This window comes from Macaca mulatta, chromosome 7 (assembly GCF_049350105.2).
Source record: "Macaca mulatta isolate MMU2019108-1 chromosome 7, T2T-MMU8v2.0, whole genome shotgun sequence".
Classification (NCBI taxonomy): Eukaryota; Metazoa; Chordata; class Mammalia; order Primates; family Cercopithecidae; genus Macaca; species Macaca mulatta.
This window is the reverse complement of record NC_133412.1, coordinates 15,311,247-15,455,425: the sequence shown is the minus strand read 5'-3', so window position 1 is coordinate 15,455,425 and position 144,179 is coordinate 15,311,247. Positions and strand designations below refer to the sequence as shown.

Below are 144,179 nucleotides of genomic sequence, written 5' to 3'. Positions count from 1 at the left end.
TTGATTTAATTTTAAGTTCTAGGATACATGTGCAGGATGTGCATGTTTGTTTCATAGGCAAACATCTGCCATGGTGATTTGCTGCACCCACCTATCAAGACATCACCTAGGTTTTAAGCCCCACATGCATTAGCTATTTATCCTCTCCTTCCCCTCACTCCCCTACCCCCACAGGCCCCAGTGTGTGTGTTCCCCTCCCTGTGTCCATGTGTTCTCATTCCAAGCTCTTTCCATATGATGATAATGCCACAGCTTCCAAAGTTGCTGTGGTGAGAGAATGGAGAGATGGATGGTCCATACTGGCTACTCTCAGGAGTGACACATGATTTGTGTTCACATTTCCTTGGCCAGAACTCAGGCACATGTCTCCAATTCAACATCAAAGATTCTAGGGGTCATAGTTTTCCTGTGAAACATTGAGGCAAAAAATTGGGAAGATGGTCAGGTCACTGTTATGTACCATCTTTCTAATTTTTGCCATATTCAGTTACTCTTTGAATTTGCTTAATGTTTTACTTTAAATCAATTCACTTAAAAATATCAATACGAATTTTAAGCTGGTTTGATGTAACAATATTTTAAAATATGCATTAAAATAAATGCATTGAATACAATTACTAAGTGTATGTTATGGACAATCTAAAATCACCTGCCATATCACTAATAGTAAGTAGATACACATTAAAAACCTAATCTAACTCTCTAATTTTAAGATGAGAAAATCGAGGTCCAGAAGAATGACATGAATCCCCCAAAGTCATACAAGAAGCTGTATGGCAAAGCCAGGACTAGAATGTAGGTTTTCTTTCCACTATTCCATGTTTTCAGTTCTCCAAGTTTGTGGGGAAAGGATGTGGGCACTAGAAAAACAAACTGAATCACTGCAATTAGGGGAATTAAAAAGAACACAGGCACAATGTACAAATATCTTAGAGGAAAAATAAACCGGTAAGAAGAGTTGTGAAGGCTGCAAGGCAGATGGGGTCTCTTGGGAAACATGACTCCCCCACACATCAGCAGATTTGGGTGCATGGTTGTCTAAATGCTGATTTTCTGAATTAGGCTCACTGGTGAATAATTCTAGAGCCCCCAAGAACCACCATGAGAATGCAGAGGAGCAAATGTGTCTGGAGGAGCCTCTGGGACAGCAGCCGGGCTCTCTGCACGCACAGGCACCGGAAGTACTGTCTGTCCCACGGCTCCCTGCCCTTCTGTGCACGGGCGACCAACCCTCAGGAGCACACTTCTGATCAGTACAGGGAAGAGCACCACTTCGCTTTGGAGCAGAACAAAATACCAAAAGGATTTGGGTAGGAAACTCCTGGAGGATTTCTGAGAGTGCTTTAACATTCTAAAACCCAGGTTTCCAAACAAACGCTTACTCCCGAAGAATCACAATAGATGCCGCAGATTTAATTTTACTAATTAGGATAATAGAATTTGGCACCTTAAATTTTAGAGGTCATCCACTCCAGCAGTTGTCAATCTTCCTTTGAAACCCATGAAAACCATGTTTTCGAAATAAATCTTCTGAACAAAATTACTACGTAGAACTGATAGAAAGCAGAACCACACTGGTTGGTGGGGAGAGAGAAGGGGTTCTGTAGCTTTGCCAGCTTGGTTCCTCTTACCACCCTTCTTCTCTCCCTCTGAGCACAGCATAATTTGATGCCTCTTCATCCAGACCAATGCTTCTATGTTAGGAATGCAGAAACTAGGCCTGGAGGGATGTGAAAATTTCTGAGGCTACTCATTAGATAACGGCAGAGTTAGAACTAGAATCATAGTCTTTTGACTCATATTAATTCTTCCTGTGGGATTATTATGGCAAGAAACCATGATATTGTGATTCACATACTCTGTAATGTAGAAAAGTTCTTAGTAATAATATCTAGACATCATATACTACTTGAAATACATCATAAAGTTGTTTTCTTCTCCTGTCCTAGACATGGAAAACACACAACGCAGATTGAGTTCTTTTTTAGAAAAATAGACATATTGATGTATAACCAACATAAAATAAACTGCAATAAAATAAAACTGACATAAAACATTAAAATTCATATATGACAGATTTTGAAATAAACACACACCTGTGAAACTATTCTCAAGGTAATGAACATATTTATTATACCCCAAAGTTTTCTTGTGCCCTTTGTAATCTCTCAAACTTCCGTGTATCCTCCCCATTCCGAGGCAACAACTGTTCTGATTTCCATCACTATAAATTAGGTTGCATATTATAAAATTTTATGTAAATGGAATAACATAGAATGTGATGTTTTTATTCTCTGGCTGATTTCTTTTAGCATAATACTTTTGAGATTCATTTGTGTTGTGGTACATGTGAAGAGTTGGATTTCATTGCTGAATGCTATCTTATTACATGGCTATAATACACTTTGTTTATCCTTTCATCCGTTGGTGGATATTTGAGTTACTTTCACTTTTTGGATATTACAAATACAGCAATTCTGAATATTTCTGGACAAGTTTCTGTATGGAAATTTCTCTTAGGTGCATAACTAGAGGTGAAATGATTTGGTCATATGGTAAGTGTATGATTGACTGTTTAAGAAACTGCCAAATTGTTTTCCAACATTGTGGTTCCACTTATATTACTGTTTGTGATGCTTGAGAGTTCCAGTTGCCCTACATCCTTCCTAACATTTTGTAGGTTTTTTTTTTTTTTTAATTTTAGCTATTCTAATAGGTATGTAGGGGTATCTCATTGTGGTTTTGTTATTTCAATTTAATTTCATTTCCTAATGACTGATGATGTTGAGTACTGATCTTTTCAGGTGCCAGGTGCTTATTTGCCATCTTTATATCTTTATTATGAAGTGTCTGTTCAAATCTTTTGCGAAATATTTAAATTGGGATGTTTGTTGTCATACTGAGTTTTGCAACCTAATTTATAGTGATGGAAATCAGAACAGTTGTTGCCTTGGAATGGGGAGAATACAGGGGAGGTTGAGAGGAGATTGCAAAAGGCACAAGACAACTTTGAGGTGTAACAAATATGTTCATTATCTTGAAAATAGTTTCACAGGTGTGTGTTTATTTTATATCTTTATGTATTCTGAATATAAGACCTTTATCAGAAATGTGATTTGCAAATGTTTTATTCTGGTCTGTGACTCTTCTTTACATCTTCTTAACAGTGTGACCCAAAGAGCAGACACTGTTAATTTTGATCAAGTTCAAGATATCAATTTTTTTCTTTTGTGGACTATGCTTCTGTGGTAGTAACTAATAAATCTTTACCCAATCTAATTTCACAAAGATTTTATTTTACTTTTTTAAAGAAAAGTTTTAGAGTTTTAGGTTTTACATTGAGTTCTCTGATCCACTTTCAGTTAATATTTGTATATAGTAGGAGGTATGGATTGTAGTTATTTTTGTATATGAATATCTATTTGTTGAAGACATTCTTTTCTCTCCAGTAAGTTACCTTTATACTTTTGTCAAAAATCAGTTGTTCATGCATGTATTGGTCTATTTTGTATTTTCTGTTCTCTAATCTGTTCCATTTGATTTCATTTGGTGTATTGTTTATTTCCATACCAACATCACACAATCTGTATTACTGTTGCTTTAGGAATAATCTTGAGAGATAATATTAAGTCCTTGAATTTGCTCCACTTTTTAAAAGTTATTTTGGCCCTTTAGGTCCATTTCATTTCCAAACAAATTTTAGCCTCCCCTTTTTGATTCCTCCAAAAATTCCTGCTGAGATTTTGATTGAGATTGCATGGAAATGATAGATCGATTTGGAGAGAGTTGACATCTTAACAAAAATGAATCTTCTGGTCCAAGGACATGCTATTGCTCTTCATTTATTTGTATGTCTTCTTTAATTTCTTTCAGAAATATTTTGTAATTTTTAGTGTACTGGTCATATACATCTTTTTTCACATTCTTAAGTATTTTTGATGCTGTTGTAAATTATATTTTTATTTCAATTATCCATTACTATCACATACAAATATAATACACTTCTATAGAAATTTATCAGATTTACCTTTATCAGACATGTGATTTACAAATATTTTATTCCAGTCTGTGACTCTTCTTTATATCTTAACAATGTGTTCCAAGGAGCAGACATTGTAAATTTTGATCTTGTATGCTGCAATTTTTCTAAACTTACCTGTTAGTGTTAGTAGTATTTCTGTAGATTTTGTAGGATTTTCTTTATAGGTAATCATGTTGCCCATTAATGAAAACAGTGTTTTTTCTTTCCTTCCAGTCTGGATGTCTGTTTTCCCCTTGCTTTATTGTGCTGATTAGAAACTCTAGTATAATGTTGAATAGCAATGATAAGAATGGACATTTTTGCTTTGTTCCTTATCTTAGGGGAAAAGCATTCAATCTCATACTATTAAGCATGTTAGCTGTATACTTTTCATAGCTACCCTTTCAGGTTGAGAAAATTTCCTCTATTCCTAGTGATATGTTTTGGATCTGTATCTCCACCCAAATCTCATGTTGAATTGTAATCCTTAATGTTGGAGGTGGGGCCTGGTGGGAGGTAATTGGATCATGGGGTTGGTCCTTCGCGAATGACTTACTACCATCCCCTTGGTGCTATTCTCATGATAGTGAGTGAATTATTGTGAGATCTGGTTGTTTAAAAGTGTGCAGCACCTTCTCACTTTCTCTCTCTTGTTCCTGCTCTGGTCATATAAGATGTGCCTACTTTTCCTTGACCTTCTGCCATGATTGAAAGTTTCCTGAGGACTCCCCAGAAGCTGAGCAAATGCCAGCATCATGCTTCCTGTACAGCCTGTGGAATCGTGAGCCAATTAAACCTCTTTTCTTTATAAATTACCTAGTCTCAGGTATTTCTGTATAAAAATGCAAGAACAAACTAATACACCTAGTTTTCTGAAAGTTTTAATTAAGTATGTATATTGGAGTTTATAGATGCATTGGAGCAGTCTTTTAAAAAATTCTGTTTATAGGGTTAATCACATTGATTGTTTTTCAAACATTAAAACAACCTTGCATTCCTGGGATGTATTATTAGAAATATATTGCTGGACTTGATTTTATACAATCTTCTTAAGAATTTTATGCCAATGAGAAGTATTGGGAGTCATTTTCTTTATGCTTTTACCTCATTTTGGTATCAGGGCAATGCTGGTTTTATAGAATAAATTGGGAAGTATTTCATCTTCAATTTTCTGGAAGATTTTGTATAGAATTAATATTTTTTTAATTAAGTATTTGGTAGAATTCCCCAGTGATCTTGGCTTAGCATTTTCTTTATGGAAAGGCTTTTAACTACAAATTTGAGTGCTTTAATAAATATAGAACTATTCAGCTTATCTGTTTCTCTTGAGCGAGCTTTAGTATATATATTTCAAAGAACATATCTAGTTCATTTAAGTAGTCAAAGTTTTTGGCTTAAAATTATTCTAATATTTCCTAATTTCCCTTTTAATATCTGTAGAGTCTGTAGCGATATACCCTCTTTCAATCCTACTATCAGTAATTTTTGTCTTCTGTCTTTTTATCCTCAATTTGGCTAGAGGTTCATCAATTTTTATTGACCTTCTCACAGATAATTATGATACTCAAATACCCTCTTGATTTCCCCATTTCTTACTGTAACTCTAGTTCCCACATCTGGAGTCTCCATATAACAAAAAAGGATGGTCTTTCTTCAAGTATAAAATTCAAACTCAGAGTCACATGTAAGACTTTCCCTAATATCTGCAACTGCTTATGTGCCAGTTGTAACAAAATTCTTGTAGTTTTCTTGGTACACCAAAAATGTAATGTCTTTCTGTTTTTGAATATGTTGTTTCCATTAAGGAAAATACCCTCCCCACTTTCCCTCTTTCCCTAGCTCTTGATCATTCTTTAATATTCAATTTAAGGATTACTTTTGTGTAGTATGACTTCTTTGGCTACCTCCTACCTTGCCACTCAGTGTTTTCATAGCACTCTTGCATACGGCTCCATAGAACTTATATTTGTATTATTGATATTCTGTTTACTCATATGTGTCAATCTAAAATAACAACAGAGAGAATGGCTATCCATAGAAATGAATTTAATCATTTAATCAGGAATAAACAGGGGTTAAAACACATGCTATGACAAATCATAGGCATGTCTGGAGAGACTGGGGTAAGGAAAAACTCTTAAAGGCAAAAAGAAGAAGTACACATAAGCTGCTTTGAGACAAACCTCATTGGCCACAGGGACCTGTTGCAGGAGCTGATGTTAACTCATCAGTGAAGACAGCCATTGCTAGGCAACTGTTCTTGGGAGGGTGGCTGATCTGAAAAGTTGTAGTCTTGAGGAACTTTTTGCAGTGAGCCAGATGAGCAGGGTGTGTAGGAACTTCTTGGGCAGAAACAACTGCTTCACTCATCTTTTTTTTTTTTTTTTTTTTTGAGACTGGGTCTTGCTCTGTTGCCCAGGCTGGAGTGCAGTGGTGCAATTATAACTCTTGGGCTCAAGCGATCCTCCTGCCTCAGCTTCCCAGCTAGCATGAACTACAGACATGCATCACCACACCAAGCTAATTTTTACATTTTTTTGTAGAAATGGACTCTCCTTATGTTGCCCAGTCTGGTGCCTCACTTATCTTCGTATCCTCGCTGCTCAGGTCTATGTCATACAACTAGAGGTCAATAATGAGCCAGTATTAGGCAGTATTGTTTAGTCTGTTGATTCTTAAAGTGTGATCCCTGGATCAGCAGCATCAGCATCACCTGGCTGAGCTTGTTAAGAGTTATAAATTATGTCCCATCCAGCTTGACTGAATCAGAAACTCTGGAGGGGAGACATAGCAATCTGTAGTTTAAAAAGCTCTCCAGGAGACTCTGTTGCCTGATAGAGTTTGAGAGTAATTGGTTGACTAGCGAGAAAATGACTGTGGAATCAGTGAGACCTGGCTTAAATACTGTCGCTGTCGCCTTTAAACTCTTTGACCTGAAATAACTTACTTAACATTTTTTAAAGCCTCAGGTTTTTATATATAAAAAGGGGATAGTAGGTGTTTTATGATTAAGGTTTAAATTAAATAATTCAGCTAAAGCTTTTAGTGTAATAATTGTCCCATGATATGTGTACTCAATAAATGATAACCATAAACAATAGTAAATAATAATAATGATACCCATATATAATGATTTCTACTTGATGGAAGTGGAAGACTGCTTTTGGCAGTCTCTCTGGAGATTGTTTTGAATATACATAGAATTAAAAAGTCACAGGGAGGTATAAAAAATCATCCTTAGAATCAAAATATTCTAAGCAACAGCAAACAGAATCAACAAGGAAAAGGAAAGAAAGAAGAAAAAACATCAAGAGAGATCAATTTATTATGAGAGGATAAAATTCCAATGAGATTATTTGAAAATGTGGTACCTATATTTTGCCACAAAATTCACAAGTTTTTTGCTTGGTTGAAAATAGAGACTTGGTCATATTCAAAGTTTGAGTGGTATTTAATTTGCAAATTATTATCTTGTTTTAGTTATGAGATTATTGTCGAGCACCAACCACAGAGCAGGCTTGGTGGTAGATACAGAAATACAGAGATAAAGGACAGAGTATTCCCCACCTAAGCTAAGCTAAGCTCAGAGTCTAGTGGGACTTACCAGACACTACCAGAGTGATACCTAAAACAGGTTAGGTGATCTTTTTTTTTTTTCTTTCTTTCTTTCTTTTGAGACAGAGTTCAAGCGATTCTCCTGCCTCAGCCTCCCAAATAGTTGGGACTACAGGCATGCGCCACCACGCCCAGCTAATTTTTTTGTGTTTTTAGTAGAGACGGGATTTCACCGTGCTAGCTAGGATGGTCTCGATCTCCTGACCTCGTGATAAGTGATCATTTCTTTAGGATTTTAAATAATTTGTAATGGGAGGGATACAAAGAGGGAAAGCTAGATGAGCAGCTAAGATGGTCCTCAGTGTTTAGTGTGTCTGTGAACAAAGAGAAAGAGATTGTCTTCAGCATCAACATTCCTTAAGTGGGCATTTCTCCTGGAATTTGTGGCCCTGATTTTGTAGAAGTTTTCACCAAGCCAGATCCATTGAAAAACTGTATTTATTATTTTGGTTTGTCAGGGGACAATTTCAAATTTGGTTCGATGCTCCAAATGTGTTGGTTATCTATACATTCAAGGCAGTGTGCTAGGTGCTGGGGGTACCAAAGATGAACAAAATGTAATCTTTGTCCTGAAAGAGTTCAGTGTCTACTGAGATAGATCCATATACTCTTAACAGTGGTATATTTTATAGCTCTTTATGGTCAAAAAACACTTTCACATAAATGATCTTAATTGGTCTTCACAATAGCCTAATGAAGTAAGTAGAGTCAGTATTATTAGCCCATTCTACAGATAGACAATTAGAGTAAAAACAATGCCTAATATTTGTCTGGAGATTTACACTATGTTAACTCCATCCTCTATGTTACTGCCCTTAGGCAATCAATCAACAAGGTTTGTTGATTCTATCACCTACATGTCTCTGTAATTCCTCTCACTATTTCCACCACCACTGCCTTAGTTGAAACAAGTTCGTCCTTCCTTGCCCAGGCTATTTCAATAAGCTCCTAATTGGTCTCCCTGCCTACAATTTCTGCCCACTCCAATCTGCCACAGAATTATCTTTCAAAAACAGCAATGATCATACCACTCAGCTGAAAAACTCTTGCTGGCTCCTCTCTCCACCAACATATGCATGGCATAAAGGCACTTCACAAGGCTACCCCGGTCAAAACTTCAAACCTTACCTCTTGATGTTGATCAACCCTGCCCCCTTGCTAAGTACACACAGACTAGATGCTCCAGCTACACTCAACTTACAATATTCTTTCAACCCTCTGTATACCTCTGTCTGATAAAGTTCATACCCCTTCCTTCCTTCCTTCCTTCCTTCCTTCCTTCCTTCCTTCCTTCCTTCCTTCCTTCTCTCTCTCTCTCTCTCTTTCTTTCTTTCTTCTTTTTTTTTTTTTTTGAGACAGATTCTCACTCTGACACCCAGGCTGGAGTACAATGGCGAGAGCTCAGCTCACTGCAACCTCCACCTTTCAGATTTAAGGGCTTCTCCTGCCTCAGCCTCCCGAGCAGCTGGGACTACAGGCATGTGCCACCACGCCTGGCTAATTTTTGTATTTTTAGTAGAGATGGGATTTCACCATGTTGGCCAGGCTGTTCTCGAACACCTGACCTCAGGTGATCCGCCTACCTCGGCCTCCCAAAGTGCTGGGATTACAGGTGTGAGGCACCGTGCCTGGCAGTACTCTTTCTTTTAAAATTTGATCTTCAGCAAGTTATTGACTTATTTATTCATATAAGTTTTATTCCATTTGCAATTGAAACCTTTATGACCGGGGTGGTCTTGTTTGTTTGTTCCATGCTTTGTGATCCCAGGTGTTTTTGCGTCTTCTGTTACACTATTTAATGCAAGGTAGGAGGACTGTTGTGTGCCAGACTGCTTTCTCCTCAGGGGCGGTGCTGAAAACCTTCTGGAGAGAAGGGGCTGCATTTGTATTATCTTTACCTTGGAGACCCTAGTGCTAATGGGAATGACCCTTAACAAGGGTTGCCAGATTGGACGACAGGATTACCTGTTAAACTGGAATTTCAGATAAACAATGAATGATTGTTGAGTATAAGTATGGACCAAACATTGCATAAGACTTGCTTACATTAACATTTTTAAAACCCAAAATTCAAATTTAACTGGCCATCCTGCTTTTTGCGTCATTAAATCTAAGAACTCTACTTCCTACGGACCTAAAATCCAGCTCTTATACCCCCTGGCCATGAAGTATTACCACATTTGCAGTATCTAGTGACAACCAAGGCTGAAATTCCCACCCTGCCTTCATGAAACTTCCAGATGAGCATAGAAGGTACAAAAACTACATCTAGAATTGATATTTACCCCTCGAAGGCTACATGTTTTTGATAAACATTGACATGGTAAACTACAGGCCTAAGGACATACCGTGGACTCATCATATAGGAGAAAATAAATCCAAAACGTTTTTTCAGTTGCCTAATGGTAAGAATATATTGAAGGGAGTCTGAAAAGCTTAGTTGAAAGTGTCTTGGTTGCACTTTTACTCAAACTACTACAATATTGAGATCAGCGCAACCTTGGTCAAATTGCTTAACTTTTCTGTACTTCCTTTTAAAGTGTGCACGGGGGAGGGAATGGGGCGAGAGTAGGAGGGTAACCAAACTCTCTTGCCTAATGAAATGACTGTCAAGCTAAACGTGTAACTTCATAATATTAATATGTATCCAGATGAGGGCAGAGGCAAAAGTCAGGCCAGGAGCATTAATTAACAAGTTTTCCGTTCTTGTTGCAGAATGCACAAACCTGGAATTGGAGCCAGGAGATTGCAAAAATGATTCCAGATCTGCATGGTAACAATTTAAACTGACTTCCACTCCTGCCTGAAATTTAGCAGCAGAGGAAGTTCTTTCCTTGGCCGTCTGCCTTCGCCCGCCTCCTCCATCCCCTAGTACCTCAGGCCGCTCACTCCCCACATCTGTTTCCAAGCCAGAGAGCTTAGGGTCACAGCATGGCGCAATAAGCAGCATTAGCAGGCAGCATGAATCAGTGGTAAACCTTTGATTTTAATTCCTTGCCTCTCCTAGAGAGGAAGTGTGGTCTGGTGGTTAACCCACTGAAAAAAGCAGCTAGAAGGCAAAATTCCTGGTCCTCTCCATGCCCCTGTTCTATTCTTATTGGGACACCCTCCCCATCAAACATACTTTTTTTTTTTTTTTCAACGTCACTATACTACATTATTCCCTTAACTGGCTTTTTCATAAAACACACGTAGGAAACTGGTTAAACAATTCCTTAGCCTTATTCCAGAATCTCACAGGGAAAGGCCTGGGAATCTCCATTTTAAACAGTTACTACAGATAAGTCTTTATAATCAGCCTCAGCTCAACGCTCAACTGTATGCCCGTTACACATCACACCAAGCAAAGGAGAAGCAAGCTTTAAAGGAAACCTAGCCAGTATCTACAGGATTTGCTTTTACAAGCCCATGTGAGAAAGACGAAAGGGTAGGACAAGGAGATCCGGACTCTAGTTCTGGCTCTGTATTTCCAGAGCTGTGCGAGCATGGACAGGTCAGTGAAACTCCCCTGGTGGCATTTTCATCATCTTAAAAATAAAAGTGATTAGATCATCTCTTTCAGTTCTGTGATTCAATGAATTATTTCTGTGATTACACAGAAATGCCAAGATGGGCTCAGAAAATCTATTTTCCTGAAAATGACAGCGGGTGCAGTCACGGAGGTGTGGGTTGACTTGTTTGGGGTTGTGGGAAGACAATGGAGACAAGTGGCAGCCGGGAGGTTTGGGGCCACGGCCGCAAGGAGATTTCTCCCCTCCCTTCTCTCTTGAGGCTCTGCAGCTGGCCTACTTATGCAAAGGCTTTGGTTCCTCTTTCCTTTTTAAAAGCTTTTCTGACTTGTACATTCCCCTGAGGAGCAGAGATTCATCATTTTGCGGAGAACTTGCACACGCTTTCCTGAAAGGAAGAAAGGAGGGAGGGATGGGAGGGGTTGGGTGGATTAGTGAGTAGGCTAGGGTTAGTTGCCAAAGAAATGAGTCTCTGCGTGTGTGATCAACATATAACCATCACATTGTTGGCTCTGAATATGCCCAGCGAAACCCTTTGTCCCACTTCCACAATGCCTAGAAGTGTGTTCTCGTTAGTGGACTGGACATCCGCCTACGCATCTGTCTCTGGAGCATTTGGACATTCTTCCACCCCAGAACAAGTGGGGGTGAGTGAGGAGAAGGAGGAGTGAGTCATGATTGTAGGAAAAGGATGTCTTACGAAGCCAACGCAGAACTAGCTTCCTAGAAACATCATGACAGGTCCCATAAAGCCCACGTTTGGTTCTAATTATAACATGCCCACATTTGAGCATTTTTACAGTCTTCCCATGGTAACAGCAGGGTTTCTGAGGAAGAGGACTTTGACTCAAATGTGCTCTATATGTCTAATAGTGTGAGCTGGTTGGGCTGAAAAAAAAAAAAAGCAGTTATTTTTGCTATTTTACAAAGGAGATACTACTGGCTTGTCTATGCCTATTAACACAGCTATAAATGGGCGAAGGGTGTAAGCACATGATATAAAGAAGTCAAAATGAGCCATATAAAATTTAAAAGATATTTTTTAAAGGCCAGGATGAGCAATGTAAACAAAATCAGAAAAAAAATAAAAATCTTAAATAAGTGGAATTTGTTTTCCCCCTCAACTTGAGACAAATGGCAAGCTAAAAATAAACAAATAAGCAAGGCTTTATTTAAAAAGCAACGTTGGAAGGATGCTTTGAACCATTTAATTCTAGCTCCATAGGCTACACGTTCTGATCCTATTAAACCAGGACTGCTGTTTCTGGAGACGATCATAAAGCATAGCACACATCTTTGAAAAATCAAGTTAGGTTCAAGCATGATTTTAGTACCATGCATTATTTTATTTTATTTACAAAATCTTTGAAAATGGCTAATTCTGAGAAAGTTATTCACAATCATTTGAAATTATATCTTAGTCCTTTGCTATTTTAGATAAATGAAAATTTTATTTTTCTGATTAATTCTTTCCTATTTTTTATTACTTAGATACCAGAGATACTAGCCAGAACCTAGGAGGCTGGAGAGGAAACCCTTTCGTCCTTTAGTATGAAGGATTCCAGGCTGGAATAACTAGATCTAGGAGACATCATGAGGCAAGAGGGATTTCCCAGGCTACCCTGGAGACAGAGCTGAGGAATAGTGTGTACTCCTGCGTGAAGCCGGCTTGGAGCTGGTTGGATTTTTTTTTTTTTTAACTCTCTGCAAAGCTGGCATATGTGGCATTTAGAAAAGGAAGAGAAATTCTGCCTATCCATTTTGCAAGATTATCAAATGAGCCTTTACTCTGTAAATCTCAGCAGTTATGAAAGTTGGCATGGTTTTTAAACCCCACCACAGGAAGTGGGGATGATCAGAAAACATGTTGGCCATGTTTTGAAATTTTCCAGAAGTATAAGAGATTCTCTTTCTATATAAATAGTAATGACCTCAGGTTTAGTAACTTCTTAGGACATGATTAAGGCAAAAGATACATACTTTCCTCAATTTTAGTTTCTTCAGATAAATCCTTGGAATTTTGTATGATAAATTCAGGAAGTTTATTATGGTTTATTTTCATGACAAATGAAGAAATATTAACCTGTACTTGTTTTTCCCTATTTTAAGCATATTTACTTGTTTTTACAACAAAATGTCCTCTTACCAAAATTTGGGCTAGAGCAGTAATGTTTTGAGGTGGGACCCCAATATATTGTGGTTATTAAAATTATTGATTAAAGTAATCAGTTGGCATCTGGCAAAGCAAAATATAATAGCTAATTTTTATATTACATATATAGCTTACTATGTGCCAGGCACTGTTTCCAGTACTTACAAAAATTGCCAGTATTGTAGATAATCCTGAAAACCACCTTGGTTCTCATTTACAGATGGAAAAACAGAGGCACAGATAGGTTATGTAACTTGCCCTGGGTCACCAGATGATAAGAGAAGGAGCTCGGTTGCAACTCTGGTAATGTGTTTCATCAGTCCAACCTCTTAATCACCATGTGAAATTACCTCTTTGAAAAACGACCAAGAGCCCATTATAGAAAACAGAGCTGAGAGGAATGCATTTGAAAGACCAAAATTCTTGAAACTTAGTCTCAAACACAGACAAGCACTTTTGGAGAAACAGTAAGAGGAATATGCTTCTAGTGTCAAGAAGGAAGAGTTCTTTGGCATGACTGTAGACACCTAAGTTCTTAGATATTGCTTGAATGAGTCATAAGAGGACAAAGGCCATTACTTCATCTTCTTTATCAACTGAAATATCATCTTTATGAAGTATCATAAAAGTGCACTTCCTGTCTATAAGGAACTCGTGGTTTGATAAGATAAAGGTAATTGTTGACATTTGATAAGCCCTTATTGCAAAACTGCTGTAGATAAGGCATGTAAAGGTGAATAAGCCATCATGCTTGTTTTCAAGGTGACTGCAACCTGGATGGGAGATGGACAGTCACCACTGGGTGTGGTAGATGTCATGGCAGGTGGAAGAGAAGGAGTCTGTGAGAGCAGGAGGAGGGGCTCCAGCCCAGGCAAGGGATTCCGGGATGTCTTCCCCAAGGACATAGGGCCTGACTGAAATCCTTCAGAATGGTTTCCTCCCATTTCCACATCACGCTCCCCTTCTCATCCATATCTGAATTTATAAGTAGTAGCTTTAAAGACATGATTTGTTCTTATTTCCCACTCATATGTCTTCCTTCCCACTTACCTCCCAGGTTAGCTGCTGGGATCAAGCTCAGCAGAAAAGAGCTAAGAAGCGTTGGAGTAGGACAGTTGAAGGCCTGGGAATAGATATTTTTTGCATCTGATGCACCCCATCTGTTTCGAGACCGCACTATCGTAGCATTCTATGCAGATGGATCTCCTGGTTACTGACCACTTACCTGAGCTTCTTTTTCTTCTTTCTTTTTTATATTGCACTTTGTAACTGTACATATTTGTGTGGTATATACAATTTAATGTGTGTATATGTATATGTTGTATAATGATCAAATCAGATATTTAGCTTATCCATCACTCGTACATTTATCATTTCTTTTCCGTGAGAATATTCAAAAGTCTCTCTTCTAAGCTATTTTGTAATATACAGTGCCTTACTGTTAACCATCGTCACCCACCTCTGCAATGAAACACCAGTACTTATTCCTCCTATCTTATTCTAACTTTGTACCCCTGAGCTTTCTTTTAGTGTTGAGCTTTCCTCTAATTTTGCCTTTGTTTGCTTCTCGTTTCCCCATATATTTACATGATCTGATTTCTGCTTCCTTGCTTAGTTCCTGTCTCTCTGCTAACTCTAACCTTTGATTTATGTTTTCTTTTGGAGGGCCTTAAATTATATTTCTGCCCTTTGATTTACACACTACCTCCATGCTTCCTGACATGTGCACTCATATATTCCATTATGTCAATTAGGAATTCGAATCTCAGGAGCAGGTAGAACTTAGTGCTAGATGCCCAAGAATAGAACCCAAAGTAAAATAGAAATCTTACTGCTCTCCCTTAACTAGAGAAAACTTCTGGGAGAAAAGAAATCTTGAAAATCTTTGACTGTTAACGGCTGTTATATATTGGAACATAGCCTTTTGATGAAAAAGGAATGCTTTAGACTTAGGTGGGCAATTTTAGTTGACAGTTATGTGTATTCCCTTATTTTTTATTTTATTTAATTTATTTTTTATTTCTTTTTTATTATTATACTTTAATTTCTGGGATACATGTGCACAACGTGCAAGTTTCTTACATAGGTATACACGTGCCACGTTAGTTTGCTGCACCCATCAACCCATCATCTACATTAGGTATTTCTCCTAATGCTATCCCTTCCCTAGCCCCCCACACACTGACAGGCCCCAGTGTTGGACATTCCCCTCCCTGGGTCCATGTGTTCTCATTGCTTACCTCCCACTTATGAGGGAGAACCTGCGGTGTTTGGTTTTCTGTTCCTGTGTTAGTTTGCTGAGGATGATGGTTTCCAGCTTCATCCATGTCCCTGCAAAGAAAATGAACTCATCAATTTTTATGGCTGCATAGTATTCCATGGTATATATGTGCTACATTTTCTTTTATTTTCTTTTTTTTTCCAAGACAGAGTCTCTCTCTCTTGCCCAGGCTCGAGTGCAGTGGCACAATCACGGCTCACTGCAACCTCTGCCTCCCAGGTTCAAGCGATTCTCCTGCCTCAGCCTCCCAAGTAGCTGGGACTACAGGCACATGCCACCATGCCAGCTAATTTTTGTATTTTCAGTAGAGACGGGGTTTCACCGTGTTAGCCAGGATGGCCTCAATCTCCTGACCTCGTGGTCCACCTGCCTCAGGCTCCCAAAGTGCTGGGATTACAGGCGTGAGCCACCGTGCACGGCCCACATTTTCTTTATCCAGTCAGTCATTGATAGGCATTTGTGTTGGTTCCAGGTCTTTGCTATTGTGAACAGTGCTGCAATAAACATACACGTGCATGTGTCTTTATAATAGAATGATTTATAATCCTTTGGGTATATACCCAGTAATGGGATTGCTGGGTCAAATGGTATTTCTGGTTCTAGATCCTTGAGAAATTGCCACACTGTCTTCCACAATGGTTGAACTAAATTAACACTCCCACCCACAGAGTAGAAGTGTGCCTGTTTCTCTACAGCCTTGCCAGCATCTGTTGTTTCCTGACATTTTAGTGATCGCCATTCTAATTGGTGTGAGATGGTATCTCACTGGGTTTTGATTTGTATTTATCTAATGATCAGTGATGATGAGTTTCTTTTCATATGTTTGTTTGCCACATAAATGCCTTCTGTTGAGAAGTGTCTGTTTATATCCTTTGCCCACTTTTTGATGGGGTTGTTTTTTCCTTGTAACTTTGTTTAAGTTCCTTGTAGATTCTGGATGTTAGCTCTTTGTCAGATGGATACATTGCAAAAATTTTCTCCCATTCTGTAGGTTGCCTGTTCACTCTGATGATAGTTTCTTTTGTTGTGCAAAAGCTCTTTAGTTTAATTGGATCCCATTTGTCAATTTTGGCTTTTGTTGCCATTGCTTTTTGTGTTTTCGTCATGAAGTTTTGTCCATGCGTATGTCCTGACTGGTATTGTCTAGGTTTTCTTCTAGGGTTTTTATGGTTTTAGGTCTTAGGCTTAAGTCTTTAATCCATCTTGAGTTAATTTTTGTATAAGCTGTAAGGAAGGGTCCACTTTCAGTTTTCTGCATATAGCTAGCCAGTTTTTCCAACACCATTTATTAAACAGGGAATCCTTTCCTCATTGCTTGTTTTTGTTAGGTTTGTGAAAGATCAAATGGTTGCAGATGTGTGGCTTTATTTCTGAGGCCTCTGTTCTGTTCTATACATCTGTTTTGGTACCAGTACCATGCTGTTTTGGCTGGTGTAGCCTTGTAGTATAATTTGAAGTCAGGTAGTGTGATTCCTCCAGCTTTGTTCTTTTTGCCTGGGATTGTCTTGGCTATAAGGGCTCTTTCTTGGTTCCATATGAAATTTAAAGTAGTTTTTTTTTTTTTTTTTTTTTTCCAGTTCTGTGAAAGGTATCTTGATGAGAATAGCATGGAATCTATAAATTACTTTGGGCAGTATGACCATTTTCAAGATATTGATTCTTCTTATTCATGAGGATGGAATGTTTTTTCATTTGTTTGCATCCTCTCTTATGTCCTTGAGTAGTGTTTTATAGTTCTCCTTTAAGAGGTCCTTCACATCCCTTTTAAGTTGTATTTGTAGGTATTTTATTCTCTTTGTAGCAATTGTGAATAAGAGTTCACCCATGATTTGGCTCTCTGTTTGTCTATTATTGGCATGCAGGAATGCTTGTGATATTTGCACATTGATTTTGTATCCTGAGACTTTGTTGAAGTTGCTTATCAGCTTAAGGAGTTTTCGGGCTGAGATGATGGGGTTTCCTAAATATACAATCATGTCATCTGCAAACAGAGCAATTCGACTTCCCTTCTTCCTGTTTGAATACTTTATTTCTTTCTCTTGCCTGATTGCCCTGGCCAAAGCTTCCAACACTATGTTGAATAGGAGTGGTGAGAGAGGGCATCCTTCTTCTGTGCCAGTTTTCAAAGGGAATGCTTCCAGCTTTTGCCCATTTAGTATGATATTGGCTGTGGGTTTGTCATAAATAGCTCTTATTATTTTGAGATACGTTCCATGCATACCTAGTTTATTGAGAATTTTTAGCGTGAAGGGGTGTTGAATTTTATCAATGGCCTTTTCTGCATCTATTGAGATAATCATGTGGTTTTTGTCCTTGGTTCTGTTTATGTGATGGATTACGTTTATTGTTTTGCGTATGTTGAACCAGCTTTGCACCTAGAGATGAAGCTGATTTCATTGTGGTGGATAAACTTTTTGATGTGCTGTTGGGTTTAGTTTGCCAGTATTTTATTGAGGATTTTCAAATCGATGTTCATCAAGATATTGGCCTAAAATTTTCTCTTTTTGTGTGTGACTCTGCCTGTTTTTTGTATCAGGATGATGCTGGCCTCATAAAATGAGTTAGGAAGGAGTCCCTCTTTTTCTTTTTTTTTTTTTTTTTGAGACGGAGTCTCGCTCTGTCGCCCAGGCTGGAGTGCAGTGGCCGGATCTCAGCTCACTGCAAGCTCCGCCTCCCGGGTTCACGCCATTCTCCTGCCTCAGCCTCCCGAGTAGCTGGGACTACAGGCGCCTGCCACCTCGCCCGGCTAGTTTTTTGTATTTTTTTAGTAGAGACGGGGTTTCACCTTGTTAGCCAGGATGGTCTCGATCTCCCGACCTCGTGATCCGCCCGTCTCGGCCTCCCAAAGTGCTGGGATTACAGGCTTGAGCCACCACGCCCGGCCGAGTCCCTCTTTTTCTATTGTTTGGAATAATTTCAGAAGGAATGGTACCAGCTCCTCTTTGTACCTCTGGTAGAATTCGGCTGTGAATCTGTCTGGTCCTGGGCTTTTTCTGCTTGGTAGGCTATTAATTACTTCCCCAATTTCAGAAATTGTTATTGTCTATTCAGGGATTTGTCTTCTTCCTGGTTTAGTCTGGGGTGGGTGTATGTGTCCAGGAATTGATCCATTTCTTCTAGATTTTCTAGTTCATTTTCTAGTTTCTAGTATTCTCTGATGGTAGTTTGTATTTCTGTGGGCTCAGTTGTGATCTCCCCTTGATCATTTTTTATTGTGTCTATTTGATTCTTCTCTCTTTTCTTCTTTATTAGTCTGGTTAGTGGTCTATCTATTTTCTTAATCTTTTCAAAAAAGCAGCTCCTGGATTCATTGACTTTTTGAAGGGTTTTTGTATCCCTATCTCCTTCAGTTCTGCTCTGATCTTAGTTATTTCTTGTCTTCCGCTAGCTTTTGAATTTGTTTGCTCTTGCTTCTCTAGTTCTTTTAATTGTGATGCTAGGGTGTCGATTTTAGATCTTTACCGCTTTCTCCTGTGGGCATTTAGTGATATAAATTTCCCTCTAAACACTGCTTTAGCTGTGTCCCAGATATTCTGGTACATTGTGTCGTCGTTCTCATTGGTTTCAAAGAACTTATTTATGTCTGCCTTAATTTTGTTATTTACCCAGAAGTTATTCAGAAGCAGGTTGTTCAGTTTCCATGTAGTTGTGCAGTTTTGAACGAGTTTCTTAATCCTGAGTTCTAATTTGATTGCACTGTGGTCTGAGAGACTGTTATGATTTCAGTTCTTTTGCATTTGCTGAGGAGTGTTTTACTTCCAAGTATGTGGTCAATTTTAGAATAAGAGTGATGTGGTGCTGAGAAGAATGTATATTCTGTTGATTTATGGTGGAAAGTTCTGTAGATGTCTATTAGGTTTGCTTGGTCCAGAGCTGAGTTCAAGTCCTGAACATTCTTGTTAATTTTCTGTCTTGTTGATCTGTCTAATATTTACAGTGGGGTGGTAAAGTCTCTCACTATTATTGTGTGGGAGTCTAAGTCTCTTTGTAGGTCTCTAAGAACTTGCTTTATGAACCTGAGTGCAGCTGTATTGGGTGCTTATATATTTAGGATAATTAGCTCTTCTTGTTGCACAGATCCCTTTACCATTATGTAATGCCTTTCTGTGTCTTTTTTGATCTTTGTTGGTTTAAAGTCTGTTTTATCAGAGTCTAGGATTGCAACCCCTGCTTTTTTTTTTTTTTTTTCTTTCCATTTGCTTGGTAAATAGTCCTCTATCCCTTTATTTTGAGCCTATGTGTGTCTTTGCATGTGAGATGGGACTCCTGAATACGGCACACTGATGGGTCAACTCTTCATCAAATTTGCCAGTCTGTGCCTTTTAGTTGGGACCTTTAGCCTGTTTACATTTAAAGTTAATATTGTTATGTGTGAATTTGATCCTGTCATTATGATGCTAGCTGGTTATTTTGCCCATTAGTTGAGGCAGTTTCTTCATTGTGTCGATCATCTTTACAATTTGGTATGTTTTTGCAGGGGCTGGTACTAGTTTTTCCTTTGCTTCCTTCAGGAGCTCTTGTAAGGCAGGCCTGGTGGTGGCAAAATCTCTCAGCATTTGCTAGTCTGTAAAGGATTTTATTTCTTCTTTGCTTATGAAGCTTAGTTTGGCTGGATATGAATGTTCAAAATTCTTTTCTTTAAGAATGTTGAATATTGGCCACCACCCTCTTCTGGCTTGTAGCATTTCTGCAGAGAGATCCGCTGTTAGTCTGATGGGCTTCCCTTTGTGAGTGACCCGACCTTTCTCTCTGGCCACCCTTAACATTTTTTTCTTCATTTCAACCTTGGTGAATGTGACGATTATGTGTCTTGGGGTTACTATTCTCGAGGAGTATCTTTGTGGCATTCTCTGTACTTCCTGAATTTGAATGTTGGCCTGTCTTGCTAGGTTAGAGAAATTCTCCTGGATAATATCCTGAAGAGTGTTTTCCAACTTGGTTCCATTCTCCCCATTACTTTCAGGTACACCAATCAAATATAGGTTCGGTCTTTTCACATAGTCCCATATTTCTTGGAGGCTTTGTTCGTTCCTTTTCATTCTTTTTTCTCTAATCTTGTCTTCATGCTTTATTTCATTAAGTTGATCTTCAAGCTCTGATATCCTTTCTTCTGCGTGATTGACTGGGCTATTGATACTTGTGTATGCTTCACAAAGTTCTCATGCTGTGTTTTTCAGCTCCATCAGGTCATTTATGTTCTTCTCTAAAGTGGCTATTCTAGTTAGCAATTCTTCTAACCTTTTTTCAAGGTTCTTAGCTTTCTTGCATTGGGTTAGAACATGCTCCTTTAGCTTGGAGGAGTTTGCTATTACCCACCTTCTGAAGCCTACTTCTGTCAATTTGTCAGACTCATTCTCCATCCAGTTTTTTTCCCTTGCTGGTGAGGAGTTGTCATCCTTTGGAGGAGAAGAGGTGTTCTGGTTTTCGAAATTTTCAGTCTCTTTGCGCTGTTTTTTCCTCATCTTCATGGATATATCGACATTTGGTCTTTGATACTGGTGACCTTTGAATGGGGTTTTTGTGTGGACCTCTTTTTTGCTGATGTTGATGCTATTTCTTTCTGTTTGTTAGTTTTTCTTCTAACAGTCAGGTCCCTCTGCTGCAGGTCTGCTGGAGTTTGCTGGAGGTCCACTCCAGACCCTGTTTGCCTGCGTATCACCAGCAGAGGCTGCAGAACAGCAAAGATTCCTGCCTGTTTTTTTCTCTGGAAGCTTTGTCCCAGAGGGGCGCCTTCCAGATGCCAGCCAGAGTTCTCCTGTATGAGGTGTCTGTCGACCCCTGTTGGGAGTTGTCTCCCAATCAGGAGACATGGGGGTCAGGGACCCACTTGAGGAGGCAGTGTGTCCTTTAGCAGAGTTTGAGTGCTGTGCTGGGAGATCCACTGCTGTCTTCAGAGCTGGCAGTCAGGAACATTTAAGTCTGCTGAAGCTGTGCCCACAGCTGCCCCTTCCCCCAGGTGCTCTGTCCCAGGGAGATGGGAGTTTTATCTATAAGCCTGTGACTGGGGCTGCTGCCTTTCTTTCAGAGATGCCCTGCCCAGAGAGGAGGAATCTCAAGAGGCAGTCCGGCTACAGCAGCTTTGCTGAACTGTGGTGGGCTCCGCCCAGTTTGAACTTCCTGGTGGCTTTGTTTACACTGTGAGGGGAAAACCACCTACTCAAGCCTCAGTAATGGCGGACACCTCTTCCCGCACCAAGCTGGAGAGTCCCAGGTCGACTTCAGACTGTTGTGCTTGCAGTGAGAATTTCAAGCCAGTGGATCTTAGCTTGCTGGGCTCTGTGAGGGTTGGATCTGCTGAACTAGACCACTTGGCTCCCTGGCTTCAGCACCCTCTTTCCAGGGGAGCGAACGGTTCTGTCTTGCTGGCATTCCAGGTGCCAGTGGGGTATGAAAAAAAACTCCTGCAACTAGCTCAGTGTCTGCCCAAATGGCTGCCCAGTTTCGTGCTTAAAACCCAGGGCCATGGTAGCGTAGGCACCTGAGGGAGTCTCCTGGTCTGCAGGTTGTGAAGACTGTGGGAAAAGCATAGTGTCTGGGTCAGAATGCACCATTCCTCATGGCACAGTCCCTCACGGTTTCCCTTGGCTAGGGGAGGGAGTTCCCAAACCCCTTGCACTTCCTGGGTGAGGGGATGCCCCACCCTGATTTGGCTCACCCTCTGTTGAGCTGCTCCCACTGTCTAATCAGTTCCAGTGAGATGAGCCAGGTACGTCAGTTGGAAATGCAGAAATCACCCGTCTTCTGCATTAATCTCACTGGGAGCTGCAGACCAGAGCTGTTCCCGTTTGGCCATCTTACAAGCCACCCATGTTTCCGTATTTTTAAACAAGCTTTATCTCTCTAGAGTCTTTTCTACTGCCACCGTCTTCTCATCAAGTAGATTTTACACTGTGTGTGGAGATATTTTACACCATAGGTGGAGAATCAATAAAAATTGGCAACAGAAGAGCATACTAAGAGAGATGCAATAACAAAAACTTGAAGTTTATGTCCCCACCAACTTTATTTTTTCATGGAATACATAAACATTCAAGAAGGACATTTTTGAAATGGCACCTGAGGCAATCTGTAAACCAAAGCTAGTACAGCAGTATTTCTCAGACTCTTCTAATGAATCTCCCGCATCAACACGGGACAAGTGTGCTTGCTTAAGATTCAAATTTCTGGGCTCTACCTCAGACTTACCTAATCAGAGTCAAACCAAGGGAATCTGAACTTTTTTTTTTTTTTTGACAGGGTTTCACTCTGTTGCCCAGTGTGGAGTGCAGTGATGTGATCACAGCTCACTGCAACCTCTGCCTCCTGGGCTCAAGCCATCCTCCCACCTCAGCCTCCTGAGTAGCTGGGACCATAGGCATGCACCACCATGCCGGGCTGATTTTTGTATTTTTTGTAGAGAAAGAGTTTCACCATGTTGCTGAGGCTGCTCTCGAATTCCTGAGCTCAAGTGATCCACCCGCATTGGTCTCCCAAAGTGCTGGGATTACAGGCGTGAGCCACCATGCCTGACTGGGAAATCTGCATTTTTAACATGCTTTCTACATGTAGTGTGGATCATTTGGGAGCCATTGCTCTAGGACTGTGCTTAAAATACGTGAGAATCATGGAATTTTAGTCAAATGAAATCACATCTGCCTCCAAGTCAATCAGTTGAAACTCTTGTGACTACTGGATGCATTATAAGAAGAAGGGTGTGATGTGATGCTTAATAAGAATCAAATGGAAAAGGATCTCTTTGTGATAGGGAGCAAGCCTTTTATGGTTTCAGTGGCATCATAGCACCAGGTAGATTGTCCTTCCACTTCTGCCTATGGAAAAAGAGAGCAAAAGCCATGGAAAATAGTCCACCTTTGTTATTACCCAGCAAAGCATCCTCTTCTAAAAGATAAGCAAACCGCACCTCAATCCACAGCATTTTGTGCTTAGCCAAAAAGGAATTCAGTGTATACTGATGGCAGTTATCGTTTAGTTAAGTATAGAAAATGAGAGTTGATGAAATGGTAGTTCTTAACCATTTTCTGTCCTTTGTATGTATTTGAACACTAAGATTTTGGGCAGCCTGCTTGAAGGGAATAAAAATCTTGGAAGGACCAAAGCCATGTTTCGGTGTTCTAAAATGACCCCACAGCTACCACTGTCTTCTTACCAGACTGACTTCAGTACTCCGCTACTCTATGAGGAGGTCTCATGGCTTGATGCCTTTTCTGAGCTCTTTTATATACTCCCTACACAAACTACATACACACAATGCTTCTTTGGAAAGAGTTTGACATCATGCCATGCCTCTTACTGACTGCTACACCTTGCTGTGTACTGTGTCACAGGACCTGTTCAGCACAATGGCATCTGACAGACATCACCATAATGCTTAGTAATAGCCAAAATAAAATCTCATTTAAAGTTCCAAAAGGCCAGCCACTAAGAATGAAGTACTGATGGACTCTACAATGTGGATGAACCTTGAAAACATTATGCTGAGTAAAATAAGGCAGGCACAAAAGCCACATAGTATATGATTCCATTTAAATGAAATGTCCAGAATAGACAAATCAATAGAAAGAGAAAGATCAGTGGTTGCTAGGGGTTAGAGGAGGAGGGAGCGACTGCTAATGGATATGAGATTTCCTTTTGGAGTGATGAAAATGTTCTAAAATTGGACAGACTTGATGGCTCACAACCTTTGTGGGTATACTGTAAAACATCAAATTATACATTTAAAAATGGTATATTTTATTGTATATAAATTAAATCTCAATAAAAGTGTTCTTAATCATAAAAAATTTTTGAGACACTCCTATGAAAATTTTGGTACATAAGTATTAACTGAGATAGTTAAAATTGGGTTAAGCATTCATTGATCAAGTGATGAAGTTAATGAAGTGCTGAAGTTCTATTTAAATCGAATGCTTTTTTTTCTTTTCTTTTCTTTTTTTTTTTTTTTTTTGAGACTGTCTGGCTCTGTCGCCCAGGCTAGAGTGCAGTGGTGCGAACTCAGCTCACTGCCAGCTCCACCTCCCGGGTTCACGCCATTCTCCTGCCTCAGCCTCCTGAGTAGCCGGAACTACAGGCACCCACCCCTACACCCTGCTAATTTTTGTTTTTTGTTTTTTTTTTTGTAGCGATGGAGTTTCACCGTGTTAGCCAGGATAGTCTCGATCTCCTGACCTCGTGATCTGCCCGTCCCAGCCTCCCAAAGTGCTGGGATTATAGGCATGAGCCACCACGCCTGGCCTAAATCTAATGCTTTTAAAAAATCTTGTCATATACTGGGTCTCCTTGATTATATCTAACATGTATAATGGGTAATTAACACTTCTAAAAAAACTTTTCACATATAACACAAGATTTGAGAGTGCTTTGATCCTAAGCAAGATTAGGCATTGTACGAGACAGATTACAATCCATAGAGATGATTAAGGTTGAATTAGAATTACTGAGAAGGATACTAAATTATCACCAACATTCATTTCTTAAAAAGTTGTTTCACAAGATATGGCTTATTCTGATTAATGGTTAATTGAGTCACATAATTAAAAAGAGATTTTTTTAAAAAAAAGATTAACTGTGAGAAGGAAATATGCTTATCAATATCTCATACACAGTTACGGTTTAAAGTAGATTAACTATAACATATAATCGTTAACTTATGGCAGAGTTAGGGTTTTGGAAGAGGGCACCGAATTTATGTCAAAGATTGACTTGGTAACATCAAGTCTTGAGGTTATAATATCTTAATGTACAGTGCTTATGGTCTAGACTAATGCTTATGGTCATTAACAGTTTTTGTTAGGTACAATATGACATATGACAGTATGAAAGAAGCTATGGGCCCTCCCTCTAAAATGCACATGTGCAGATCCCTACATTGCTTTTCCACAACATTTTTAGGAGGTTGACTCTAAAGTTCATCCATGGACTCTTCACCCAGTGCTGAGAACTCCATACCAACCTGGAGAATAGGTGAGTCCATACTAATGCTTGTTTTGGTCAAATCCAAGCTATTGTCAGTAATCCTATATTTGCTGAGATGATAAACTTTTTTTTTTTTAATGCACTCCCACAGTGTCTTGGGCAATTGACACTCTGTAGCACCAACTGTGTCAGTTCCAAGATTGAACTTTAATTATCACATCTTTTTGGGATATGACAATTACTTAGAGGAAGTGGGATTGTGTGGGATTATAAGGTGTTCAATCACCACTTCCTGATGAAACAGGAAGCCTCCCTTAATTGGTGGCCTCTGATGTTCTTTCTACTCATGCTTTAATGATCAGCTCTACAAATAAACATTCAAGTAGAAGCTGAGAAATTTTCTAAATGTGAGTGTTCTAACTCTTCAGAGCACACCTGGACCCAACTTACTGCATGAATCCAGGGAATTTGGTCAAACACTAAGCTTTGGTTTGAATGCTCCACAAAGAAGCCTCAATGTTTCCTCTTTGTTGACCATAAGTGATATATTTAGTTATCCAGAAGGGTAGTCAATCTGTCAGGGAAAATATCCTTAAGAAAATGAAGCGGGAAATTATGTTGGGCAGACCTAGGGGTTAGTGTGGATAGGCCCTTTTTCAAAACAGATTCCTAACTCAGTCAGAAAGTCTCACGTCCATGTGTTTTTCTGGGGAGAAACTTCCAAGGCAGCAATGTGAAAACCAACAGACTGGATGAAGGGGTGTGTAGCCATCTGGTTTGCTCACAAGCAGAATTGCTCTTTTTATCAGAATTATTTTCAGATTTCTGTCTAGAGGAGTTGGCCATTTTCAATACCAAGTCAATATTAACCCTCTTCTTAAACAATTCTGTTCAAAATTCTCCTAATAAAGACACTGGGAGGTCTTTCTCTTTTTTTGCCTCAAGAGAGGAAACAGAGACCTGGTGAAATTGAGTGACTAATGTCCAGGATGTGGAAGGGGACATTCATCATTGGGATTTCCCGGCGACTCCAAAGGGTTAGGAACTATGCATTCCAATGATTGGCTGCCTGAGGATGCTCTCACCTCAGACTGAGCTTTCCATTCAGGTGGAAACAAAAGTTGAGCTCTAAAAAGGTGACTCTCAGTGTCTTTAGAACTGACTTATTTCGTTGTTGTGGCCAAAGCCTCTTTGTTCTTCCCATCCCCCAGCTGAAGTAGGTGAAGGAGGCTTTTGGACAACGGGTCATACAAATAACTTTGCCTGTCATAGAGTCAAAGAGAACACAACAGCTTTGCTCCACTTTTTTGCTCTAATCACTCATAACACTTCCCTCCCAGAATTTTGAATATTTCACATCTACAGAGAACAGATTGCCTGTAGGTTTCTGTTGGGGACAAAAAACAGTGGTGGTGTTGGTGGTAGGAAGCTGAGTTTATTTTTCTTGCCTTTTTTTTTTTTTTTCCTGGGACTCTTCTATATATACTCGTTCTTACTTTGAGCCAAATGGTAGGACAGGTTTCTTTTCATTTCCTGCCTAATTGGAATAAGTTTCCAGAGTTGAGTCCTGGTAAGAATGCCCTAGTACTTGGGAAGGGTCACTAGAAAGTGGAAACACTTTCTCATGACCAGGAGAGGAAATTAAAGGCAGTAACTATCAGCAACTATTATGGGCACCAACATTTTTTTTTTCCTTCCATGTAAAGGGCAAAATTCAGAGGAAGAAGACAGGGCTCAGATTGTTGTTGTAAAGTTGAATTCTGAGGGAAAACTGTAAGCAAAGAGTAGTGAGTGAAATTTTCACTTTTTTTTCTACCATCTTTGCCAGTGTTGGGCTGTGCCTGATAAACCAGTGGGGTGGTTCCTTTTAAAAGAGCTTGCTTTTAGTTTTCTTGCAGTGTACAGTGAGGCTTGTTGTTTGAGCAGATATATCAAATTCTGATGCTTCCTTTTAAATGGAGAATAATAATAATATAATTTTAAAAGAAACCTTCTACTTAGAATGATGTGACCTTGGGTTTCAAGGAAAAATGGAGAAAAAGCATATGCTACTTTTACATTTCTGAAATTAATTTGTATTCATGGCCTATGTATACCCATTTTTCCAAATATAAGGTGAATTTTTTTGTCTCTAAAATTACTTCCCAGAAAAAAAGGAAGTCACCTTTTGTAACACATCCTTATTTATTCATCTTTTGGTGCTCTCTTGATACCAAACTTGGAATAAAAAACTACTGTTACTGGAAGATGAATTGGGGGTGAAATGATCTAAGTTAATGTCTGTTGTGGATGCTTATGAAGATCATCTATTAGAACTAGTTGAAAAAAGAAGAAAAGAAATTTATCACTGATTTAGTAGTTATTCTTGAAGTTTTTAGCCCTGAAATGCAAGTGTTAGATATTTTTTAAAATAGTCCTTTTAGAGATCAAGTAAAACTGCAATTCAGTAAGTGATACAATATGGGGATTACAAATACAGTCGTACAGGAAATGAAAAAATGACTGCATGTGATGCAAATGGGTGTTGGTGACTTGGGATAACATTTCTAGTGACAGCATTGTGCATGGACTCAGTGTTAAATCTCAAATAACTTGGAAGTGACGATGATGTGCCGGGAAAACTGTTGGATTAGTCACAAAATGACAGTGGTGAGGAATAACATTGTTTTACAAAATGAAAACAGAAAAATACGGTATTTAAAAAATCAACAGATTATTTTTAAATATGATTTTAAATATGTATGCATAACTAGTTAACTAAACATTTTGAGTAGATACAATGTATGTGCCCATATCCCTACATGTGTATATTTTTGTGGCCAAATGGGAGACTTCCTAGGGTTGTCATGTATTTAGTCATATGAAGCGGGTAGATCAATCATAGAACTACAGATTCTTAGGAGATCATGTATTCAAGAGGCATCATGTGGCCAAAACGATACTTTCCCATTTTACAGATGAAGAACTAAATTATTAACTTAAGTTCACAAGGTTACTTGCCGTTTCCCCTATGCTCCCCCTCTCAGTGGAGTCTTTCTTTCAAGAAATGATCAAACCCTGGCAAACAGAGAAGAAAAATGAAGAAAAATGGTCTTAAGGTCCTAGTTTGTGGTAGAAGCTTTTACCTGTGAGAAGCTGCTGTAGTTCTCTACACACACACACACACACACACACTCTCTCTCTCTCTCACACACACTCACACTCACACACACACTCTCTCACACACACACATACATATGAGTGAATCCCTTCATTCAAGCCAGGTGCTACCAATTACTGACCTCCCTCTGCGAGACTCAATTTCACAAACTGGAATTGGCTCTAACACAACAGGAAATTTATAAAAGCTCCATGCCCGAGGCAGCTGCCTGCTCCAGTGGAATGTAGGGGTTATTCCCTTAAGAATTGCAGGTATTATGAAATGCATTCGCCCTCCCCGACTCCGCAGGCCGAAGACTCGTGTTTCCTAAAATCGCTCGTGGGACAGTTCTACAATGAATAAAGGATAGTCTCAAAACCATGGCATTGGCCCTTGGGTTATAAAGTCTCTACAAGATTTAACTCACAAAACAGGCGGGTGCTAAAAAGCAATGGGGGAGCCCAAATGAATATGAGAAAGAATCATCCCAAAAGGAAATGAGCCATTCCCTGGAGCTTTGGGTATGGTTGGATACTAATCAGTTGAATAATTGATATGGAAGTTCCAGAGTCCCACTCACACAGAGTGCTCCTAGTTTAGAGTGACTACAAAGGTCAAAGGATTGCTTACTGAAAGTTTTTCTCCTGCCAATAACATCCTGTTGCTACGAATCAAGGAGGTGAGAGTGGGAAATGGTTCAGGGATTCAAGGTAAGGACCTCGTGCTGGATGAATGGGAACAGGTCTGATAAGCTGGCGAGAAAACACACACGCACACACAGATGAACAGGCACAAGCTAGGTCATTGAGGGGGCCCAAATGCTGAAAGAAGGTGGGAGATGTAAGTGGCGATGGTTATTGTTGACTTCAGACAGAAGAAAGGGCTTCACAGTCAGCCAGGGTTTCAAAAAGCAGGGGGTGGTCAAATGGAGATTGTATTTAGCCAAAAATGCTTTTTCTGCAATTAGCTGGACTCTAAAGGCAATTTTACCTCTCCAGTACTTTTTTGGCATGTTCCTGTTACGTAGCCCACTTTTATGTGTCAGGAAAAATTTCTCTCTCTTCTCAAATAAATTACACATCTCATCGTGCCAGTTTCTGTAACAATTCTCTTTCCTCAATGTTGGTTACTTCAATGTACTACCTCTCATGATTGATAACCATTGTTGAAGTAAGCATTTCTAAAACCTGTGTGTATCTGATAATTTGATACTTTTATCAACCAAAAGAGGCATTTTGAGGCAATATAAATTTGGAATGGAGTATCTGGAGAAAGCTACCCCAGTCAGTATTTCCCTCTTCCCTTTTCCATTTTGTCTTCTGTGACTCTTGACATTGACAAAAGCAAATCTCATTCAACCAACCAACTAGATTAAAAAGAAATCTTACCCCTCCCCTCGGGGGGAAAAACACTCACAAAAAAGTTAAGTTTAAGCGAAAACTATGTAAGTATTCATTGTGGCTGAATATATTTCTAGTGTTTCTTATTCTGGGTTTGTTTCATGTGAAAAGCACTATTTGCCTACGTAGATAGAGTGTACCTTCTGGGAATTCCAGACACCTGCATTCTTACTCTGTTCTTGATTTACCGAATTTCTAGGTAAATCGCCAAACTTCTTATTCTCCACTTTTTTGTACAAAAAAGAACCTGGGAAATTGTTATTCTCTTCTATCACTGGGTGAGAAATATGGGTGATTATAAAATGCTTCTCCAGTAGTTTCTTTGGGGAAGGAAAAATGCAATGATAACCAGTGGAAAGTCTTACTAGCATTGCTAAGAGCATTGAATTTGCAGAGGTACTGGCATTAGCATTCCTGGTAAAGCTTGTTTGCACTCATAAGTATGGAAATCAGGTGATTTCTGTTCTGTTCATTTACTTTCTTTTCATCTGCTGGCTAATGTGAAAGTAAACTGCTGTGGTCTCTGGTTATCTTTGGACTTTTTATCTGTATAGGATTGCCAAAAAGTTCAAAGCAGGTGTTATGGAGCATGGCCAGGGACTAGATGGGGAAATAGGCTGAGGGACCCATGCATGGCCCTTGATTTTCAGGGGTCAGAACTCATATATGAGGGATGACTGAATAACAGGTGAGATGTTGACCTGATGTATCCCGGAGTTAATTGTTCCTTATATGCTTCCTGTGCTGGCCTTGAAACTAGCACCAGATGTTCCTCAAAAAGAACTTGTACACACATGTTCATAGCAACTTTATTCATAATAGCTCCAAACTGGAAACAACCCAAATGCTCCTCAACAGCTGACTGGGTAAATACATGGTGGTACATTTATGCAATAGAATACTACAGCAACAATACAAAGGAATGAACAACTTTTCTTAAAGCAAATCAGAGACCTTTGAAAATAGGACTCTGTGTTAGTTTTCTACCGTTGTATAACAAAATACCACAAATAGCAGCTTAAAACAACACTCATATATAACTCATGGTTCTGTAGGTCAAAAGCCCAAACATGGAATGGCTGTGTTCTTCACTCAGGCTTTTAGAAGGCTGAAATAAAGGTGTTGGGCTTTCCGAAGGACACAGAGAAGAATGTGCCTTCAGGCTTATACAGGTTGTAGGCAAATTCAGTTCCTGGCAATTATAGGTCCAAGGTACCTGTTTATTTGCTGTCAGCTGGAGGCCTATTCTCAGCTTCTAGAGCTGCCCACATCCACGGCCATGTGTCCCCCTCTATCTTCCAAGCCAGCAATGGAGCATCTCTCTTTCATCAAATCTGTCTCATGCTTCAAGTCTCTTTCTTCAGAATAGCCCTGTCTTTTTTTTTTTTTTTTTGAGATGGAGTTTCACCCTTGTCACCCAGGCTGTAGTACAGTGGTTCGATCTCCACTCACTGCAACATCCGCCTTCCTGGTTCAAGTGATTCTCCTGGCTCAGCCTCCCGAGTAGCTGAGATTACAGGCACCTGCCATCACGCCTGGCTAATTTTTGTATTTTTCAGTAGAAACGGGGTTTCATCATGTTGGCCAGGCTGCTCTCAAACCCCTGGCCTAAGATGATCTGCCCACCTCAGCCTCCTAAAGTGCTGGGACTACAAGTGTGAGCCACCACGCCCGGCCAGCCCTGTCTTTTTTAATGGGTTCATTTGGTCAGGCCAGGCCTATTGAGGAAAATCTCCTTATCTTAAAGTCAACCGATTTGAGCCCTTAATTATATCTGCAAAATTCTTTTACAGGAGCACCTGGATTTGCGTTTGATTGAATACCTGGGAGATGTGCGTACATCAGGGGCTGGGTATCCTGAGAACCATCTTAGAATTCTGCCTACCACACTCTTAACTTCACTACTTTCTCTGCTCTGTTAAAACATAGACCATACAAAAAAAAAAAAACTACTATCAAGGAATAGATCTCACCCACTGGGTCTAGTACCATCACTTTAATTATGGAACCAGAAGATGGCATAGAGGTGGATACAATTGTCAATATAATCTCATCTTTGGTGAAGGGGAGAAAATTTTATAAGGAACAATATATACATAAGTTGACTAGGGGAAAAAAAGGAATCATAATACTTAAAAATATTAATGTTGTTTAAAAAATATTTTCCAAATATTCTCCAATAAGCATGAGCTACTCTGGCAATCAGATACCAAATGTTATTTTTAAAGTACTCTTATAACTCTATATCACAATTTTCATAGCTACCTATCATGGAATTATTAAGCTTGATTGTATCTAAACCATTGGTAAAATTACCCTTGAGTCTATCTAAGACATTGGTCTAAGAACCTTTTTTCCATAAAGGTGATTCAGAAAATAATGTTTATAAGCTGCATTTTAAAAACTTAACATAATATATTTTTATTACATGAAATGTATAACTGTATTGCCTTATACCTATAATTACCTTTTTTATTGACTACAAAAATATCAATGAGAAAATTTTGTACTTCCTTTTAGACGGAGTCTCGCTCTGTCACCTAGGCTGGAGTGCAGTGGGGCAATTCTCCTGCCTCAGCCGCCAGAAATAGAAATACAGAGCTAAGTTTCTTGTCATTCAACCTTCATTTGTAGAGCACTTTAAAGTTTCTATAATTCATGTCTATGTAACAATTCAACTTTACCTTTGAGGCTTGGTGTTGTGTTACCTGGCCAAAGACACAAAGTGACTTAGAGGCAGAAATGAGGTTAGAAACAATTCTGGTGCTGTGACATGATCCTCCCTCCCTACCTATTTTTAGGGTAGAGGACAAGTATAGTAGAGGCGGAGTATATCTCTCTTGAATTGGGAAACCCAGGCAAGAACTTTAGGTCCTACCCATTCTTACTGTGGAAACCAAGCCTTGATAGAGCTATATACGAGATAAGTCAAAAACTTTCCTCTTTTTCTTATTTGATCTCGTATTGGAGACCCTCTATCAAAAAGGTGCTAGAATACACTGGAGTATATTTGACACTGAGTCTCACTCTGTCACCCAGGCTGGAGTGCAGCGGCATGATCTCAGCTCACTGCAAACTCTGCCTCCCAGGTTCAAGTGATTCTCCAGACTCAGCCTCCCAAGTAGCTGGGATTACAGGCGTCCGCCACCACGTCTGCCTAATTTTTGTATTTTTAGTAGAGACGGGGTTTCACCATGTTGGCCAGGCTGGTCTCAAACTCCTGACCTCAAATGATCTGCTCACCTCGGCCTCCCGAAGTGCTGGCATTACAGGCATGAGGCACCACACCTGGGCTTTTTTTTTTTCCCCCCAAAAAAGGAGGCGCTGAAAAAGAAGCTATTTCATGAGTGTTCAATGAATATGTTTGTTTTCACATACATACAAGGCAATACTGGTGAAGAATCACAAATCCCACTCTCTCGTCTTCAGGTGCACCTCATTCTTTGATTCTGGGTGCAGGGGTTAATGTATGCTGCTGCCATTTTAATCCAATAATCCATGGTCAACCAAGCTAACCACATCTGCTTTGTCTATTTTGGCCATGATGTCAAGACCCTTGAAATTGCATGTCTTGATTTGGGACTGTGCCTGGTGGTGAAATCCTATACAGCTTTATTTCTTTTGTTTGCAGTTTATGATCTTTTCTAGGAGAGGCACTGGAACTGAGTGGGGGGAAGTTACATCAGATCCATGGTTTTCTTGATTAGATTATAGGTTCCAAAATAAACTGCCCCTTATGAAATATAGCTAAATACTGGCAGATAGTAGGTAGTCTTTCTTCTCCAATCTCTTGAAAAAGAAGAACTGAAATCTTTAGCAACCTTTATTTCCAGAGAGCACACATGGTACAAATTAAATTAAGCCATCCTTTAATTTATGTGAATAATCAAGAAATGGCAACTGACAGTGTTCATAGATCAATTTAAATCTGTTAACATATGTAAACTTTGGGCAACAAAAGTACATCTGCTTCATGAACATACTGTCATCCTCTTTCTGATTTCAAACCCTTCCAGGATTTTGCTCCCTATGTTGTAGTCAAACACGATCAAAAGTACATGGCCTGGAAGGCTTAGGATAATGGGGCAGGTAATGAAGTTTTCCTGAAAATACTCCATTCAACACAGTTAAGTTCAAGGAGGTGGAAATTACTTTAACTTGTAATAGCTCATTAAATTAACTCTCCAATTATAGCGGCCTCTGCAATGTGATTCTTAATTAAAGCTAGTGATTAATTCATGGTACTGATAGCAGAATGATGGCCCTTGTTTTCCTTTTCAATGAAGTAACAGATATATGTAATGGTACTTGTTTATAACCATCTTGGGGAGGATTTCTGGGCAAGGTGGTCACTATATTTGGCAACAAATGAAGTGACTTCGGATCTTGATACTCTGTAAAATCTCAAAGTAACTTTCCTTTTAGAAGTCTAGTAGTATAACACTGATGGAAAATCAAAAGCAGCCATTCTTATATCCTGTGGGAAAAAAATATATCTGCAGTAAGTCCCTCCTGAAAATAAAGATAACAATGATATTTACATCATAGAATTTGTGTGAAGATTAAGTGAGATAATTTTAAATGAGTTTAAATGATGAATTGAGATAAATGAGTTCCTATAAAGCAAGTTCTCCATTCATATTAGCTAATAAAAACAATCATAATAATAATATAAATATTTATTAGCTAATGATTAATTATTCTTCTGAAGGAAGCTTAATCCAGAAGAGGAACTTAAATTCGGTCTTCAAGACTGGGTAGCTGAAAAGTATGTTAGCAAGCTCAGATGGTTCAAGTTCCAGATGTTCCTCTTATAAACTGTGTGTCCTTGATCAAGATGCTCAAACTTTCAGAGGCTCAGTTGTTTAAACTCAAACTAACCTCTTTCTGACTTCAAAGCTGGAATGTTTTCACTTGCTATATTAATAATATTTTAACCTTTTTTCAAGTTTAAGCTTTTTAGATAAAATCTTTTATTAAGAATAGATTTGTGGCCGGGCGAGGTGACTCACACCTGTAATTCCAGCACTTTGGGAGGCCAAGGCAGGCAGATCACGAAGTCAGGAGACAGAGACCATCCTTGCTAATACCGTGAAACCCCGTCTCTAGTAAAAATACAAAAAAAAAAAAAAAAATTATTCGGGCGTGGTGGCGGGCCTGTGGTCCCAGCTACTCGGGAGGCTAAGGCAGGAGAACGGCGTGAACCCGGGAGGCGGAGCTTGCAGTGAGCCGAGATCGCACCACCGCACTCCAGCCTGGGCGACAGAGCGAGACGCTGTCTCAGAAAAAAAAAAAAAAAGAATAGATTTGTTTCTTGAGTGATTAGCTCTGTCAGTTTCTAGCAGAAAACAGATGGCAGACGCAAAGTAAGATTCCAGGAGAGTTTGTTTACAAAAAGACTGTAAAGGTGTGTGTGCGGTGGGGGATACAGCATAATGGAATCACAAGATACCACGCAGCCACCTGAGGCTACGGGCTGTGGATGAAGTGTCCCTACACCTAGATCTGTAAGGATCAGAAGAGGGAGCAGTTCCTGGGCCTGAACAAAAAATTGTGTGGAGAAGGTCACCGGGAGAGGCACGTTGACCCTAGATGAAAGGATCTGTCCAACCCAGGGCCACCTCACAGGGAGGAGGCCAGAAGAGTGCACACCTTATCTCTCTCTCGTCCCACCCTCTGATCTCCCGCCAAGGCTCTCACTGGCTAAAACCCAGTGGGCGGCCAGAGGGCGGGGTAGTCTTGTTTGTGTGGTCCTCCTAGGTCAGCCCAGCAAGGCACAGAGAACCATGGAGACTGGATCTGGAAGGCCAAGTAGAAGGCATCCAGCACAACACACATGAAAAATGCACTGACGGTAATTACAGACAGTCGGCTTTTTCTGCAAATAGAGATGTAATTTAGGAACACAGTTTCTCTTCAGATATGAAGAAAGTGACTTCAAATTTGGCTTTCTTGGACCTCTCTGTGACCACTGTGTGGCATTGAGCCTGCCTTTGGCAACTGCATCTGTTGCTGCTAGTGGAAGAGCTGTGCTCCTGCAGCAAGTCTTAGCAGGGATCCGGCAGTCGGTCGCCTCTTAGAAGCAAGGTCCTTCTTACACCCTGATGAAAAAGGCAGCTTCCTTGCAAGGTCACTGGGGAAACACTTACCTATTCTCAGCTTTTCCAGGGAAAAGGCAGGTATCCATACCTTTGGAGAGGTGCCATGGGAGTTTGCTATAAAGAATTTCTTGGTATCTTTCAAAACAAAATAAACAAGAAAACTAAAAGAAAGTGAAAGGAGGAATATCAACCTGTGAATATTGAAGGGTCCTGGAAGGGTCTGGGGTAGGAGAAAGAGGAAGAAAGAAAAGAAAAGGAAAGGAACAAAACTCAAAACTTGCTAGTGTTCAGATTGATTATCCAGATTTTAGTACATTTTGGAAGATATTGGCATGCCATATACAGTATTTATAATTTCATATATTTACAAATATTTTTCTCCCACTAAATAGCTATAAACCATTCCTGATAATAAATCAATTATATTTTAGTTTCTTATAAATGTACAGTGTTCCAGATTGAATTGTTTCTTCCTGTCTCTTTTTCTTCTTTTGATAGTATGCATTAATACTGTGTTAAGTTATATTCTGAACTCTTCTTTATTGATACATGATAATTGTACAAATTTCTGGGGTTATATGTGATACTTTGATACATGCATACAATGTGCAACAATCAAATCAAGGTAATTGAGATATCTATTACCTCGAACATTTATTATTTATTTGCATTGGGAGCTTTCCAAATCCTAGCTATTTTGAAATACACAATAAATTATTGTTGACTATAGACATCTTTCTGTGCTGTCAAACACTAGAACTTATTTCTTCTAACTGTATTTTTGAAATCTATTAACCAACTTCTTTTCATTCCACTACGCCCCCAACCATTTCCACACCATTTTACCCTCCCCCTCCATGAGATCAACATTTTTTTCAGTCCCACAATGAATGAGAGCATGTGATATTTATCTCTCTATGCCTGGCTTATTTCACTTAACATAATGTCCTCCAGTTCCATCGACGTTGCTGCAAATGACAGGATTTCATTATTTTATATGGATGAATAATATTTCATTGTGTATATATATTTTTTTTCTTTCTATGTTTTCTTTATCCATTCATGTGTTGATAGATACTTAAGTTGATTCCATATCCTGGCTATTGTGAATAGTGCTGCAATAGACATAGGAGTGCAAATACTCTACTCTGAACTCTTACGTAGGTACAAACTTCAGCATATTTGCTGTCCCAGAGAATCTTTGATACTGCGTTCACTTTCTCTCTTTCTAAAAGTTCATTATCATGGTCTTTGTAGTTATAGTCCACCTACCTGCTTTTAGTTTCAGTTGTTTTTTTTTTTTAATTTTTAGTCAGGTTGATACACAAATCTTCTGTATACAGTATTCAGAAACCAGGTATTGTAGAATCTGCTAATTCCTTGAGCTGAGGCTAATTGTTGTGCCTGGGAGTTCCACTATAAAGAAGAAAGGGCAGTCCTGTTATATTGAATTCACAAACTATGGGTAGGAACTTGAATGTGAGGCAGTATAAGTGACTCATCCTAATTATAGATCAAGTTCAAGGTCCAGCGAGGACCACAACCTGGAGTCTCAGCACAATGCTTTTTAAAAATTATTCTTTATATTTTTCTTAGCATATTTTTCACCTAAGTGGTGAAATTGATGATAACCAAGTTATAGTTTCCTTGCATGAGTCTTCTGTTCTTGCCAAATTCATTTCTCATTCCCCATGCCTTCTCTATGTTTTCTATATTCTCACCTGGAATTCCCTTCTCTCAAAAGTTTTGCAAATTCTGTGAAATTTAAGTCCTACGTGTTTAGTGAAACCTGCCTTCACTTTCTTGGTGAAGGAGATTTTTCTCAATTTTGAATACTTGCAGTGGTTAGCTATATATCACTTCCTTTCACTTAATCATATATAGTACCAAATTAGGACTTCATGATATTTTTAAAATTTGTACTAAGTTGTTTAAGGATTTTCTAATGCACATGTATAGGGGAACTATATATATTATGCCTTCTTGCATTTCTTATTATCCCCTGGCATATACTCATACTGAGGGAATATTGGTCAAGTACATTAACAAAGCATGGCGGAAAGAGGACTAAGGGATCTGCAGTCAACATGGTGGATGAAACACATGAGTCATCTCACGCAAGTCAACTAAATTGACAGTAAAGAAGTGACAAAGATTTAAACTCATTCAACGACAAACAAGATTTGAAGTGTAAAAGAGAGATTTCATCGAAATTTAAAAGACATTATGACTTAGTAAAGGAGGGAAGGCCAAAAATGAAAGTGCACCTGTAGGACGTGGGATGAAAGGAAACAAGTGGATTCTTGCTGATGTACTTAAGAAAAACTCAGGAATTGGAGGCAAGATACTCCGGAAGTGGGTATGAGTGGAGCTGAAAATTGGGTTCTATAAAGGAAGAATTAGATCTCCTGATTCCTCCTCAAATCAGTTCAGCTGTGACTCCTCCATCTCCTCTGGCAGAAGGTTGAAATAAAGCATATCTTTTAAAGAGGTTTAACCAGCAGGGTTTTGGATTAAAGAACACAAGAAGCATATGAGAATATGTGTGAGAAACAGTATTGAAAATTGAGGGATTAGGCCGGGCATGGTGGCTCATGCCTGTAATCCTAGCACTTTGGGAGGCAGAGGTGGGCGGATCACGAGGTCAGGAGATCAAGACCATCCTGGCTAACACGTGAAACCCCGTCTCTACTAAAAATACAAAAATATTTAGCTGGTTGTGGTAGTGGGCACCTGTGGTCCCAGCAACTCGGGAGGCTGAGGCAGGAGAATGGCGTGAACCCGGGAGGCGGAGCTTGCAGTGAGCTGCGATCGCACCACTGCACTCCAGCCTGGGTTACAGAGTCAGACTCTGTCTCAAAAAAAAAAAAAAAATAGAGGTATTAATGACAATCTGCTGCCTGAGGAATGTGAACCTCGGCTTCCTTTCCTTACATGGCATATAGAACACTTGCAGCCAGGCAGGCGATAGAGGGATTTATCTGGAAAATCTGACTGGCTTAGGAAAAAAAAAAACCTACAGTCACTAACAGTTGGTATACCCAGTAAATATTCCTGGTCATACTACAGTAAGGCCAACCAGTTATCAAACTCTAACCAAACATATGAATTACCCCAAATGCTTTTTATCAGCTCTTGGGTGCTTTGTTTAAATACAAACAGACAATAAAGGCTTACCAGATTCTTCTAATATAAAAAAGAGACTAAATCGAACAAATATTTTTTAAAAAGATAATTTAGCAAGTAGAAAATTTCAGGAAAAAAATATCGTCAGAAAAATAAAGAAGAAATTGCATTATGAGACCTGTAAGGCACAAGGAAACTTGTTTGTAAGTTAAAATATTAGAGCAGAAGTAAAAGCATTCAGCATAAGGATTGGAAGATACCTAAAGGTGAAGAAACCTAAAAGAAGTGAAGAAAAATGAGAAGGAAAAGAGAAAATGATTAGAGTATTCATCCACAAGATCTAGCCTCAACCAAAATAAATGTCACAAGAAGAGAACAGAAAATGAAGAAGGGATTATCAAAGAAATAATAAGAGAACTTTCCAAAACTGAAAGATACAAATCTCTAGTTTGAAAGGGTCTAACAAGTTCCCAGAACAGTAAATTTTTTCCAACGTTTTTATTTTTAAAATTTATTATTTTTATTATTTTATTTTACTTTAAGTTCTGGGATACAAGTGCAGAATATGTAGGTTTGTTACATAGATATATGTGTGCCATGGTGGTTTGCTGCACCTATCAACCAGTCATCTAGGTTTTAAGCCCCGTATGCATTAGGTATTTGTCGTAATGCTCTTCCTCCCCTCGCCCCTGACCCACCGACTGGCCCTGGTGTGTGATCTGCCCCGTGTTCACGTGTTCCCATTGTTCAGTTCCCACTTATGAGTGAGAACACGTGGTGTTTGGTTTTCTGTTCCTGTGTTAGTTTGCTGAGGATGATGGCTTCCAGCTTCATCCATGTCCCTGCAAAGGAAATGATCTCATTCCTTTTTATGGCTGCATAGTATTCCATGGGGTATATGTACTACATTTTCTTAATCCAGTCTGTCATTGATGGGCATTTGGGTTGGTTCCATGTCTTTGCTATTGTAAATAGTGCTGCAATAAACATGCATGTGCATGTGTCTTTATAGTAGAATGATTTATATTCCTTTGGGTACATAACTAGTAAGGAGTTTGTTGCATCAAATGGTATTTCTGGTTCTAGATCCTTGAGGAATTGCTGCACTGTCTTCCACAGTGGTTGAACTAATTTACATCCCCACCAACCATGTAAAAGCGTTCCTGTTTCTCCACAGCCTTGCCAGTATCTATTGTTTTCTGCCTTTTTAATAATTGTCACTCTGACTGGGGTGAGATGGTATCTCATTGTGGTTTTGATTCGCATTTCTCTAATGATCAGTGGTGGTGAGCTTTTTTTCTTGTTTGTTGGCCTAATAAATGTCTTAGTTTTAGAACTGTCCATATCCTTTGCCCACTTTTTGATGGTGCTTTTTTTCTTGTAAATTTATTTAAGTTCCTTGTAAATTCCGGATATTAGACCTTTGTCAGATGTGTAAATTGCAAAAAATTTTCTCCCATTCTGTAGGTTGCCTGTTCACTCTGATGATAGTTTCTTTTGTTGTGCAAAAGCTCTTCAGTTTAATTAGGTCCCATTTGTCAATTTGACTTTTGTTGCAATTGCTTTTGACATTTTCATCATGAAGTCTTTGTCCATGCCTATGTCCTGCACGGTATTGCCTAGGTTTTCTTCTAGAGTTTTTATGGTTTAAAGTCTTATGTTTAAGTCTTTAATCCATGTTGAGTTAATTTTTGTATGTGATGTAAGGAAGGGGTCCAGTTTCAGTTTTCTGCATATAGCTAGCCAGTTTTCCCAGCACCGTTTATTAATAGGGAATCCTTTCCCCATTGCTTGTTTTTGTCCAGCTTGTCAAAGATCACATTATTGTAGATGTGTGGTATTAGTTCTGAGGTCTTTGTTCTGTGCCATTGGTCTCTATGTCTGTTTTGATACCAGTACTATGCTGTTTTGGTTACTCTGGCCTTGTAGTATACTTTGAAGTCAGGTAGCATGACGCCTCCAGCTTTGTTCTTTTTGCTTAGGATTGTCTTGGCTGTAGGGGCTCTTTTTTGGTTCCCTGTGAAATTTAAAGTAGGTTTTTCTAATTCTGTGAATAATATCTTGATGAGAATAGCATTGAATCTATAAATTACTTTGGGCAGTATGGCCATTTTCAAGATATTGATTCTTCTTATTCATGAGGATGGAATGTTTAACATTTGTTTGTGTTTTCTTTCATTTCCTTGAGCAGTGGTTTGTAGTTCTCCTTGAAGAGGTCCTTAACATCCCTTGTTAGCTGTATTCCTAGGTGTTTTATTCTCTTTGTAGCAACTGTGAATGAGAGTTCATTCATGATTTGACTCTCTGTTTGTCTACTACTGGTGTAGGGAAATACTTGTGATTTTTGCACATTGATTTTGTATATTGAGACTTTGTTGAAGTTGTTTATCAGCTTAAGGAGTTCTGGGGCTGAGATGATGGGGTTTTCTAAGTATACAATCATGTCGTCTGCAATCAGAGACAATTTGGCTTGCTCTCTTCCTATTTGAATACGCTTTATTTCCTTCTCTTGCCTGATTGCCCTGGCCAGAACTTCCAGTACTATGTTGAATAGGAGTGGTGAGAGAGAGCATCCTTGTCTTGCACCAGTTTTCAAAGGGAATGCTTCCAGTTTTTCCCCATTTAGTATGCTATTGGCTGTGGGTGTGTCATAAATAGCTCTTATTATTTTGAGATATGTTCCATGAGTACCTACTTTATTGAGAATTTTTAACATAAAGGGATGTTGATTTATCAGAGGCCTTTTCTACATCTATTGAGATGATCATGTGGTTTTTGTCATTGGTTCTGTTATGTGATGGATTACATTTATTGATTTGTATATGTTGAACCAGCCTTGCATCCCAGGGGTGATGCTGACTTAATCATGGTGGATAAGCTTTTTGATGTGTTACTGAATTTGGTTTGCCAGTATTTTATTGAGGATGTTTGCATAGATGTTCATCAGGGATATTGGCCTGAAGTTTTCTTTTTTTGTGTGTCTCTGCCAGGTTTTGGTGTCAGGATGATGCTGGTCTCATAAAATGAGTTAGGAAGGAGTCCCTCCTTTTCAATTGTTTGGAATAATTTCACAAGGAATGGTACCAGCGACTCTTTGTATCTTTGGTAGAATTCAGCAGTGAATCTGTTTGGTCCTGGGCTCTTTTTGTTGGTAGACTATTACTGCCTCAATTTCAGAACTTGTTATTGGTCTATTCAGGGATTCAACTTCTTCCTGGTTCAGTCTTGGGAGGGTGTATGTGTCCAGAAATTTATGCATTTCTTCTAGGTTTTCTAGTTTATTTGTGTAGAGGTGTTTATGGTATTCTCTGATGGTAGTTGGTATTTCTGTGGGGTCAGTAGTGACCCCTTTATTATTTTTTACTGTGTCTATTTGATTCTTCTCTCTTTTCTTCTTTATTAATCTAACTAGCACAGTCTATCTATTTTGTTAACCTTTTCAAAAAACCAGCTCCTGGATTCATTGATTTTTTGTTTGTTTGTTTTTTAGATGGAGTCTCACTCTGTCACCAGGCTGGAGTGCAGTGGCACGATCTCAGCTTACTGCAACCTCCAACTCCCTGGTTTAAGCAATTCTCCTGTTTCAATCTCCCAAGTAGCTGGGATTACAGGCATGCACCACCACGCCCAGCTAATTTTTGTATTTTTAGTAGAGATGGGGTTTTACCATGTTGGCCAGGATTGTCTCGATCTCCTGACCTCATGATCTGCCTGCTTCTGCCTCCCAAAGTGCTGGGATTACAGGTGTGAGCCACAGCACCCGGCCCCAAACTCTTCTTACACATCAGAATCAGGCCAGATTCATTGATTTCTTGCATGCTTTTTCATGTCTCTATCTCCTTCAGTTATGCTCTGATATTAGTTATTTCTTGTCTTCTCCTAGCTTTTGGATTTGTTTGCACTTTCTTCTCTAGGTCTTTTAATTGTGATGTTAGGGTGTCAGTTTGAAATCTTTCTAGCTTTATTTAGTGCTATAAATTTCCCTCTGAACACTGCTGTAGCTGTGTCCTGGAGATTCTGGTACATTGCCTCTCTGTTCTCACTGGTTTCAAAAAACTTCTTGATTTCTGCCTTAATTTCATTATTTACCCAGAAGTCATTGCAGGTTGTTCAATTTCCATGTAGTTGTGTGGTTTTGAGTGAGTTTCTTAATCCTGAGTTCTAATTTGATTGCACTGTTGTCTGAGAGACTGTTTGTTATGATTTCTGTTCTTTTGCATTGGCTGAGGAGTGTTTTTCTTTCAATTATGTGGTCAATTTTAGAATAAGTGCCATGTAGCTACTGAGAAGAATGTATATTCTGTTGAAGGTATATTCTATTGTGGAGAGTTCTATAGATGTCTGTTAGATCCACTTGATCCAGAGGTGAGTTTAAGTCCTAAATATCCTTGTTAATTTTCTGTCTCGTTGATCTGTCTAATATTGACAGTGGGGTGGTAAAGTCTCCCACTATTATTGTGTGGGATTCTAAACCTTTTTGTAGGTCTGTAAGAACTTGTTTTATGAGTCTTGGTGCTCCTGTATTGAGTGCATATATATTTAGGATAGTTAACTCTTCTTGTTTAATTGATCCCTTTACCATTATGTAATGCCCTTCTTTGTCTTTTTTTTTTTTTTTTTTTTTTTTTATCTTTTTTGGTTTAAAGTCTCTTTTTTCAGATACTAGGATTGCAACCACTGCTTTTTTTTTCTTTTTGCTTTCCATTTACTTGGTAAGTTTTTTTTTTTTTTTCCATCCCTTTATTTTGAGTTTTGAGTTTAAATTTTTTTTAGTTTAAATACAGCACACTGATGGGTCTTGATTCTTTATCCAGTTTGCCAGTCTGTGTCTTTTAATTGGGGCATTTAGCCCAATTTAAGGTTAATATTGTTATGTGTGAATTTGATCTTGTCATCATGATGCTATCTGGTTATTTTGCACACTAGTTGATGCAGTTTCTTCGTGGTGTCATTGGTCTTTATATTTTGGTGTGTTTTTGCAGTGGCTGGTACCAGTTTTTCTTTCCATATTTAGTGCTTCTTTCACGGGCTCTTGCAAGGCAGGTTTGGTGGTGACAAAATCCCTCTGCATTTGCTTGTCTGGAAAGGATTTTATTTCTCCTTCACTTATGAAGCTTAGTTTGGCTGGATATAAAATTCTGGGTTGAAAATTCTTTTCTTTAAGAATGTTGAATATTAGCCTCCACTGTCTTCTGGCTTGTAAGGTTTCTGCTTAGAGGTCCACTGTTAGTCTGATGGGCTTCCCTTGGTAGGTGATCTGGCCCTTCTCTGTGGCTGCCCTTACCATTTTTCCCTTCCTTTCAACTTTGGAGAATCTGACAATTATGTGTCTTAGAGTTGATCTTCTCATGGAGTACCTTAGTGGTGTTCTCTGTGTTTCCTGAATTTGAATGTTGGCCTATCTTGCTAGGTTGGAGATGTTCTGCTGGATAATATCCTGAAGTGTGTTTTCCAACTTGGTTCCATTCTCCCTATCTCTTTCAGGTACTCCATTCAATCATAGGTTTGATCTTTTTACATAGTCCCATATTTCTCGAAGGTTTTAGAACTGTAAAATTTTTTTAAAACCCGTATCATTGTGACATTTCTGAACTTTAGTGTCAAAGAGGAAATCTAGACTTTCCAGTGAAAAGGGAACAAAAGTTACAGAAAGGATTGAAAGTTAGATTATTTTAAGACTTCTCAATAACAACATTGTAAACAGAAATCAATGGTGCAATCCTTTCAAATGTCTGCATAAAAACCTTTTCCAGATTAGATGTCTATACCCAGCCAAACTATCAATCAAGTATGTAGATAGAGAAAAACATTTTAGAACCTGCATGTGTCATTTACCTCCCATGCAACCTCTCTGAGAAATGGGAGAAAGGCTCCATTAAAAATAGGTAATACAACTAAGAAAAAGAACACACGGGATTCTGGAAAAAACATTGGGATTCAACACAGAAGAAAAGTAAAGTGTATTTTCAGAATGATGGTGATGGAAAGTCTCAGGATGGCAGTTTTGCAGCAGGCCTCGAGAGAAAATGGTTCAGATTGGAGCTAGAGGGAAGAGGGCTTCATAAAGGGTTGATTCAAGGGGGAAGGAGGAAGGAATTTATGGACTGTGTGATGGTTAATACTGAGTGTCAACTTGATTGGATTGAAAGATGCAAACCATTGATCCTGGATGTGTCTGTGAGGTTGTCGCCAAAGGAAATTAATATTTGAGTCAGTGGGCTGGGGAAGGCAGACCCAACCTTAATCTGGTGGGCACAATCTAATTAGCTGCCAGCAAATATAAACAGCAGAAAAACATAAAAAGGCAAGATGGGCCTAGCCTCCCAGCCTACATCTTTCACCCGTGCTGGATGCTTCCTGCCTTCCTGAGACTTGGACTGGCTCTCCTTGCTCCTTAAGCTTGTAGACAGCCTATTGTGGGACCTTGTGATCATGTAAATTAATACTCAATATAAAATATATATATGTGTGTGTATGTGTGTGTGTGTGTATAAATATATATAAATTCTGTCCCTCTAGGGAACCCTATTTAATACAGACTACATGGTGTATTTGATTAATTGAAAAAGTTTCGTAACTGGTAGAAAGTTGGGCATGGATTAGTGTGATAGGTACACAGAAAATCAAAGTAATGACAATCATTAGCTCAAGAAAAAACACAAGTTTTATATGAAAGAAAATGCAATCAAAGTACATTATGTGTCTTATCTATGAATCATATTCATATAGTTAGAATAACATAAATACTGACAAGTGATTTAATAAAAAGCTCAATATTGGGAAAATGGGAAATATGTGTATGTACTTGGTGAGGAGTTTATGTAAGAGAATTAAATTCTATGTTGTCCCATAGGAAGGCAGTAGATCAAGTACAAAGGAGAAAAACTAAACTAAGAAATAACAGTATAAGAGGGCTGGGCATGGTGGCTCAAATGCTTGTAATCCCAGCAATTTGGGAGGCCAAAGTGGATGGATCACTTGAGGTCACGAGTTTGAAACCAGCCTGACCAACCTAGTGAAACCCTGTCTCTACTAAAAATACAAAAACTAGCTGGGTGTGGTGGCACATGCCTATAATCCCAGGGAGGCTGAGGCAGGAGAATCACTTGAACCCGGAGATGGAGTTTGCAGTGAGCCAAGATAGTGCCACTGCACTCCATCCTGGGTGACGGAGCAAGACTCCATCTCAAAAGAAAGAAAGAAAGAAAGAAAAATAACAGTATAAGAGAATTATCTAGAAATATGAGGTAAGAAACAGAAGAAATAGTTAAAAGGATAGAAAGTGGTTATCTCTGGACAGAAATGAGACAAGAGACTGCTGTCCTTAATTATAAGACTTTTGGTGCCACTTTATCTTTTATATGACCTCATACATGCACACATATTTTTTAGAAAATGGAATTTGAATTTTTAATCAAAGTTTTAAAAAGAAAAATATGAAGAAGGGTGGCAGTACAGGCACACACACACACACACACACACACGCGCACACACACACACACACACAGTCTGTAAGGAGTGGGAAAGAAACCAGAGGGCAGTTTTAGTGGATGACTGAAGGCAAAGTATGAATCTCCTCTCCTTCCAGTGCATTGTCACAAGTTCAAGTTCATTGGTGTGTACCAGTTCATCAGAGTTTAAGAATACTGGATCCCTCTCTGACGTAAACTGCAGCATAAGGAAAGTGAGCATAGGGAAGTCTGAATGGAAAAGGGGAGGTTCTTACTGAAAGGCTTATTCATTTTCATACTCAGGCTTTGGCACTAGGTAGGGTTGCGGTTAAATGGCATCTCCCGGGAACATGATAACAATGCTGGTTGCTGCTATGAATCAGATTTCATGTGATGGGTGTGTGGCAAAAATGTAAAAGATAATAATGATAATAGTCTAACTGCTATAAACTACAGAGTAAAAATCACCCTCCTGCTCATTTTTCCAGACTTGCTGAGTCTCCAAATGACCCCTGAATGCAATTAGAAGCTATAACAGTTTTTCATCTTCTAGATATTGCTTTACTGCTTCTGAAGCTATTAAAATTCTATATTATTTCTGCTCAAGCTGAAAAACTCCATCAGAGTTTGTCATGAGGGGCCTAGTCCTGAGATGGGATTGCAATATGAATGGCACACCTTTGATAGAATCTTACTCATTTTTTATATTTAAACTTACCACATTTTTCAGAATTGGAATTCTTCTGTTAAGTAATTTTGGGATATGATTCGCTAGTATGTATGTGTATGTATGTATACGTATTTATGTTTACATACACAGAGAGAGAGAAAGAGGGAGAGAGAAAATCTGATTGGCTATTAATTTTTCTTTCTTTTATATGACATTGGTAATTTACCATTTAAAGAATATAAACGGCTGGGCACGGTGGCTCACGACTGTAATCCCAGAACTTTGGGAGGCTGAGGTGGGCGGATCATGAGGCCAGGAGATCGAGACCATCCTGGCTAACACAGTGAAACCCCGTCTCTACTAAAAATGCAAAAAAAATTGGCCGAGTGTGGTGGAGGGCGCCTATAGTCCCAGCTACTCGGGAGCCTGAGGCAGGAGAATCGCTTGAACCGGCGAGGCAGAGGTTGCGGTGAGCCGAGATCGCACCACTGCACTCCTGCCTGGGCAACAGAGCCAGACTCCGTCTCAAAAAAAAAAAGAAAGAATATAAACAAGTCCTCTAAGGAAAACCACACAACATGCTACACAGGCTTATTGGTATAGGATTTTTTTTTTTCTTTCTTTTTGAGATGGAGTCTTGCTCTGTCCCCCAGGCTGGATTACAATGGTGCGATCTTGGCTCACTGCAAGCTCCGCCTCCCGCGTTCAAGCGATTCTCCTGCCTCAGCCTCCCAAGTAGCTGGGACTACAGGCGCCCCCCCACCACACCCAGCTAATTTTTGTATTTTTAGTAGAGACGGGGTTTCACCGTGTTAGCGAGGATGGTCTCGATCTCCTGACCTCGTGATCCACCCACCTTGGCCTCCCAAAGTACTGGGATTACAGGCGTGAGCCACCGCGCCCGGCCCTGGTATAGGATTCTTAATGAGGGATTATCACTTGGGCAATAAACCAGTGCTAGAGATTCTGGGTTCTAGTCCTACTATTGAGAAAATTTGAGATGGAGTCTTGCTTTGTCACCCAGACTGGAGTGCAGTGGCATGATCTCAGCTCACTGCAACCTCTGCCTTCCTGCCATAGCAGGTTTCAAATGATTCTCCTGCCTCACTCTCTCGAGTGGTTGGGATTACATGTGTGCACCACCATGCCTGGCTAATTTTTGTTATTTTAGTAGAGACGGGGTTTCATCATGTTGGCCAGGCTATTCTTGGACTCCTGACCTCAAGCCTCAAGTGATCCGCCTGCCTTGGCCTCCCAGAGTGCTGGTATTACAGGCATGAGCCACTGTGCCTGGCCCTCTTGTCCTTTCAATGGTTAAATTACTTTTTATTAAAGATAAAGTTTATAATTATTTAGTTCTGTTTATGTCACATAGTGATTGTAAAGGATCAATGATAAATGTGAAAAATACTTTGAGATCATGAGGAAAATTTATAATTAAATTGAATAAAAAGTAAGTTTAATGAACAAATGTTTAAAATTTTTCAGGCATCTGTCTTTCTCTTTCTCTCTCTTCTTTTTCCTTTTTTTGAGACGGAGTCATGCACTGTTGCCCAGGCTGGAGTGCAGTGGTGCGATCTTGGTTCACTGCAAGCTCCGCCTCCTGGGTTCACACCATTCTCCTGTCTCAGCCTCCCGAGTAGCTGGGACTACAGGCATGAGCCACCACGCCTGGCTAATTTTTTGTACTTTTAGTAGAGACGGGGTTTCACCGTGTTAGCCAGGATGGTCTCGATCTCCTGACCTTGTGATCCACCCGCCTCGGCCTCCCAAAGTGTTGGGATTTCAGGTGTGAGCCACCACGCCCGGCCTTTTTTGCACATTTCATTCAACTGAGGAAAAGAAGGAAAAACATACATTCATTGGTCGCTTATTATGTGCCAGGCATGTGTGCTCAATATGTTGTATACATTACAATGGAACATATAACCAGCCTTGCTTTTTCTTGGTAATCATAGTATTTCTTTGGGTCAGAGGCCATTTGTAAGATAATATTTCTAGTAGTGAAATTCCCTAATTGACTTTTGTAAGTATCTTCAATAGCAAAGTATTGAAGTATTGAAAATGTATTCAGAGTATTGAAAACATATTCAAGAAAAGAAAGTATGGTTGGCCTGGTGGATGTCACACTTCCCTGATTTATTATCAGTCTTGCAAAATAGGAACCCACTTTCCTTTTAGAGCGGAAACTGGTGATAGAGATATCTTCTTTCCTATCTGATTGATCCAGCCCGGTTCAAAAGCCATAGTCAGCAGTTCTAATGGGAAAGGATGTGATGTCTAAGGTGTGGCTGGTCTGCTGAGCAACTGCTTTTTGATAGTGTTGGTGGTGGTGGTCAAAAGCTTATTGATTTCCATCAGAGGAAATGAGTTAGCAGGCTTCAAGATGCTCTCTTTCTATGTTTAATGCTCTTCCACTGTCACTCTTGCATGAATTCCCAGAGCAGAGCTTAATAAGGCCTAGGGCACTATCATGGGGATTATTTTGAATGCACGTTGGAATTTAAGTGACACAAAAAAATGCCCCATTTAGCAGGAGTATGTCTGAATGCCCTGGAGGTTAATTTTGTTGGTGAATATAAGGTAAATTAATTCACTTTAAATATTCCAATTCCTTTAGAGACTTCCATAATTGGCACCCAAACAGTTTAAAAGAGTGAATAAAGCTACCAACGGCAAGCAATTTACCCCATGAATTCTAATCTCCAGAGTTCCAGAGCACTAAGTAAAAAACCAAACAAGATGTAGACCTGGCTGATCTCTGCATTGAATAAATATTTCTCCAAACGGCACGGCGCAGGTCAGCTGGCCCTTTTTCTACATAGTTGTCATGACAGTAGATGTTAAAACCTCAGAAGAATTAGAACGTCAGAGCTGGAAAGGGCCTTAGAGTTTGGCATAGGGCAAGGAAAGCCCCAAAGCAGTGGAGAAGGGAGTAAAGTTACTCATTGCTAGTTAGTGGTGGAGCCTGAGAGTCTCCTGAACCTTCTCAGTCTAGCAGACCAAAAAAAAAAAAAAAAAATTCTTTTCAGTGTTTATATGTATATATTTGTTTTTTCCCCCAAGAAAGAGCACTAAAGGATATTTGATAAGTTCTCATGTTCGTGGAAAACAACTAGGGAAAGAATTCCCAAAGGTTTAGGCTAATAGTTTTTCCATTTGTCAATTTGTTGACCTTTACATTTAAAAAATATTTTTCAGTAAGAGGGATAATTAATGTTTTCCCAGCCAAAAGGACTCTCTTTTCTAGGCGACTTGCCTCCTCCCCTCTGGGAGTGGAGCGCAAGAAGTTGATGTTTGTAGTATAAGACCCTGACTCTATGTACCTCAATTGACTCAGAGACAGAGCTCACCCAGGATGGGCCGATCCAGTTGTCTTTTGGAAACTTGTCACTGAAATTCTGGTCAGACTGTGCTGATTGAGAGGTGGTCTTTTGAAGCTTGTACTGGGAGAAGCAAGAAAGTGCTTCTGTTGAGAGATAAAAGGAGGCAAAGCCTCAGAAACAGAGAAGGGAGGGACAGGGAGGGAGAGATAGAAACACACAGGGAAAGAGAGACAGAAGGAAGGAGGGGTGAGAGAGAGAGAGAGAGAGAAAGAAAATGAATTACTGCCTTCGTTCTGGAGAATTTTCTACTGTGTCGCTCTACTCCTTCTAGGCCTGTTCTCCCTGCTCTTGGGATCCATGAGATTGCCTTAATAACCCCTCTTTTCTCAAGTAGGCTCCTGTTAATTGCAACCAACGAGACTTGTTAAAACAAAAACTGCTGTAAGATATTTGTTAACTTCCTAGCAGACAGTTCAAGGTTACAGTTTTTAAGGGTACCAGAATTTCAAATGAATTTTACTCTGAGGCTTTGGTCAGCATGTGGATTTCTAATAAATGACTGTAGCTTTTCTTGGTGAAAGGATGTAAGATTCATCTTTTAGATCTCAGACTGGAATTTTAATGTCTGGAATCATTAACTTTCAGCTTTTCGGTGATGAATTTCATAAAAAATGTGATTAGCCTTTCAGACTATTATCTTTTCACTCTATGGAAGATTATTTAGGTTAGTCTGACCCCATGTCTGATTGTTCTAAACCAAAACATTTGCTTCGTAACAATGTCTTTGTAGTTCACTTTTAGGGGTGGTATTTGGCTTTTGTAATAGTGATGCTACTTCCGGTTTTGGTGACAACAAAAACATTGGGCGATTGGGTTAGGGTATATGACTAGGTCAATATTAACAGTGGAGTTCATTTTCAATTAGAGGGGCTCAGAAATTGCTATTTTTTAGGTATCCTAGAGAAAGTAAAGTGATCATTCAGATGAAGGCAAACCATTTGCTGTATCATGGACTCTAAAGAGTATTTGAGGGTAGATATTTCCTTGTTTTCTGAGGCTACTGTCATTATGTTTTCCACGTTGGTTTCCAAGATTTTCATCAGAAAAACAGAGCTGGCTATTCTAGGTCAGGTAAACTAGCCACAAGTGTCCTGTCCACAAGGGCAAAATGAAGGTTGTTAGTTCTTAGCATTCCAGACTTAAAATATCATTCTGAGGAGAGAAGCTTATGGAAGTTAGCATTCCTCTGGGTTTCAAGAGTCAATACTGTGTTAAAAACAAAGAGGTGATGGAATGCATAGTTTTCCTCTCTTGCCTTACTTTGGCAAGACCAACCTAATAAGTGGAATTTCAAATGACCTACTGGGAAGGTTCTCTAAGATTTTTAGCAAATCTTTCACAAAGTTTTGAACAGGACAGCAAGCCCAATGTTAGGTGAGATATTACTCGCTGGTGTATTTGGGGGAAACCCAGGAAGACTCCCTCCTTCCAAAATATCTTCCTGACCAGCAATGTAGCTGTAGTTATATAATTAGAGATTCAGTTTTGTTGTTGTTGTCGTCTTGTTTTGTTTTTGTTTTTGTTTTTTTTGAGATGGCTTCTCACTCTGTTGCCCATGCTGGAGTGCAATTCTCCTGCCTCAACCTCCCAAGTTGCTGGGACTACAAGTGCGCAACACCACGCTCAGCTAATTTTTATATTTTTAGTAGAAACGGGGTTTCACCATGTAGGCCAGAGTGGTCTCGATCTCTTGACCTCGTGATCTGCCCACTTCAGCCTCCCAAAGTGCTGAGATTACATGTGTGAGCCACAGGGCCCAGCCAAGATTCAGTTTTGGTTTAAAAAATTGCCCCATTGACATACAAATCCCCTGGGAAATTGACAATGAAATTAATAGATAGCTTATCAAATGACTCTCAAAAGAAGTCACTCAAAGACTACGTATCAAAATTGAGGATCTTTCAAACTACATGCTTCATCCTCCTTAAAATTCTGAAACAGTCCCCCTTTTCTCCCCCTTTTCTCCTCCTTTTCCCCACTATTCTATGTGTCTTAGCTCCCAGGCATGCTGGTTTGGGACAAGATGGAGAACTACTGATGTAATCCTTGGTGTGATTTTCTGGAATTGCCTTCTTTAATTACAGCTAAATAAGATTGAAATATTAAGGCACTAAACATTTGGATGGGGAAAGGAGGAAGAAGGTATAATTTTGATGCTGGGTGCAGCAAGTTTGAATAGCTTTGTTTTTGTTTTTTTTAGACAGTGTCTCACTTTGTTGCCCAGGTTGGAGTGCAGTGGCGTGATGTCAGCTCCCTGCAACCTCTACCTCGTAGGTTTAAGTGATTCTCCCTTCTCAGACTCCCGAGTAGCTGGGATCACAGGCATATGCCACTATGCCCCGCTAATGTTTTATATATTTTTTAGTAGAGATGGGTTTTCACCATGTTGGCCAGACTGGTCTTGAACTCCCGACCTCATGTGATCCGCCTGCTTGAATAGTTTTGAAGAATCTTCATGGTAGGCAGTCATGGGAGGGTGCTACAGAATTCCTGCACCTGTCCAATGTCAATTTTGGGTACTCCAGGGCACAGACATGGAGTTTGGTTTCCAGCATAACACCTGGCAGTAAGAGGATGAGAAAGGTTTGGAAAGTGGAGATTAGGAAGACCTGAACACAAGTTTAAGGTACTTAACAATTATGCCTGGGGCTCTTCTTGCTTTTAGGTGAATGAAAAGGATAAGACTATTATAACGCTGACACAGATTTGTTTTGCTCTTGGATATTATTTTCCATCCTGGATGCTAACAGGGCATATTGATCTCTAAAGAGGGAACAAGCAGGACCCTTTTAGACAAATGGTTTTGATATTTGCTAATTGAATTCACCCATGCAAACCGTATTGCTTTTCTCAGTATCATCTTCCTGGATCTGGCCACGCTGCTGCTGAATCAGTGTGGGGAACTGTGGACCTGTTGGTGCAATGGATTTGAGAAGCCTCTGTGTTGCAGAGCTCCATGGCTGGTCCTGGTAGACTGGTGCTACCCCAAGGATGACCCATCCTGAATGCACATATATTCTGAAGCAAGACTTCTAAGGAAGCTACAGAAAACAGTGAACCTGAGAGAATCACAGGGTCAATGACCAAATGTTTAAGCAGTCACTTAATGACTACTAAACTGATAGACACTAGCAACCAGTTCTCTACAGTGTTTCCTAATTTAGGCTGACCAGATTCATCTGTGAAACTTAAAAAATACAAAAATATTAAAGGAAGGCCTGCTTATGGTAAACAAAAGTATAAAAGTTCATAAATGTAACAGTTTCTCTCCTCTCTCCCACCCCCAAATATCTTGATCCCTGAATGTAACTATCAAAAATCAAAGTTCCTTTAGAAATTTGCTGTTAATAAACAAAGCAGATAGACAGATACACATCTAGGTAAAATGATATCATGCTCTTCATGTTATTCTGCAACTTGTTTTTCACTTTATCAATTTTTATCTGGTGGTCTGAATCAATGGACGCTCACATGGCTGTGACTGTCTTTTCCTGCTGGAAATGTGTGGGAGAGATAAAGGCATAGAAGCCACTGGTCCTCTAAGTTTACCTGGAGGGCCTGTTCAAGTGAGATTACTACTCACATCCTCCCCATTCCACCCAAAGTTCCTGATTTTAGAAACCTGCCAATGGAGAAGTTTTAAACAAGACCTATACCTTTTATTTTACACATGTTTCCAGGAAGGCATCACTGTGATGCACTATAAACAAGCTGAAACTGCAGTGGGCAGTTTTCCATGGTGGGATATAGAAACACGTTCTCTGCAATGTAATTCTTCCTATGTCTTCTCTTTCTTACAGTTGGTTCTAAGCAAGAACAGATCTACTGAATGGTGAGAAAACGGACAGGGATTCTTCAAACTTCCTCCTTGTCTGTGCTCCTAACCTCTTTCCGTTTCCTTTTGCAATCCCTTCAGTAGTTTCTCCATGTGACTACATTTTACTGCTTGCGTCTTTCTTACCAATCGTTCCTCTTGCTACCAAACTCTTCCTCCTCCTCACTTTAAAGAAGGCACTCTTAAAAAGTCGAACTTTCTAGTCCACCCAGAAACAAATTGAGATAAGCTTTTTGAGAGGCTGCTTTATAGGCTGTTTCAGTTCAGAGAGATTAAACAGGATGACCTCACTGAAAAAGAAACCACACTTAATAGCTCTAAATGGGACTGCTCTTAACTGGGTCACCCTGAACCATTGCACACACTTCTTGTTTCAAGTGAATGTGGTGGTTTGGGCCAGAATGAGTTGTCAGCGAGATAGTTTAAATGCCTTTGCTTTCAGAGATGAGCCAACACCTTATAATGTAAGCAGAGGGAGGGAATACGTAGGTTTGTCTGATATTCAATCCCAAAGCCTGAATTCTATTCCTGAGACATCTTGGGAAATTGACATTCTCTTTCTCTGCTTCTCTCAATGAGAAATGTGTGGAACACAAGTTCTTCAGAATAGAGACTCCATCCATGTCTCACCCACGTTTATTCTAAATTAGGGATTTCAGATGAATACAGTTTAAGGTAACAGTAAAGAGCATCTCCTTTAAATCAGAAGGACCAGATCTCCACTCCCAGCTTCACTATCAGGACTGTTGTTGGGGTCAAATAAGAAGTTCATACAAGAGCTTATCACAATACTTTGAACATAGTAAACATTTAATACATTTTAATTATTTGTTAGTTTTTAATCTTGAAATGGAAGCTACTTCTATCAACAGCCAACATAAAGAACTCTGGGCTGTGTCCCAAAATATGTGGCCCAAATTTTAACTAACCCAAGACTTCTAGAAAGTTTTTCCTAAATCTCTGTGACTTTGTGAGGGATACTCACTTTTAGTAGCTTCTCTCTTAGTCTTCTAAAGGGGAAACAGATTTTGCCAACATTAGGAAGTCTTCATTATTAATAGACACTGCTTTGAGTTCCCCCTGGCCAAGTTGCTGACTCAATACTTCTTGTTTCAGAAAAAGGAAGTAGCTGAAAGGCACCTGTTAATGAGACTAAAGTACCACAGTATCTGTCTGTGTGTGTGGGTGGGTGTGTGCATGCACGCGTGCACACGTGCGAGAGAGGTGGGGAAAGAGAGAGAGAGAGAAAGAGAAGGCAGTTAAATCCCATCCTTGGAGTGAATATGAAAACCATCATATAGAAAGATGAGGTTCATGGTATATCAGTTTTCTTGAAATGTCTAACTTTTGTTTTCCCTTAAATATGCTTTTAAATTTTTGCCCTTAAGAAGTGTGCAGTAGGTAAGTGAATTGTGACTGTAATGGAAAGATTTTATCTCCTATAGCTTTCTTGATAAATAAAATTAATAAATTGGAATTGTCATCAACTTGGTTATAGAGTTCTGCAGCGCTACATCAAGTTATGTATTAAAGAAATTTAAAGAGGGTTTTGTAAGATGAGTGAAGGATGTGCTTCATTCTAACTCAGACCTATTTCTTAGAACAGCCTTTTCTAATACAGCAGGACGAGACCTGTGGCCTTAAAGAGAGGTTTCAGACAAGGCAGGTTACTTTACTCTTTTATTAGTTGATTCAAGCTTATTATGAAAACCATTTATTACATGTCTCCTATATGCAAAGATTAGTGCTAGGGGTTGAAGATACAAGCTAGGGAAAAGCAAACATAAAGAGGTAGAACATTGAGACATACAAATTCTGTTGAAAAGAAAATAAAAAAGTAAGAGGTAGAACAGGATAAATTCTCCAGTAGAGGTAAGAACAGAGAGCTGTAGGGATGGAGGAAGCAATGACTAATTGCCTGTGGTCAAGGAAGGCTCAACCAGAGGAACTGACTCCATACCATGTAAAAACAGTACATTTTGTGGTATAACACCAGCCAGCTTCCTGCATTTTGATTTCTGACCGACCCAACTTTTGCTTTTGATCATTTCCTTTGGTTGGTCGGTCTGCCTGAAGCTCATATTCTACTCATATTCTATTTTTCTATATATTTCTAGAATCTAGACAGGATTATGTGTTTGGCGTATAATAGGTGCCTAATCCATGTCCAGCTGAAACGATGATGACTCGTGGCTTTAATAAGCTTCCCTCCTCATTCCTTTATGCATAGAATGGATCTTCCTTTTTGTACTTAATCCCACATTTCTCCTCAATTTTAACTTTCATGATAAATTATTTGTTGGAGCTTTTGATTCCCCACTTCCAGCGAGAGTTCTGAACATAATCAATTGGTGCTGGTCTCCTGCGGCCTGTTGTCTCCTTATGATATCTGGCATAGTGCCAGAGGACCTTCATTGCCCTGAGGCTGTCGGTTTATCCCTTAAGATGCCAAGTATGTCCTTAGAATATCATTGCAATGTCCAGGGATTTTCAGACTACTTCAGAATTATAATAGATATCTGTTGACTTACCTCCAAAGTGACAGTAAAAAAGACCTGCTGAATTTTAGGGCCCTGGATGTGTAATCTTATACTGTGAGAATTTGCCTAGGTGGAGTTTTCAGCTAAAGGCTGATCACATTACTTTATGAGCTAATCATTTCAAACAGCTGCAGAGACAAGAGTAGGAATACTCCTGCTGAACCCTCATCTGGCTTAATAATGAGACTCTCCATTGAAAACCAAGGTTGAAGGCATATGGCAGGGAAAGGGGGATGAAGTTCCCTAAAGGAGTAAAAATAATCACTGAGGTATTCAGGGTTTTCTTTTTCTAGTCTCACTTTTTTTCAGTTGAGGCAGGGTCTTGCTATGTTGCCCCAGCTAGTTTTGAACTCCTGACCTAAAGTGATCCTCCTGCCTCACCCTTCCAATTGTGTTGAGATTAGAGGTGTGAATCACCATGCCCAGCCATGAGTTTTTAAAATATATACTGTGTATCTAGCCGGGTGCGGTGGCTCACGCCTGTAATCCCAGCACTTTGGGAGGCCAAGGAGGGCGGATCATCTGAGGTCAGGAGTTCGAGACCAGACAGGCCAACATGGTGAAACCCTGTCTCTACTAAAAATACAAAAATTACCTGGGCGTGGTGGCAGGCACCTATAATCCCAGCTACTCGGGAGGCTGAGGCAGGAGAATTGCTTGAACCTGGGAGGCAGAGGTTGCAGTGAGTCGAGATCGTACCATTGTACTCCAGCCTGGGTAACAAAAGCAAAACTGCATCTCAAAATAAATAAATAAATAAATAAATAAATAAATAAATAAAATATATACAATGTGTCATGCACTGTGCTATTTTCTAATCGTATTTCCTTTAATCTTGACCAATCAAAAGTAAGAATTTTCACAAGATGTATTCAATAGAAGAAATTTCTCAGTAGGCCCACAAGTTCAGTATAAAAGCCCTAATATTGTCCAGGTTTCCTTAACATTTGATGTGTTTACCATTCTTTCTGAAGTTTCCTTTTCTGTCTACCAGAACATGAGTTTCTTGAAGGCAGGGAAGGCCTTAGTCACTTACTGTTATCAATGGTCAGCATCTAAAAAAAGAACCAAGTATACACAGGTGCTCAATAAATACTTGTGTGTTGTGTATCTGCCTGCTAAATTGCTGATCTTAGAAATCCGAAATTCTTTATTTCTCCAAAGATAATAAACTCAATTTGGTTGAAGATGTCTTGAATAGATGATGAGGATATAGTGATAAAGGTGAAGTTAGTTGAATTTACTCAGTTAGTTTACTAGTTTATCACAGCAGTACAAAGGAGTGACTCCCAATGAGTTGTGAACTTGTATCTACCGCTTGTGTAGTGTACTCTTAGAGTCATGCAGAGCTTGACCATGTGACTTGCTTTGCCAAACAGGACATCAGTAAACATGATGCAAGCAGAAGCCTGACAAAGCTCCTATGCTTTGTCTTCTTGGAATACTGCTACTGGTGAACAAGTCCAGGCTAACCTCCTTTAGAATGAGGTACCACATATATATAAAGAGAGAGCATTTGGAAAATACAAAGAGGCCATTCAGCCATTCTGACCTTTCCAGCTCTCCCACCTGAGTCACCAGATATGTGAATAAAGCCATTCAGGACCATCCTGGCCCAGCCAACATGTCAAAAGACTATAATCACATGAGTGAGTCCAGTCATTGCCATCTGGAGACAAACAAGCAAACAAAAAAACAAACAAAAAAACCTACCCAGATGAGCCCAGCCCTAATCACCAATCCACAGAATCATGAGCAAATAAATGGTTGTTGCTTTACGCCACTAAGTTTTAGAGTGACTTGCCATGCAATAAGTAACTGATGCAGTTACTATGTTTGAGGGACTGAGATAATTAATTTATTGTCTCGTTTTACTCACAAGATAGCACTTTAAGGTGTGTACCATTATTATTGCTACCTTACAGAGAGGGAATCTAACATTTAGAAAGGTTAAATAACTTGCCCAAGCTGGCAAAGCTGGTAACAATGGGGGAGGGATGCAAACCCAGGTTTGCCTGATTCTGAAGTCTGGTTCTCAACCATTGGTCTATATTGCTTTTGTGATGAACTTTGCCAATCTGACCACATCTGGGGTCTATCATCTTTTGTTTCTTTAGATGGACCTAGCCTACACTTGATGCTTTATGGGGTTTTGCTTACTGCAATAAAAAATTATCAATCTTTGATACTTCGGGGGTCGTTTTTGTATAGATCAAACTGAGATGAAGTATTTATCTTAGAAAAGACCCCAGGATAGTGCCAGAGGGGGAACAAAGAATTTAGTTTTCTCTTATTTTTGTAGTATTTTCTAAAATTGTTCTTAGCAGGTAATATGTATGAAATACCAGAGGCAAATGAAATATTATAAAGTAAATTGAATCATAACAAATGACAGATTTTACAATTCAGCAAAATATGAAATATTTCTGTCTTAATGTTTTCAATGTGCCTATTAGCAACATAAATTGTGGTCTAAAATGGCCGTGCAGTCTTGCAACATTTGTTTGCTATCAGCATCTTAGAGGAAGTAAAGAAGCTGGGATTGTTCATCTTTCTGAAATGTATTGGGGGTAGGTTGGTATTCTATCAGCACAAAAATTTTATTTTGAAAACCAGGATGTTGTTTCAAGGACTATGTGGGGGCATATCACCGGCTTCCTTATCAGGGAGGCACATAAATTCTTCTAAGACTCTTACTAATCTTCGAAATAAGATAAGTGTAGTATTTAATTTCAAAATATGGCCTCTTTCAGTGATAAAAGCAAAGCCATCATTTCTAAAACTGTGAAGGCAATGGAAATCTTTGTAAAACTATCTCTCAGCAGGGACGTATAGATCAATAGAAGCAGTTTAGTCCTTGAAAGCTATTATTTGGGGACTTTCTCAAATGTGGGAAAGGCAAGGTTTCTGGAAGCCATTGGGAAAGGTTTTGGCTTTGGCGATGATTATTAAGAAGAAATAATTATATATGTACTCATTTTCACCCAACTTTTTTTTTTTTTTTTTTTTTTTGAGTCAAATCTTGCTCTGTCATCCAGGCTGGAATGCAGTGGCACAATCTCTGCTCACTGCAGCCTCTGCCTCCCAGGTTCAAGCGATCCTCTCACCTCAGCCTCCCAAATAGCTGGGCTTACAAGCTTGTACCACCACACTTGGCTAACTTTTGTATGTATAGTAGAGACGGAGTTTTACCGTGTTGTTGACCTCAGGTGATTTGCCTGCCTTAGCCTCCAAAGTGCTGGGATTACAGGCACAAGCCACCCTTTAATAAGAACGCAGGTTTTTCAGAGAATGACAACAGTGGAAGTCACCTTAAGGGCAACTAAGATTCATGTGATCCTTTGACAATCTGTGTGGGAAGCTGAACTCACATATTCTACCTTGCATTTTGGGTGTCAGGGAATCAGTAGCACCTTAAAAATAACTGCAACAGGATAAAGGATGAGAGGAAAAAATAAACACTGTTAACAAATAGTTTATTAAGGAAGGAAGTCAAATGAAGCACACTGAACTAGTCATGTGCAGAATAAATATAGACAAGCACAGTTCCAGAGATACACTAGAAAAAAAAACCCAAACCAAATACACTGAAAGGAGCCCAAGGGTAGAGATAATAGCTAAGCGGGCTAAGATATTGGCTATTGTTTAGGACGAAGAACCTCACATAGAAGGATAAATGTTGAAAATAGATCTGAGCATTAGTTGGGGGAAGAAACCACTTTGACCAAAAAAAAAAAAACAAAACATATATATATATAGAGAGAGAGCATTACACGAGGCTCTTAACATTCTAATGTGGTATGGGAAGGCAAACCATGCTTTTTAAAGATGAATTTTTAAAGAGCATTAGAAAAGGAGTCACTACTTCTTATTACAGCTGTTAGGAACAGACAATTTGAAAGTTTAAGAAACAATTGTTTATTTAAATAAGTTTGGAATTGCTCTTCTTTTTCTGGGTAAAGGTTTAGACATTCTTTGAGCCACAGGTCTGAAAGATTTTGTAATTGTTTATGTAATGTTTCCAACAGACTTCAGCCCTCATGCTCCTTTAGACCAGCTCCAGAGGACCTTTTCCATAAAGGGCCAGAGAGTAAATATTTTAGGCTTTGCAGGCCATATGGTTGTTGCAGCTCCTCACCTCTGTCATTGTAGCACAAAAGTGGCCGTAGAGAATACATAAGTGAATGTGTGTGGCTGCGTTCCAATCAAACTTTATTTACAAAAACAGGTGGAAAGATGCACTTAGCCCACGGCTGTAGTGTGCCAACCCCTGGCCCAGCCCATAGGTTGCTTCCAGGTGGTAAAATAATTGATACCTGCTTTCTATTCTGTCCATCTTTTTTCTTATGACCAATTTCATTAAATTTGGCCAAATTCCTTATGCTGTACTGATGTGATGAGTCACATTTGGGTTTTTTATGTTTTCAGAAATGGCAGAGTTGAAGGTTTCTTTGATAGGCTTCTTCTGTTCAGGAATGCTCTGTTTTAAGAAAACATAATATGGAAGACCGAAAATTTCAAAATAGTAAGTAAATAAAGGGAATAGTTATTCACCTAACAAGAATTTTTTTGCTTTGAAAAATAACTCCATGAAGGGTTTCTCTAAAATGTTTCTGTCCTTCCCTGACACCACACTATCTATTTACAGACAGTATCTTACTAAACAACATAGGAGGAAGCTGGGGAGAGAAAAATTGGCTAAATTATCAAAAAAGACTGTTAATTGAAGATCAACCTAATACAATGTATTTAAAGCAAAAAATGCAATGAAAAGGAAAGCAATATTTATGTACTTTTCAGACACACAATTACCATCTGAAAAAAGATGTGATATTTTCAGCTCTCTGCTTCCACTCCAGATTCCATGGCCCCTTCGTTTATCAGTGCCAGTTTGGGTGCCGGTTCTGTGTGAAGTGAAATAATAAATATCTTGTATGTTAGCAACGACGGGCAGTCTACTGTTCACAGCAACAGGAAGCGTTCATTTTTAGATTGTAACATTATCTCTAAAAGATCAAGAATGGATAAAATAAGATTTGCTATTCAAGCTGACTAGACCCTGTATCCTGTAATTTCCTTTGACCACTAGAATTCAGTAGAAAGTTTCATATTTGAAAAGACTTGGGACATTTCATTGCAAAGGATTATTTCATTTTACTATTGTCTTTTCCACTCAAACATCTGTTTTTCGGAAACCAGCATTAATTTTGATTAACTGAAGGAAAAAAAGCAACTAATTAGTGGAAAAACTATTATTTCTAATAAGAAATATTTTCATTCTTTTGATTTTATCCATGTTTGGTGAACAGATGTACATTTGTGATAAACCAGTGAATTTTGAAAAAATAAATAATGTAAAATAAGTAAAAAGGAAATGTAACTAAAATCTCAAACACTTCAAAAAGAAAAGAAAAATATAATATTCTCCCTGGTAATGCTCCCCTTTTTCTTCATCAAATAACTTATGGATAACTGGGTTTCTCTCGACGCAGTGATTTGCCGTGCATCTCTGTTTCTTACAACTTTGAGGTCATATCGTTTACGTAATGATCTTGAAGAAGAAAGAAAATGCAAAGGGAAGTATGAAATAGCTATAATCTGTTTCCTTTTAGAGTAGACAAAAATTCATAAATTCTAAATGATCTTTGTTATTTTTTAAAATTCCAGATTTACATAAGACAGGATCTAATGTCATCTAATACATCTAATGTCTTGCTAAAACCATGCAAGGTGAAAAGCTGGAAAAGATGAGCTCTTTATACAGGCAGAAACGTTTTGTTTGTGGTTGATAGGGTAAAAATTCCAAGAGGAAAAGCCTGTACTAGTTAAATATGTGCTGAATGCCATCCCCTTCCATCTTCCCTATCTTGTATCTTCAACTTCTACCTTGAAATCTTCCTGTCACACTACAAACATATTCATACCTCTCCTACTAGGGAAAATAGCCTCATGAATCCTGAATTCCAACTTAACCTGTTATCCTGCTGTCTTTTCTCTTTTCCTCTCAGCTAAGCTTCTTGAGAGAACAGTGTTTATTTCGTCTCCCTCACCTTACCTTCTCAATTCACTGCATCTTTCATCCCCTAGCCTACGAATTTTTTACTCAATTGCTAAATCTAGTGGGCCCTTTAAGTTTCCTTTTATGTTAAGATAGAGGCATGTGTTGCCTTTTTTATTAAAATTTTCATATTGCCAGGCTTGCTTCATTATTTGCATGTGTATCTCTTTCAGTAGGATGGGTGTCCCAGGAGGGCTGAGATGTTATTTAATTGGAAACCTTAAGATGATTGCAATGCCTGGCTTATGAAGGTTCTTAATAAATGTTTCTTAAACAGGTTTTTCCTAATTGGACTGCAATGATTTTTAGAAATGTGGAAGTAGCAGGGTATTTATACAAACTTGTATTCTTGTTGGTTTGTTTAAATGATGTGGCCTATCTTTCCACATGGTTTGGGTTTGAGGGACTTGTTTCCTGTTTCTTTTAAATGGTTTCTTGCTTTGAAACCATTTTGCTCTGAAACACCCCTGTGAGTTTAGTCCGCTCTCTCAGAGGAGGTCTGGGGCCCACAGCGGGCCTCCCAGTCAGGTCTGGTGATGATGCACGACATTGCATTGTTGGCTTAGCCGCCCGGGTGGTTGCCTGTTTGTGGGGAGAGGAAGTAGCTACATGAAAACCCTGGGGAAGCCAAATGCGGCCTCCACATCCAGGCAACTGGGGCTGGCTCCAGTGCAACAATGGCCGGCTACTTCTGAAAGAGCAGCTGTGACACAGCTTTCCTAGCTCACATTCTCATCAGATGTGTCCTTTAGGCGACTTATTTTATTTTTTTTTTTACATCATTATAAAACAATATCATCATATTCTAAAATTTTGGAAGATTAAAGAAAAAAATCATTCCTATTATCTACACATATTGATACTTTGAGGTTGTCTTTGACAGTCCTTTTTGTCAGCATTTAAAAAAAATTGGTTGTCATTGTAGGGTCCACTTTTTTCACTTACTGGATCATAAGCAGTCTGTTGCTATGTGGTCGTATAATCATTTGAAATCAGGCCACTTTTAGGCTACATTTTGGAAGTAAGGGAATCTTGAGGCATATATACCATCCTGAACAATGTTCCTGAAGAATTGAATTCCACTGTTGTCCATGAAGCACGAAGTCCAGGGAATTCCCATGACTCCAGGTGATGCTGTTTCTCTGCAGCAGTTACTCCCTTTCTGTGGTCTTTCTACAAGTAGAGGTCAAGACTACCATACGGGTGCTTTTCTGGAGCAAAATTCACACAATTTTACTGAGTGATTCCAGTCTCCAGAGATAATTATATACGCAGAGAGAGATTTTATGTACCAGAATATTTATTTTAGTGCTTCTTTTTATATGTATGATTTTTAAAAATTAGTAACAATCTACAATGCCCGACAATCGAGGAATGATCAGATAAGAATGGGATAGGCTAGTCTGCGTCTGAAGTTAAGCAGAAGTCAAAAAAGAGAGAAGCTGACCAGCATTTCTACACAGGTCAGTCAATGAACAAAGTGTGTGTCATATTAACTCCAGATGAGCTTTGAATTGCTCAGAAAACACCAAAACAAAGGCAAGTTCGTTTGGGAAATATTGAGGAGAGGTTAAGAATCATTTCCATAAGACACAGCTAGGCAAATCCAATGTGGGAGAAAATGACAATGTCAGTGATGTTTCCTGTCACTCCAGCATCTTTCCTACAGACTTTCTTAGTTCTGTGGTCAAAATTTGCTTTTGCTTTTATTTGCATATTTTCTGCTCCCTCCCACAATGATCTCCAAGTTGGGTATGCCAAAGGAGACCATTTTCCTTAAGAATTTATTTTCATTTTTTCTTCTTCTGGGATGGTGGAGCTCATAAGAAGCAAGAGAACACCTTTGTAGCCCAGTGCAGCCAGAAGCTCTTGTTGAATCTTGTGATGACATGCATGACTCCTGAGATTACACAGCCTTCTACATTAGAGCTGCTCTAAAGTCTCATGGACTAGCTATAAAATGGGAAGTTATAAAAAGTACTGCTATTCGCTATCCGTCGGAAGAAGAGCAGTGTTTATTGAGTGTGATGGTCATCACTAGGGCTGGTTACCATGCAGTTTTAGTCCACCTTGTCCCCTATTCTGGGCACAGGGCTGGAATTCATTTCCTGGACTTATATTGTAGTTGAGGTGGTATATTAGTTTTGGCTAATGAGTTATGGGGCAAAAGTGATGTGTGTCAATTATAGGCTGCACATTTTATTAGTAGTATAATTAACCACTGTCTTGTCCCCTCTGCCGTGACAACTAGCAAGGTTTGACAAAGTTGTTTACAGAGCATTGTTTAAAAGATAAAATCACAAGACTGCTCAGAACAGGGAGTGACTATGAATTCAAACTCTTGCTTTCTCAAAGGAGAGTTTCAGTGTGAAATTAGTTAAGTCCTCACATGGCCTTTTTTTCTTTCCAAGTGGGGTAGGATGAGGCAGATTCACCCTAGAAGCCTTCAGGCATGCCACTGTAGCCCCTCCCTTGCTGAAACACAAAAACCTATGTCTTGGCTGGAGCTTTCTTGGCTTCCAAGTCTAGACCTCTGTGCCCAGTGTGTTCCCATGTATTTGTGCATCAAGATTCACCGAAGCCTTGTGTGAACGAGATCAAGACCAGGAGTCACATTGCTTGGCTTGGCCATTTAACATCTGTGTGACCTTGATAAAGTTAAAATTAACCCCTCTTAGCTTTGGTTTGTTTCCTGTAAAATGGGGTTAGTAATAGTATCTTCCTCATAGGCTATTGCGAGGATTCAATGAGGTGATGCATGTAAAGTGCTTAGTATGGTACTTGGTACGTGACGAGCACTCCTCTCTCTCTATCTGTGTGTATACTGATTCATTTTGTACATTTAGAAATAACCCATGCAAAGTAATCCTATCTCCATTTTAAGATTGTGAAGGTTTTTTCCTGCAAGACGAAAGAAGTCTTGGAGTAGCAAGTAACCAGTTTTTATTTTGTTGTATTTTTTTTAGCCACACCAAGGATGCAATACAGTCGGCCCTCTGTATCCATCAGTTCTGCATCCATGGACTCAACCAACCGCAGATAAAAAATATTCAGAAAATAAATTCCACAAAGTTCCAAAAAGCAAACCGTGAATTTGCCCCACACACAAAGTACTACATTGAATCCAGGAGAATTGAGTGATGTGTAGGCATTGTTTAAGGCATTGTAAGTAATTTAGAGACGAAGTAAAGGATAAGGGTGGATGTGCATAGGCTATATGCAAATATGTTGCATTTTACGTAAGGGACTTCAGCACCCAAGGTTTGGGTTATGGGTGGGGGTGTGTCCTGGAACCAGTCCCAACGGATACGGGGGAATGACTGTACTTTGAAGAGAGAGAGTAGCAATGTTCAAAATGCAGGAAGTGAAAGAAACACAGAGAGCATTCTTTGGAAAGATACTTGAAGGTTTTTTTTCTAATCCTCATTTCAAACCTGGGTTCCCACCCTTTGCCCACCAACTCAGAGACAACTTTTTCTGACACAAAGGGAGAAAAGAAAACATATTTTTGAACAACACTTTTTTCTTGGAGGTTTTCTTTTTGAAAATGATTTTTAAGTTTGTTTGAGGCAATTTTTACTGGGATGAACCAGCTTCTTTTGGAGGGTGGACAAGTCACTTCCCCTCTTAGATTTTATCTGTTTCTTATCTGTAAAATGAATGCATTAGGGTTGATAAGTCTTCCTATATCTGGTGTTCTTTGATTCTACCATTCCCTGTTTAAGCCAGAGCCTAGGAATGTAGATCTGGAGGCTGTTTCTGTTTTAGATTGTGGACTAGAAATTAAGCACACACTGCCCCAACTCCCCCAGCTGCCTGAGACTTGAGAAAAAGTGAGACTGTAGCCCTTCGATTTGGCGTTAGAGCTCTCCGTGGCATTAACCTGTTGTTGGTCTAACGTGTGGGGCCGGAGGAAACGTGCTCGCAATCTGTGAACATGGTTGCTGCTGAACAAACGCGTTTTGCTTTCTTTCTTTTCCTTTTTTTCTTTTTCCCAGGAGTGAGGAGGGGGAGGAAAAAACCGGTCTTTGTTGTGAAGCCACGGTCCCAAACTTGAACCTAGAGGAATGTTACAGCTCTGAAAAAAAGTTAGGGAGCAGCCTTGCAATTAAGCACTCAGTCACAACAAGAGGGTAAGAACGTTCAAGGCACTGGATTGAAGAGACACAAAAGTCAGGAAATGACCCTTTCGTCGGGATTTCAGAGGCCGCAGAGGAGAAACAAAGTCCTCTCACAACTTGGGAAACTTCGGACCGTACCATCCCGAGGGGGCAGGGGTGGGGGAGGCCGGGAGAGGGCAGTGGAAATTGACATCTTCGCTCCCAACGAGCCGTGAGTAAACTGAGGATTTCCCGGCTGAAAGGACTCAGTGTCTGCCTGTCCCCGGCCCAGAAATGAAAGCGAGTTTCAGCCGATCCTCATTGTGGAGCCTGCTGAAAAAGCAGCCCGGGTCGCCCCGGCCAGCCCCGGCGTCCTGAATCGGATCCCTGTGCGCGCCAGGCCGGGCCGCGCGCCCGGGTTGCAGGATGGCGTGCCCAGGCCAGCCCATCTGCGGCCGCGGGCCGGCGGGGAGGAAGCGTCCCTGGGGATGAATGGGGCTTTGTTCGTAGGCAGCCGCGGCTACCCTCTGCAGGCCCGGCCCGCACAACAGAGGCTGTATGCGACAGGAATGGAAATGAGCCTCAGGCCCTGCCCAAGGAGCCCCATCCCCTTCCCCGCGCAGGGCTGAGGAATGCTGGCCAGCCGGAAAGGAACCCTCGCGGGGAACGCCGCTCTCGCGCCTCTGAAACCCCATTGAGAAGAACCCTTTGATGCAATTAAAGCGTATTTCATTGCAGGCCTGGGAGGAGGGAACGACCGGCAAGCTTTTTTCTGTCTCGGACGTGTGTGTGCACCTTTGTGGGCCGGGTTACTTCGAGAGCAGGCAGGAACTTGAGCTCCCTCTCTCGCAGACGTTCTGTAACATCAGAAACGCGTACCCAGAAGCAGATTGGTTTTCACCAGGGGTGGGATCCAATTTGGACACCATCCAGGCTGACCTGCAGGCCGGGGTTCCTACTTTGAAAGGCTCTTTGGTGCGCCTTACACCCACCTTCCCTGCTGTAAAGGTTTAGGCGGAAAAGAAATTGCGTTTGCAGGAGGAAGTTGTTTCTGAGGTTACCGCTCAGCATTTTCCATTTTCTCAGTGGTGGGGTGGGCTGTGTCGCATATCGAGAAGTGATGTCACAGCCAGACCTGCAAAGTGATGTAACCTGCAAGTGTTGAAGGACGACGAGGGGACAGCTATTTTGATACTCGTATTATTTTATAACATTTCCCTACTTTTTCCATTGAGACAACTGTGTGACCTCAGAAAATCCACACAGCCTCTCTGAGCTTAATATTTGTGGTATGTTAAAGTGAATATCACAAAGCCAGGGAACAAATGTCATGAAGTTCTGAGTGCTTGTGGAATTCTTTCCGAGTTGGAGGTGGACACGTTATATACCTGCACACGTGGAAGATACGTGGGACTGGAACTCCAGTAAACAAAGAGATCCCATTGGGGCCTCTGTTTGGTTGCCTTTGTGTCACTTTTTACTAGGGCTAATTGTCTAATGTGTCCTTCCACTAGTGTATGCCTCCTTGAGAACGTGAACCTTTAAACAACAACAGCAACAAAACAACAACAACAAACGAAGACAGAGTCCTGCACGCTCTTCCAGGCTAGAGTGTCGTGTGCCGGCCTCAAGCTATCCTGCCGCCCCACCTTGGCCTCCTGAAGGGCTCCAATTACAGGAGGGAGACACTGCACCCAGCCAAACCTGTCTTTTTTTCTGTATCTCCTGTGCCCAGAGCAGTCCCTGGCCCTGATAAGGGTTCAACAAATATGTCTAATGAATGAACGAATACATTCAGGAGTGTAGGGATTGATACTAACTTGCTGGCTGTTTTCTGTTCCTTATAAATCTAAATAAGAAATAGGGAGAGCATGGTAGGTCTTTGGGGTCCTCAGGCGAGGCATAAGTTCAGGAGAAGTTTGAAGGAAAGGGTTGGAAAACATTTCTGAGAGCAAAAACATGCTACAAGTGTTTCCTGAAATGACCCAAAGGAGAGCGCGGCACTCAGGTGGAGGAGTCACTTTTTCCAAGTGAGTGGATGGTTAATACTGGCAAACATGAATCATGTTTTATATTCGTAAGAAGTGTGCCTAGTCAATCACTGATTCTTTAAATCCCCCAGGGAAGCAGGGAGGGAAGAGTAGTGGCCATGCATGATGGACATCATTGTTTCTTATACGTTGCCCTAATGTGTCTCCATGGTTCTTGTTATTTTGGGCCTGGTTTAGACTTCTATTTCATTGTTTTCCTCTGAGGTCTGGAATACACGAATGTGTTTTCCACTGAGAAAATCCAACACACTTTTGCATCCCAATCAGGAAGTTGATAAACATGAGATATTAGAGTACTTGCTACCTTAAATATACCTCCACATGTCTGCAGGAAATACCACTCAAGTAATGCCTCGGTAAGCAAATGCATGCTCCTGTCTTCTCCCCTCACTCTTACATCAAACACACACACACACACACACACACACACACACACACACACACAATCACACTGATCAGATGGTGAGTAATATAAAGTCTGTTTAAAGATGGGACCCCCATGATTCTTTGTTTGTGTCAGGGGCAATATGCCAAACACGGCTGACCACAACTTTGTTTCTTGTCCTGTGGGTCGGTTTGGCTGTTATTCTAGTCATCATTTTGTCTTGATGTGGGCGTCATCCCTGAAAGTGGAGACTCTTTTTCAGACTGTCCCATGCTTGTCTATTTAACCAGGTGAATACAACCCACTTAAAACTCTCACATGGGAGGTGATTCCAGGGTAGAACAAAAGTTGTATAGTAGTAACAGTTGTGGTTCCCTCCCTGTACAGAACTAGTGAGTTTTCATCAAATCATTGAGTATTTCTGTTTCTTTCTGATTTACAATATGCTTTTGTAGAGCACCTTTATCCTCATTTCAGATTGGTCATTACTAGGCAGTGACTTGAGTCGATCTACCTGATGCTAGCAAATAATCAATGATTCAGAAGGGATTAGTGAAAGCAAGGATCAAAGGTTCTTGTCTGATTACCTTCATAAAGTCAAAAATCTCAAGTGATCATGTTTTAAAAATTTTGATTTACTTGTTTTTTTAAAAAGACTATACCTATTTATCTGGAAATACTCACAATTCATTAGCACCTTTTATCTTGAGATCCTAGAACTCCACATGCTTGGGAATTGTGGATGAGGAGAAAGTTTGCAGAGACAGGTCCCAGAAGAGAAAAAAACAAGGATTGTCATTCCATACTGCCAATTAAGAAATTACCTCAGAGAGGTAAAGTGGCTTGTCTGTTGTCACAAATGGTGGAATTAGAGTTGGATCTCTATTCTCCTGATTTCCAAGACTGTCCTCAAGGCCTCTAGTGCTTTAATGCCAGGGAACCCTGCTATGTAGATAGAAACCAGACTCTGGATCCCAAGGGACATAGGAAAGCTGCCTCGTCAGATTTGATAAGATTGAGATAGCTGTATTGCATGCTGCTTTTCCATTTTTAGAAGGTATACATTATTAGCTCAACTTCCCTTTTCTTCTGCCTTATTTGTCCAGAAGCCAGAAACGTGAAGAGAAGACCTCGCCTTGATTTGCCAGATGACCCATGGCCCTTTTAGTCAAGTTCCTGGAGAAGTTAGGGTGGAGACTTATTTATCCTGTGTTTGGGGCAATAAAAGGGGAGGGGCCGCCTCCTCCAGCCTGTCCTAAAAAACCAAAAAGCAAGGCTATTTACTCAGCCCTAGGCTACTAAGTGCTGGGGTGGCCCATGTTGACTTAAATGAGCCCTTGCAGTTAGGTGGGGCTCTCTGGAGCTGTTAGTCATGTGAGGTTGCCAGGGCAACTTAATGTCTTATGAGCTGGAATGCTTCAAGAAGTACAAAGAGGAGACTACAAGAGTGCATTGCAACTTACAGTCATATGTTCAATAACATGTCATCTTTCCTAATGGGGCTTTTATTTTTATTTTATTTTGTGGGATTGAAAGATCAGAAGCCGGAAATTATCTGGAGAGGATAAAGAAAAGGAAAAATTAAAGGAGGGGGCTATTTCTGTTCCTTATGTGGGCAATGATTAAACAAGGAGAACATCTGGTCCTGGAGCGGGTCTCTGCGGTGCTGCTTTTAATTACCCCGTCATTTGGTCTCATGCTAAATTAGTGACTGTGGGAGCAGCTCAGATCTCCAAACTGACAGCCCCGAAGAGCTCAACTTAGCCTGCCACATAGTCAGAGGGGAAACACGGAGCTTCCGGTTTCATATTTAAACCAGGGATTGACTCATAATTGTAGCTGTCAGGAGGGTGATGGAGACATTATGTAATCTGGTTCTTATGGCGATGTGTGTTTAAGGTTTCTGCTCTGTAAATTCCAGAGGAAATTTTGTGTCCATTGAGGGAGAGCTTGCTGGCTGCTCTGTGGTGTGCCCTGCAGGGTAATTACAGTGCTATTAAAGGTTCCTAAATCTGCCTGAATCCAAACATGAATGAATTTCCCCCTGAAAGGCCCTCCTGTTTTTCCATAGACTTTTAAATGTGGATGAGGTTAGGCGAAATCTGGCAAACTGCAAAGAGGCAGTATGCTGGCCCAATAGGGAAATGTAATAATGGCAAGCCATTCAGGTCCACAACTATTTTTTTTCTGGACCACATAGCTTCCCTTACTATTTCCCATCATTTCCAGTCTCAGAGATTCTGAAAGCGGACACCAGTTGCTTCTGGAAACAAAGCACTGGGGCTGTGGATCGTTAGTTCCATTTTCATGCTGCTTATTACTTGCCTCTCAGAGGTTTCAGGGCCTCTGTGGACTGGTGTAAGTTTGCTGGGCAGCCAAGGAATCTGCTTGAGGCAGATACAGTGTTTGCTGCCATCAAAAAAAAAAGAAAAGAAAACAAAAGAAAAAGTCAGATGAGGCTGTTTAAGTTTAAACTAAAAAGAATGTACTTTTAACTATTTTGCTGGACGGAGACTTGTGGTATTATGTGATTGTTCTCTGTACCCAAGTAATATAAGTTTTGGCTGCACGATAAGAAGGATTCATTCATAGAGAATAGTGCTGATATTAGAAGAATAACAGTAAAGATAAAATAGAACTTTAAAGGGTGAATGGGAGTTATGGTGGTGGGAGTGATGAGGACTGAAACCCTCAGACACCCCCTGACTGCTGGTCTGGTTGACCCAGAGTTCCTGCATCTGTTTCTGTACCTTTCCTCCCTTTCTTAAAAAATCCCCAGTCCACCGGTACTTGGAGTGCTGTACTTGGCCTTTTCATGACATCACAGAAGACAATGGTATATAAAAAGTAGTTTTAGTCAAAATTAATAGCTACATGTGTAAAAATGCATCATCAAAATGCTGGATATCATGGTCATCAATCAATCATCATCATCATCATCTATATTGTAATTGATTGCAGTTGGGTGATCTCTGTTGTAATCTCTATTTTTCTAGAAAAATGAACAATTGGGAGAATTGGATATTTGCCCGTTGGTCTTTGAAACATGGTACTGGAAGTGAGCAATGTTCACTTAACAAGAAGATGGAAAAATCAGCACTTGCTTTCCTACCACGCCTGGGAAATTTTTATTTAAGGTCACCCCATAAGTAGAATGGCTTGTCTTACTATAGTGGACCACATTTGCATTTTAGCTTTGCTTACCTGGCTCCAAATATTCAACTGATATGAGAAAGTTATTTTAATGAAAATAATATATTTAATATGCTTGTGTATATTTAATATTCTTGTATACATAGAAATGTATATTTAAAGGAACCATGAAAAATTACCCCTATTCTTTCACAGTCTCAAGGTGTATAATCTTTATTAGGAAATAGTGACGGTATAAAAACTTGATTTATTTTCTCCCACGAGGCTGAAGTTTTATATGAATATTATACAGTCACTATAGCTTGGGACAGTATCATCTGACTGATGGATGATGCAGGGATGGATAATTTCATGAGTTGTCTAGCCAGAGTTTATTCATTTTTCTAGTCATTGAAATGAGAAGACTTGATATGACTCCTATTGAGATACTTTCAAAGGCAACCATCCTTGTAATGGATTTTCTCTGTCAGAAAATTAGGTACTGATTTGCCTATTATTTTTCCCTGTACCAGAACGTACAGATGGACTGGGGATTCCTCTTCCAATTAACCCATTTATGCCTGAGGTTACAATTTTTGGAATTTATGGAATCAGACCTTGGTGATGACCTTGAGCAGTAGGATATAAATAATTCCCACGTGCTTAGCATTCCAATAATGGAACACTAGGCATAAATAGGTGAAGGGCCATTAGCTTATAGAAAACGATAATCGAAGACAACAAAACAGTATTATCCTGGGGGCTTAAAGAAATTAAAGTGAGCATTGGATGTGGTCATCAATAGGACATTTCCCTTTCTTGTCTTTTCTGATTTCTGTATCCAACCCCAGGCTTTCATCATTGAGAATGAAGTAGCCAGAAGGGACAATTACCAGAGATAATAACTTATCTTTGATTTTAAAACATTAGGGAATTTTAATTAAGATTTATTAATAAATACATTGAATTTAGTTTGATTAGAATTACAGCTTTAGCTTGGCCTAAAAATGCTCCACCTTTCTGGGATCCTCCCTTCAGTGTTCTGACTCTTGGGCCACATGTGTATTTAGCTCCGTGACAAAGAGCCTTGGCTCCTTCAGGCACGATGCCCACATCATCAAGGTTAGAGGCGATTATAACTGATATGGGTTGCAGTCTGTCTCTGTCCTTGTAAATTCTGGATTGTACTTGCTCACTCCTACTTTATATCTTATCTTCTCTTCCTGCAGACCCATGCTGTGGACTTCAAGCTCCAGCATCGTGCACAAAGACAACAGCCTTACAAGGACTGCTTAACCAGCCCCCATTGTGTCAGGTCAAATTTCCATAAGAAACCCACTCCTCCTGATCAAAACACACACACACACACACACACACACACACACACACACACACACACACACACACACTCTTCCTAATGGTTTTGCTTCTCTGATTGAATTAATATTACTAACATTAATCTTGTTATGCAGGTATCAAAGAACTAGGTAGGATTGTCTCAAACTCTATTCATTCCCTGTAGAAGTTCAAAGTCCTCCCTAAGTTTTCTCCAAATTCTGTGAAGTCCACATTTTCATGGTCACTTTTGGCATATCTAATTTACACAAAAGACCCTACAAAGCACTTGTGAGTATAATGTATTTATTAAAAATTTTGATGGCATGGGCAGACAGAAGTGCAGTTCATGTTGAAACAAAAATAATTTCAAATTTAACTTCACTCATCCTTATTTGTAAAATGTTTCTCCACTATCCCATCCTTAGATAATAGATACCCTTCTCTCATCCTATAAAATCCCCAGCTTCTTGGTGCCTCTCTCCTTCCGCTTTTTCCCTTCTGCTTTCTTTTTCTCCTAATACCCCCATCCTCTTGTTTGCAAGTGCAGACAAGCTTAACTATCTCTCTTTTCTTTTATGCTAAGATTATTGTGGACATATGTCCATGTCCTCAGGATCGAACCTTCTATTCCCGATGGCTATTTTTCCAAGCCAAGTACTGTTGCAGTTGTTAAGAAAACAAAAATGTTACCTGGTTACAGTGATAACAGGAGCAGGAAGCATACGTTTAGTGCTTACTATGATCCAGACTCCAAAGGCTCTTTGTCTTGTCTCATGAGATTCCCACAAAAATTCAGTGAAGCCTGGCCTTATGAGTCCTTTTAACAATCTTGAGATCGGATCATAGAAAGTAAAAAATAAAATAATAAAAAAGCAATTACAAAAGCTAATATTTATTGAGTTCTTATACATCAGACACTGTTTTAAGCCCTTAATGTGTTTTGTTTTGTTTTTACATTGACTCTTCACAAGTCTACTAGTTAAAAAAATTATCCCCATTTTACAGATAAAGAAATTGAGACAGAAAATTAGGCAATTTTCTCATAATACGTAAGAAGTGGTGCCAGGAAAGAAATGGAAACCAGGCTGCTTGAATCTGGAACTCAGAATACTGTTTGAGAAGGTAAGAAGGTGTTTAAATGTTTCACATGTAGTCAGTTTCCTAACTCAACTTCATGACACCTTTCCTGGCTGACCGAATATTTCAACCATCCTTACATTTTATATTTTTCATCCCTGTTTAATTTTTTCTCATGGTACTTAATACTGACACGTATTTTACTTATTTATTTTTTTTAATATTCTGTCCCCACTACTAAGATGTAAACTCCATGAGGGGAGGGACATTGCTGTCTGTTTTACTCACGATCTCACCTCCAGGGCTGATAGGAATGCCTCGCATGTAGTAGATGCTCAGTAAGTAGTTACGGAATGAATGAATAAATGAACATATGCATGTATGAAGACCTGCTTACACAGAGGACAGGGCCTTCTTTTAGGTTTTGCAGATACGTCAGGAAAACCCCTTTTGAATGGAATTTGAAAAGGCTCTAAATTGGTGGGCTGTAAATGTGATCAGACTCATGTTGGGAGATCTTCAAATACTGGGCTCATTTTCAGTTCACCTCATGTTCCCTTCTGTTCTCCGCCTCCCCTAGGTGTATATGTTTAACTCTCTCCATCCCGGTTTAACTGCCTTCTCTGTGGGCCTATTCTCTAGGAAATTCTTTGGCCAATTTACTTTTCCCATGTATAAGATGGAGATAATTTTACTTTTAACAACTTCAGCAGGATTTGGAAGAGATCATAGAGATGATAGGAAACAAAACAAAGTATTGAATCTTAGGAAGACTCTGGCTATGGAAACATAAATGAAAATTAAGATAAAATCCTTTTATCAGTCATCTACCTCTCCATAATTTGAAACTTTCATCTCAACGAAATAACACATAAGGCTTTGTAGAAATGATGACTTTTGTGACTCGTTGCTATTTTGACCTTTAAACAATTTTTAAAAATTATTGTTAGAAATTACCTAGCATGTATATCTAGAATTCTTTTTGTTTAATGAGGAAGTTACTTTTTCAGTTTGATTTTTCTATTTAGGCTGGTAAAATGTATTAAAATTGTATCGTGAGTTAACTACAAAGATAGTATCCACTTATTAGGTCAACAAACATTCTCAAACATTTTTTTATGGCAGACATCATTTTGGTAATTAAAACAGCAAAAATGTCAGTGAGAAAAACAGAACCCTGGGTTCTTGTATCATTCACAGAGAGATGTTTTTTAGAGATTGGTTATTGTATTAGCTTGTTAGGGTTGTCACAACAAAGTACCACAGACTGGGTGGCTTAAACAACAGACAGTTAATTTCTCACAATTTTAAAGACCAGCCATCTGAGATCAAGGTGTCATCAGGATTGGCTTCTCCCGAGGCTTCTCTCTTAGGCTCGTAGGCGGCCATCTTCTTTTTCTGTCTTAATGTGATCTTTCCTCCGTGCCCATCTGTGTCCGGATTTCCTCTTCTTATAAGTCATTGAATTAGAGCCTCACCTCAATGACTTCGTTTTAACTTCTTTGCCTCTTCAAAGCCCTATCTCTGAATACTGTCACATTCTGAGGTCCTGGTACTGGACATTAGGGCTTCACTATATGAATTTTTGTGAGGACACAGTTTAGCCCATAGCACTTCTTATATTGCCAGTCTCTTTGGGTTTCCTTTTACTTGTTTAAAATAACAGTGGTGCTTGCTATACCTGTTATTAACACATCACTTAGTGGTTTTCTTTCTTTATGAGTATTGCAACTAGGTGGAAATAAACCTCGCTTTGGGAGTGACAGTAATATCAGAGGTCATAGATGGACCAAACTTTGATCAGCATTGCACAAACCCACCTAAATGGACAAGGGAACTGTTTTCTAAGATTTAAGCTTTTTGGAAAGTATCACACAGCTGAGCATTTCTTAAAGGGACTACTAAAATTATTGAACCAGACTAGACTTTTGACTAGATGGAATTCAAAGTTAATTTTCCTCTGGCAACCAATGTGTAGAAACTTGGAAGACAAGTTTCAGGTAAAATAGAGGAGTTTAGATCCCATCACCATCATTATTATTGTCAACATCATTTTTACCATGTCACAGTGGATGCTTTTACACTATTTTCTTCTCCTTGTTCTATTTTCTTCCCAACAAGTTTGTGAGCTGCTTGTGGGTAGGAAGTCATTTAAGACTGTTGTCCATGTCCATTTAGGCTTTGCATGATGCTGGGCACAGAGCTGGGGCTTGGAAAGCACTCATTGACCAACTGCAGACTGGTTGCTGAACATGACAGGCAGAGGGGAATGGTGGTGGAAGAAGGATAGTAGGGAAGGGAATAGTTGACTGGCATGGCATAGTGAAGAGTGAGTCCCCAGGTGATGATGGCACTCTTGCCCTTGATCCAGCTATTGATGGAAGTCGCTGTGGAGTTCTGATGAGAAGAAAGAGATGACTTTGTGGCTGCATGAAAAATGGGCTTCAGAGCAGGATTTCTCCAGTTTTATGAAATATAGACTTGTCATGATCTGCAAAAGAGGTGAATTATTAGTTTCTCCTCAGCTTTAATCCGTACTTCACCAGAGAAAACGCAAATGGTGGCAAGTGGGTAGGCAGAGAAGTGGGATCAAAACCGAGTTTCCACTAACTTCCTCTGACAATGGTTATAGTAAAACATTCTGACTAGGAAAAGATTAATCTCCGTTTGCAAAATTAAAAAGAAAACAAAAAACATGTGGAAAATATTATGTTGATGCATGTTTTGCTGAACAGATGGTGACGGTCCACAAACTTCTCAAGGATTTCCCTTCGAGGATGAAAGGAGAACATTTTAATTTGGCTGGGTAACCTAGAGTCACTGAATCTGTTATGATCTTGTCTTGTCTCTTCTTACAGAAATCCTTTTTATTGCCAAATTGTGGATTTTTCTTCCAATAATTTTTAACAAATTACTTTAATCTGGAATACCCAATTAGCACACAAATGTGATGTTTCTTTTTCTGCTAGTTTAGTGTTTCTCCACAGGCAACACCTCATCTTTGTGTTTTACATATTTATGATTCTTGTTTTGAGTCCCTGAAAGCACGTCAGATATAATGTGGACTGGCCACTTATTCAAATCTATGTTTTACAACTGGGGAAACCGAGGGCTGGAGGCTTCTGTGACCCTCCTCAACATTTCACAATGAGTCACAGCTGAAGAAACATTAGAAATGGATTTCTTGAGTCTGAAGTCATTGACCTTTCACTAGCCTTTTTAGAAACTGTGATTCTTGATGTACTTGAAACCTATTTACTTCTGTATTTTCTTTTTCTGTGCTCTCTCTCCTTTTTGAAGAGTCTAAAGAAGACATAGGGAAGAGATTTTCCCATAGAGATCCCCCGATTGTTGGTTTCCTTTGAAATGAAACCACAGCTTTTCAAGTAGAACTTCGCAGAGGTTTATAAGAGGAGCCTGCTACACAGCTGAAGGAGGAAGAGGAATGATTGGTTATTAATTTAGCACTTTCCTTATGTCATCAGTCATTTCTTCTATCAGGGGACATTTTCTTTACTAGAAAAGAAAAAAAAAGTTAAAATTAAGGACAGCAAGCAGTGGCCAACTGTTTACCATTGATTGAGGTCTGGGGACAGGTGTTTAGGATTTTATTTACTCCGCTGCTCCCTAATGACTGCCCTCCTTTTTCTTCTTTTTCAGAAAAAACTTTTTTTCTTTTTCTTTTTTTTTTTTTTTTTCTGAGACCGGATCTCGTTCTGTCACCCAGTGCTGGAGTGCAGTGGTGTGATCACGGCTCACTACAGCCTTGCCCTCCTGGGCTCAAGCGATCTTCCCACCTTAGCCTCCTGAGTAGCTGGGACAAGAGGCACACACCACCACACCCATCTAATTTATTTTTATTTTAATTTTTTTGTAGAGATGGAGGTCGCACTGTGTTGCTCAGGCTGGTCTCAAACTCTTGGGCTCAAGCTATCCTCCTGCCTCGGCCTCCCAAAGTGCTGGGATTACAGGCATGAGCCACTGCACTGGGTCTGAAAAACAGAAACAAAAAACAAAAACAAAAACAAAATCTTAACATATCTGTCCTCTATCTAGACTCATCTAGAGTGCCTCCATGAGATAAGCGGCCTTACAGAGATCCAAGTGAATCTGGGCCCATCTTGTTGATGCTGAGGTTTGGTACCTGGTGCTGATCAGGGAGGGATGACTTGAATCTGCATTGATTTGTAATTCCAATGTACTCCAAACCTCTGAATAGACCTGGAGACTGTGACCTGGAGCTGCACTAGCTGGCTGATTCTTCTTTCCCTTATTTAATGATCCTTATGGATAATTGGAAGGTTGTCCTGATACGATGGCCACTCTTCAATTATTGTACACATCCCTTTGGTCTTTATTTTCCGTTTTTATTCCCTTCTCTCAAATATTCTTGCATACATTCACACTTTACTCCTATAGTCTCTACTGCAATTCATTGCTTAAAGCTTTCTAACACCAGGAGTAAAAGAAGAAAGAGATGTTCTGCTGCTATTAACATGAGTAGCTCAAAATAAATTTGGAGTGTGAGTGTTTTAAAATCCGAACACTCTTATGAATTTCTGTTTCCATCTCCAATTTAGAGTGAAATATCAGGAAGAAACAAGGAGAAAAGTAGTTGATTTATTATGTAGTTAAGAAATGCTAGATGGTTTGCACAGATCATCTCATTTAATCCTCACAACAACCCTGTGAACTGATTACTATTATTAGCCTCATTTTGTAGACGGAGGGACTATCAGCTTGGCAGCTCCACTGAGGCAGTACTCTCATCTTCGTATCCCCAGGGCCTGGCATGTGATCCTTAGCACAGCGTTTAATAAGTAATTAATGAATGTGAGTGGCTGAATTCTCCCCGAATTTATCCATTTTGACCCCTGGATCTTTATCACACCTAGCTTTTCTTTTCCATCTTGCCTTTGAAGTCTTTCCTTCCTCCTTGACTATTTTCCATTTCTCACCTCTTTCCAAAAAGAGCTTGAGGTGGTTCACAAATATATACATATGTATAAATACACATGTATTATTCAACACTATAAAAAAATAAATGAGGCAATCAGGGAGAGTTTGCACTTATTTTTTCTTCTCAGATTTATCTTCACTTGCCTTGACAAAGAAATACCACTCAAGGTTTTTACTGCGGATTTTCTTACATTTAAACTAAATATATAAGCTGGTTTTCAAAGGTGCTGGCCACATATACTATTCCCTTGTGTTGATATTCCAATGTCTATGTCACCTGAGATGGCTTTAGTGAAACATTTGTCGCTGTCCTTCATACTACCCAGTTGTCAGTCAAAAATTAAGCAACTTATATGGGGTTAAAGTTTCAGGTAATTTACCCATCAGATAGTGGTGTATTTTCAAACTATGCTCCAAAGATCTCTGAAAGTTCCATAGAATTAAGTCGGGACAAACTTGGAGGATAAATGAAGCTCAGACAATGAATAGGGCTCTGGGTTCCTTGTCTTTGTTTCAACCAGAAAATCTTTACTTTTATACTTTTTGTATTTGGGTTCTCTTTTGAAAATTTATTTTCAAAATAAGGATAAAAAGCCACAACTCTACCACTTTATTCCATTTTTATTCATGTCTATTTCTCATTAAATGTCCACATCATTAGCCTAAGTCCAACATCATGTATTACCTAGTTCTGTTTTCTTTAGAAGCTTTGAAAAATCCTTTTCATCCTCTTCCCTTTTATCCAGTATTCAAATATATGCTGACTCTGTAATTTTTCTATGTCATCTTTTTAATGCCTGGCTTAAAAAAAGAAGATATGCAAGTGAAATCAAGAAATGACTCAGAGGCCAACACTTATTTAAGGAATTCCTGAGAATGGACTGTGTGGTCTGCAGAGACACATGCACATTATACATAATGCACTTGGGCTCTCTAAGGTAACTAGAGGTCTTAAAGGTGTAAAATCGAAATATCTTGAAATTAAAACAAAACTCCAGGGCTGCTCCACTTTTGGATATCAATGGCTCCTGTATGAAAGGAATTGAATTTGAGTGTTTTTGTGTTGGTCCTGAGGACGAAGGTATTGGTTTCTTAGAAAGTCCATCTATGGTAAAGTATCACCTCTCTCCCACAGGTCGACAGTCTTGTGTCTCAGTCCTCTTTGTCTCAGGTAGTGGATTAGGTTGTCAGTACTTTGCAAATATCTTGCTTAGCCCCAGACACCAATTGCTCTCCACTTGTTTCCTTCCATTTAATTCTCCTGTCTTACAACCAACATAGTTTAATTAACCTCACCTTGACTTGCAATGAACTATAAATAAGCTATATTTTCCATGGGTTCCTAGAATGTCCAGGGCAATAGACTTAGGGACACCCCTGGGAATTTTATAGCAAGATAACATGGAACCCGTGAGGAGAAACATAAAACAAAAACAAAACTCCGTGGTGAAAATAACTAGATTCGGGGAAAACAAAAACAACAAAACAAAACTCCAGAGGGATATGAATTTGCAGCCTGTTTGGGCAACAGATTCCTAGTTATACATTTTTCAAAACTGTAAAAAGTAAGCAAGAAACTCCTCCCACATTGTGGAATATATACACTAGCAAAACCAGCTGTAAAAGCATTCTGAAACTTAGGCTTGGGGTGGAGAGACAGAAGTGCGTGTGTGTATACGTGAGCGTGTGTGCGGGTGTGCGTGTGAGCATGTGTGAGGTGGATTACAAGAGGAGTGAGAGAGAAGATGGTGATAACTTTTAAGAGGATGATTTGCAAAGTGGCCTGCATGTTGATTAATCTTTAGAAAAGTGCTGAGCCCTGGAAAGTCCCAGACAGTGGAATCTAGCTAAGTTTAGCAATTCAAAGGGCAGCCGTGAAAGGGAAAGGGGGTTCCCAAAGGTCAAAATGCAGGCTGAGGAATGTGGAGAAAAAGAACCGTCTCCGTTTGTTTTAGGGCTTGGGGAAGGATGAAATATTAAGGTCTATTTAAAATGTACAGATAGCAGCAGGACGCGGTGAGTCACACCTGTAATCCCAGCACTTTGGGAGGCTGACGCAGATGGATCACTTGAGGCCAGGAGCTCGAGACCAGCCTGGCCAACATGGTGAAACCCTGTCTGTACTAAAAATACAAAAATTAGCTCGGCGTGGTGGCACATGCCTGTAATCCCAGCTACTTGGGAGGCTAAGACACAAGAATTGCTTAAACTTGGGAAATCGAGGCTGCAGTGAGCCAAGATCATGCCACTGCACTCCAGCCTGGGCAACAAAGCAAGACTCTGTCTAAAAAGAAAAAAAAAAAGTACAGATACCCAGGTTGTGTTTAGCTCCTCTTGACTCTCTGGCCCTTTTGGTGACATTCCACTGGTATCTGCCTGTCTCTCTACCCCTCATCCCTGTGGTACTGGCTTCATAAAACATAAGGGGCATGGTTACCTCTCGATTCTTGTCTTAGGATGGGCAGCTTAGCCTATATGCCAGGCTTACTTGATCAGTAAGCCACAAATATTTGTTTAGCATATGTATTCATATGCCAGGCCCAGTACAGGAACTATGAAATGCAACCAGCCTCTGCTGCTGACTTTGGACTGATACTCTTTAAATATCTATTTTATTAACTATTATTTAACCAGGGCCACTTCTTTAATTGCTTGTGTGATGGGCGGAATTCCAAGGTGGCTCCAAGACGCTTGCCCCCAGTATCACTGTGCTGGTTATATTGGTTTATGTGGCAAAAGAGGTTTTGCGGGTATAATTACGGTTATTAATCAGTGGACCATAGAAGAGATTATCGGGGTGGGTCTAATCTAACCATATTACCACTTAAAGTGTTCTCCAGCTGGTCGTGGGGAAAAAGTCAGAAATTTGAAGCAAAGGAAGGATGTGAATGCCACTGCTGGCTTTGAAGATGAGAAAGGCCAATGCAAGGAGCAGAGATCAGCCTTTAGGACCTGTGACCAACTCCCCACTGAGAGCAAGGAAAGCAGGGACCTCAGTCCTGCCGATCATAAGGAACTAAACTCTGCCACCAACTTGAATGTGCTTGTAAGTGGATTCTTCCCCAGAGCCCAGCTTTGATTTTAACTTCCTGAGACCCTATCTACAGAAACCAGTAGAGGCCCTCTGGACTTTTGACTTACAGACTGTGAGATAGTAAATGAGTATTGTTTTAAGATGCTAACTCTGTGGTAGTTTGTTATGCAGCAATAGAAAATGAATGTAAGGTCGGATGTGGTGGCTCATACTTGCAATCCTAGAACTTTGGAGCCCAGTGTGGGCGGATCACCTGGGGCCAGATGTTGAAGACCAGCTTGGGCAACATGGCAAAACCTTGTCTCCAAAAAAAAAAAAAAAAAAAAAAAAAGATACTAGCCATGGTGGTACATGCCTGTAGTCTCAGTCTCAGCTACTGGGGAGGCTGAGGTGGGAGGATCACTAGAGCCCAAGAGGTCAAGGCTGCAGTGAGCCAAGATTGTGCCACTGCACTCTAGCTTGGGCAACCAAGTCTAAGGTGAGCAGGCTTATGATCCAATTCTGGCCAATGAGATTTAAGTAAAAGGCTGTTGAGGGGCTTTGGGAAAAATTTTACTTCTTGATATAAGAGACAGAAGCTGAGAAGAAAAGCTCTGCATCGCACTGTCACCTGCTTCCTGCCTTCCAAGGTGATGTGATGATGTGCTGCAACCGTCTTGTGACTATGAGCAGGAGGCCTTGAGAATCACAGAAATGCTGACTAAGGGCCTTGATGCCTTGGAACCAATGCTACTACTCACACCTAGATTAGAGAATTATATTTATTTGTTTATAATCTATATAATTATAATTGTATAGATTAGTTAGAGAAAAATATTTATTTGTTTCAACTGTAGTTCATTGAGTTTTAATGGTTTATAGCTGAAAGCCATACAGAATTTGGGTCCTGGAAGTGGAATACTGCAGGAAACACACTTTTTGATAGGTCAGAGTGGAGGTTGCAGACTCAACTCTCAGGCAGGAAAACCTTCAGTATAGCAAACTATTTAAGCAACCACTGGTTTTATCTGTCTTATAATGCAGACCACAGGTTGACTGAGGTTGGAGTGGCCTGGGAAATGAAAGGAAAAATTCAGGATGTTCCTTTGTGTTGGGTTATTTTAGTGGCTGTTAGCAAAAAAAGTCCTACTATGAGAGGACCAAGTTAGATAGGTAATCTCTAATCTGAGAGGAAAGAAAGTATGACTGCTTAGAAAGATGCTTTCTAAATGTGACCTACAGTCTAAATGAACAGAATTCCATGCTTTGTAGGGCTGGAGAAGGTGTCTTTGATATCTCAGGTTAAAACAAGCAGAGGCAGCAAAGTGGCATCTTTAAGACCGATACAACTGGGTATTTTTTAGCACAAAAACCTGATTGTGTGAGTTAAACACCAGAGGATTTAGAAGAGTGCAGGATCTAGCTGCAGAGAGACAAGGATTCTTAGCCTCAAAGACTGTCTAGACGAGATCTTTAGCTGTGGTTACTAATGCAAGGAATTGACCAGACACAAATAGACGGAATCTACTAAGTTTTTGAGAGGACCTTTATTGCTAAAGATACTCCAAGCCTCACCAATAACTGCATGTAATTATTGAACCCCAAAGGCAATCTTTAGCTGTCTGAATTTGTACGAACATGCAGGGGTTGCTAACATTCGAGAACTTTCTCTTGAATGCTCATTTCAGAAACAGGCATTAAAAATAGTGATTAAGGAATATCTTTCTAGAGGGAAGAACCAGAGGCTATGGAAGAAAAATCTGGAGATTTTCGTCAAGAATAGAACCAGGAATTGTCAGATTGACTAATCAAAGACTGTCTTCATTGAGAGGGCAGGCATTTCTCACTATGCCTTCCTAACAGAATGAAGTATATGCTGGCAAATATTAAAGATTTAGTCTTTTCCAACAATTGTATATTAGATGTGTTGGAAGCACATCTGATTTTTGGAGAAAATTTCCAGACCTAAAAGAACTTTATCTCTGGACCAAATGAAGATTGAACATTCCCTAGAGATACTACATTTGGAAGTGAATGTAGTAGTTAGAGGAATGCCGTAGTTTTCCTCCCTTGGGGAGAAGGGTAAGTACACCTAAAAACAGCATGTGTAGGAAGAAGGATGTGTGTGGATGTCAGATTGCTAAAGGGCTGGACTGTGGCAGGCACTGTGAGCTGGCTACCTAAAAGCACTATTTACCCAGCTTTCTTCCATATTAATGATCTTAGTCATCCACCTCCACACTCCCTGCTCACCACCCCAGCACTTTTTGGACAGAATTCCCTTGATTTCAGGAATAGTGAACTTAGTCATAAAACCTGTTGTGGGCATGTGATCCAAATCTAACCAATAATACAAAAGAAGATGCCTTCTAGAAGTTTCTGCAGGTAAATGGTCCCACTTTTGACATGTTATTAAATTGCTAAACTTAAACAGCAATCACCTAAGTCTAAATTTGTTATGTGAGATGAAAGAAATTCTTATTTAAGTCACTATTTTTGTTTATTTTTATTTCTTATAGGCAAACATTTCTGTTACAATTGAAAATTTATATTTTTGTCATTATGTAAATCAGGGAGTTGCCAAATTATAGTGTGTGCATCCAATCCAGTCCACTACCTGTTTTTGTAAATGGTTTTAGTAGAATATAGCCACTCCCATTCATCTATATAGTTGATGGCTGCTTTCACACTACCACTCAACAAGTTGAGTAGTTGCAACAGAAACCGCGCAGCCTGCAGAACCTAAACAAATTCCACCTGACCCATTATAGAAAAATTTGCCAACTCCTGCTCTAAAGAGTCATACGTAGAAGTCAGTTTAAGTGGAATAAAATATCACTTGTTTTAATAATATTTTAGTATCGTCTTTCCCAAACCTGCCAAGCATGTGAATCATCTGTAGCCTTGGTCATACTTACGTGTTTCAAGATCCTGATCTAAGTCTACTGAATCAAAATATTCAGTGGAGAAATCTGGGAATCTGTATTATTAACAGTTTCCCCACAAGAATCTTTTGACCAGGCAAGTTTGGAAAATGCTGTTGTAGATGAGTGTCGTGGGCAGCTGCTTATTTGGCCCACCATTGAATTTAGAACTAGCTCCTGCCTGTAATTCACTGCAAGACTCCCAGTATGACCAGGAGACTGAATAAGATTCTCTGAGATCACAGAGACTTGCTTATGAAATGAAATACAGTGAATAGGAAGATTTTGATGTAGTAAAAGTTGCATCAGCTCTGGAAATGAGAAACCCGGGTTCAGGTTCTAAATCAGCCTCTAATTAATTATTTGATCTTGGGCAAGTTTCTCTCTAGAACCTAAGATTCTCAACTGTAAAAACCTCAGTAAGAGGGGATGTCTCCAAGTTGCCTTTTTGGAAATATGAATGTCAGACTCAGAAAGTAGGAAGTGCCTAAGGAAGAAAGACAAATATAGTTTCTCTGTTTCTTGAAATTCTTGTCTTCTTGATCAGGGTTCCTCAATCCTGGCTGAACATTAGAATCACCATAGAGCTTTAAAAACACCGGTGCTTTAGGTCTCACCCAGAGAGTCTAATTTCATTAGCCGGGAGGAAAGCCTAGCCATTAAAATATAAACTTTCTAGGTGATTCCGTGTGTTCAGTCAGATGGAGAAAACCATCTAGATGGTAATAGATTCTTTTTTTCTATTTCCTAGTCAAGGGTTATATATACATACTAGTTTCACCATTTGTGAAACACAATAAATAAGAAGAGAAAACAAGATCAGTAGTTCTCAAATACTGGTGAGTCAGGAAGGCTGCAAAAAATTATAAGGAGAGCCTGTTAAAAAATATAGCTCTGTAGGCTCCACCATCAGATTCTGCTATAGCAGCTCCAGGGCAGGAAATCTATATATTTTTTATTTCCTCAGGTCCTCCTAACACTCAACTGGTTTGGGAACCATCGGGCCCAGTGATCTCTGATGCTCCTTCCAACTTGTAGGATGTGAATTCCTGGGTTTAGTTATATAAGAGGTAAGTCACAATTTTAAGAATATTTTAAAAAGGCAATTGGTACTTCAAGATTAAGAGATTGTAAAAGGGATGTTATCAAGCAATAGGAATGGGCCTGAGTGAGGTACTAGTTGATAAAAATTTGCTTACCTGTTTTACTGTCACAGAAAGAGCCATAAGGATGTGTCCACGCAGTTCAATGATTTCCCCTCGGGAGTACTTGAAAAGGTTCTTCCTTTGGCCTCTTTATTTGCAACTGTTAAGTTCTAGTTGAAAAGAACGAAAACGCTTCTCTCAAACGGGTTAGATGTAGTTTATCAAACTATATATTATAGACAGCAAATTGCAAATGAAATAAAGTATGGCCACAATCTGGTCTTGTATTTACTACTAATCCCTTTAAATTCTGGCATTAATAATTCCCCGCACTCATTCATTCTTTTGTTCATTTATTCATTCACTCAATAATGAATTTAAAGTTCTAACTATGAGCCAGGAACTGCTCTAGGCCCTGGGGATATGGCAGCAAACATGAGTCTCCTTCCTTTCAAAGCTTACGTTCTAGTTGGGGAAGTTGGTAATAAATAATTAAAGTATTACATGGTGTTAATTGTTAAGGAACATAAGACAATGTAAGGTGAGAGAAAGTGGCGGGAGCTGGAGGAAAGTGTTATTTTAGATAGGTAATCAGGGAACGCTGCTCTGTTATGGTAATATGTTAGCAGAGACCTAAAGAAAGTTAGAGAAAAGTCATGGTGATATCTGGGGAAAGTATTATACAGAGGAAACAGCCAGTGCAAAAGTCCTGTGGCAGGAAGGTACTGGGCAGGATCTGGGATCAGCAAGTGGCTACAGTGGCTTGCATGGAGTGAGTAAAGGTGGGATGTTGGAGATGGGTCAGAGAGTAGCAAGCCGTCATCATGGGGGCTTGACAGGCCAGTTTTAAAGTCTTTGTATTTAACTCTGAAAATCAAGGATGGATCCCGCATTTGAAGCTTATAATCCTGAGGCTTTCTATAAGTAAAATAATACAAAATTAGCTACAAACCTAATATTTATTTGGAATGAAAAAAATCACAATAATATCAGTTTTAAAAGATATACACACACCACAAAATCCAAAAAACAAAAACAAACCCAAACCATAATAATTTTACTGTGACACCTCTCTGTATTACTTTTTTCTCCTTTTTTTTTCTTTAAAGGTATAAACAAAGCTAATTGCATTACTTTTTCCCTCTTCATTAGTTTACACTAAAATATCTTAGATTATTCATATTATTTTCTAACATCATTTTCAATAGGAAGAACTGAAGATAATTCAGTCTTTCCTGTAGCTTGTTGGTACAAAATTTATCTTTTTATTGTTGATTTCATGGAAAAAATTTTCTTTAATTTTATAACTCATTATTGCTAATGATATGTATGTTTTTTAGAATTGTTGTCAATTTGAGAAAACTTTTCTCAACTTTCTTTCTTTATATGACCATAAGATTTGTAGGAATTTTCTGTGTACTAGCTTCTGGCTGCATATATTTCAACCCCCTTTTTTCCTCTACTAGCCACATATTTCTGGTATGATGAAGACAAGTTCCTATCTTATAACCTCAGGCTATGAACTTTAATGTCACAACGTAGATTGGTACAGAGGATGACAGAAGTATTCCTGGAAGCCATTCCAACACCAGGAAAATTTTTACACTGAAGTAACTGTGAACCACAATAATACATCCTACTAACCCAAACTAAATGCTTCTCTAATTCAACTTCTCCTTCCCTGGGCCTGCGAGTGTCTATGTCTGTTCTCACACTACTTGACTTAAAGAGAAATGTGACAGAGGGAAATAAGAAATAAAGAGCTTTGGTAAAAATATCTCATGTTTGCAAAGTAAAAAAAAAAACGACCACATGAGCACATGGCCAGAGCCCCTTCCAGGGCCTTGGAAGAGCTCTGTGCAATGAGGGACCCTGAATCTGCAGATTTATTAGCTTCGAGAACGATCAATGTCTGGTGAAATGTGAAGTCACTGGAGGGTTTTGAGCAAAGTATTAACGTGACCTAATTTCAGTGGTAAAAGGATAATTGTGTCTGGGGAGTAAAATATAGGGGAGCAAGCCCGAAAGCAGAGAGATCAGTCAGGAGCCTGAAGTTTAGGTTGCAAAAGAAAAACAAAAACGCAGACATAACTCATTCTGTGTGTTCTAGGAAAGCTGACTCCATTACTCATTAAGCTATTGATGTGTTTCCTAACAATTCGTGCCTGCCTGTGTCAGCATTGTTTCTTTTCTTAGCTATTGTTGAGTCAGCAATTGTAGAGCATTCTCTTGATCTTTTCTCTTCTCAATGTCTTTAAAGTTCAAGTTTTACCAACAATATTTTTGTTATTATGGCGATTTCTCTCCCTATTTGCTGCTGCATAGATGCCTACGGTGCTGGGTGGATGATAGGCCTTTACCTACACTATTTCAGTTCACAGTCTCAGTGCAATCTGTGTCTGGGTTGAGAACTTCCCAGGAGAACTCTTTCCTGTTATTTAGAAACCCTTTAGAACCTGGTAATTTATCACTTCATATTATCATATATCCCTTTGCCTATCCAACTCACATCTTCAAGGCCTTTAGAGTTTAATAATTTTATTACATTTTGGGGGAAGTTAACTTTACGTTGTGTTGCATTAGAACAGGGATTGGCAAACCTGTTTTGTAAAGGGCCATCCAGAAAATATTTTAGACTTTGTGCACCGTATGGTCTCTGTCAGAACTACTAAACAATGCTATCATAGCAGTAAAGTGACTATAGAAATTATGCAAACAAACGAGAGCATGGCTGTATTCAAGATACTTTTATTTACATAAACAGGCCTCAGGGCTGGATTTGGCTTGCAGGTTGCAGTTTGCTGACTTCTGCTTTAGAAATGTCCTCTAGCTGTTTCATGTTATGTGTCCCAAATCTTAATCTCACGTCACCCCATGAGTCTAGAGTCTCCATCTTTAAAATGAGGACCCTAATATATGTCCTGTGTATTACACAGCATTGTTATAAGGGTCAAATGAGACATTAGTTATAGAAATCTGCTAAAATTTTAAAGTGGCATATGTCTGTGTATTTCTTTTTTCTTTTATTTTTTTTTTGAGACGGAGTCTCGCTCGGTCACCCAGGCTGGAGTGCAGTGGTGTGATCTCAGCTCACTACAAGCTCCGCCTCCTGGGTTCACGCCATTCTCCTGCCTCAGCCTGCCGAGTAGCTGGGACTACAGGCGCCCGCCACCACGCCCGGCTAATTTTTTGTATTTTTAGTAGAGACGGGGTTTCACCGTGGTCTTGATCTCCTGACCTCGTGATCTGCCCGCCTCGGCCTCCCAAAGTGCTGGGATTACAGGCGTGAGCCACCGTGCCCGGCCTGTCTGTGTATTTCTTTCTCTTCCCTACCACTCTACAACACATTTCCCTGCCTCCCACTCCACCTAAAACACATATATAAACATTCAATCACAGAGGAAAATTATGGCTTGTTATCTTATTCTTCTCCTGAGCTTTATGGTGAAAACTGGCTTCCCCAAACATCGCCAAACTACCTGTAATGGCACAAAGCTGAGTTTGTACTTACCACGGTAAGAGAGTCCGTAATCTAGATATAGTCTTAATGGAGCCTCAAAAGAGGGAAGGCAAAGTCAGGAAATTTATTGAAATTTTAGAGACTCACCTAGATGAAAGTGGGTCTTTCAATGCAGGGCTTGGTTGGAGTTGAATATGGATTATGATATAACGGGTCAGGGTTAATGGACACAATGAGGTGAGGATTCTGAGGAGGGGTTCAAAGAATCTTGGGGTATATATTATCATTTAATGCTTTCTATTGAAGAATTGATTGATATGTCAGGAAGTTGCTGGAATAAAAAATAAACTCATTTGTAACTTTTATTTTTACGAGCAAATTTCCTGGAATAGTAAAATCATATTTATGAACCCATTGAAGCAGTAAAGTCATGTTAATATAGTCAGTAAGCTGTGTGGATGTAGACGATTTTAATTCTGTCTTAAAAAGGATATTGGAGACCTTCTGTGAGAAAAAGACAAGGAAACATAGATGGGATTGCAGGTTTTACTTAGAAAAGAGCAGAGAATGACTAGTAGAAAAGACAATGCTATAGAGAAGAGGGGAAGAGAGGTCCAGGATGTAAAGGGTTTCTCAGCCAAAGTTTAAAGAAAATTTTGAAACAGAAGAGAAACTTTGGGGAACTAGAAGCTAGGATGTAAGTTATGTCAATAATGTCAAAAGTCAGAAAAGAGAATACTAAAACCTATCAAATATAAATTGTTTTCAATTAATTGTTCTGGCTGCACAGTTTTATTTTCATGTGCAAGTCTGTGTGAAGACTGAAAAATATGTGGGCATGCTTTTGAGGAGTTTACTTTTTTATTAAAAGAATACATTTTCTTAGTAGAAAATTTTAAATGTGTACATAAATAACTAGAAGAAAGACAGATAACTCTTAATTGGGAGGTGAAACTCCAGTGAAAATGAATATTAGTAGTCAAAAGTCCAGAGAAGTAAGAAAACTGACCTTCATTAAAAGTAAATAATAATTTCTTGGTGGAAGAGGAGTGGAGTGCAGACATGGGAGAATGACAGAAGAGAAGGGAGAGGATAAATTAAGAGCATGTTTGGAGGCTGTTGGCTGTTTTGTGGGAAATTGTCAAAGGCCATTGCATTTTTAGGAAACAAAATATTGATCTTAAATCTTAATTTTTTTTAGTTGCTGTGATATTTCAGAGTTTAGGCCAACAACAAAGTAGAGGTTGTAGTACCCAGTACTGTTCTCACTTCTGATACCAGCTAAAAGTTCAGGGGGTTCCCAAAACCATCCTCAGTTTTGATAATTTGCAAGAATGACTCACAGAACTCACTAAAGGCTATTCTACTCATAGTTCTGGTTAATTACAAGGAAAGGATACAGATTAAATCAGCCAAGGGAAGAACACATATGGCAGAATCTAGGAGCAGTAACAAATATGGCGCTTCTGTTGTTTTCAGCCCATGAAGGGAGGACATATCACTCTGCAGGCACTGATGTGTGGCAATACCCATGGAGAATTGCCAACCAGAGACTGATGTGTGGCAATACCCATGGAGAATTGCCAACCAGAGAAGCCCATCTGAGCCTCAGTGACCAGAGTTATTACAGGGGCTCTATTTAGTAGACATGATTGAATGATTGCATACATATTTGATCTCAGTCTTCAGGTTGATTGTTACTGTGTTACCCCAAAGCCCCACTTTAATGTCACATTGTTGATCTATTGCCAGTCCTTATCCTAGGAACTTATGGTTGTGGTCACCTCCTGCCCTAAATCCCATTGCTAGACCATCCAGTATGACCTAAGGCCACCAGGCAAACAAACACCCTCCCATCAGGAGGGCCCATGGCATAGGCCAGATCTTTTCTTTGAGAAAAGCCAAATTCTTTGTTATACAAATACAAATCCCTTTTATTACCCCTCCTTCGATAGTGACTTCTTCACCCATACATAGAAAAAAATCATTCACAATCCCATCAATTTGACGGAAACACTTTGAGATGTTTTGGATTTGTGACCCCACCCAAGTCTCATGTCAAATTATAATCCCATATCAGAAGAGGGACCTGGTGGGAGGTGACTGGATCGTGGGGGTTGATTTTCCCCTTGCTGTTCTCATGATAGTGAGTTCTCATGAGATCTGGTTGTTTAAAAGTGTATAGCACCTCCCCCTTCCCTCTCTTCCTCCTGCTCCAGCCATGTAGGATGGCCTTCTTCCCTTTTGCCTTCCACCATGATTGTAAGTTTCCTAAGGCCTCCCCAACCATGCTTCCTGTACAACCTGTGGAACTGTGAGTCAATTAAACCTCTTTTCTTTATAAATTACCCAATCTCGGGTAGTTCTTTATAGCAGTGTAAGATCAGACTAATACACGCTTTAAATATTTTGGCATAGATTCTCCTAGATACATCTTAGGTAGTTTAGGTATAAAATGTTAACTCACCTTTTCTTTATTGCTCTGCAACTTATTGATAAAATGGATAGCTATTTACATGAGTTAGAAAATGAATCAGGAAAATACAATTGTCAAATAGGAGAGTTAGATGAGACCTTAGACTTCATCTAGTCTTTTGGAAAGGTGAAGTGGTTTGTTCAAGACCAATGGAGTCAGTGAGAGAGAGCTGAATCAAAATTTCAGGTTCAGTGACTTTTCTCTTACAACAAAGGGACGCTCAAGAGACCTTGTTTTGGGACCAAAGGATGTTACTGAACGTTTTGAAAATAGGGTTGCTTTGTTGATAAATGGCAGGAAAACTCTAATGCCTTTTTGATTGATTTGATTTTACCCCAGAATTTAGGATGTTTTCCAGATCCATATGTTAAAGTTTGTCAAGAAGACAGCTACTCAACTGCTTGCATATTTTTCTGATTAGCTGAGTTACATATGCTGCTGAAATAGTCAACTAGATTTCATGTTGTTGATAGAAGCAGCATGGGATCTAAAATTAAACACTATCTGTACCTCTCTAGCACTTTGGAAAAATTTCCCTTCCGTTCGGTGCTTCCTTGTCCTTCTTAGAAAGCTATTAAATTTTATGTTTTTCAGATTCAAATCTGGAACCTAGTTTTCAGCTGCTTTCTTATTCCCCATCTCCAAAATTTCTAAACGCTTAATTGACTTCTTTTTATGTGGGTGTGTGTCAGGGTTGGAGATTGTTAATCAATGAAAAATGGTTTAAAAGGGGGCCAGGACTTACTCTTCTGTCACACAAGCCTGTGAGTTGCAAGGGGAAATAAGTGGATGCACTCATTTTCATGAGCCAGAGCAGCATTGTGGATAGACGTAGTAGGTAAAAGATTGCCAGGTCTCATCTCATCAGATGGAAATGACCTGCTGTTCCAAACCATTTCTACTCTATTGACTAGATTTGCCTTAGCTATGACATAAGCAATGAGCAAATCATTTCAGTTAACTGGTGATCTATTTTAAAAATGCAAAATGCAAGCATCCCTTAGGGGAATTTTTGTACCTTAGAGCACTCTCAGTTTGATTTTGTCTTTTGTATACTTAACTAAAGTCAGCTGCAGTGAAGAGATACAATTCTGATGAAATACACTTGGAACTTGACATGGGGTCAGGCATAGGGTAGGACATGTCAGGTATTCAGGAATGCCAGAGAAACTGGAGATCAAGGAGGAGGGTTAGGGAAATGGAGATGAGGAGGCCCTTCGTTTCTTCATTTAGTGTAGTTCTGAAGTGTGAGCTTAATGGAGCATCAATATGGAGTATTTGCAGAGGGGTTGACACATGTCTTTTCAACTACTAAGAGGAAAAATGTTGTAAATATTGGTAAAGTGATAGAAAAGGCCAGAGAGAGAGAAATCAGCTATGTACATTATGATGTACAAGTTTTAATTTTATTGATTCTCTAAATGCATAGAAATAAATTTTAATCTAGAAATACAGAAAATACAAAGAAACTTCAATGGTAGAAATTTTCAATGGGAAATTTTGTGGTGCTAGAAATTTCGCTTTACCTCATTGGGGTGTTGGTTACAGGAACGTGTGCATCGTCAATAGTTACTGAAGTGGACCCTTAAGATATGTATTTTTCTCCATGGAAATTATTCCTCAATACAACTAGTTAACAGCAGCAACAATGACAAAGTAGTTGTGTCAGTCAGGATCTTGGCAGGAAACAGATATCCATTCAGTTGGGTAATTTGAAGAGTTTAATAAAAGGCCAATTTATAAAAGGGTCAGTAGGGTGTAGCACCTCAGGACTGGAAACCTGAGTTCCCAATAGGGAAGGGATCTGTCACCAGAATGCGAAGACAGAGAATACTGCATGAAGAAGACCATTTTGCAGAAGCTGGAACCTTTGGTCAGGGACTCAGCCAGTACCTAATAACCCTAGGGTGAGAGAACTGGAGGAATAAAAACCCTAACCTCAGACTCTTTCCTCCTTCCTTCCTACCCATCTCCCCCTTAGATGAACCCAACTAGCAAAGAGGCCCAAAGATATAGTCTATACAGATCAGCCTGGCAGGGCACAGAGCAGGGTGGAGAAGGAGATGGAGAGGAGATTAGAGGGACAATCAGAAGATATCCAGCAGAATGTTTTCCATTTTCCTGGAATCACTTCACTCCAAGTGTATATGGTAATTCTCCAAAGTGTAAATAATATAAGTAAGACAAGGTTGCAGTACTTAAAACATTATACTGAAAGTTTGAGGATAACAGGGTGTCCAGTGAAGCAAAAGCAAATTTAAAGCCTCACAACAGCTATCAGAGATCCATTACCCATGCTTCATTCAGGGAGCTCCTCACTGCCTTCCTCTCTCTTCAGTCCCTAGTCATGTCATGGTGAAAGGGCCAGTCTACCTTACCAGTGGTAATTTTCTTGACCTCTTTTCCCAAGTCCAAAATCTGATCCACTGAATGGATCCCCAGTCAACTCCCCAACAGAGAGTGATTCTTTCCCTTTTTCCCCCCTGCCTCTTTTTTTTTTTCCCCAGGATGATCAATAGTGGCAATATCCATTTCATTTGGGGAAACCACTATCTTCACTATAGGCAGTCGTCTAGCCATAGTATATATAGCTCTTATCGGCTGTAGCATGGTAGTGTCTTGAGGTCCAAATGAATTGGATCATAAGAAGTCATGTCAAGGTTGAGAACATCAAGAAAGCCAGGCAAGACTAGGGCCTAGAAGAAGGGAACATGGGCCAGGACTGTTATGCTAAAGGTCTTTGGGTAGGTATCCAGGGGCCTCTCAAAAGTCCCACATGGACTGAATTCCACTTGCCAGCTATGTGGCCTTGGGCAAGTGACTTAATTACTCTGAGCTGTAATTTGTCTCTCTTCCCTTCCTTTCTTCCCTCCCCTGCCCTCCCCTCCTTTCTTCCCTCCCTTCCACTTCCTTCCCTCCCTTCCTTCCTTCCTTTTTCTTTAAAAATAGGGATATGAAATGTACATGAAAACACTTTGTAAAACTGTGTGGTCCAAATGAAAATAAGTTCTTCCTTTCTAGTAATTGTCCATCTTTTTCTGTTGTCACAACATTCACATGTATAATGCAATGTCATGCAATAATTTCCAAGGGCAAAGCAAGGATTGGGGATTTGGGAATATGTGCCCAGAGATATATTGTAAGTGGGAGCTTGGTTAGTTGAAAAAGCTTCTCATAGAGATTTTAATGAGGCTGCTCACCACATCACCCTCAACTGGGTCATATGGAGTTGAGAGTTGCTTTTGAGACAGAGGTTACAAACTCGTGTGGGTTGAAAGGTCCAGTAGATATAGCTTGTTTGGCTTTCATAGAATTGTAAAGTTGCTGAATTAGTTGTCAAAATTTTAAAATCAGAAGATTTCACATGTATAAAAACCTTATCATATTTCTGCCTTCTCTTGTAATACAGAATTTCTGGCAAAACCAAGTCTAGATTCTTCAATGCCAAAATTCTACTGGAGCTAAATAGTGGCTCTCCCTTTAGATGCAGCATGAATCCTCCAGCTGGTGTCACCTATTTGTGTCACGTGCCCTCTTGGTAATTGGGTTTGCCATCTTTGGTGTACACGATCATGCAATTGTTGATACTGGAACTGAAGGGGACTTCAGAGTGTCACAGGGCCCTGACTTTGCTTTTAGTCAGGTCGGGATTTAGTTTCTCTATTTAACAGCAAAAGCCTCCAGGCTTAAATGATCTCCCTGGTGGGGCTGAACGGGGACAAGCAGGCAGTGGAAGAAATGGATCAGATGGAGGTCAGTTTTCTCCCAGTGAAGGGCTTTTGCCTACCCTCATGTGTGCTCTCACCAGCAGATTATAATTTCTGAAGGCCCGCCGGTGGATCCATTGTGAGGAAAGGGAATCCCTAGATGAGAGAGGCTCCTGGAACCTCCCTGCAAGGTTCCACCAATGGAACACACACCAGTGCTCTCATGGGTGACCTTGAACCTGGACGCCCAGCCCTGCCCATCAAGCGCTAGCCTCACAGGAAGGACTGTGAACTGGGAGCCTCCAGCGTCCTTGACCCCCTGGCAGGGATCCCAGGCTGAAGAAACCCTCTGTGTTTTGTTGTGGGATGGGGAAGAAAGATAAGGCTGGGGAAGGAGGGAAGAAAGGGAAGAAAAGCAGGGATAGAGAGAATACCTTTTTTCTTTTCCTCCAGAAGTTGAGTTTTTGTGTGTCTGTGCCACATGTGTGCAGTGAGATGTTCATTTTCTTTCTTGTTTTCCAGTTGTGGGATTGGTGTGTTGCCCTAATGCTGCTTGTTTTGGCTGCCAGAGGAAGTAGTGACAAAGGAAGTGGGAGAACAAACCATTTTGTAAGCAGTCCGCCTGAGAGGAACAATAAAGCAGAACTGGAGACAGGGTGTTGGGCTTGAGATTCTCTGAGACTCCCAGGCACCGGCATCCCTGAAGCTCTGGCCTGGGAGAAGGAGTGGGAACGTGGGGGTATTTTAGAGCTAGAAAAGGTTGCAGTGATCACTCGAGAGAGATGTGTCGAGCTATGCTTTGCGATTGTGACTGACCGGCTTTGGTTAGATGCCTTCTCTGGGCTCAGCTTCCCCCCTGCTCCTCCTCTCCCATCCTTCCACTGTGTCAAATACTGGGGCAACAGGCATTTTCCAATGAGGAGATAGTCTACACCAGCAAAATGTCTTTGTTTAGTGGGGGAGGTTAAAAATAAGATCAGGATATATGACTATGAAGAGGACCCCATAATGCGAATGTTCCAGAAACATTGGGTTTTATCCTTGGTCATACCTTTAGGAATTTGAAAAACATATTAGCACCCAAAGATTGTTAAAATTCCTAGTGATTGTTCAGTGGAATCTGAAAAGAATCCTATTTCACTTTACATTTTTCTCAAGACTAGCTAGGAGTGAAAGGAGACTTCGCATACATTCAAGGGATGGTGCCAAAGAGCTTGAGCTCGATTGAGAATGGTCACTGCACAGATAGTATCCTAGGGATGTGGTTGGAGAAACCCCCTTTGCCATAGATTTCTTAGAAATTGGGTCAAAGCATGTCAGAACTGGCTAAGGTGCAGTCCTTGCTCAAAACAGGACAGAATGGCTTACCCTTTCATTTTTCACCAAAGGGCTAAGAAGATGGATAAAGTCCCTAGTTTAGATGACTGCTGGGAACCATGAAGCAGTAGGACCTTCACTTAAGCTTAACCTGCTCCCTGGGCCTCTGGGAATGAATGTGCCTAAAATGGTGATTTTTTTTAAAAGGATATTCTGCAGCTGAGAAAAAGGCCTATCTTTTTCTCTGGTGAAACCTTAGGAAGTCACCCAGATATTAGGTAACAGCACTGAATGAAAAGGTGTATTGTTATATTTGAAACCCTAGATTGCTTCGAGGGATATAATGCACTTTTATTTTTTTCCTGCTTCCATTAAGTGATAAGGGATGGGAACAGAGCAGGCACCAACTGGAACACTAAAGAAGTTACAGGAAATACCACTGCCTTGTAAAACTGTAGCACGTCTGCAGCAGTTAAATGACTCAGATATGTAAAGCCTCTGGTTAATTACTGTTTCTCAGGATAAAACCTTCTTTCCACGTGGGTCTGGGCAGTGGGGTGGATGGAAGTGCTAGGTAGGTTGGATGGAAAGGGAACTTATAAATGGGCATGCCAATCTATGTGTAAAATACATCTCTATACTAGTATCAGTTTAAATTTATCTGTAAACTGGTATTAGTAGGTGTCCTTGTCTGGCTAAGATTTCTGGCTATATTAGTTCTCTGGATCCCTGCTGAACCAGTATCTGGGGCTGTTGCCTATTACACTACACAGGAGAGGATAGCCTTAGTGCTGTCTGTTAAGCTTTCATATTCTAAAACACAGAGTAATTTTGGAAATTATTCTTTTATCAAACCATACCAGTACCTATTGAATATTTGAATTAATGAGGGAAAAAGAAGAGATCTTCATCAAAAAATGTGGAAATGGATTCCGGTCCATGTTATGGCAAAACTAAATTATTTTTGCTGGGCCGTTGGGAAAACCACTTGTCATCTATGTACAGTACCTGATTTTCACCTCTCCATGCCTGTACTGTGAAGGGATCTTATTGCAGCATAGATTTTCTGAGATGATCCCAATTTTGGATATTTATAGTTCTCACACATCATTTAAATGCCAGAGAAATGTGAATATTTCAATATTTTAGTATCTAAGAAATATGTTTTAGATTTAATTTTTTTCATGACAAAACTTGTGGGTCTTTTTTGTTTTTAAATAAAAAATATTTACTGAGATATGATTCACATGCCATAATAGTCACCCATTAAAAATTGTTAGTGTTTTCACAGAATTGTGCAACTATCACCACAATCTAAATATGGAACATTTTATTATCCCATAAAGAAAGCTCTTACCCATTAGCATTGTTCCCCACTTTTCCCTTCCCACAGCCCTGGGCAATCACTGTTCTACTTTCAGTCTGTAGATTTGCCTATTCTGGACATTTTGTATAAATGGAATCTTGCAAGCTGTGGTCCTTTGTGACTGGCTTCTTTCTTTTAGCATAATGTATTTGAGGTTCATCCATGTTGTTGCATGTCTCAGCATTCCATTTCTTTTTATTTCTGTTTAATGTTCAATTGTAAGGCTATACCACATTTTATTTCTCCATTCATCAGTTGACAAACATTTGGCTTGTTTCCACCTTTTGACTATTATGAATAACACTGCTACGAACACCCACATACACGTTTTTGCGTGGACATATATTTTTACTTCTCTAGGGAATGTACCTAAGAGTAAACTTACTGGTTCATATGGCAACTCCCTTTGCTTGCAGAAGAATGGGACTGTGATTCCTAGAGAATGCCAGGACTTGCAGCCTGGTGACCTCTTCAGTGTCTATGGAGCCCTCATGATCAAGACAGCATTGTGGAAGTTGTAGCTGGGATAATAAGTATCCCCATTATCCCAGCCTCCTGATGTTTACTTCTTTGTCCTATCTCCTCCCTCTGACCTGGGTGGGAACTATAACTTGCTTCTGACCAGTTGAATATGACAATAGTGATGGGATGTCACTTTGCTGATTATGTTACATTGCATAGGGCTCTGGTAGGCTAGCGACTCTCCTTGTGTCTTGATGAAGTACACAGTTATGCTGGAGAAATACATGTGGCAAGGAACTGTAGGTGGCCCCTGGAACCCGAGGACAGTCAGTGAAGAGCTGAGGCTCCAGTCTTGTAGCTGCAAAGAGATGAATTCTGTCAACAACTGGGATGAACTTGGAAGTGGATTTTTCCCTAGTTGAACCTTTGATGAGAATGTGGCCCAGCTAATGCCTTGATTGCAGCCTTTGAAGCTCTACGCAGAGGACCAGCTAATTCGTGCCCAGACTTCTGGCCCACGAAGACTGAGATAATAATATGTGGTGTTTGTGTAGCTAAGTTTGTGGCAATTTGTTATGCAACATAAGAACAGTCATCCAAAGTCGAGGATTTGGTTCCATTATATAATCTGGGCTGGATGCCACTGGGTTTACTTGTCAAGGCAAATATTCTCTTTACTTATCAGTGTGATTATCACAAAAGATAAATGGCCATAGAAGTTCAGGTATGTGCTTGGTTGCTATAGAGTAATCTATGCCTGTGGGGTATACTCTAGAATGGGAAAGTAAGGATGGCAGAAGTAAGAAACAAGAGTTCCACTCTGTCTGCTTGACTCATACAGGAATCTCTACAAATCCTGTTCCAAAAAGAGTCCCTAAAAGATCAGAACACAAGAGGAATAATAACTTATATAATGAGAGCTACTGTTTATTAGGGACTATGGGACTGAGAGGATATGCATGAAATTGAGGCTGCGCCCTGATATAGCTTATGTTATACTGTAGTTATCATTTACCTAGCTCGCTGTGAAGCTATAAGCTTGATCTTGACATTCGTTTTCTCTTACACTTCTTTAGCCAAATAATAGCAAAACAAGCCCAGCCTAGTGAACAACACTTCTGTTTTTGGAATTTAGTTAGGATGATTCCATTTTTCTTAGTCATCCTTTTCTATATTTAACAGCCCTACACTCAGAATTTTAACTTATAACTTATTTACATCTATTAAATTAAATCTATTATGTTAAAACCTGCATTTTTTCCACCTGTCTCTAGACAGATGGAAACAGCTGATGATGTGAATCTCTTTAACTGTCCTTGTCATATCATTTCATCTTGTTACATTTAATTCCTGACTGACTTAAGTGAGGAGAGTAAGGTGGATCTTATCCTGTAGCACAGGGATACATGTGGAATTTCGTCCACTTCCTTGGTGATCTGACTTTAATTTCAAGCACTGTAGAGATGACTCAGTGTGCAGCAACTAATATGAAAAGTCGTGCTGCTTATCACGTACAGTGAGTAACTACCCAGACTCACCTCAGATGACTTGGAAGTCTCCTAGTTGGGAGAATGAAGCAATTTAAAATTGATGGGAAATGAATGTCTGAAACCCAGTAGAGTAAAAGTTTCAAGCATCACTGAAATTTTCATCTTCCGTATCTCATACCAGTAGACACATAACAAAGCAAAATTTTGTTCTACTGAGGATGGAATCAACTGTGGTTCCCCGTATATTTACAGCAGTGCCATCGTCCCATCATAGGAAACAGAGACGAAATGGATCGAGTAACATTTTATGTGATGTTCTTCATAGAACAGTTTTGCCAGGAAACAAGTAAAGATGACTTGGACACAGTAGGAAGAGACATTTCCATGAACAGGGTCTCGTCACTTTTTTTCTATATCTATAAAAGAAAATGTATAATTACACTCTGATGGAGCAAATAGAATGGTGAGGAATGTTTATATTTACATAGTTGATTTCATTTACTTTTAACAATTATTATTATTTTTTTATTTTTATTATTTTTTTTGAGACGGAGTCTCACTCTGTTGCCCAGGGTGGAGTGTGATGGTGCTATCTCGGCTCATTGCAACCTCTGCCTTCCGGGTTCAAGCCATTCTTCTGCCTCAGCCTCCAGAGTAGCCTAAACTACAGGCGTGCGCCACCATGCCAGGCTAATTTTTGTATTTTTAGTAGAGATGGGGTTTCACCATATTGATCAGACTGGTCTTGAACTTCTAACCTCATGATCCGCCTGCCTTGGCCTCCCAAGGTGCTGGAATTACAGGCGTGAGACACCGTGCCTGGCCAATAATTATTTTTATTTACTGTTGTCAGTAAAGCATTTTCACCTCTCTATGATGTGGGACATTGTGTGGTGATGTTGCCCTACTTCTCCATTCCATTGCCCACATCTCTAGTTCTGCAATAGAAACCCTTGATTCTCTGCTTATTGGTCTGCACTTACTCCTCTTGGCTATTAGTAGGAATTTTCTGGATGGCAAGTACTATCTTGGTTGCTCTTCCTCTTGTCCAGGTCCTTGGCCCCCTTAACTTGGGAATATCACTCTACTTACCCTTGGTTCTACTATCATAATTCCAAATGCTTCACAGACCCTTTTCATAGAGACAATATATGCTTGTTAATTTGGACCCAAACAGAAACGAGCTAATTTTACATTACAGCTATCAATTGTAAAATGTTCTGTAGAGCAAGGCTTTAAATAAGTGTAAATGCATACATTGTCATTAAGATTAAACCAACATAGAGCAGATTCTGAGCATTTTGCTGTTTATTTCTTCCTCTTAGGCTGCACTAAGTCGTTTTCGTAGCATTAGCCCCACCTATTCCCAGTTCAGTCAGTGCTCTTACTCGTTTTTCATGTGTTAAATACCACATTAACACCTCGTTGGTATTTCCACAAGTAACATCAATGACTGAGCTGATTTTCAGTCTAATTTACTTCTCAGACTTTGACTCTGTTCAGCACTATTTACCTTTTGAATTCCCCCTTTTAAGTGTCTCTGCAAATGCCTCTTAAATGAGAGGTATGTTAGGAGGTACATGCCCCAGTTGTTCTTAGTTTTACTCAGAAGTGCTTATTCTTGCATTCCTTTAACAATCATGTCACCTCGTTTTGTGCCAACCACTGTGGTGGGTACCGAGAATACAAAGATGAATAAAACACTAGTCCCCGACCTGGAGGAGCTTCTAAGGATGGAGAGAGTCGTGCAAACACATAATTATACCATGATATAAGTCCTCTAGCAGGGATAGGAACACTGACTCAGCCTGCAGGAATAAGAAAAGGTGGTGTGTTCGTTGGGTCTTGACGGATCCATGAGGATTTATCAGATCGTTTAGGTACATATGAGGGGGTGGTGGCTGCAGAAATAATTTCTAGACTGAGAAACAACATGAACAACAGTATGGAGGCATGAAAGGAAATGGCTGGTTTGAGAATAGTGAGAAGTTGGGTGTGACTGAAGTGTAGTGTGTAGTGTGTGTGTGTGTGAGAGGGAGAGAGAGAGAGACAAAAACAGAGAGAAAGACTCTGGGTGATAAGCTTGGTGTGGGAGAAGTTTGGAAAGAGAGAGAAGGATGTTGTAGGCTGGGTGTGGAATTCTGACTTGATTTTGTACCAATAGGGAGTAGTGGAAGCCCTAAAACAGAATAGTTACATGATAAGAGATAGTACACGTAGCAGTGTATGGATGGGACTAGCATTGGAAGAGATGGAGCAGAGGGAGGCTCTATTAAAAGTCAGTTAAGGCTGCCTGCAGGAGACAGTTCCAAGAAATCCTCCACTAGTAGACCTGGGTATGAAGCTCTTGCAATTGAGCTGGAACTTAAACTAAGTCACTTGGAGGGGAATGCAGAGGAAGAGCTCTAGCTGAGAAACATTTCCAAGGTAGAATTGTCAAGAGTTTGTGACTGATTGGGTGATGGAGGGGAAGTGAGGCTGACTCCAGTATTCTCACCTTGGGAGACCCATTTGCTAGTCGCATTATTAATAAAAATTGAATACAGGAGAAGATAGAAGTTTGGCTGGGAGGGAGGAAGGGAAATAGGTGGTACATCAAACATATCTGGTGTCTGATTCATATTCTTTTGGCATCCTCTCTGTTTTTGACCATGGCTGGGGCAAACCATTCTAGGGCAGCTTCAATACACTTTGTTCTGAGAACATCTTGCCTCCTGTGAGTGCCCTGGTCTTCATGCCTTGGGGCTTTCTGAATCCAAGCAAATAAAGTTTGAGGGGGTTAACACTCCCAGTACAACCATCAATCAATAGAAGGAACTAAAGGATAAATGCTACCACTTCCATCCTTTGGGTGGTCAATCTTAAGGCATTCTGTACCTTTGCAGAAACTGGCAGAATCAAGCTCTCTTGCCCACAGTGGAACTTCCATAACACACTCTTATGTTGGCTTTTCTTCTTCCCTGTCTCAGCCTCTCCACTCATGCAGTTCTGCTCCCTAGAATCACCTCTCAAGTTAACTACTTGTGTGTAAGTTCTTATTTTAGGCTCTACTTTTCAAGCACCCTAAGCTAAGACAGGTGGGGAAGAAAAGATTGGTTTGGTTTGGGATATGTTAAGTCTGTGGTGTCCAGGATCTCTGCTTATAGTTTAGGCACTTGGTGAAATGGTACATACAGAGGCTCGCATCCTACATGTCTAAATATTAAAAAGTTATAAGTCAAGCCAACACGTAGTTGAATAAAATGTTATATTCTCCCATGTACTTGCATATGTTTGAATGTGGAATTCTTGGGCTCCTCTGAGCTTCATGCAAGAATGCAGCTATGTGAAAATGCTCCGACCCATGGCCTATCCTCCTTTCCTTTTCATCTCTGTCTCTATCATGCACTATGTATTGATACTCCAGTCTGCAAGCTCTATCCACACTCCCAACAAAGACCCACTCTCACACCTTGGGATGTGTACAAGGTGGTGCAGCTTGCCCTTAGGAGAATCAACCAAGGAAGGAGGACTGTGTAGGCTCTGGACGTGGATCCTGGGTACCTGGAACATGGTTTAGAAGTGGGACCATGGACTCTGGGTGGGCAGGTTCTTTTGTCCCATAAGATCCTCATTATGTGGGGAGGGTCACACCCAGAGGAGAGCCACATGGGGTCACTTTAAAGCATGGAGTCCAGAGGACCCTTTTGGTCATATTTAGGCATGGTGTATCCATTGGGTATCCTGGTGGACTGTCTGGCAGGCAATTGGTAACACAGATTTATGGCTTAAAGAAGTTGGAACTTCATATAAATATTTGGGAGTTGGTAGCATGTGGATTGTCATTGAATGATGGGAGTAGATGGATGTAACTGGGAAGATGAGTTGGAATGAATAGAGAAGGTCTAAGGACAGAACTCTGGAGGTGGTTGGGGAGGTGGAGCCAGGGAAAGAGGCTAAGGAGCATTAGCCTCTGGGAGTAAGTTAGAATGCATTGTCTTGATATTTTAAAGGAATGCTATTCTTTATAAGTTAATCCTTAAAGCAGCACAATGAAGCTTATGCATTTTCTCCTCTGCTCACTCAATGTCCCAGGTATACAAATTCTTATTATATAGCTGCTCACAAGCAGTCTGAGACTTTGAGGACAGGGATTTATTTTAGGACTCTGGTGCTCAATATCTTACCTGTTGCTGTGGCCTGAATGTGTCCCTTAAAATAAATATGTTGAAACTTAATTGGCAATGTGATATTAAGAGGTGGGGTCTTTAGGAGGTGATTATGTCATGAGGGTGGAGCTCTCATGAATGTGATTAGTGACTTTATAAAAGAGCTGGAGGGAACTAGACAGGCCATTTTTTGCCCTTCCATCTTTTCTGCCACCTAAGATCACAGTGTTTGTCCTCTGTGGAATATGCAGCAATAAGGCACTATCTCAGAAACAGAGAGCAACTTCCACCAGACAGTGAATATGATGGTGCCTTCATCTTGGACTTTCAGACTTCAGAACTGTGAGAAATAAATTCTCATTCTTTATAGTAATAAACTACTTAGTCTTGGGTATGCTGTTATATCAACATAAAATGGACTCAAACACGGAGGGGGATCAGGTGCGGTGGCTCATGCCTGTAATACCAGCACTTTGGAAGGCTGAGGTGGGTGGATCACTGAGGTCAGGAGTTCGAGACCAGCCTGGCCAACATGGTGAAACCCTGTCTCTACTAAAAATACAAAAATTTGCTGGGCGTGGTGGTGCACACCTGTAATCCCAGCTACTCAGGAGAATTGCTTGAAAAAGAGGCAGAGGTTGCAGTGAGCTGAGATTTCGCCACTGCACTCTAGCCTAGGTGACAGAGCAAGACTCTCTCTCTCTACAAAAAAAAGAAGAAAAAAACCCAAACAAACCAAACCAACCAACCAAACAAAAACAGACAAAAACAAACAAACAAACAAACAAAAAAAAAAACCACACAAAAAAAACATGGAAGGATAAATATAGTGCCTTTTTGAAGCATGAATACAGTATTTAGAGAAAGGCTATTTTGTGATTAAGGAGGAAATATCTCAAATCTCAAATTCTCATATGTTTCTAGGTGTCCATTTCTTTAACTGCAATATGAGGTAAATTATATCAGCATTAGTTTATTTTGAGAATCAAGTAAAATAACAGAATAGCACTTAGACAAAATTAAATGTTCTATATAAATGTAATTAGAAAGGCTGATTCTAATGCTTTAATTTTGAAGAATTTTAAATAGAAGCTCAGTGCTCTGGAAGGGCTTTCATAATCATCTTATCTGACTCATTTTCCACCTAAGGAAAGAGAGAGTGCAGAAGGGTAAGAGACCAAATTTCACAGCAATTTTATGACAAAGATCGGCCAACTCAGTCTACTTCCACTATTACAGCTCTTTAAGCATACCACTGAGTGTCCTCAGAGAGAGAAGAGGGAGGAAAAAGATCCACAAAGCATACAAAATGTGTGGCAAAATAGTCCATTAGCGAAGTAAGACAGAATGAGTTTTGTGACGATATGGTTTCCTAACAGTGCTACCCTTAGTTTGCTGAGCAGTCCTCTGAGAATTACGGACATGGCCTCTGTTGTAGCCAGGTTCTGAATGAATTAATGCCTGGCTACCCACTGGGACACTCATGGAAACATCAAGGCATTGTCCCCATTGGATTTTATGTCAGTAGAAAAGACAGAAATTAACAAATAATTATAAATTACCAACTGCATGTTATTAAGTGTCTGATTAAGTATTAATAACTAAGTGAAGAATTACTCTAGATTATGAACTTTATGAGGGCAGAATAATGCCTGTTTTGCCCCTTTACGTAGCATAGCATTTGCCACACAGTTGGCATTCCACAGCTAGTTACTGAATGATATAGCAGATATAAAAAATGCCAGGAAGGAAAAAATGCCTGCTGTCCATGAAGTAGGTGAAAGATGACCTGATCTGGTGGGGCAGATGGAGAAATCTACTGAGGAAATGCTATTTATGCTGATATATAAAAGCAATTGTCTGCCGGGAGTGGTGACACATGCCTGTAATTCCAGCATTTTGGGAGGCCAAGGCAGGCAGATCACCTGAGGTCAGGAGTTTGAGACCAGACTGACCAACATGGAGAAACTCTGTCTCTACTAAAAATACAAAATTAGCCAGGTGTGGTGGTGCATGCCTGTAACCCCAGCTACTCGGGAAGCTGAGGCAGGAGAATTGCTTGAACCTGGGAAGCAGAGGTTGTGGTGACCCAAGATCACACCATTGCACTCCAGCCTGGGCGACAAGAGCAAAACTCCGTCTCAAAAAAAAAAAGCAATTGTCATGATGAAGAAAGGCAAAGAAACAGCATGTGAGAAGGGACCCAAGCAAGAGGGAGCCTGGCATAGTTCTGGAATTGAGAAAAGCCTCACAAGGGGCAGTGGGCTATGGCAGGTCTAGAGTGCTATTTATTGCTGGATAATACGTTTCTCTAGAGCTCAGCAGCTTAAGACAGTAATCATCTATTATCTCATCATTTCTGGAGTCCGCTATCCTGGAGTGGCTTAGCTGGTGATTTTTTGGCTCAGGGTCTCTCATGGGGTTGCAACCAAAGTATTGGTTGGGGCTGTAGTAATTTGAAGGATTGACTGGGGTTGGAGGATCTGCTTCCACAAAGGTTCCTGTGTATGACTGTTGACCAGAGGCTTCAGTTCTTCACTGCTGTAGAGACTTTGCTTCCTCACCACATGGGTGTCTCCATAGGGTTGCTCATGACATAGCAGCTAACTTCCTGTAGAGTAAGCAGTACTCAAGAGAGAGAGGCAGAAGACATGATGGCTTTTATGACCTGAATGCAGGAGTCGTATGTCATCACTTCTACTATGTGCTGTTGGTCACACAGACTAATACTGATACAATGTGGGAGGGACAAAGATGTGAAGACCAGGAGGCTGGGGTCATTGGGGGCCATCTTGGAGGCTGGCTACCACAAGTGGTAATGGAACAGGGACCCAATGGAATTGAGTTTTTAGGTCATATTAAGGGATTTAGACTTTATTCTATGATTAGAGAGAAGACATGGAAGGATTTTAAACAGAGTCCATCCACAGGACTGGAGATTAGGCAGGACTACTGTCCCTGAAGAGTGCAACGGAAAGCAGAAAGATGGAGTCATGACTTCATTTCTAAAGCCTGGGTGTTTATGTGCTAATTCAACCAGTGTTTATGATGGAGCTTTGATACGGCAGGATATGTATTGGATGTGAGGATGCAGAGGTGATGAGATCTACTTACATATTTACCTTCTGGGGCTTACTGTCCAAGGACAGACAAAGGGAAGTAAGTGGGCAATTACAACCTCAGCACGATTTCCATCATAGGGTAAAGTACAGCTTTCTATGAGGTCATTTCAAAAGGCATATAACTCATTTTGGGCAATCAAAGGGTTCCTTGAAGAGGTGCCATGTAAACAGGGACCCAAAGGATGAGTGGGCTTATGTTCTCAGCATGAACCTAGGCCAAGAAGTGAGAAAGAGAAAGCCTTGTTTGGGGGAACTGCAAGTAGTTGAACGTTTCTGGAGTGTAGATTGGAGGTGGGTGTGGGTGGAGGGGTAAGCAGTACAAAGTCAGTGTGGTCATCAGGGTCACATCAGGTTGAGCCCTTTATTCTCGTTAAGGAGTCTGAACTTAATTTGGGGAGCAGGAGGAAGTTACTAAAGGACTTTAAGAAGAGGGTGGATCATTTAGAATGATGATTACTCTGGCTGCAGCACAGAGAATAATTTGAGAGCAGCCAACCTGGAGGCTGGGAGAGGAATTTAGAGGCTGTGATAATAAGACAGCTGTGAACTGATAATGGCTCAAACTGTGGTTAATAAGAATTGGATTCAAGTGAGGTTTAGGAATTAAGGTGAATAGAATCTGGTGATGATTCTCTTGGGAGATGAGGAAGTCTAGGGTAATGCCTAGGATCATGGCTTAATCTTTTTGAGTTCTGGACAGTGACCAGAACTGACACAAAATTTGTTAGACAGGGATAGAACGATCAAACTTGAGGTAAAAGGTCTGGGATGAATCTCTCTGATCCAGTTACTGGGAATCGCCTACAGGGCTAGGAGATCATCAGTAAGGTGGATTTTACTTTTAGTCTCCTGAAAGTTATGTCACAGACACTGGAAAGAAGGGAGCCTAAAATGTAAGACTCCTTTCCATGGAGGCTGGAGAACAGGAAATTAAACATTTCCTAAGACTTATGAATATTTTCTCTATCCGCAATAAGCCACAGTCTAGAAGGCAATGGAATGAATCTTATGAGGTTTTATGTGGTGGTGAAATAAGAGTGTATTATCAGCTGCGATTTCTTACCATAACCATTGTGCAACAGCAAGTTTGCTGCCAAAAAAACCCCAGTGCATCCTATTTAATGGTATGAAAGCCTCCTGTTTATAAGTGCACGCCATTTGTGCTATACTTTTTCTCTTCAAATTTCTCAGTTCTGAGAAAGTTGAATTAACAACATAATCCACTTTAAAATACTAATTTTGGTTGGGCATGGTGGCTTACACCTGTAATCCCAGTACTTTGGGAAACCAAGGCAGGTGGATCACTTGAGCCCAGGAGTTTGAGGCAACATAGTGAGACCCTGCTTCTACAAAAATTTAAAAAATTAGCCAGGCATGGTAGTGCATGCCTGTGGTCCCAGCTATTCTGGAGCCTGAAGTGGGAGAATTGCTTGAGCCCAGAAGGTCGAGGTTGCAGTGAGCCGTGTTTGTGCCACCGCATTTCAGCCTGGAAGACACAGAGACGCTGTCTCAAGATAAATAAAATAAAATACTGATTTTGTGGATTATGCTTGTTAGGATAATGAACTATCAGCAGTCAAACACAGTGTGTGTGTGTGTGTGTGTGTGTGTGTGTGCGCGGTATATGCATGCACACGTTTGTGTGAACATGTGCACGTGTGTATGTGTGCCTGTATGTGTGAAAGTGTGTATGTGTGTGTGAGTGTATGTGTGCGTATGTGTGTGTGTGTGTAGACTGTATACTTAATAGCAGCCCTAAATGACACCCAACCAGCACTGGGGGTCAAGAGTTAAAATTATGTTAAACACAGAGAGCCAAATAACTTTCCATGTGCCTCTTTTTACTCTGCACTTTCTCCCAGATCGTCACTACTCCCACTGGCCTTTTTATACACCCAAGCTAGTCTGATTCATCTGCTTCTCTTTCCTCCTTGCCTCCTACAGAAACTGCTAAAATTATTTTCTATTGAGTTATAACAGCATCTCTCTAGAATCCCAAGCTCCATCTTTAGGTTCCATTGAGTATAGACTCAAAGTTGGGTCTTCATTTTAGATGATTTTTTCTGACTTTCTTGTTTTCCTTTTTTGTTTGTTTCAATGAGGTCCTTTTTGGTCCTTTCTATGATCTCAAGTAAGTAGTTTTTAGAGTCCAGCAGGGCTCACTATTTTGCACCAAGTGCACTGGAGATCCTTTGCAAGCATACACGGTGTTACCTTGAGCTGCTTGCTGCCCTGTCCTCTGCCCCTTACCTACTACCATTGCTGCTTTTCAGACACCATCTGCCCTTGATTGTTAATGCTTGACTCCATGTCCTTTTGGAGGAAGCCCTTTATGCAATTACAATTATCTTGACTTCTTTTTTTCTTTCAAAAGTCACCCTGGAAACAGACCCTGTGCTGCATCCTTTCAAAATATTTGTGTTTGAGACATTTCATGGAGAAATTAATCTGTGAGCAAAAAGTGAGTTGGCACAGGTAGATGCATTTGCTGAGAATGATTGAATGGAACATCAGCACCAACTGTGCCAGTCATCTAAGGCAGATTCTTATCTCAGGGGCAACTGCCATATAATGAGTCTTGAGATCAGCGGAATTAATGTGGAGCTAGTAACTTACATCTGCACTCTTGAGGTCACTTGCACAGTCTGTCTCCTATGAAACTGGTCACTTGAGCCATCTTTAACAAAGACACAGACAAAACCAATTCTGTTAAACACCACATGGTCATAATCACCACCGATCTCAAATATATTTTACGTTGTCTACATATGATCACGTTTTATTCCCATGTTACTGATGAAGAAAGTGAAAACAGGGGGCTAAGTGACTTCATCTAGTTACTACTATGTTATAATAAGGAGCTGAGCTAGGACAAACCAATTTTCTTAATTTGTGGTTTCATATTGTGTCCTCTTAAAACACTCCAAATGTAAAATTTCTCTTTCTTCAACAGCACATGTTTATTAAGTACCTATTATATGCAAGACACCATGTGTATTAGTCTGTTTTCGTGCTGCTAATAAAGACATACCCAAGACTGGGTACTTTATAAAGAAAAAGATGCTTAATGTACTTACAGTTCCACATGTCTGGGGAGGCCTCACAATTATGGTGGAAGGTGAGGATGAGCAAAGGCACATCTTACATGGCAGTAGACAGGAGAGAAATGAAAACCAAGCAAAGAGGGAAACTCCTTCTGAGCCCCCACAAACTGTTCTAACCCCTGCCTATTATCTAGTACCAAAGTCACTTCCACATTTTTGGGTATCTTTTCAGCAGCACTCCACCCTACCAGTGCCAGTTTAGTGTATTAGTCCGTTTTCATGCTGCTAATAAAGACATACCCAAGACTGGGTAATTTATAAGTAAAAGAGGCTTAATGGACTTACAGTTCCCTATGGCTGCAGAGGCCTCACAATCATGGTGGAAGGTAAAGGAAGAGCAAAAGTATGTCTTACGTGGCAGTAGGCAAGAGAGAAATGAAAACCAAGCAGAGGGAAACCCCTTATAAAACCATCAGATCTGGTGAGAACTCACTCACTATCATGACAAGAGTATGGGGGAAACTGCTCCCATGATTCAATTATTTCCACCTGGTCCTGCCCTTGACCCATGGATATTATTAAAATTCAAGGTGAGATTTGGGGGGGGACACAGAGCCAAACCATATCATTCTGCCCCTGGCCCTCCCAAGTCTCATGTCCTTACATTTCAAAACACAATCACGCCCTTTGAACAGTCCCCCAAAGTATTAACTCATTCCAGCATTAACCCAAAAGTACAAGTCCAAAGTCTTCTCTGAGACAAGGCAAGTCTATGAGATTGTAAAATCAAAAGCAAGTTAGTTACTTCCTAGATACAATGGGGATACAGGTATTGGGTAAATACGCCCATTCCAAATGGGAGAAATTGGCCAAAATTAAGAGGTTACATGTCCCATGCAAGTCGGAAATTCAGTGGGGCAGTCAAATCTTAAAGGTTCAAAATGATCTCCTTTGACTCCAGGTCTCACATCCAGGTCACGCTGATGCAGGAGGTGGGCTCCCATGGTCTTGGGCAGCTCTGCCCCTGTGACTTTGCAGGGTATAGCCTCCCTCCTGGCTGCTTTCCTGGGCTGGCATTGAGTGTCTGCAGTTTTTCCAGGCAAGTGGTGCAAGCTGTCAGTGGATCTACCACTCTGGGGTCTGGAGGACGGTGGCCCTCTTCTCACAGCTCCACTAGGTGGTGCCCCAGGAGGGACTCTGTGTGGGGGATCTGACTCCACATTTCCCTTCCTTGCTGCCCTAGTAGAGGTTCTCCATGAACTCCCCACTCCTGCAGCAAACGTCTGCCTGGGCATCCAAGTGTTTCCATATATCTAAAATGTAGGCAGAGGTTCCCAAACCTCAATTCTTGACTTCTGTGCACCCGTAGACTCAACACCACATGGAAGCTGTCAAGGCTTGGAGCTTGATACCCTCTGAAGCCACAGCCTGAGCTCTATGTTGGCCTCTTTCAGCCATGGCTGGAGCAGCTGGGATGCAGTCCCTAGGCTGCACACAGCATGGGGACCCTGGGCCTGGCCCATGAAACCATTTTTCTCTCAGGCCTCCAGGCCTGTGATGGCAGAGGCTGTTGTGAAGATCTCTGACATGCCCTAGAGACATTTTCTCCATTGTCTTGGAGATGAACATTTGGCTCCTCATTACTTATGCAAATTTATGAGGCCAGCTTGAATTTCTCCTCAGAAATGAGGTTTTCTTTTCTATCACATTGTCAGGCTGCAAATTTTTCAAACTTTTATGCTCTGCTTCCCTTATAAAACTGAATGCCTTTAACAGCACCCAAGTCACATCTTGAATGCTTTGCTGCTTAGAAATTTCTTCTTCCAGATACCCTAAATCATCTCTCTCAAGTTCAAAGTTCCACAAATCTCTAGGTCAGGGGCAAAGTGCTGCCAGTCTCTTTGCTAAATCATGACTAGAGTCACCTTTGCTTCCAGTCCCCAACAAGTTCCTCATTTCCATTTGAGACCACCTCGGCCTGGACCTTATTGTCCATATCACTATCAGGCTTTTGGTCAAAGCCATTCAACAAATCTCTAGGAAGTTCCAAACTTTCCCATATTTTCCTTTCTTCTGAACCCTTCGAGGGCTCCAGACTGTTCTGGACTTCCAGCCTCTGCCTGTCATCAAGTTTCAAAGTCTTTTCCATATTTTTGGGTATCTTTTTAGCAATACCCTGCTCTACTGGTACCAGTTTACTGACTGTATTAGTCCATTTTCATGCTGCTGATAAAGACATACCCAAGACTGGGAAGAAAAAGAGGTTCAATTGGACTTACAGTTCCGCATGGCTGGGGAGGCCTCAGAATCATGGTGGAAGCGAAAGACAGTTCTTACATGGCAGTGGCAAGAGAAAATGAGAAAGATGCAAAAGCAGAAACCCCTGATAAAACCATCAGATCTCATGAGACTTATTCACTACCATAAGAACAGTATGGGGGAACCACCCCCATGATTCAAATTGTTTCCCACTGGGTCCCTCCCACAACACGTGGAAATTATGGGAATATAATTAAAGATGAGATTGGGATGGGGACATGTGGAAACTATGGGAGTACAATGAGTTTGGGGTGGGGACACAGAGCCAAACCATATCAGGGCCCTAACCCAAGACTGAGAGATTAGGAAAAACTTCCTGAAGTAACTTATGATTGAAATAAGTCTTTCCAAAAACATGTATTTTATCTGATTTTAAAAAAATACATATTTTAAATATTAAACTGTTGCCAGGATGATAGAGTAGTTGTATTTTTCCCTATTCCTCCTGCTAAGTAAAATTTAAAACTCTAGATAATATATATAAACATAAAAATACCTTGAAAGATGGAGAGAAGAAGGCATACTATGAATTTAGGGAATGATATGGTGGTGAGGGCCCAGAGTTATCTTTGTGTACCTTTTTGGAGCTGTAGAAGCCATCGACTTGAAAGCACCAATGGGCGCTGTCAAAAAAGACCCAACAAAAGGTTACTCTCACTAGCCAAAAAACCACGAAAGGGGTAATCTATTATAATAAGAGAGAAACCATCTAGACAATACATTTTCTGCTTCCACCAAACACCACAGAAACACACACACACACACACACACACACACACACACCCCAAAAAACTGTGGCCCTACCTCCACTTCCACCAGAAAAGTCCAAGAAGGGAACCACCTAAACTTACACCCTTGCCAGGATATAATGAGGCAGCCTGCCTTAGTCTGTTCAGGTGGCCCATAACAAACTATCATAAGCTATGTGGCTTATGAACAACAGACATTTATTTCTTACAGTTTGTGAGGCTGGGAAGTCCAAGATCAAGGTGCCAGTAGGTTCAGTGTCTGGTGAAGGTCCACTTCCCATTTCATAGCTGGCTTTACCTGGCAGGCCTCATGAAGAAAAGCTGTCCTTCCCACATTAGGCTTGGTGCACGGCCTGTGCATTGCAGTGTCTGAAGGGGGTTGCATTCAATGACTCAGGGGCCCTGGCCGGTCATGTTCTTTCACATATTTACATTCCTAGTCCAGGTGCCTTCATTCTTAGGTCTCTCTATGTGAGGCCTTGGGCTGAAGTGCTCTTCACCTTCTCCTTAAGGGGGAAAGAGGGGAAACATTGAAGACATTTTCCCCCCCTCTGACTCAATAACTAGTACTCTTCCCTTAGCCTTTGCCTTCCCTCTGGCCTCAGGATCCATAAATCTGCTGAAATCTTTTGTTTGGGGCTCCCTGAACAGTGAAACAACCCCAACATCTATGCTGATTCACCTGATTCTCCACCAGGGTACTATTCAATGGGGGAAAATGGAACAGGGTGAGTCAACATTTTCTCTGCTTTTAGTCTCTTGCTTACACCATCACAGGGAGTGATTACAGATTCAACTCTTGTTTTTTGCATGTTACTTTAATTAGCTACTCCAACACCTGACAGTTCAGCTCTCTCTTCTAACTCAGCTGAACTCTTGACACATCCAGCACTGAACTGACTGCCATGATGGGGGACATCAGAACAGGTACAACAGCACCAGTCCTTTCTTCTCATCCCTTTTCCTCTTCCTGGAGAAGCTCAGTGGCAGCATAGTGTGTGGCAGTAGAAGAAGTGGAAAGGCAAGAAAGAGGAAACTAAAACAAGAGACCATTGTCCTTTCTCTCCAGCTGATCAGGCCCAAGCTTGGAAAGCAGAAAAGTTGTACATTAGGATGTGAGATTCAAGTTTTGAATTTGATGAGATTGTGGTGTTGAATATCTGAAAATTGACACACTCTTTCCACAGGAGTTCCCATGTCCTAATGTCTGAAAAAGACTGGAAAAGCTCTGAGATCTTTCTGGAGTAGAATACAGAATTGGGAATGGTGATCTGGCAGAACCACTTTGAAGAGTGATAATATGAGGGAACAGAGCTATTTCACTATTTTATATTATGTAGTCCTTTAAACATACTAAATCCTTTTCTGTAAGTTATTTTTTTGTTCACTTTTACTTTAAAAAATTAACCCAGGTGATAGTTATATTTGTGTATGGTGTGAGGTAGGGATCAATCTTTTTCTCTCCTTCATTCGCTGAATGCTTTGCCAGTTGTCACGTTGCATTCTCATATGTAGTAAATTAATACAAACTCTTTGCTACTCCTCCCATTGAGAGGTGGGACTTAATTCCTCTCCACTTAAATCTGATTGGCCATAGTGGTCTGCTTGACCATTGAAAGGTGTCAGAAATGACTGAGGCTAGGTCATAAAATGCCTTCAACTTTATCCCAGTCCTCTTAGAATGTTTACCTTTAAAACATTCTTGGATCCCTGATCAGCATGTAACAGGTCAAACTACTCTGAGGTTGCTATGCTAAAAAGATCATGTAAGAAAACATATTGAGAGGTCTTAAGACTAACAAAGAGAGAGATGTCTGGCCAGCTCTACTTGTTAGAGCCCCCAGGGCTCATATGGAGCAGAGACTAGTCATCTCTGCTAAGATTGCAGATTCAGGAGTCAAATATTCTTGTATTTTAAGCTACTGTGTTGTAGGGTGATTTATTACTAACTGACACTGCATATGTCTGCTTCTGGACTCTATTTCATATCATGATCAATTTGTCTATTTTTGTTACAGTGCCACACTACTTCAATTACTGTTGTAAAGTTTGAGATGTAAAGATTTTGTTTCCCAAATTTTTCTTATTATTTTTGCACATTACATTTCCAGATGATCTTTAGACTCAAGTTTCAAACAGCATCAACAAAAGCCACTGGGATTTTTATTGGGATTGCATGGAACTTTTACAGTAATTTCAAATGAATTGGTTCCTTTATACAATGGAATGTTTTCAAGAGGAAATAGAATAATTATATTATTCAAATCTATTTGTATCTAATATAGTTTCATACTTTCTTTATATTGATTTTACATATTATTTGTTATTTATTTCTAAAATATCATAGTTATTTTATTAAAGACTTTAAAAGAACAGTTTTACATTTACAACAAAGAGGAAGGTATAGAGATTTCCCATAGACCCCTGCCTCCACATATGCATAAACTCCCCCATTATCAACATCTCCCACCAAAGTGATACATTTGTTACAATTGATGAACTACATTGACACATCATTATCACCCAAACTCCGTAAAACTATGGATTTACATTAGGGTTCACTCTTGGTGTTGTACATTCTATGGGTCTGGACAAATGTATAATGACATGTAGCCACCACTATAGTATCATATAGCGTCTTTTCAGTGCCCTAAAAATCCTCTGTGCTCTGCCTAGTCCTCTCTTCTCCCCCTCAAACCCCTGGCAACTACTGAGATTTTTACTTTTTCCATAGTTTTATATTTTCCAGAATGTCATGTAGTTGGAATCATATCATATATAGCCTTTTCAAATTGGCTCCTTTCACTTAGTGATGTACATTTAGGTTTCCTCCATATCTTTTCATGGCTTGCATTTCTTCTTTGCATTGAATAATATTCCACTCTCTGGCTGTGCCAGAGTTTATCCATTTACCTACTGAAGGCCATCTTCGTTGCTTCCAAATTTTGGCAATTAAAAATAAATTCATATGCAGGTTTTTGTGTGGACATCGTTTTCAGCTCCTTTGGGTAAATACTAAGAAATACGACTGCTGAATGGTATGATAAGAGTATGATTAGTTTTGTAAGAAACTGGCAGGGCGCAGTGGCTCACGCCTGTAATCCCAGCACTTTGGGAGGCTGAGGTGGGTGGATCATGAGGTCAGGAGATTGAGACCATCCTGGCCAACATGGTGAAACCCTGTCTCTACTAAAAACACAAAAAAATTAGCTAGGCGTGGTGGCGCTTGCCTCTAGTTCCAGCTACTCGGGAGGCTGAGGCAGGAGAATCGCTTGAACCCAGGAGGTGGAGGTAGCAGTGAGCCTCTGCACTCCAGCCTGGTGACAGGATGAGACTCCATCTCAAAAAAAAAACAAAACAAAACAAAAAAAAAAGAAACTGTCGAACTGCCTTCCAAAGATGTTATAGTTTTTTGCTACATTGAATTAAAAAGTTAATATTATATATTCTAATTGAGTAATCTGTAATAAAACACAATTGATTTTTAAATTTTATCTTTTTAGATTTTTATACTGGTAAGCATTTGGATATTTCAAGTGGTTCTTGTGTGGAACACTGCTATTGTCAATCAAAACCTAGTCTCTCTTTCCTTCTGGACAAATAGCTAAAACATATTACTAAACACCCTGACTATTAGCTCTGGCCATGTGACCAAGTCCAATAATAGATTAAGAACACAAGCAATGGGGGTCAATTCTAAAAAATCCCCCACATACACCCTGCTATGCATATGATATTAAGTCCCCAGGGAATAATGGAGCCACAAGGTGAAAACATGCTGAGTTTCTGAGTTACATCATGGAGAGCTGCACGCAGACCTGGAGCACTTTATCTAAATGAAAATAAACTTATTTTTAAGCAACTGGAAACTTAGTGCTCATTTGTTATAATGGTTTAGCCTACCTTAATGAATGCTTTGGATTTTCTAGGAAGGATGATCATATCATCTGCAAACAGACATATTTTCCATTTATTATGATTTCTAAAACAATGCTGAATCAGGCATCTTAGTCTGTCCTTATTTTAATAGTAGTGTCCCATTAAAAAGTGCTGTTCTGGTAACTACTTAGTTGCTTTGGGTTTCTGATAAGTAGGAAGCATCCATTGTTTTATTGTTTACAAATACATTTTTAAATACCCAGAATGCAAATTTGTCCAACACATTTTTGTTATCCACCTAATCATGTATTTTGTATTTTTTAATCTAGTAAACAACGTGAATACATTAACAGATTTCCTATTGCTGATCCATCCACAGTTTCCTGAAACCAACCTTACTAAATTAAACCAACAAAGTTTACTTTAAAATTGTATTTCTCTTAAACCAAAGAGCAATACTATGATTATATTATTTTTGTTTCTTCAGAATTTACTAGTTAACTTATTTTTATTTATTAATTTATTTTTATTTAAAATTTCCCCCAGCTTTATTGAGGTATAATTGACAAATAAAATTATATATATTTAAGATGTTTAATGTGATGCTTTGGTACACATATAAATTGTGCAATGATTACCATAATCAAGCTAATTAGCATATTCAGCACAAAATTATTTTGAATTTGCTTGGCTTATTACGTATCCATTGCTATCTTTTGCAAGTCCAGCTGTCTGTAGTAGTCTCAATCACTGCCCTTTTTCCCACCTTACCTCTTAGCTCCCCTTGGGTGGTACCAAGTGCTTCTGAGTTGCAGATACTTCAGCGGGCTTGCTTCTTTTCAGGACTGGCTTCTACAGTGGTACTTACATTGTATATTTCTCTTCTTTCCCAAGTCCGTAACCGTACTTTCCTATATTTTCTTCCAAGGGTTCATTGAATTTTTCTCTATGAAGTTATTTCTTTCCTCCCCTCTCCCTATTCTTTTACCTCACAGTTTTTCCCTTTTAAAATACTTCCTGTGTTTTGATTGAAATTTAGAAAGAGAGGAGAACAATCTATTATTTAAAACTGAAGCTCTCAAGACCAGACTGGGCAACATAGGGAGACTCCATCTCTACAAAAAATATTAAAAAATTGAAAAAATATATTAGCCAAGCATGGTGGTGCATCTATAGTCCTACCTACTCCAGAGGTTGAGGTGGGAGGATCACTTGATCTCAGGAGTTTGAGGCTGCAGTGAGTGATGACTGTGTCACTGCACTCCAAACTGGGTGACAGAGCAAGATCCTGTCTCTAAAAAAAAGAATTTAAAAATTAAATTCAATTTATAAAAAAAAAAACCTCAGATGTTGTACATGTCATTATACATTTGTCCAAATCCATAGAACTACAGCTGAGCCATAGTGGCTCAAACCTGTAATGCTAGTGCTTGGGGAGACAAAGCCTAGAGGATTGCTTGAAGCCAGGAATCCAAGACCAGCCTGGGTAACAAATCAAGACCCCATCTCTATGAAATAATAATAATAATAAAAATTAGCCAGGCATGGTAGCACTGCCTGTAGTCCCAGCTACTCAGGAGGGTGAGGTGAGAGGACCACTTGAGTCCAGGAGTTCGAGGCTGCAGTGAGCTATTATTTTACCACTGCACTCCAGCCTGGGTGACAGAGTGAGACCCTGTCTCTTAAAAAAATAGTGAACTCTAGTGTAATATACCACTCTAGTGGGGGATACTTACTGTGGGGGAGGTTATGAATGTGAAGGGGTAGGAGGAATATGTGACTTCTTCATACTTTCAACTCAATTTTGATACAAACCTAAACCTGTTCTAAAATGTGAACTCTATTTTTTTTTTTAAAAAAAAGCAAAATTGAAACTTCTGATAAACTGACCCATATTTTCCTTAGAAGAATTAACCAGAATTTGTATTATCCCATCCATACAAGATAAATATTCTAGGTAGATTTTACTTCCTTTTTCCTTGTTACTTGAGCTTGAAATTACTAGGAATTTTAGTTCCAGATTGCTTCAGTTTTAGAAGTATTATTAACTTCTATTTTAGTCATCTTCTTCCTAACAGCGCCATTAAGTTTCACAATATTATCTGCAATCATTCTGACTCAAAGATTTTACTGATTTCTTTGCCCGCTACTATTTTGTTGGTTTAGTTTCACATCTTCCTCTTTCTTGAATTCTTCACTATGATTTATTTTTCATTTTACAGAAGTCATTCTGGGGCTCTTTTATTTCTCTCTGAAAATATATAGGTCGTATATGATCTGTGTCATTACACATCTGAAAATATTCTTTACCTCCATACTTAGTGATAATTTTGATTGCATATAGAATTTAAGGTTTAAACTACTTTTCCACAGAACTTCATAAACAGAGCTCCATTGTCTTTTAACATCTAGTGTTGTATGTAAGAAGTTCCATGCCCATCTAATTTTCATTTCTTATGCATAAATTGTTGTGTTTCTCTGGAAAATTAAAATATTTTAATTTTAATCTTGGATTTTGAATTTTTAGTAGAGACGGGGTTTCACCATGTTGGTCAGGCTGGCCTCGAACTCCTGACCTCGAGTGAGCCACCTGCTTTGGCCTCCCAAAGTGCTGAGATTACTGGCGCGAGCCACCGCGCCCGGCAGGATTTTGAAATCTGTATTTAAAAAAATTAATATTCCTGCTCTTCACTTACTGAACCCTTTTAATCTGAAGATAGAAAACTTTAGGTCAGGGAAATTTTCTTTTATTATTTCTTTGATTATTGCTTTCATTCATTTTCTCTGTTTTTTCCCTTCTTCATCTCCTATTACTAGATGTGGAATTTTTTAGACCTATCTTCCATATAATTTATCTTTAATCATTTACATCTCTTTTTTTTTTCCAGTTGTGTAGAATTCTATTACTTGTTTTTACAAGCCAACAATTTTTATTAATCTATTTTCATTCTACTATTTTGCCTCCCACCGAAATTTTACCTTTATAATCATATTTTTAATGTCTAGAATGCACTAGTCCTCCAATGGCTTTCTTTTTTGAATCTGATTTCTTCATTTTACTAAATCATGGCCACTTAACTCTCTCTGAGGACAATAATTAAAAAAAATTTCTTAAAGTTGTCTCCTATTTCTTGCTTTAACACTCTTTACTTAGCAGTTAAGTCTTCAGCTTAGTTATGTTGGTGCCCTTCTCTTAGCCTGTTGACTTTCTTCTTTGTTGTCTATAACTGTTTACCAGTAAAGACTTGCATTGATTAACAATGGTATCAAGTGTGGGTTTCTTCAGAATTTGTGAATGTCACTGATACACACCCCTAAGCAGGTATATTAGTCCATTTTCGCACTGGTGTAAATAACTACCTGAGACTGGGTAACTTATGAAGAAAAGAGGTTTGACTTATAGTTCTGCATGGCTGGGGAGGCCTCACGAAACTTACAGTTGTGGCAAAAGGCAAAGGGGAAGCAAGGCACATCTTCCCATGGCAGAGCAAGAGAGAGAGAGAGTGAAGGGGGAAGTGCCACACACTTTCAAACAACCAGATCTCATGGAGCTCACTCACAGTCACAAGAACAGCAAGGGGGAAGTCCACTCCCATGATTCAATCACCTCCCGCCAGGCCCTGCCACCAACACACAGGGATTACAATTGGAGATAAGATTTGGGTGTGGACACAGAGACAAACCATACTTGCAGGCCTCCTTGCTTTTCGGATGACTGCCTACAGTGCCCTCTGAGTACCCTTACCCAGATGCAGTCAGTAGGTGGGCACTTCTAAAAGCTGTGTTTTCCTCTAGGATGTTTTGATGGTGAGCAGACTGACAGAATAGGAGCCCCTCAACTGAGGAAGCAGGAACTTCTTATGATGAAGACAATGCTTTAAAAGCCTTTCCTGTTGCACTGAGTGTTTTTTTCCTTTTCCTTTTCTTCCATTATGCCGATCTAAATTTGAACAAGGCACAGCCATTTCTCTGGCTCCTCTGGCAGGCAGATTCCCATTTTTGTTATTGAGTTGCTTTGCTAACTGCAGTCAGGGGAGAGGCCATAGCCAGGCTTGAGAATGCACAAAGCAGGATTCTGGCCCAGCTCCTGCCATATTTCTAAGACCCCACCCACTCCCATGCTTCCGTGACCCACTCCTGCTTCTTGGAGCTTAAACTTTTCTGAACTCTATTAGGAAACCAAACTATGTACTCCTCCATCACTCCTCCTTCTTTACTTCTATTAGAAGGCAGAAGTTTTGGCAATTAACTTAAAAATTAATTTCATTCTATATGCTTTTATAATATCCAGAAATTCCTCAAGTTTCTGGTCATTTGCAGAAGCTTTCTTTGCTTTCACAGGTGCTGTATATTTATTAGTATTTTTTTTTATGTCAGTGAAATTTTAGTGGAAGCAATGCAAAGAAAAAAACATGAACTCAGTCCACTATCTTCAGTGGAAGACCCTTGGGCATATAAATACAGTCGTATCTTCATTCTCTCTGTCTGTCTCTCAGTCTCTCCTTCTGTGTCTCTTTCTTACACTCTGTCTTAATGATCCAGGGTTCACAATCTGTTCCTTAGAGGTTTAAATAGTTGGAAAAAAAAAAACCTAGGTCAAGGTATCTAACTCCTATGGTATGACAACAACAGCAACAACAAACTTTATTCTTTTATCCTACAGGTAGTCATGGGTGTGTGAATAAACCCAGATAAACTTTTTGATGGTGTTAAGGCAAGGGGCAGAGAACAGGGTGGTCAGAAAGGGAAGATTATGGGGTGATATTTCCAAAAATTTAAAGCAGGAATGTTCAATAATTTCCATTATAACTTAGGCCTTATTATATACCTTTCCTTTGTACTTGGGGGCTAGACTTTTTCCAGGCTGAAAGTATAGCTGACCACTGCTTATTTCTGCAGCCCTGGAAGTTCGCATAGGTGCTTGATCTTGAGGTGGCTCATGTATTCACTGGTATTTGAACAGAGATTGCACTTCTTTGCCACTTAGTCTTGCACCATCAGCACCCCTCAAATCATCCATCTTTTCGGACTACTGGATTATCTGTCTTAGGCTGGTTAATTTACTTTCAAGTCACCTTGGGAGTTCATGAGGAGTCCCCATTGTCCACAGAGCCTGATGCAGTGGCTACACTGACAGGTTTTCCATCACTCACAAATGGCACATCTATTCTTACTGGTCTTAATCTTCACTTTTAACTGTTATTGGCAATGGGCTAATAAAAATTCCTTTTTCATTTCTTCATAATCCCATTAAAAAATAGACTTTATTTTTTAGAGCAGTTTTAGGTTCACAGCAACACTGAGCAGAAGGTGCAGAGATTTGCCATATAACCCCTGCCTCCATATACACATAGCCTCCCCCATTATCAACACGCCCCACCATAGGGGTGCATTTGTTACAACTGATGAACCTACATGGACATCTCAGTATCATCTGAAGTCTGTAGTTTACATTTGGGTTAACCCTTGGTGTTGTACATTCTATGGGTTTGAATGAATATATAATGACATACATCTCCTGTTATAGTATCATGCAGAATCATTTCACTGCCCTAAAAATCCTCTATGCTCTGCCTATTCATTCCTTCCTTCCCCCAACCCTGGGCAGCCACTGATGCTTTTACTGTCTTCATAGTTTTGCTTTTTCTAGAATGTCATATACTTGAAATCATATAGTATATAGCCCTTTCAGTCAGGCTTCTTGCACTTAGTAATATATGTTTAAGATTCATCCATGTCTTTTTATGTCTTGATAGCTCATTTATTTTTGTCACTGAATAATAAATATTCCATTGTCTGGATGTACCATAGTTTATTTATACATTTACCTACCGAAGGCCATCTTGGTTGCTTCCAAGCTTTGGCTGTTAAGAATAATGCTGTGACAAACATCTATGTGAAAACAGCTTTTGCATGGACATAAGTGTTCGAATTTTTGAGTAAATACCAAAGAATATGATTTCTACATTGTATGATTAGGGTATGTTTAGTTTTGTAAGAAACTGCCAAAGTGTCTTCCAGAATAGCTATACCATTTTGCATTCCCACCAGCAATGAATACAGTTCCTGTTGTTCTACATCTTTCAGCGCTTGGTGTTGTCAGCGTTTTGAGTTTTGGCAATTTTAATGGTATTAATTTAATATCATTAAATGGTACTTAGTGGGTATTGGTATCTTATTGTTTCCTAGTTACTTTTGACTTTCTGTCCTCTAATTGAGAAGTGTCTGTGATGGTTAATACTGTCAACTTGATTGGATTGAAGGATGCAACGCATTGATCCTGGGTGTGTCTATGAGGGTGTTGCCAAAAGAGATTAACATTTGAGTCAGTGAGCTGGGGAAGGCAGATCCACCCTTAATCTGGTGGGCACAATCTAATCAGTTGCCAGCAAATATAAAGCAAGCAGAAAAACATGAAAAGGAGAGACGGGCCTAGCCTCCCAGCCTACATCTTTCTCTCGTACTGCGATGCTTCCTGTCCTCAAACATCGGACTCCAAGTTCTTCAGTTTTGGGACTTGGACTGACTGGCTTTCCTTGCTCCTCAGCTTGCAGATGGCCTATTGTGGGACCTTGCAGTTGTGTAAGTTAATACTTCATAAATTCATATATATATATATCTCCTATTAGTTCTGTCCCTCTAAGAGAACCTTGACTAATACAGTGTCTTTTCCTTTAGGATCTTTACGTGACTTAGAATTAATTATGCATTCCACTTTCTCTCCTGCCATATACTGAGAGGCAGAAGGAGAGTAAAGGGAACATGGAAGGAAAGGGAAACACATTAAACAATTTTAGTCTTGTGGGGTAGAACTTGCAGGGTAGAACATGTGTGCACGCACACACTGAATGCCGTTTTCACCTCTCTCCATCAATTCAGAAATCCCTCTAACTCTTGGAAGACAACTGAAGTGGGTGCAGGGAGGTTGGTATACCTAATGGCTTGCAGAAAGCTTATGTCATTAGGTCTAGGAAATTCATAAGCTAAAGTATTTCTATTTTATTTTTAAAGAAATTAGACGGAGGGTTAAAATTGAGGAAACAAAATTTTCTTGAAATTAAGAATGGGGAGCTGAAGGGAAATCAAATGTTCGTAATCTGTGGTGTCTTGGTGTCTTGAAAGCCAGGGTCAGAGCAGGTAGGTTTTGAGATTCTTTTAAGAAAATATACACAAAGCAAAACTAGGTGATATCCAAAAGACTTTAATTTTAGGAAGGAGTGTATGATAGAAAGAATAATGGCCTCCCAAAGATATCTATGCCTTAATATCCAGAACCTATGAATATATTACCTTACATGGCACAAAATATTTTGCAGCTATGATTAAATTAACAATCTTGAGGTGGGGGAATTTTTCTAGATGATCCTCATGGACCAAATGTAATTGCAGCAGTCCTTCTTAGAGGGAGGCAAAATGAACAAAGTCAGATAATGTGAGGACAGAAGCAGGAGTCAGAGAGCAGAGAAGATGATACACTGCTAGCTTTGGAGATGAAAGAAGGAGCCATGAGCCAAGAAATGCAGTTCGCCTCTAGAAGCTAAAAAGAGAAACGAATTCTTCCCTAGAGACTGCAGAAGGAATGCAGCCCAGCAGACCCATTTTAGATTTCTGACCTCCAGAGCCGTAGGAAAATAAATTTGTATATAGTTTTAAGCCACTAAAGTTATGATAATTTGCTATAGTAACAGTATAAATTGAATCCAGATTATCTTACTTAGTGATTGGTATGAGGAAAAATAAAATAGAAAAAATTATTTGCTATTTTAAATTATTACATGTTGAAGTAATAGAGTGGCTCATTGGGTCTATCAAACTCAAAATATTCCATAGATTGGATTAAGAAAAGTGAAGCAATACTAAGGTGTGACGCAGGGAATCATCTGTTTAAAAAGTCCCTAGGTGCTAGCACATTAGCAGAGCTGAGATTAGAGCTCATGTCACATCACTGATGACAGGAGTGTGCCTGTTATTGAATTATTGTCTCTCAGCTCCAAATCCACCCTGTAACGTTGTGCTTGATAGCCAAGATGGATCTCGTAAACATTTCTTCTTTACCTCTTGGCAGCACGTCAAGTTTTGTCAGTAGACGGCAATAGAGGAACACTAGACGGGGAAGGGACTTCTTTTCCTGCTTTAGCTGTCCCTTTCCCTCCTTCCCGTGGTGCTTGGCTGGCCTATGCAGGATACCCGGTTGAGACGACCCCTGGCGAGTCTGAATGGTATGAGCCACAGGCAGCTTCCTAAAAAGGTGGCTTCTTTGTGATCTTAGCAACATCTTTGTGGGTGGCTTCTGGGTGAGTTCTGTAGGGAACTTCTGACAGCCTTCAGTGAATTCATCAGCAGCCTCTGCTGACAGCTTCCTCGGGAGTTTCATTGGCACCCAATGGTGGTTCTCTGCCTGCCACCCTTGGCCTGCAAACTATGGGCCAACTGTGGCTTTTCTGCTATCCTATAGGCTGAAGCCACAGTCCCTTTATTGTGATCTGTATCCCAGTCCTGAGGAAGAGGCCCCCTTCCAAGTTTGTTCCATCTTTGAGTTCTCTCATTCAGACCTCGGGTAATCTTTAGATTTCTCTATTATCCCCTCTTGGTAGCTAATCCCCTATAAATGATTAATAATTCTTTACATTAACATTTCCTCTTAAAATTACTGTGTTCTTTCTGTCTCCTGACTGTTCTTTGACTGATACTACGAGAGGAAGCCAAAGAAAGAATTAGTGTGCTGCATGGGACCAAGCTCACACATGAACATCCCTTCTCATCACCCTCCTCATAACAATTTTATGATTCTTTTGGATATTGTTTTTGTTCTGGCATGGATTTTGATGTTGCTTACAAACATTTCCTGAGTACATATTGTGTATTTGAGGACTAATGATAGCATCTAAAAGCAGTGCATAATGAACAACGCACATATACATGTGTGTACACACACACACACACAACTACTCCTATTAGGAGTTGCTTCAACATCAATAGGCTTCAACATCAACTGTCCTTAACTAGCACCGAGAATATCAGAGAGAAAGCTCTCTGAGCTTTTCTTTTTGAGACTTGATTAGATAAATTGAAGATATTTTGTGGTTCAGAAATCTATAATATTTGATTTGAGTGGTGTGAATGTCAAATAGCAAAACGTTAGTGAAACGAAAGGACAGTTTTGAAGGCTAGCCATGGATTGTGGGGCTGATGAGAGGCATGGTGAGAGACATATGGAGTGACCATTGAGAACTAGAAAAGATGTTCTGGGCTGGAAGTTGTTCTCCTTGTGCCAAATGCAGGGAAATCTACAAAAACCCTCTCACTATATAGAAGAAGCCATTTTTTTTTCTTTTTTCTTTTTTTTTTTTTTTTTTTTCTGAGATGGAGTCTCGTTCTGTAGCCCAGGCTGGAGTGCAGTGGTGTGATCTCAGCTCATTGCAAGCTCTGCCTCCCAGGTTCATGCCATTCTCATGCCTCAACCTCCTGAGTAGCTGGGACTACAGGCACCCCACCACCACACTCGGCTAATTTTTTGTATTTTTAGTAGAGACAGGGTTTCACCGTGTTATCCAGGATGGTCTCGATCTCCTGACCTTGTGGTCTGCCTCCCTTGGCCTCCTAAAGTGCTGGGATTACAGGCATGAGCCACCATGCCTGGCCAGAAGAAGCCATTCTTAGACACTACGTAGCAGACATATTTTTCAGAGCAGAAGAAGATACACAGAAACACATGGAAGCAGATGTAAAACCATAAATCTACATAGACATGGTAGATTTTTACTTTAAAGTCTGAATTTTGGGCATTTGCAGATTGAATGACTGGGAACTTTTTCTATTAACAGTCTTGCATTCTGTAATAAACAGATCAATGTGAATTAGATTAGGTTAGCATTCAAAAACAGTCAGCCGGTGATAAAGAGCCAGGGCAGCTGTCAAACGAAAAGACTTTGTGCAGGTAACTATTCTGGATAGTTAATGTCCTTAGACCTAGTGACTCACTTCTAACAAAGACACTGCAGCAAAAGTGATGGGCTGTCATTTCTGAGATTGTTTAAAAAGGTGTTGACTTCCACCAACACTCTCTCTTTCTCTCTCTCTCTGTCTCTCTCTCTCTCTCTCGATCACTGTCATGCTCATTCTGATGAAGTCAGCTGCTGTGTTGTAAGCTGTTGTATGAAGGGTCACGTGTGACAAGAAACTGAGAGTAGCTTCTGTCCACACTCAGCAAGAATTTGAGGCCCTCAGTCTACTATTATGCAGAACTGAATCTTCCTTAGTTCCTTCTTCACTCAAGCCTTGAGATGAGACCACAGCCTCTGCCAATATCTTGATTCCAACCTTGTGAGACACCTTGAGGCACAGACACCAAACTAAGCTGTGCCCAGGCTCCTGACCCACAGATACTGTGGGATAACACATTTGCTATTTAAGTAACTAAGTTTTGTTACACTGCAATAATCAGTGCAAATACATAAAAGATGCTGGGTGCAGTGGCTCACACCTGTAATCCCAGCGCTTTGGGAGGATGAGATGGGCAGATCACTTAAGGCCAGGAGTTTGAGACCAGCCTGGCTGACAAGGCGAAACCCTGTCTCTACAAAAATAAAAAAATTAGCTGGGCATGGTGGCACATGCCTATAATCCCAGCTACTTGGGAGGCTGAGGCACAAGAATCACGTGAACCCGGGAGATGGAGGTTGCAGTGAGCCAAGATTGAGCCACTGCACTCTAGCGTGGGTGACAGAGCCAGACTCTGTCTCAAAAATAAATAAGTAAATAAATAAATAAATAGTATTTTTACACTGGTTTTCTGTGGCCACTGTAACAAACTACCACAAAGTTGGTGAGTTAAAACCACAGAAATTTATTTTCTCATGGTTATGGAGGCCAGATGTCCAAAATCAGTATCACTAGGCTGAAATCACGGTGTTAGCAGGACCACACTCCCTCTGAAGGTTCCCCCTACCAGCTGCTGACATTCCTTGCCTTGTGATAGCATCATTGTAGCCTTCGTGAATGGCACTTATAAATCTCTGTCTACCCCCATCTTCACATGGCCCCTTCGTGTGTGTGTGTGTGTGTGTGTGTGTGTGTGTGTGTGTGTGATCTCCCTCTGCCTCCCTCTTATAAAGATACCTGCAATTGCATTTAGGGTCCACTCTATTAATGATCCAGATCATCTCTTCATCTCAAGATCCTTACCTTCATCACATCTGCAGAGGTGCTTGTTCTACATAAGGTGACATTTACAGAGTCCAGGAGTTAGGACATGAATACTTTTGGTGGTGGGGGGCGGCGGGCATTCTCAGCCTACCATACATACCTACTGTTTTAAAGCTCAGTATGCTCCAGATACAATGCTAAACACATATATGCATTTTCACTTATGTGCATTTCACTTACATATGTTACCATGCTTCATTTTTACATATGGAAATGGAGTCTCAGAGAGCTTGAGTGACTTGACTCAAGTCACACAGCTATTTAGTGGTGAAGCCAGGGTGAACCCAGGCAATCTGACCTCCGAGTTTGAATATCTAACTGCTCTGCTGTGTTGCTTTCCCATTATATGCTTAAGCTAACTAATTAGCAAAGGGCATATCTATTTTCCTGGATATAATATATTTGGTGAGTTCTTACTAATGGTGTGACTTTTGGTATCTTTATAGTTTCCAAATTGAAAGGTCTTTTTAAGGAGAGGCACTTGAACTGGGAGGACCTTATCTAACATTTAGAATAAAAATTACTGTTGCCTAGAGAAGATAGACCAAGTAAATAACATTTCTCACATAATGGATCCTAGACAAGCACATCACATTTACATAAACCCAATCTCTGTTGTTGAGGGTCTAAAGAACTAGAATAGGCAAGCTGTGCTCTTTTGTGCAAAGCTCTTCAGGGGAACTGATTGCTTTGAGCACTTAGAGGCACTTCTCTATAATTAGTTTTGGATGGATTTATTTGGCTTTCCTGGGAAAAGTAGATCTAGAGGTGAAATCCGAATGAGGTTAGAGAAGAGGTGATTCTTGTGTTGATCAAAGTTCAAAATGAGAAGATACATAATGGATTCCAGATTAGGATCTGTTCAGCATTTGCTATGCTATTCCTTTAACAGCTTGCTGATTTTCCACATATGACCCGGTAGTCTAAAAATTCAGATCACACAGAAACTTCAGTCTTGTTTAGATTTCGGCTTTAGGCTTATGAATCTCTTTTTCCATATGTTTCTTCTTGGGGGCAGATTCTAAATTTAGGAAAGTAATGGTGTCGGAGGCCTAAGAGTGATTTCTTGAGCTTTTGTTTTTATTGCTGTCGCATTATGATGGCATGGCCATCCCTTCCTCAATGTGACATGCCTGCACAGGTGTGCAGGTGGCTAAAGGATTCAAGAGATGGGACTTGGATGGCAGATGGTCATGCCTTGTCCTGATTCCAACCACACTTTGAACATTCTGTCCCTCCTCTGACATGCCTCACTTCAGATGGCAACCTCATTTCGAGGTAAATTGTTTTTCACTGTGCTTTTCGTGTTGGAGTTGACCTCGTGCCTGGCACTGTGTGAAATGAATTGGCCTACTTTCTGCCCCACGGATATCAGAGGCTTACTGGTATTTAGTGAATGCTTTGTCATTTTGATCCTAGAAAATAGAGCCTGAAGAGATCTTCTAATTTTACTAAGATCATCCCATCTACCTTATTGCAGTATCTCCCTAAAGACAGATGCTTTATGAATGAAGGAGTTCTAGAGTCAACTAAGTTGGGATGCTTCACAGAAAGAAGTGTTTTGAGGCCAAATGACTTTAGAAAATGTTGATTTTCCCCTTCCTTCTATCATCCCTGTAGCTGAAATATTGACAACCACACCTTATCTCTTTAGCTCCCCTCTGAGTACCATGGTAGGTATTTCTGGCATTTTTATAGTTTCTCACTTTCATCCAGGTTCTTTTCTTCTTTGCCTGAGGAATTTCTTCAGCAATCTGGGAGAGTCTGTTCTCCTGCTGGTAAAACCTGAAAGTGTGGGTGAGTTTAGCCGGGCGCGGTGGCTCACGCCTGTAATCCCAGCACTTTGGGAGGCCGAGGCGGGCAGATCACGAGGTCCGGAGATCGAGACCGTCCTGGCTAACACCGTGAAACCCTGTCTCTACTAAAAATACAAAAAATTAGCCGGGCGTGGTGGCGGGCACCTGTAGTCCCAGCTACTCGGGAGGCTGAGGCAGGAGAATGGCATGAACCTCGGAGGCAGAGCTTGCCGTGAGCCAAGACTGCAGCACTGCACTCCAGCCTGGGCGACAGAGCGAGACTCCATCTGGAAAAAAAAAAAAAAAGAAAGTATGGGTGAGTTTACACCCTCAGAGCAACCCTCAATCATGGAAAAATTGGACTTGATAGATAAATGCCTAGGCCTCCCCACCCTCTGTGAAACAATTCCAAAGCCATGTCATAGTTTCTTAGACAGTTTCCAGCAGAACTGAGCTCTACTTACTCATGGCACTAACTTATTCATTAACGCAATCTTACTGTTTCCTCATTTCCCTATCAATCTTCCCTGTCTCATTTGTGTCTCTTATTTTTGCCTTTGACATTAACTACCTGCACCCAAGTCTTTGTCTAAGAGTGTGTTTTAGGGGACGTTCTCCAATTCTTTGGATAATCCTAATTTATAGTAGCTTTGAGAAGTACAGAAATGTCTCTTATCCTGTTTCCTAAACATCCTCCCACAGACCTTTTTTAACTTTAACATTCTGTGCATCTGATGTTTTTCACACTGTAGTTCCTGAATTGCTGTGGTTCCTGGAGATATTTCAGGTAGAAGTATTCTAAAGAGCTTCCCATAAAAGAGAGCCTACAGCCCATTTTTGTGTTTGACTATCCTTTGCAAAAACCTCAAGGCCACAGGTCCACAAGGGACCTTATAGTGTATTTATCTCATTTTATTAATGGAGAAATAAAGACCTGGAGTGTTGAACTCTCATTTGGCTCAATCATCTGAGATTATATAGGAAGTGTACATAGAAATTCTTTAGCCCAAGGGTCAGTAAACTATGGTTCATGGGCAAAACTCAGCCTGCTGTCTTTGTATATAGCCCACAAGCTAAGAATAGTTATGGCATTTTTTAATGATTGAAAAGAAATTTTAAAATAATATTTTATGACATATGAAAATTAATACAAAACTTAAATTTTAGCATTGCTGAATAGTTTTAGTGGGACATGGCCACACCCATTTTTTTAATCCATTGTCTACAGCTGCTTTAGTGCTAAAATGGCAGATTTGAGTTGTGACAGAGACTGTATGACTTGCAAATATTTACTAGGTGATTTGCTACAAAAACATAAATATAAATATAAATATTAGTATTAATAGAAAATATTTACTAGGTGATTTTTTACAAAAAAATTTGCTAATCCCCACTTTAGATTTCCAATACATGATGAATGGAATTGCATTATCTGCATAAGTCAATATAGTGTAGCCAAGAGATCATAGAATTGGGAATAGTGCATAGGGATTTTATTTTATGCAGCGCTGCTAGCAAGCTTCATTGGATTTTGGACAAATGAGGTCACATCTTTAAATATCAACTTACTTATTTGTAAAATGAAGTGACTGGACTGAATGCTTCTCAGTGTTCACTCATGTTCTATGTTTTCTTCGATTCTGTATTTGTCTGTTTGGCATTCATTAATCACAGGGCCAAACCAGTGGGTAAAGTTGTTTACATATCCCCTGTGAACAAAATCCTATTACAAATTCTCCAACCAATCCTGAGTCCATAAGCTCAACCACCTCATTTCTCTAACTCCCACACACCATTTCAATACTTCCCCTACTCTAAATCATACCAGGCAACTAGACACCACTCCTATGCTATATCAGAGCCCACAGACATTATTCCAAATAGCCAATACTAAGCTGTTTCTCCTCTCCTGCCTTGCCTCTCACGAAGAAAATACCATAAAGGCTCTAGACCATGCTCCTTCCTGCTTCTGCCTCCTGATCTACTCTGCTGCTTCCCCATGTGGCCTCACATGGTGTGCTGGGCCTCTTGTTTCTAGGGGAACTGTGAGTAACAACAAATTGTTCTTTCAATGGCCTTGACCTCTTCATATCATCACTCACTCCCCTGCAATAAATTAAGACTGGACACAAATCACTTAAGTGCAAATAATTTATCATTCTGTGCAGTTATCTCAGATTTAACATACATAATACTGGAATGGGGTTTGTTCCTAATGTTCAGCCTAAGCCAAACCTCCGTTATTGCCGTTCAGTTCCTTCGGTCTTCATCCATGAACTGTGAGAAAGAAAGTACTTAAGGCTGCATCCCTGCTGCACAGGGAGACTTTGCCTATTTCTAAAGTTCATATGACCTGTAAAGAAGACTCCTCGTTTGCCTTCTTATAAATCAAAAACTGAGATTCAGGAAAACTTTTTCATCATACAGTTTTTCAATTGTCTTTTTTCTTCACACTGCTCTAAATCACCGAACTACTTGTACTTTCTACTTAGTCCAATATGCGCTGTACAGTATTAACTTTTCTCCAAGTTGTTTCCTTTTTAAATTTTTTTATTTTTAATTAATTAATTAATTAATTTTTAGAGACAGGGTCTTACTCTGTCTCCCAGGCTAGAGTGCAGTGATGTGATCATAGCTCAAACTACAGCCTCAAATTCCTGGGCTCGAGGGATCCTCCCCTGACTCCTGTCTCAGCCTCCTAAATAACTTGGACTACAGGTGTGCACCACCATGCCTAGCTTTTTTTTTTTTTTTTTGGTAGAAATGGGGTCTTGCTCTGGTACTCAGGCTATTCTCAAACACCTAGGCTCAGCTTTTCAAAGAACTGGGATTATAGGAATAAGCCATTGCGCCCAGTCTGGTGTTTCCTTTTTTTTTTTCCTGTCAAGTACAACTATACTTTTTTTCCAAAAGTTTTCTGTCTTTCGGCACCTCCCCACACAATTGGCACTGTCATTTGCCTTTTAAGGATCCCCTCTCTAGGTGCCCTTAGGAATAAAGGTTGATTAGGACCTACAGGGGCATACTGGTGGCACAAATGAGTGAAATAGACTGGGCATAATGCAGTAGGGGTGATGGAAGCCATTGTAAAGAAACAGACCTATACTCTGGTAATAGCTGTTATTTCTGTTTGAGCAATTATTGTCACATGAGAATTCTGTCCAATGTTGACAAATCTTTTAACTTTTCAACAGAAGGGAGAGCAAGATGGCCAAATAGAAGCCTCCAGCAATTATACCCCCCACAGGAACAACAAATTAAGCAACACAAACAAGAAAATCACCTTCATAAAATTGAGAAATCAGGTGAGCAATCACAATACCTGGCTTTAACTTCATATCACTGGAAGAGGTCCTGAAGAGTGTAGGAAAGACAGCTTTGAATTGCCTACCTCACTTCTTCCTTAACCCATGTGGCTCAGAGAGAATCTGTGCACTTTGGAGAGGGTGAATGCAGTAACCGTGGAATTTTGCATATGACCTCAGGGCTGCCCTATCACAGTGGAAAGCAACAGAGGGCAGAAACTCAGATGGCACCCGCAGAGGGAGCATTTAGTCCAGCCCTACCCAGAGGAGAATCACTTATCCCGGCTGTTGGAACCTGAGTTCCAGCAAGCCTCACCACTACCACTGTTGGCTAAAGTGCTGTGGGGTTCAAAATAAACTTGAAAGGCAGTCTAAGCCACAAGCACTGCAATTCCTGGGCAAATCTCAGTGCTGTGCTTGGCTCAGAGCCAGTGGACTTGGGGCACACATGACCCAGTGAGCCACCAGCTGGGATGGCCAGGGGAGTGTCACCTCTCCCCCAACCCCAGGCAGCACAGAAAGAAACTTCTTCCTTCTGCTTGAGGAGAGGAGAGGGAAGAGTAAAGAGGACTTTGTCTTGGAACTTGGATATCCACTCAGCAACAGTAGAATGGGGCACAAGGCAGAGTCCTGAGGCCTCTTTTCTAGGCCCTAGCTCCCAGATGACTTTTCTAGACACACTCTGGGCTAAAAGGAAACCTGCTGTCTTGAAGGGAAGGACTCAGTCCTGGAAGAATTTTTCACCTACTGATTAAGGAATACTTGGGTCCTGAATAATCAGCAGTAGCAACCAAGCAGTATTCACCTTGGGCCTTGGATGAGTCTCAGAGCCATGCTGGCTTCATGTGTGACCCAGCACATTCCCAGCTGTGGGTCTTACAAAAGAGACTTCTTTTGCTTAAGGAAAGAAGAGGTAAGAAGAGTAAGGGGACTCTTTTGAAGCTTGGGTACCACCAGCTCTACCCAGCGATGTAGAGTACCAAGTGGGCTCCTGGGGTTCCTGATTCCAGGCTTTGGCTCCTGGACAGCATTTCTCGATCCTTCCTGGGCCATAGAGGAGCCTACTTCCATGAAAAGAGAATCCCAGGCTTGGTAGCATGCACACAAGCTGACTGAAGAGCCCTTGGGCCTTGAGTGAACATGGCGGTAGCCAGGTAGTGCTTACTGTGGGCCTGGGGCAGTGGTGGCCATGGGGAGAGACTCATCTGCTTGAGAAAAGGGGAGGGAAGAGTGAGAAGGACTTTGTCTTAAGGCTTGGGTGCCAGCCCAGCAGTAGTAGAACAAAGCAGCGAGTAGATCCCTAAGGTTCTTGACTCCAGGTCCTGGCTCCTGGATGACATCTCTGGACCCACACCCACTATGGGCCAAGAAGAACTCACTGCACTAAAAGGAAGGACGTGAGCTTGGCTGTATTTGCCACATGCTGGTTATAGAGGCCTTGATGAACATAGGTGATAGCCAAGCAGTGGTAACTGCGGGCCTTGAGTGAGACCCCAGTGCTGGCTTTGGGTCTGACCCAGCACAGTCCCAGTTGTGGTGGCCACAGGAGTGCTTCAGTCACTCCTCCCTTAGCTTCAAGTGGAGACAGAGAGATGGAGAGAGAGACAGAGAGAGAGAGAGAGAGAGAGAGAGAGAGAGAGAGACTGTTTGTTTGGGAGAAAGTCAGGGAAGAGAACAAGGGTCTCTGCTGGATAATCCAGATAATTCTCTCAGGTCTTACTCAAGACATCAAGGAAGTACTTCTACAAGCCTGCAAGAGCCATGGCATCATTGGGCTTAGGGTGCCCCCTAATGCACATACAACTGCAGTGACCAAAGACATAGATCACAGTGCCCAAATCTCTTTGAAAACGGACTCGGAAAGCCTTCCCAAGAAGGATGGGCACAGACAAGCTCAGACTGAGAAGACTATAATAAATACCTAACTCTTCAACACCCAGAAACTCACAAACATCTACAAGCATCAAGACTACCCAGAAAATGGCTTCACCAAATGAATGAAATAAGCACCTGTGACCAGTACCAAAGAGACAGAGATATGTGAACTTTCAGACAGAAAACACAAAATAACTGTTTTGAGGAAGCTCAACAAAATTTGAGATAACACAGAGAAAGAATTCAGAATCCTGTCAGATGAAATTAATGAAGAGATTGAAATAATTAAAAAAAATCAAGCAGAAATTCTGGAGCTGAAAAATACAATTGCCATACTAAAGAACACATCAGAGCCTCTTAACAGTAGACTTGATCAAGCAGAAGAATTAGTGAGCTTGAAGACAGTCTATTTGAAAATACACAGCCAGAGGAGAAAAAAGAGAAAAAGAATAAAAAAGAATGAAGCATAAATGTAAGATCTAGAAAATAGCCTCGAAAGGGCAAACCTAAAGTTATCGGCCTTAAAGAGGAGGGAGAGAGAGAGCGAGAGAGAGAGAGAGAGAGAGAGAGAGAGAGAGAGAGAGAGAGAGATCAGGGTGGAAAGTATATTTAAAGAGAAAATAACAGAGAACTTCCCAAACCTAGGGAAAGATATCAATATTTAAGTACAAGAAGGTGATAGGACACCAAGCAGATATAATCCAACTGAGACTACCTCAAGACATTTAATAATCAAGCTCTCAAAGGTCAATGATAAAGCAGCAAGAGAAAAGAAATAAAAACATGCGGAAGGAAAAAAAAAAAAAAACCTTTTATCCTAAATTAGCATATCCTGTGAAAATATCCTTCAAACATGAAGGAGAAATAGACTTTCCCAGACAAACAAAAGTTGAGGGGTTTCATCAATACTAGACCTGTCCTACAAGAAATTCTAAAGCCAGTTCTTTGGTCTGAAAGAAAAGGACATTAGTGAGCATTAGGAAATCATCTGAAGGTACAAAACTCACTAGTAATAGTGGGTACACAGAAAGACACAGAAAATTATAACACTATAATTGTGGTGTGTAAACTACTCATATCTTGAGTACAAATACTAAAAGATGAACCTATCAAAAATAGTAACTACAACAATTTTTCAAAACATAGACAATATAATAAGATAAAATTGGAACAACAAAAAGTTAAAAAGTGGGGGATGAATTTAAAGTGTAGAGTTTGTATGAGTGTTCTCTTTGCTTGCTTGTTAGTTTGTTTAAGCAATCAGTGTTAAGTTGCACTTAGTCTAAAATAAGGAGTTATAAGATATTTGTAAGCTTCATGGTAACCTCAAATCAAAAAACATGCAACAGATATACACAAAATAAAAAGCAAGAAATTGAAACATACCACCAGAGAAAATTGCCTTCATGAAAAGGAAGACAGGAAAGAAGGAAGAGAAGACCACAAAACAATCAGGATACAAATTTTAAAATGACAGGAGTAAGTCTTTACTTATCAATAATAACATTGAATGTAAATGGACTAAAGTCTCCAACCAAAAGACATAGAGTGGCTAATTCATTAAAAAAAAATCCAATGATCTCTTGCCTATAAAAAATGCTCATCACCTATAAAGTGATGTAGACTGAACATAAAGGGATGGACAATTATATTCCATGCAAATGGAAATGAAATGAGCAGGAGTAGCCATACTTATATCATACAAAATAGATTTCAAGACAAAAACTACGAGAAGAGACAAAGAAGGTCACTATATATTGATGAAGGGGTCAATGCAGCAAGAGGATATATAAGAAGTTTAAATGTATTTAAATTTAATACACTGGGGCACCCAGATATATATATAACAAATATCATTAGAGCTAAAGAGAGAGATAGACCCCAATACAATAATAGCCAGAGACTTCAACATCCAACTTTCAACATTGGACATATCTCCTAGACAGAAAATCAACAAAGAAATATCTGACTTAATTTGCACTATAGACCAAGTGCACCTAATAGATATTTACAGAACATTTCATCCAATGGCTACAGAATACACATTCTTTTACTCAGCATATGAATTATTTTCAAGGATAGGCCATATGTTAGGCCACAGAATGTCTTAAAAATTAAAAAAAATTGAAATAATATCAAGTATCTTATCTAACTACAATGGAATAAAACTAGAAAACAATAACAAAAGGAATGTTGGAAACTTTACAAACACTGGTAAACAATATGCTCCTGAATGACCAGCGAGTCAATGAAGAAATTAAGAAGGAAACTGAAAGATTTCTTGAAACATATGATAATGGAAACACAACATAAAACTTTTGGGATACAGCAAAAGCAGTACTAAGAGGAAAGGATATGACAATAGGCACCTTCATCAGAAAAGTAGAAAAACTTCAAATAAATAACACAATTATACATCTTAAAGAACTGGAAAAACAAGAGCAAATCAAATTCAAAATTAGTATAAGAAAAGAAGTAATAAAAATCTTAACAGAAACTAATGAAATTTAAATAAAAATACACATAAGATCAATGAAATGAAAAGTTTGTTTTTTGAAAAGTTAAACAAAACCAAGAAACTTATAGCCAGACTAAGAAAAAAGAGAGAAGACCCTAATAAAAAAAAATTCTGAGATGAAAAAGGACACATTACAACCAATACCACAGAAATTCAAAGGATAATTACAGGCTACCATGAGCAACTTTATGCCAATAAATTGGAAAACCTAGAAGAAATGGGTAAATTCTTAGACAAATACAACCTACCCAGATTGAATCATGAAGAAATTCAAAACCTGAACAGACCAATAACAAGTAACAAGATCAAAACCATAATCAAAAATCTTCCAGCAAAGAAAAGTCTTGGACCTGATGCCATCATTGCTGAATTCTACCAAGCATTTAAAACCAATTCTACTCAAACTATTCTGAAAAATTGAGGAGGTGGGAATACTTCCAAAATCATTCTACAAGGCCAGTATTACCCTGATACCAAAATCAAAGACACACCAAAAAAAGAAAACTACAGGCCAATATCACTGATGAACAGTGATGTAAAAATCCTCAGCAAAATAGTAGCCAACCAAATTCAATAACACATTAGACAGATCATTCATTACGACCAAGTGGGATTTATCCCAGGGATGCAAAGATGATTCAACATATGCAAATCAATAAGCATGATACATTATATCAACAGAATGAAGGACAAAGTCATGATCATTTCAATTGATGCTGAAAAAGCATTTGATAAAATTCAACATCCCTTTATGAAAAAGACCTTAAAAAAAACTGGGTATAGAAGAAAATACCTCAACACAATAAAAGCTGTATGTGATAGATCCACAGCTAGTATAACACTGAATGAGGAAAAACTGAAATCTTCCTCTAAGATCTGGAACATGACAAGGATGTCGCATTCACTATTGTTATTCAACATAGTACTAGAAGTTCCTAGTTAGAGCCATCAGACAAGAGAAAGAAAGAAAAGGGCCTGCAAATTCGAAGGAAGAAGTCAAATTCTGCTTGTTTGTGGATGATGTAATCTCATATTTGGAAAAACCTAAAAAATCTATTAGAACTGGAACAAATTCATTAAAAGTACAGACTACAAAATCAACATACAAGAATCAGTAACATCTCTATATGCCAACAGTGAACAATCTGAAAAGGAAATCAAGAAAACAATCCCATTTACAATAGCTATAAATAAAATACCTAAATATAAACTTAACCACAGAAGTGAAAGATCTTAATAATGAAAACTATACAATACTGATTGGGTTGGGTATGGTGGCTCATGTGTGTAATTCCAGCACTTTGCGAGGCCGAGGCAGGCAGATCACCTGAGGTCAAGACCAGCCTGACCAACATGGAGAAACCCTGTCTCTACTAAAAATACAAAATTAGCTGGGCGTGGTGGTGCATGCCTGTAATTCCAGGTACTAGGGAGCTTGAGACAGGAGAATCACTTGAACCTGGTAGGTGGAGGTTGCGGTGAGCTGAGATCACACCATTGCACTCCAGTCTGGGCAACAACAGCAAAACTCCATCTAAAAAAAACACACACACACAAAAAACCAAAAAACTGTACAATACTGATTAAATTGAAGAGGACACAAAAAAATAGAAAGGTATCCCATGTTCATGGATTGGAAGAATCAATATTGTTAAAATGTCCATACTACCTAAAGCAATCTACAGATTGAATGCAATCTCTATCAAAATACCAATGACATTCACCACAGGAAAAAAAAAAAAATCCTAAAATTTGTATGGAACCACAAAAGACCCAGAATGGTCAAAGCCAACCTGAGCAAAAAGAACAAAACTGGAGGAATCTGATTGCTTGACTTCAAATTAGAGCTATAGTAACCAAAACTGTATGATACTGGCATAAAAACAGACACACAGAGCAATGGAACCAAATAGAGAACCCAGAAATATATCCATACCTCTACAGTGAACTCATTTCTGACAAAGGTGCCAAGAACATACACGGGGGAAGAGACAGTCTTTTCATAAATGGTGCTGGAAAAACTGGATATCCATATTCAGAAGAATAAAACTAGATCCCTATCTCTTGCTATATGCAAAAATCAAATCAAAATGGATTAAATCTTAAATCTAAAACCCCAAACTATGAAACTACTAAAAGAAAACATTAGGGAACTCTCCAGGACATTTGTCTGGGCAAAAATTTCTTGAGTAATATCTCACAAGCACATGCAACTAAAGCAAAAGTGGACAAATGGGATCACATCAAGTTAAAAAGCTTCTACAGAGCAAAGGAAAAATTCAACAAAGTGAAGAGACAACCCACAGAATGGGGGAAAACATTTGCAAACTACTCATGTGACAAGCGATTAACAGCTGGAATATATAAGGAGCTCAAACAACTCTATAGGAAAACATTTTAACAATCCAATTAAAAATGGGCAAAATATATGAATAAACATTTCTTAAAAGAAGACGTACAAATGGCAAACAGGCATATGAAAATGTACTCAACATAACTGATCATCAGAGAACTGCAAATCAAAACTACAATGAAATATAATCTCACCCCTGTTATCCAAATGACAGACAATAACAAATGCTGGCGACGATATGGAGAAAAAAGAACCCTTGTACACTGTTGGTGGGAATGTATATTAGTATATCCACTATGGAGAACAGTTTGGAAGTTTCTCAAAACACTAAAAATAGAATTACCATATGACCCAGTAATCCCACTGCTAGGTATATACCAAAAAGAAAAGGAATGAGTGTATTGAAGAAATGTCTACACTCTTATGTTTATTGAACACTATTCACAATAGCCAAGATTTGGAAGCAGCCTAGGTGTCCATCCACAGACAAACTGATAAAGAAAGTGTGATACATATATTCTATGGAGTACTATTCAGCCATTAAAAGAATGAGATCCTGTAATTTTTAACAACATGGGTGAAACTCAAAGACATTAAGTGAAATAAGACAAATAGAGAAAGACAACCACATTTTCACTTATTTTGGGAGTTAAAAATTAAACCAATCGAACTTATAGGAAAAAAACCTTTTTACTTTTTAAAGAGAAGCCCTATATCTGGGCTTTAAATGACATTTTCAGAATTTAAAATATTTGCAACAACTGCACATCAAAACAGAAAACACGGTGTGAGCTAAAGTGAGTGCGTCTGTAAATTTTTTTGAACATGTGAATCATCATTTTTATGTCTGATCTGTGATAAATAGAAAAGTCCTTTCAAACTCATTGTTGCCGTCTCCCAGGTCATTTTTCTCCCAGAACTTATGACTGTCAAACTGTTTGTTCTTTGTTGACATTTAGTTCTCCTACATGCCATCTCCTCACGTTCCACCTCCTTGTTATTCTGATAAATGAGCGAATCTAATGAATTCATTCATCCTAATAAGAATTTTTTCCTTCAGTCGTTTCTTCCTTCTCAGTTAGAATGTATACTTTACGATAGAAGTTATAGAAATAATATTCTTAGCAGCTGGTCTAAAGTTGGAGGGTTTAAACATGTAAAAGCGTCAAAAGTACATGGCAGGCCAGAGGGGGATGTTTGGGTGTAACGGTAAGTGGTGCCTTGTGCTAGTTCCCAAATCACAGGTGTCATCAAGCTGCCAGTGTCCAGGGCCAGATCTGAAGACATTTTGGACCCATATCACTGCTCATGGCTATCATTGTTATTAGTATCAGCTTCAGGTAAGGGCTTGCTTGGAGCCATTAAAGAGCTTCAGTTGGTTCTCCCTTTCTAAAGTTGAGAGTCCTTTTTGGTTTTGACAGGTTTCAGGCTTTTAAAAATTGTTTGTTTATACACCTGGTAATTGGTTCCATTTGGCATCTTAATGTTACCTAAGCACTATTTAGCATGCCTAACAAGATTACCCTGAGCTTTTAAAACATTTAAGTGAAAGATTTAAATTCCATAAAAAGAAGAGGCGGCTGGTGAAACTTGGTCATTAGACAGGTGGAGAGCATAATTTTGAGTGGAGAAGCCCAAAACAGACTTCCTAGTTTTCTTTGCCCATTAGCCTGGAAGCCGCCCACGTTGAATCCACTTTTTTCATTCAGTGACCCCAGTGAAATGTCTGGTGCTCCCATCTTCTTTCATTCCCAGCAGCACTTATTAGAACCCAATGAGGAGCCTTAGACTGCTGGTTGACTAGCGCTCCCCCACACACTCCCAAGTCACTCAGCTCCCTCTGAGGCATAGTAAGGGTCTGTACCAAGATTGCATACATCCAAAAGCCCAGCATGAATCACTCTTACGCCCCAGGGTTGCTAAAATGATTGAATCAGTGAGTTGAAAAGAACAGTGATTTTGTTCTGTTTTATCTCCCTGGGAAGTGGGGTGGGGAAGGGGATTAGGATGAACCCATCTATTTTAGGTGCTTACTTACAGAATTAACGTCCCCCTAGAAAAGTGATGCCTTGGCTACAGTATACAGCTTTGCCATTAATGAGAGGAAAGGGGAACTGTTTTCATTTTTCTTGCAAGACTGAGAAGGGCAATTTTTTTGAGGCTAGCACCATCGTGTGGATAAAGTGAATACAGGTCTTTTTTCTTTTTTGGAGGGGATTGCATAACAGGCCACTATAATATACCTCTGGAAACACAATTTTGTTATCT

General features: G+C 39.8%; 2 long non-coding RNA genes across 2 annotated transcripts; both read left to right on the top strand.

Annotated features, from left to right (window-relative positions):
• Positions 1-68,875: 68,875 nt before the first annotated feature.
• LOC114679375 (uncharacterized) lies at positions 68,876-83,310 on the top strand. Its single transcript, XR_013395321.1, has 4 exons — positions 68,876-69,326; positions 74,094-74,179; positions 75,208-75,324; positions 83,069-83,310. It is a non-coding gene; the product is annotated as an uncharacterized LOC114679375 (long non-coding RNA).
• A 2,997-nt stretch (positions 83,311-86,307) lies between these two features.
• Positions 86,308-139,573, top strand: LOC144329718 (uncharacterized). Its single transcript, XR_013395318.1, has 2 exons — positions 86,308-87,245; positions 135,055-139,573. It is a non-coding gene; the product is annotated as an uncharacterized LOC144329718 (long non-coding RNA).
• The last annotated feature ends 4,606 nt before the right edge of the window (positions 139,574-144,179 follow it).